Source organism: Plutella xylostella, chromosome 22 (genome assembly GCF_932276165.1).
Source record: "Plutella xylostella chromosome 22, ilPluXylo3.1, whole genome shotgun sequence".
NCBI lineage: Eukaryota > Metazoa > Arthropoda > Insecta > Lepidoptera > Plutellidae > Plutella > Plutella xylostella.
The window spans coordinates 9066880-9195950 of NC_064002.1; the positions used below are offsets into that span (position 1 = coordinate 9066880).

Sequence of the window (129071 nt, forward strand, 5' to 3'; positions counted from 1 at the left end):
ATATGAAGTATGAAAGTATAAAGTTAAAAAGTATTACGTTTGTAAAGATTATATAAATATTACAAGACATTATTCGTTGAAAATTGTTATTAACTTGCGGTGAGTTGCACGAAGGAGGTTTAAACTAATGGCGACCCTTAGGTACCTACATTATTAATCCTTTGTGCAACTCATTATACTTAAATGTAAATATAGTACTAGAATAACTGGTACAGTCGATGTCCCAGGTTAATATTTTATGGAGTCGACTGTAAGTACCATAATTGTAAAAAGATACAAAGCTTTAACGTGGAAGGAATTATCAGAAAGATAATAATTATAGTCACAGTTTATATATAAAATACTTACTAGATTATTAAAATATAATGAAACTATGTATTGCAAATTGCTCTTCTGTATTGATTTACCAAAACTATTAATTTTATAACATAACTTTTCTTTTTTACGAGTATGCTATCACTCTGTACCGCGAAAAATTCTAAGTTGAAATGCTTCTGGCAATTAGAGTGTAATAGATCAAAGAAACACTTCCTAATTACATATCTATAACTATTATTTTATAATGAAACGTTTATATTATTATGCAATAATATTCTGCAGCCAATGTATACAAGTAAATGGAACAAAACCGGCACCTTTCATTCGTGCATACATATGCAGTTAGTAGGTTTAAATTATACGTAAGTATCAATTTCTACAAAGTTGGGAAGTACATGATTTTATTTAGATAAAAATATTTTTACTAAAATAAATGTTAAAATTGTAAAGTTAACAAGTAAAATTGCACCATTTATAGAGGTTGTACGGAATAAACATCTAAGCTATCAGACTTATTAGATCTAACATTCTAAAAGTAACTATGACACGAAAAGGAATTGATTTGGTTCACAATAGTACTTTTGTTATATGTTACTATTTTGAGCATTTCTAAATTAACAATATTAGATTCTATTGCGTTTATTGGCTCCATTATTAAGACATAGCTATTATGAAATTAATATTTTGCACATTTTTCCACAAAATGTGAAAAGATTCGTCATCGGAATGACAAGGAGATTAAAATAATTGAAAACGAAAGCATATTTCATTTAGAAATTTAAAACCCTTATAAACTGCCTAAAATTATGATGATCGAATTCATAAAATAATACTTTTGTCTAGGAATCAAAATTATCACATTTATAAGAATTCCATTGTCATCGAAAGTATAATAAATGCTTTCTCATTAATCGATTTTGTACTCATCATTTTGACGTTGTTACGACGTATAACTCAATAAGCTAAAGTGGTAGCTCAGTGAATGAGTCATAATTTCATTGTTTGCTCTGCAGCAATTCTATACTCTTTAAGAAAATCACCATTTTAAAATTAATGATATGCGTACCAAAATTAACACTAATGCTAAAAAGCATAATATTTGAATAATATGTCAGCTTATAAAATAATCACAGAAGTTTAAAAGAATGTTTGATTTGACAAATTTCGATTATAGTCGCACCATCCTGCGCCGCAAGGCTTAGCAAAGTTTATAGAATGATCTTTGTAGTTCGTCGGCTCGCGCAAGGGGAAAAATTAAGTATAGAATAGGTTTAATATATCAAATATTACATATCAAATCGCATCTTGCTTGTACTTTATAATATGGTAAGGAATATACATATGTTATTAGTATTTCATTATTACTGTTCACATAAACACTAAGCTAAAACGAAGTATGCCTACTCCTATCTATACATCAGATGAAATTGGCTGCGCAGAAATGATACTTCTGAGATGACAAATACTTTGTATAGGGCAACTTTCTGGTCTGAAACCTATACAGCAATTTTGTCAAATTCACGCCTGTCTATTTCTCTACCGCATGGCATTTAATGGCCACATACAACGATATTTTTTCTATAAGCATGTTGGATATTGTAAACCAGCTGCCGAACCTCAATTTCTTCATGATTCAGTTTATGTTTAACTGCCATTTAAAGTGTATCATTTGAATCAATTTGATATAAATATGTACTAAAACATTCGGGGAGTTTTTATTTTTTGTACATTTTTGTGCATAATGGGGCGCTGTCGCCGCTGCATGGCACCGTTATTGAAGTAGAAAAACTCACTTTATCTTGATTTGCGATAAACACGGCCATGTGATTGGTGGAACGTGCATTCAACGAGTTTACCTACGTCGACCAGGAAACCATGCAACCCGGTCTCGCTTTCATGGCTGCACAAAGTGCACAATGCACAGCACATGCTGAGTTGGTGCCGTTTTGACACTCTGGACAGCATTTTGTTGTTCTGTTTCAGTGTGTCAAATAAAAGTTTCTTTCTTTCTTCACAATACCGATAGTCAAATCCCCTAATCAAATCTAATGTTTGGTTACAAAGACTAAGACTTAGCAGTTAGTGTCTCCGTTCTCGTGATGGCCCGAGTCGAAGCTGCTGAGGTGTCCGAGGCCCTTGGGCGGGATGGGCGGCGGCGTCTCCGCCTCGTCCACTCGCAGCGGTGACGACATCATCGAGATTATCTCGTCGTAGCGAAGCGAGTCCACGGTTAGGTCCATGTCTGTTGGCAAAGGAATTGAAGTATGAAGGTCCGTTTGTATCAAAAGTTATTTGGCGTGTAAGTCACGTATGAAGTGGACGGTATATAAATAACGAAACATACTGCTATATCAACAACTGTTATTGTGTTGCACAACAACTAAACACAAAATAAAACATGTATATGTTGACCCAAATGCCGTCCGTCTGCACATCAGAGGATTCGGGGCGCATTTTGCCGCAATATACTATTAGTGACGCGCGGTGACGCGCTGTATTGACACAATCAACCAACGCCAACGCCCCACCCCGCTCCCTCCTTCCAAGGGGACCTAAAATTGACTTCTGGGCATTGGCACCAATCAAGAACAATGATATACAGGTTGTATAGAAGGGGGTATAGTTATGCAACACCCTGTATAGTGTACCGTGGTGTCGATGGTCGTCGGCGTTGCTGTAGGCGTGCGCGTCGACGCTCACGCCGGAGTCCCTGGCCTCGCTCTCCCGCAGCCGCTCCGAGTGAGGCGAGGCCGACTGCTTGTGGCTGCGCCGCGGGACGGCCGGCGGGGCTTCGGACCAGGAGCGCTTGTCGCCTGGGGATGTTGTTAGTAGTCAGTAGGTAAACCGCACTTATAATAATGTTATAAAGTTGGTGAAAGTATGTTTTTTACTCTTTCAGCGGCAAATGGCTAAAGAGAAGTTAATAAAATTTGGTGGGTAGAAAACTGACATCCTGGATTTAACACATAAAGAAATTTTGAACATTTTGGAAAAAAAATAAGGCGAAGCGAAGCTCGTAGGAAGATAGTCTCCTCATTATAGCACCGAATATATTTTAACCACAACCATCAGCAGTATTCTCTCTTTTTAAATGAACAAGTGGCAATAGTAACACTTTCTCTGCTCCATAATTTACACCAGTCATTTACCTGAAACTCTAGGTGGTAATGGCGGTGCATCCCCGGGCTCGCTCCACGAGGCGCGGCTGTGGCGGCGCGTCTCCACCTCGCTGTCTATGGAGTCCCTGTAACAGATGTGACATTTTAATATGGTGAATACAGGATAATGACAGGAAGTAGCTTCTTATTTAGTAGGAATGGAAGACTAGTTGACTGTCCACGATGTTTTATAGTTGTAGATGTCCCACGGTAACAAACCATAGTCTCTTTTGTTGCACCAGGCAATTTCGTTTGTCACCGAAGTCATAAGAAGAAGTTACCAACACGGCGACGTGGGGAAGTTATAAGAATAAAAGACGTGTCAATCGCAACGGATGGATTCGCTGGAGATCACCTCATGAGTGATATCAAACTGAGGTCAAGAGCAGCTCTAGACCCAAAAAATTGGGTCCTATAATGGGCGATACAGGACTGATGATAACAAACCGGTTGTTAAGCTTCGGCTTGGTGGGGCTGCGCGGCTGGCTCATGCAGCTCACGTCGTCGCACGAGCTGTCTCTGTGCAGCTGTTCAGCACATGACACTTGTACATAGTATACAGTATGTGTGGTTAACTAACCGGTTGTTAAGCTTCGGCTTGGTGGGGCTGCGCGGCTGGCTGGGCCGCGACGGCAGCGGCGGCGCGGACTGGCTCATGCAGCTCACGTCGTCGCACGAGCTGTCTCTGGTGCAGCTGTTTAGCGGTAAGCTGTGCGACATGAGGCTGCTTTGTGCGTCGATGGAGTCGTCTATTGAGTACTGGGGAGGGAAATTTAGGTTTTGGTTAATCATTCGTTGATAAACAAAGGCGACTGATTTTTTCGGGAATAGTCGACTGATTTTTTCGGGAATAGTGTGTGTGTATTATTTCCCAGATAACTGTTATCCAATAAAAGTTATCTGGGAAATAATTCCGAAGCTGTGTATCTGAATGTTTGTATTTTAGACAGTGACTGCAGAAATATGTGGATGACGTGAATAACATAACCCGTGACTGCATTCCCTAATTACAAATAACTAGATAAGACAAATACATGATTGTTATAGGCACTCATACTCACTATAGGCTTGTTGTAAAGATGTCCTTCATCATAGTAGCTGTCACTTTGCTGAATGCTCTGGGAACGTTTCTCATTCCCTGGTACGGGTGGTAGTGGTGTGCTGGAAATTACAAATATTTCAGTATTACTAAGCGCACCTGGGATAACCTTCAGATAGGTCAAAAATTTCATGGATATGGAAAGCATCAGCAGTCCTTTGCAAACAGAAGGGACATATAATATTAGACATTATTGTAAATGGTAAATTCTTCTTAGTGTGTTGGTGACAAACAGTTTACTACTCAGATTACTTACCAGTCGTCAACTACCCAGCTTGCGTAGCGTAGGCATTCGTATATAAGAAACAGTTGCTTCGTCAGACGTATGGCATCTTATTTCTTCTTTAAGTTTCTCCTATTTTAATAAAGTAAGTAGTTCAGAAAAGTTCTAAATCTGACCTCCCGAAATATTAAACAGTATATTCATTAACACAACTTACTTGACGATGCTCTCAGACAGCTGCCGCCGGGTGCGGCCGAGCGGCGGCGCCGTGTTCAGACCGGGGCCCAGGTTCTGACGCAGCTGGTTGAACCTCTCCACCAGGCGCCTGTGAGAATGTTTTAATTATTATAGTGATGGTATAGCAAAAATAAGGAAGTGGTTATACAAGCATAACTCTATTGTTTCGTAATCTGCGCATTTTTCATTTATGACTGAATGGTAAGAGAGAATTCGGAGCGCATCATTGCTATAGACGATAAGCGGCCGGGAGGCATAGCACGAACCAATGGTTCGTCGCGGTATTCTGACACATTCCACTCGCATCTCTAAGGGGACCTTAAAAGTATCTTCAGCTCATTGATCCATTAAAATGCAGCTATGACGTCACTCGCACCCGCTGCACGAGACTATAACGCGGGGCGCGCTACACGCCGCGTGCGTCGTTGACGACTGAATGGCGTAGTGGTTAGTGACCCTGACTACTGAGCCGAAGGTCCCGGGTTCGATTCCCGGCTGCGGCAGATATTTGTTTAAACACAGGTATTTGTTCTCGGGTCTTGGGTGTTGATATTTATATTTAATATCTATCCATCTATGTATTTGTGTAGATATATCAGCTGTCCGATACCCATAACACAGGCTCTGCCTAGCTTGGGGTCGGATGGCCGTGTGTGAGATGTCCCCACATATTATTATTATTATTATAACGCGGGGAGCGCTACACGCCGCGTGCATCGTGTACGGTCAGATGCAGAGAAACCTGACCGCCATCTCATAGTAACAATGCTTCTGAGGGGGGTCAGGTTTATCTGCCCCTTACTGTACCTGTGCAGCGGCTTGACCTCGTCCGGCGCGAGGCGGCCGTGCAGCTGTGACGTCACTGCACCCGCTGCACGAGACTACAACGCGGGGCGCGCTACACGCCGCGTGCATCGTTGACGACTGAATGGCGTAGTGGTTAGTGACCCTGACTACTGAGCCGAAGGTCCCGGGTTCGATTCCCGGCTGGGGCAGATATTTGTTTAAACACAGGTATTTGTTCTCGGGTCTTGGGTGTTGATATTTATATTTAACTAGCTGTTCCCGCGAGCTTCGCTTCGCCTTAAAAAGTTTTCCCGTGGGAATTCCGGGATAAAAGTAGCCTATGTTCTTTCCCAGGGTCTATACCATATGTATACCAAATTAGACGACCGAATGGCGTAGTGGTTAGTGACCTGACTACTGAGCCGATGGTCCCGGGTTCGATTCCCGGCTGGGGCAGATATTTGTTTAAACACAGATATTTGTTCTCGGGTCTTGGATGTGCCCGTATAATGGCAATAGGCCCGCCCCCTATTACATTGGGACTAACATAACACTCTGGCGAAAAGTGGGTGCAGCAATGCACCTCTGCCTACCCCGCAAGGGAGTACATTAGTACAAGGCGTGAGTGCGTGTGTGTTTTTTTTTTTTTTTTTTTATACCAAATTTCATTCAAATCCGTTCAGTAGTTTTGGCGTGAAAGAGTAACAGACAGACAGACAGACAGAAAGACAGACAGACACAGTTACTTTCGCATTTATAATATTAGTTAGGATAGTTAGGATTAGGATTAGGATATCTATCTATCTATGTATTTGTGTAGATATATCAGCTGTCCGATACCCATAACACAGGCTCTGCCTAGCTTGGGGTCGGATGGCCGTGTGTGAAAATGTCCCCACATATTATTATTATTATTATCGTGTACCTGTGCAGCGGCTTGACCTCGTCCGGCGCGAGGCGGCCGTGCAGCTGCAGGCCCGCGTCCACGACCGCCAGCTGTGACGTCACGAGGCGCCGCAGACGCGCCGCCGCCGCCGCCTCGCACGGGCTCGCTGAGTGCGTGAACTCGGGGGTGAGGAATGCCTGTGGGTGGAGAGGAAATGGTTAGATTATTTAAAAGCTGTGGTTGTCAATCGGACCTCAGACAAATAGGGAGATGATTGCACGATATCTACTATGAGTGACTAAGCGCCTAGATGAACACCGCTAATAATAAATTAATTCGAAGCCGATAATAATAATGACAAAATTGCGTGTCAATGCTTCAATATACCACAGAAAGCGGCATAGCGTCGCGTGTTTTCGCATTATTCCAACCGCATCTCAAAGGGGACCTACAAAGTGCCTCAGAGACGTCACATAAATAGATACTTAATTATATACCTGTTGGTACTTGGTGACGCCGCCCTGCACGTTGGCGTCGATGGTGCCCTGCAGCGGCATGGAGAAGGGGTTGATGTTGTTACACCACTATTGCATCACCCTGTATATCCTATAGGCTGTATTTAATGACCTGTTGGTACTTGGTGACGCCGCCCTGCACGTTGGCGTCGATGGTGCCCTGCAGCCGCATGGAGAAGGGGTTGATGTTGCGCGCGGGCGCGGCCGTGTACTGCGATATGAGGTGGCGCAGCTCGCGCTCCGTCGATTCTATTGTTTCGCATGCGAACTGGAATGGGCGGGTTTATTAATTTATTATTTTATTGCACAATATACAGAAGTAATTATGTTGTAATATTGGCAACCCGTAATATATATATATATATATATGTTGTATGTTAGACAAGTATGAGAGGGAGGGTGTTGGGAGACGGATCACGAAGCTGTAGTGGAGATGGGCAGGGCATCTGACAAGGCGAGAGGCCAAGGGAGGGACGGCGATCAGTCGGAAGACCGCCAACCCGTTAGTGTAATAGCACACTACACTCGTCCAGTTTGGTCCAGTTACTTTCCTAATGTCATCGGACCGTGGAACTTGGCATAGCTTGAAGGAGGCCTGCAGTGGGTTGACATAGGCTGATGATGATGATGATGATGGTGAACTATTGTTCTGATTTATTTTTTGTGTCTGTATTATTTTGCGTGAAAGAGGAACGAACATTCACAAGCGTACATATTCAAACATCCTTATTTTTAAACATCATTATTTACATAGAATATAGTTTCTTACCTCGACCGGAGTGAGTTCCTCCACACTGCGCGAGATCACTTCAGACCACCTCAGGATGCCCGGTAACGTGTTCTCAGTCACCAGCGTGGTCCGCTCGATCCACAGACTCTGTAATACAAATATTATATTTTATAGGTATTCTCATTTAAAATTAAAAAACTTTTTTGGTAACACATAATTCAGATATGTTCTGGCTCTTTGTTGTGCTTGAAATTATATCAATAGGCAATAGGTTCACCCACTGAGTATGCACATATCAATGGTGAACGAACCTTTGTTAAACCTAGCTATGTCCCGGCGAAAGAGTACCTACAGTAGTCATAGAGGAGGGCAGAACAACGTGACCCTAGGGCTTATTTGAATAACTAGGGGAAGGGGTCTCTGACTAACACTGTTGACAACAAGGCGTGAGTGATTATAATTATGTTACCTTAAACTCGTTATCCTTGTCAATAGGCGGCTTGTGCAGCGGCCGGTCACACAGGAACGTATCAACATCGTTGCATGCGTAGAACCGCTTCACTTGGTCCGGCGCGACAGGGGGCCAGTGTTGACACCAGATAGCGCTATGGTTACTAACTCTAACCGACTGTTATACCCCTCGGTTTACCCAGATACGATCACCGGTCGGGACAGATACTTGTTTAAACCCAGATTTGTACTTTTGGATCCTGGCTGTGCCCGAAGGATATTTATCAATACTGGCAATATGTTAGTGCAGCAAATGACCTCAGCTAACACAGAAAGGGAATACTCTAGTACAAGTACCTTAAACTCGTTATCCTTGTCAATAGGCGGCTTGTGCAGTGGTCGGTCACACAGGAACGTATCCACATCGTTGCATGCGTAGAACCGCTTCACTTGTTCGGGCGCGGCGGCGGGCCAGTTGCGGCGGGCTGGCACTGGCTTTACGTTGCATATTTGTATATCTGGAATTGGATAATGAGTGAGGTTGAAGTCATTTGATTTTTCAATAAAATAATTAATCATGTCATTCATTTGGATTTAACAATAAAATAATTAATATGTGATGTTGTGATATTACTGAACCTATTGGCTATAAACAGCAGGCTTATGTGCGCTAATACTGAAAAGCTTCGATACTTTTGAAATCTCTTATAACATGAGCATCTCAGTGGGTGGTGTCCCTCGTTCACTAACTTTACAGTAATTTCTCAAAATGTATGTTTATATATTATAATTATTTATGTTGTCTGTCTGTAAAATGTATGTACCTATAGGTTAGTTAACATAAAAGTTAATTGCAACAAAGGCTCCTAGACAAACCCACTTTGGGTTTATTGGTGCCTGAATGTTGATGTTTTATGTGTAGTAAATAAAATACAATACAATACAACAGCATATTTGTTTCTATAGAGATTCAGTTCCTTTTAACCCCACGTCAAATATTATTTCAACCAACACAATAACTCACACTGCGTATCTGCCTGCACAACCGTCTCATCAGGGGGCGTATTCCGCATCAGTATGTGCGCGGAGGGGTACTGAGTCTGCAGACGCTGGGTGAACGCGCCTATACGCTCGTAGTCGTAGCCTCGGTAGACAAACTGCTTGTTCTGTGAACAGAAGATAAGATATAGATACATTTATTTGAGACACTGAAATAAACATGACACAAAACAGTAAGTACATACACAATATATATACAATACACATAATACGAGTACGTTCAGATGACAAGCGCTTAACGCGCGTTTACAACAACATACGTTTTATTCCACGCGCTTAATTAAAACGTGTATTAGCGTGTGTACAGCATGAATAAAATCGCGGGCGCGCGGGCTCGCATATGTCAGGCAGATGGCGTCCCACGGAGAATGCTACAACATACCCTCACAAACAGCGGGCACGCCTTGCCATAGAACCCGACGCGGAAGTACTCGGGCTCGGGCCTCAGCTCCGGCGTCAGCGCCGAGTCCAGGAACGTGGCGTGAGTTCTCAGGCAGTGGGCGAGACGCACGTAGTCGCAGAGACGGACCTCGTAGAGAGTGGCGAGTTCTCGAAGTAGTGGTAGGCCTTTCTCCCAGCACTGGGGAAAGAGATAAAATGTGTTACTTCGTTTTGTTATACGGGCTTTCAGGCTGTCGCTTACGAAGCTCAATAGAAAAATAATAGCGGATTCAAATACCCTGTTTCACCCCATCGTGACATAGCAAGCTAGTCACCCGCTTGACGTTGTACATTTGTACTCACGTGATAAATCGCGAGCCGTATCGCCGTTTTTGAATGAGTTCAATGCACTTTGGGTACATAATACATCTAGAGTATGGATGTAATGAAGAATGAAATAAATTCAAGTACATAATTTTGTACATGAGTGGACGACAGTTGGCCGACTGTTGGTCTCACCTTGCCCCGGTCGAAGTACTGCAGCACCTGGTTGTAGATGGCCTCCTTGCGCCTCCACTCCGGCGTGTCCGGGTGCTCGGGGTCCACGCCCACCGCGTCACTGTCCCAGCTCAGCGTCTCGGCGTATAGCTGGAAATATTTTGATATTAGTTACATAATCTAAAGGAAAACTACGGCCATGTTGCATTTATGAACAAATCTTTCTTCGGGTCGATGAGAAACACCACAAGAGTCACCGTAGTAAAGATTGGCCCGTCTCAGTCGCTGACTATTTAAAGTCCAGGCAATACGTCACTCGGGGAGGCTCATTTCGTGAACCCCCCTCCGAATAAGACAATAAGAGAGGATTCGGAGCATCTATTTCTGGAAGAAGCAGTAAACAATTGAACATTAACAACTCACCAACAGCGTGCAGCCAGCTTCAACAAAGTTGTCGGACGCGATGTGGAGATCGTGAAGCTTGTACACGTAGCGCAGGTACATCTCCTTGCGATCTATCTCGTTCTTGTAGAAACTCTGGAATTTTACAATTATATTTTTTGCAAAGAGTAATAAGAATACCCTCAATTTAACTTCTCCATAGTCAGGTAATGCGTAAATTATTTAAATAAATCTATCGAAAGACTATCTAGCTAGACAGTCTTCTATTATTGTCTGTCATTTTTTCGTGTTTTTTAATTTATCCTTTTAAAAGGACCTACGGCGTTACGAGGATATGTACCTAGGTACTTACCTACAAAAAGTAATGATATCCCATCAAAAACATAAATGTAAAATAAGAGCCAAGTTCAATATTATGATAAATGCCTTGGTTGTTGACTTCAACGACAAAAGAAGTGAGATCTAAATTTTGCCAAGTTCAATGGTCAGTCCTGAAATTTATTTATAAGTAACAGTATAACATATCATATATTATCTACTTATAACATAAAACAATGTATTGTAGCCTAAGGTCTGTCTTGGCTAGTTTTCATACATGAATTATAGCCTTCACAAGTTGAACCTACGAGAATTTGTCGGTTCTTATTTAATTCCGAAAAAATTGTATTGTTGGTCGAACATAATAATTCGTTGGTAGGTTTAAAAAAAACTAGGCATGAAGGCATTTATCATAATATTGAACTTGGCTCTTATTTTACATTTATGTTTTTGATGGGATTTAACTTCTCCATAGTCAGGTAATGCGTAGTTTCAATAAGGTAGCAAGGTAGCACTTATGATTGTACAATATGTCTACGTCTCAATAAAATATCATATCCAATGCAATTACAATGTTTTGTATGCTTAATACCTAATTATATTTTATTCATTCAGGATTGCCTACTAGATTTGTGCTCTATGCGTAAATTATTTAAATAAATCTATCGAAAGACTATACACTATCTAGACAGTCTTCCATTATTGTCTGTCAATTGCGACGCTCGTTTAGGCAACATAACATAAAAATTAACGCTTCACGACTTGTAAACTTGTAATATTCCATGGGGGTTAACTAGGGCGACATTTCTGCACCCACATTCTATTTCGGCAATGTTATCTACAATATGAGTCTTTACTATGGTAATAAAGACGTGTCGTTACAGTTGTAAAAACTTCCATTAATCTTACCAACAAGTTAACCGTAGCAGCCATCCTCTTATCCCTGTGCTCTGCTCCCTGCATCACGGCTCGGTAGTCCAGCAATCTCTCCAGTAGTCGAGTGACGCAGCCAACAAACGCGGCACCGGCTTCGCGCCAGCCTTCCGTTGATACTCGCTCCATTAGCCTGTTAGATGGGAGTAGGTAAATGGGTTTTCTTAGTTAAATACATTTTTAGTGATACATAAAAGTTACACAAGTCAGTTATAAATTTAGCAAAAGTCGAAATGTTCTAATATTATTTAAAACATCTTTATGGCTAGATGCTGCCGCACATCTCTTCTACGTCTACTAAATAATACACATGAAAAACTACATGAATGAAAAGGTTTTATTGTTTAAAAATATTCTAAAACTATGTAAAAAGTTATAATCAACACGGATAAATATAAAATCAACTTCTTCTTCAGAAAAAAACTAATAAATACATTATCTACAAAGTAAAATAAACGTCAAACATAAAAGAAATATTTTGCAGAAGATAACAGCGGTTATACTCACACAGAACTCAAGTGCTCCCTGAATGAATGGCGTGAACAGTAAACATGATTCAATGTATGGGGAATGATTTACATAATGTATTGTGTGTAGCAAATATTCTATGCCTCTGTTTATATTTTCACGAAATAGTGTAAATGGTTTTACTTGTTGTACTATTTGTTCTAGGATTGTAAAAGCATTGACGGTGTTTTAACTTTTATAGATAACCTCGGTTATTTCGTAACGATTAGTAGAGAATAGGGAATACGCGTATGATTGACTTCATAATCAGTTATAGGCCGGAAGTCACTTAGGCTGTAAGGAAGAAGACACTGTGTTAGTGTCTTCTTCCTTTCACCCTCCCTGACTTGGAAGGGAAGGGATGTGAAGCGAAGCGGGGGTTGGAGAAGGAGAGGGAAAACCAAGGGAAGGGAGAAGAAAGGGTTTCGAATCGAGCACAGCCCAAACCACTAGGTTTATCACGTCCATATAATGTGGAAACGCACGGAAGGTTTGAAAGGTAATAAATTATTGCCAACTTACACAGTATCAAACAGCCTCCGATAATGGTCGTCGGCCTTATTGTCAGCTACCAGAGAGTCCAATTTGTCCACTAAAGCGGCTTCGGTTCTTCTAGCGGAGCCACTGGCCGCCCGTTCGGCCGCCATTAGCGATACTAGCGCTCCGAGGGCGGCGCGGCGGAGTGAACTAACTAGGGTTATCTCGAGTAATGCCCCCACTGCGCCGGGGATCAGGTGGAGTTGGGCTGGGCCTGTGGGTGAAGAGGTGTGTTATTGTTGGAGGTTGCATAGATAGTCCGATACGGCTGTAACATTTACGGCGTTAGTACTGTACATTTTGAGAACAATAATTAGTGCCATTCATTCAGGTTTTATCTGTCTGAGTGAGCTATCTTTCAATATACCTTCACTCAAATGTTGCCTAGAATAGGTTGCACATCTGCTGACTCGTCAGTTCACGTACGCTAACCAACTTTCTGAATCCTCTGTAATCGACTTATATCTCTTTCCTTTACCTACAGCTACTAAACGTTGCGTGGACGGAAACACACACTGTATTCATTTCAAGAACAGCTACAAACCAAATTAGGTCATCTTTCGTTAATGTGTGTATACCTAGGCGGCTCCAAACAGCCAGCAGCTGCAGGGCGGCGGCGGCGCGCATGCGAGGGCGGTCCGGCCCGCCGCCCGCCCAGCGCTCCGGTTGTAGGGCAGAACACGTCACTAGAGACACGCCCAGCTCGATGTAGCCGGACCATAGCTGTAGGGAGACCATAGAAAGGTTGGTCAAATAAAGAAGTAATGAATAAGTAAATTTCAGTCAAGAGCTGAAGGTAGGTACCATGCATCGCGGCCTACTACAGTCGCGCGGCTTACATAATACGATGTCTATAAAAATGCAGTGGCACTATAAATAACGGTGTGTACGGTTTGTATGGTATAGAACTTCAAAAAGGCTGTTAGTTTTTGGATGAGGAAGATTGCTTACTGATGATGATGATAACTATATCGTTACGAATGGCGAATAATGAAATGTTCCTCTTCGGAGGCTTCATTACTGATCATCGGGACAGGGTTTGAAAAGTAAGGTGAACATTGTAAAATTGGAGATATTACGAACCGGAAATTTCTGAGCTAAATCAAAATACCTGAGTATCAAACTGCGGAGGTTCATCTCCTAGGAATCTCTCCAGTAAAGGCTTGGCGAGGTCTTGCATGGCGGTCAGGAGCACCTTGCAGCTCGCCACGCGAAGCACCATCCAATCGGAAGGAAATACCTGGAAATTATGTAATTGATTTTAATTGTAAATTTAATGCGTTACAAGGGTCTGTTCCATACATTCTGCACTAAATTTAATTTTATTGTGGCATAAGGGTCTGTGTAGCCTTTCCGCATCTACAGCAAACCAAATGTCTGGCAAGTAACGCATTCAATTACAGAAACGAAAGGCTCCTTGGGAATCCTTTTCAATTTATGCAGTTATTCTGCCATGATATCTTCAAATAACAGTAAAATTCACTGGGTTTTCAGCCAGACAAGAGTTCTCTGCCATGATAAATTCCAGTTCCAGTAAAAAAAACTGTTTATAATCACTAGCCAGGTAAGAGTTATCTCTCAGTACTCACATCCTGCTCAATGAGATGCCTGAACACTAGGAAGGCCCTCATGAGGAAGTCCTTCAGCGGCTTCCTTTCAGGCGGCGGCGCCAGGTGCCCCCACAGCCGCTGGTAGTGCGCCGGCTTCAGCAGCTCCATCAGGCCAATCACTATTCAGACGGTCTAATAATACAGGTTTCTTAGATTGTCGGGAACTATAAGAGTTTACGTATGCGATGACAGAAGAAAAAATAAACATAGTTTTCAAAAATTGCAAAACCTGTACTAGACGTTATCACTCAGTTATACTCTACCGGAAACTTTCATGCAACTTTTGACAAACAATATATGCAGATGATGCTGTCATCGAAAACGTAAACTTTTATAGTTTTCGTAAATTGCAAAACTTGTACTAGACGTGCAGGTAAGAGTTAACTCTCAGTAACACTCACGTCCTGCTCAATGAGATGCCGGAACACTAGGAAGGCCCTCATGAGGAAGTCTTTCAGCGGCTTCCTTTCAGGCGGCGGCGCCAGGTGCCCCCACAGCCGCTGGTAGTGCGCCGGCTTCAGCAGCTCCATCAGGGCAATCACTAGTCAGATGGTCTATTACAGGCTTGTTAGACTGTCGGAAACTATAAAAGGTTACGTTTTCTCGCATACATAGTGGCGCCTCTACCGGAAACTTTCGTGCAACTTTTGACAGATAATATATGCAGATGATTCTGTCATCAAAAACGTAAACTTTAAGGGCCTTACCACAAAAACTTAGACAGTATTTAACAGATGTTTAGCGCTGTCAAACGCCTACGAAATCTGTCAAATTTCGTTTTAAGCACTAGTTAAATAGTGTTTAAAGTTTTTTGTGGTAGCATAGTTATAGTTTAAAAAAAATGCAAAACCTGTACTAGACATGCAGGTAAGAGTTATCACTCAGTAACACTCACGTCCTGCTCAATGAGATGCCGGAACACTAGGAAGGCCCTCATGAGGAAGTCTTTCAGCGGCTTCCTTTCAGGCGGCGGCGCCAGGTGCCCCCACAGCCGCTGGTAGTGCGCCGGCTTCAGCAGCTCCATCAGGCCCAGCAGACCAGCCACCATTGGACCCTGGAATAGGGAGGTAGAATTAGTGACGTCATATTCATCAATACGTGGTTGGTTTTTGTATTTCACCTTCAATGTCGAAGTCGGACTTAAATACAGGCTTAGAAGACCTGTCATCATCGACCCTTGGAATAGATTAACATCCAGAATGGAATTTCATCAGTAACCTTGCCGGGCTTGTTCCACTAGCGCCTCTGATGAAATTCCAGCCTATTATTCATTTGAATTCATTCTTGTCATACACTAGGGGGTAACAAAGTTGAACCTACAGGTCGCATTCTTATCAGTGACGTTGCTGTTTCGAACCTTATTTCTGAACAACCCTACCTAATCTTGGCCCCAACCCCAACTCTAAAATGACAACCGTGACTGATATTACTCTATTCCACTTGGTTGTTGTATAATTTACCTTGCACGGCTCCCTCCCGCCTATCAGCTGCAACACAGTGTCCACTAACACCGGCAGCGTGGTCGTGCACAGCGCGTCCACATCCGCGTCCCCCTCGCCCCGCCCCCCTTCTCCCCTTCCCCCCTCTTCTTCCTTCGTCCACAGTAGCGTGACTAGTTCGCCGAGCATGTCCGCACATTGGGCTAACTCGTCGCGTCGGGCTAAGTGTGAGCGGAGGTGGTGGCATGCGGTGCGCAGGATTGTGTTGCGCGCTTCTGTAATGGTGAGAAGGAACAAATTAAATCTAGATTTAGTGTCAAATGTCGATTTAAGAAACGTCAGTCCATATAAAATTTGACACTAAATCTAGAATTAATATGTTTCTGCAAGTGGCCCTTACTTTAATAATTTAAACAGCCAGTAGAGTTACGTAATGTTTGGTACTGGTTCAAGAGCACCGGAAATCATCTTACATGTAACATAAAAATGTTAAAAAAATTGCCAATGGTGCAAAAAATACATATACAACAAAACTAAATCGAAACTTTTCTGCTCGTAATAGCCCAGATGTCTAATACTATAATCTAATATTTTCATTAAAAGGAACTTTGGAAACTGTTAACTGTCTACTTGCATCTAACTACCAGTAAGTTATTCAAATAACCAACAACCACACAGTACCGGGGTGTTCTCCAAGCGGCCCTCTCAACAATTCACTAGCAGTAGCCAACCGCGCCCTGGCTAGGGCGGGCGGGGCCGACGCACACGCGTCCAATAGCGAGGCGGACACGCGAGCCGCCTCGGCCGGCCCTAGAGCCACGCAGACTTCCTTAGCTACGTGCACCCAGGATGTCATCAGCGCCACCTAGTGAAGAAAGGTGTAAAGTTATGTTTAGCGCCATCTAGTGGTGATAGTTGTAACAATGAGGCACCAGCGCGAGCGCCGTTACTGTACAGATTACAATGACATCATTAGCGGCATCTAGTGAAGAAAGGTGTAAAGTTATGTTTAGCGCCATCTAGTAGTGATACTACTAACAATGAGGGACAAGAGCGAGCGCCACAAGTGTACAGATGAAATTGATATCATTAGCGACATCTAGTGAGGGAACACAAAATACATGATGGTATTAGCGACATCTAGTTATAGTCTAGGATATTAAGAAAACTGATAAATTACGGCATCAGTGCAATCTTGTGGTGAAAAAATCCACTACGAAAAAACCATAATAAAGGCAAAGAATAAAGTTCTCATTGGGTCTTTGTCTGATATTTATATTTTGAGCAAATCGGTGACTAAACTCGGTTTGTCTCGGTTCGTTGGTTAAGCTGGACTAGGCTTTGTCTTAATGAGAAGAACTATAAATCTCACCTGAGCTGGCGCCAAATGCTCTCTATACGGATGCTGAGCCAACGCCACCAAGGCATTCAAGGCCGCCCTCACATCCCTCTTAAAGCTCTCTTCGTATTGGCCACCCGTAGCCCTCGCGAAGAGCAATCTCGAGCGAACAGCCAATCGGAACACGACGCCGAGTGAACGAAGACACTTGCGGATTGGCTCTTGGCCTTCCGCGCCGGCCGCCCATTCGGCGCAGTGCTGCACCGATGAGAGAAGACCTCTGGAATAAGAATAAGGACACATGTAATACGAAAAAGGTGATAAATCACATGTATAGTAGGTACTGTAAAGAAGGTAAGGTATTTGAAGATTTCGACAGTCGAAAGACATATTAGAGGATAGAAACCTTGATGGAAATCGCCATAATTTTGACAACTGACGCTTGCCAGGCCAAGGCATTTATGAACGAATTTTATTTATAAACGCTTTATTTTACACAAACAAACAATATACAAAACAGATTACAAATTTAAAACATATAGGACGTATACAAAGGCGAATCATAGAGGATTTCGAGCGCGCCTTTGCAGTATTAGACGAATAGCGGCCGAGCGGCATAGCGCGCACCAATGACGTCGCGCTGTTTCGACGCAATCCTCCCACGCTTCAATCCGCTCATTGGTCAACTTACTTGTAAACCAGTGCAGCAGAGAAGTGTTCCTCAATATAGACGTCAAGCACGGGGCGGAAGTGCTGGAAGCGGCTCTCGTCCAGAAGGCTGCAGATGGAGACCAAGACCAGGAACACCGTGCCCGAGTGGGGAGTGCTGAAATAATAATTACACTGTTATGTGATATGGATAACTGGAAAATTACCTAGAGGCCTGAAAATTACCTAGATACGCTCACAGTGGATCAACGGCAATATGGTTGAAAATGTTTCAAGCATAGTATTTTTAGCGTGTCGGTGACAAACACTAGATGTGGTCTAGGGTTAGTCAACGTGCTGAAAGGATTAGCCAGTCAGAACAGTGTCAATAGCTGAATGCCAAGGGTGCGTCATACAGACGTATATAAAGTACAGTGAATGCGTCACTCGAGGAGTGTATTTTCGTGCACCCTAGCATAAATCAGCGTAACTAAAGTGTAGTAAAATGACGCGTTAAAACAACAATGTTTCGGATGCATTAAAATCCTCTCATACTACCTACAATAAATCTCTTTATATCGGCTCCGCTCAAATACACCACATACCTATTCCCATCTTCAGTGGAGAACAGTGCAAAGAGCGCGTCCAGTACATCCCTGAGGAACTTGATCAATTCCTCGCAACTCAATCCGTCTCCCAACCGAAGAACTCGGAGTAGGGTCTCTTGAACTTTCTCCGGTCTCGCGCGCCATTGCAGCAACGCTAGGAGATCCTCTGTAGGAAGATATAGTAAGATTAAGGGCCTGTTTCACAATGTCGCTAATAGCTACCTGTGGGATAAAAGACATGCTGTCACTCTCTTTAATTATGTTTTAGACAGTGAAAGCATGTTTTTAATCTCACAGGTAGCCATTATCCAGACATTGTGGAGCAGGCCCTAAACCTTAGACACACTTTAGAAAATGAAACTTGAAGTAGAAGCTACTTCGTATAATGCAAAACAATTAAGGTAAGTGTAGCACATAAATCATTGGGATAGATTAGCATGATACGAAGCAATAAAAATATCCTTAGGTAGGTACTCGCATTTCATATGAAACAAGAGCATGATTAGAATATATTCTAGTTGGTTACATATTAATTTCAATTAGAAGCTGAAGAATAGCTATCAAGTATAGGTAGGACCTTGTTGATACTGATGATAATAAATATTACAGTAAAAAGCATTTTAGATGCGCAATATTTTTTTTTTAATTTATATTATATTCTGGTGATAATGATCGTTTGTCCATCAGGTTATATGTGAATCGGGTAAACTGCTTCTGAATTTAATTCCTCACCGTTCTGAGTAAGCTTGGTAGAACACAGCAGCGTGCTGATAGTGCAGTTCTCCTTAGAACTCCGCTGGAAGGACGGCGCGGCGCCGTTGACCGTCAGTAATAAACTCAATTTTTACTGTCACTTTAATGTGTCTTTTGTTCTGATGTAATTGACCATAAGACAGAAAGTTTTGATGTTTTTTTTTTTAGGCGTACCTATAAAGTTGCACTAATTCCTTACCATTCTGAGTAAGTTTAGTAGAACACAGCAGAGTGCTAATAGTGCAGTTCTCCTTGGAGCTGCGCTGGAAGGACGGCGCGGCGCCGGCGGCGGGCGGCGGCCGCGCCGTGTCGCCCGCGCACGACGGCAGAGATAAGTAGCTGGCTGACGTCAATCTGGGAAGATGTGGTTATGTATTGTATCGTGAAATAAAATGACAAAATGGCGGCCATCTATGTTGAATTTAGAGGAGAAAGGATCCGGGGCGCGTTCTTTATTAAATTTGTTTATTCTGTTCGGAAAAACTACTACTGTAACAATGCAGATATGCATTGCCCTATAACCGCATAGACAAATAGCGAGCACCAATGACGAGACGCAGTTTCAATGCACTCCATCCACGCCTCACCTCGAAAACTTAAAAATGGTCTTTTTACTTTTATACATATTTCAATGGAAAGGAAAGTTGGCCGGAAAAAGCTTGCATATTTATAAATATAAATAAACTTACTTGGAAGGATCATCACACTTGTAGACGTATAGTTCGTGCGCGCCGTCCCGGAGCGTTGCTCCGCTCACTTCCATCAGTCGTGCGAATGAAAACCCGAATAGTTTCCGCTCCGTCTTGTCACGGGCTGAAAACATTACAGGTTTGATTATTATTACTACGAATTTTGAGGTTCTTCTTCCAGTTGTTTATTTTCAATGACTGACGGATTTATTGTATCTCGTATTGTATTATGCTGATTGTCAGCTTGTTTACACCCCTTCCTACTCCCACTAGTCCTACTTATATAACAGCAGCCATTTTCATATCATATCTTTATCTGGCCCGTTAGCCCCTTCTCTCACTACACGACTCTCAAGCGACGCAACCCATGGCCACCTATAAAATCGGGTCTACGACGCGTCGTTGACTCGTCAAATATATGCGACCAAGGGTTGCGTCGTATTCACGTCGCTTGATAGTCGCGTAGTGGGAGAAGGTGCTAATACCAAAGCACAGCGACTCACTGGAGCAGTGTCGGAACTCGATGCGCACGTGCGCAGTGGTGAAGGTCTCCAGCGGCACGGCGAGGCGCAGCTGCTCGCCCCACGCCGGGCTGTTGTTGTGGTACAGGACCACCGACTCGTAGGAGGTTGAGCCGGTGCCGCTCGCGCCCCACACGCACTCCTGGGGAGAACGGAAGGGCTATATAGGGTAGGTAGATGTCAAATGATAAACAGTGCTACGGTTTCTTTATAACCTAGCGAAATAATGATGTTGTAATGATAATATAAGCCGGGCCACACTAATATAACGTAATACTTCTTAAATACAGTTTTCGACTAGGTGTTGTAATGTGATTTGTTTTTGTTTTTAAGAGTTTGTATTATCCTAATACGAATAGGTACCTACACATTATGTGGTATCAGTAAGTTTTGTAAATGTAAAACGATTGCGTGTTCCTTAAGTAAATAACTTCTAATCTCACTGCACACATCAGACACTCAACACACCTCAATAACTTGTCCCGAATAATTTGATTACGTTCATGATTCACGACAACTCACCTCAATAACCTGCCCAGTATTATCATGCACCGTCACCGTAGCCAGAACATTCTTGGCTGTGCTTTTACCGCCTCGCTCAAACTCTGCTTTCTCAAGAGTAAGGTACAAGTCATTTCTGACGTCACCGGGCATGATGACGTCAGGGAACCCTCGTTTAGGGGTGATGGTGGCGCCAGATGTGACGGCTTCTGTGATGCTGCCAGTACTGGTTAGTAGACGGAGGGCTACTACGATACCTGGAGGCAAGTTGGTGGTCAGTTAGTGAAGATATACTCACGGGCTATGAAAAGGTTCCACTGAGAAAAGCACCAAATTACTTCTAAACGGAAAAGGCTAGCTTAATGACGCCTTCCGATATATTGAAGTACATGTAACAGAACATCACGATATTACCAACTAAAATCGGTAATATTTTGTCGTAATTTTAAATTAAATCTTTGAAAAAATTGGGGTTGTTTGTTGTCGGAATTTTGTGAGTGGAACTTTTTCATTGCCCGGCAGTGTATAATGGTGGCTGGAAATAAGGTTTTGTGTGTTAAGGTTTTTTTTAAACCGTGTATTGCAAATACACGATATTATCGTTTAATGTTATGAAAGGCTAATGAGGTTCAAACTGTACTATGCACTTATGGTAATTCAAAATACATAAATCATTCTAACTGACCAAAGTGCAAATCGTGGCTTATCTTTTTCTTATTCAGCTTTACCTTTTGTCCGATTGCAAATAATATGCATGTGTATTACTTGCTCATAAAATGCAAATGTTCGATAGCAACAGGAGTCAGGTTTAAAACGGTACCTATAGATACCATCAGCCATCAACTTGAATGTAGTATGGACAGAATATTTTAGAGTTAATTTTACCAATGTTATAGTTATGACATAATTAAATCGTTTCAAGATAGTTTCCATACCATAATTAGGCTGTCCCGGTAAAACATTGCATTTATTCGTTTGTTTTCGTATTAGCATGTCGTGTAGTTGGTGGAAGTCTTTCTCTTCACACTGGTAAACCTGAAAACAAACAGCATTGACAATTCACTTACATTTATAATTACAGGTCATAACCATATGGTAACAAAGTAAGGTTCTATACTGTAACATCACTGTTCGGATCAAGGAATACCTAAGGCAAAATTCATATTTTAGCGGTAAGGCAGAAAAGTTTATCAGTCACTAGTGGCCGCTACTGAAAAATATTTTTTTTACTGATCGTCTACATCTACAATGTACATCTTTGATTTTAAAGAACCGCACAGCCACACAGTATTTAATTATCGATGTACGTTTGCTGTACAAGTTGCCGTTATGCATATTCCATATTAGGTTCTCTGCAGGTTGCCAATTTACAGGAAGTCACGTTCGTTTGTGACATATCATGTATCCGGACTTTTGCGTATCGACATTACCCCGAAGTGGAACATGACCACAAACTAATAATGTTTTACATATGTGCTATTAAAGTTAATTTAAATAAAACAAAAATATAATATGAAACTTCCTAAAATTCATCTCAGTGTAATCAGAAAAAATTGTAACTGTTATCACTGGCATTTATCACCTCAATTCACTGGGGATGCATAAAAGGATTCCTAGAGAAGCAAAAGCAGAAGTCCTGAAGAAGTCCTGCAGCGAGAGCACGGCGGCACCAAACCTTCACCCGCACCATCAAACTAGACATATACAGCACCCTGTAGTCCACATACCTATATAGTATGTAGAATTCCATGCCTATTAAAAGACTCAGCGGCACGCTGGCATTGCGACGCCGTCGTGTGAAATTGCCAGTTTGGCAACGCTATAAAAAACCAACTGTAGGTCATCTTCTTCGTCTCACCTTAAACGTATACTCCTTCTCCGAGGGATGCATCAGGGGGTTCCTGAAGAAGTCCTGCAGCGACAGCACGGCGGCACCCAGCGGCCGGCGCGCCAGCGGGCCCCGGCGCTCGCTGGTGCCGCCGCCGCCGCCGCCCGCCCACCGCCCCACGCGAACCACCCACGCGACCAGCCAGAGCTCGCGGGAGAGGTCCGTCGAGGATAGGTCCTGGAGGAGGAATGGAGATTCACTGGTGTTGTAGTCGAAATGAGATGGTATTTATATAGGCTGATGCAGACCACAGATGACCACGAAGTGAATGTATGGAGCGCATAAATGCCGGATTTTGATCCGTAGTCAACTTTAACCATTATTTAAGTCACGTGATGTCAAGCATGACAGCTACGTATACTGATTTTGTTGTTTGTTAACTAATGGCGGCCATTTTACACCGATGGTTGAGTTAACTACGGATAAAAAAACTGGCTCTAAGTCACCTATGACTGGCAACTTTCATTCAGCACCAGTGGCAAATTGGCGATAACATAGTGTCTTAATTAAACTTTAGTATTATGCGAGTATTGAAGGGGTCGAACTAGGATAAAATCTAACTTTGATTACTGAAACCAAGGTTCCATCCGATTGTTAAGTATTGCTACCTACAGCACTGCACTACTCATAAGCTCATAACATAATTATTCACATATGAATGTATATGTAGTTTGATATAATATTACTGTGAAGATGTTAAACAAAACAATAATGATTTATGTGGGAAAGTATTAAAAGAGCACTGGATGTGTTATTAAATTGAATGAGCTTAAAAACCAAATTGTTAATGGTAGCCCCGGGCGTATCACGCATTATTACTAGTCCCTCCTATATCATATTCTTATTACGATTAGTAAAATGATGAATCATAGTCATAGACCACTAAGTAAGCTTGCAAGTATGTATTACATTTAAATTTACTCACGTGATCTATTTACAAAAAAAAATAGTCTCATTAACTCATAATGTACATAGAGGCTATAAATAGACTGTGTTAAAAATCCACAATAAGTCAAATTTTAATTTGATTTATAATGCAATTAACTGTAATTCCAATATATTGTCGGATAATATAATAATTATAATATGTCGTTTTTAACTGCTAGTTTTGTGTAATCGCTAAATAATCATAGACCATACAATAATTTCCTTAAAAGCCAGTCGTTAACGTGTAATAGCTGTCTCATTAGGAAAAAACTTGTATAGTACCTAATAACGATCGGTTATCGGTTTGGGTGCGTACAAAAACGGTATACCTACATACTTACCTATTATGTGCCTAGATTTTTTTTAATATCCTTTGAGTGAACTGTTGTGAGTCTGGGGCAACTCTCAGAGTAACAATGCTACCTGATAGGGTCAGGTTTCTTTAACCCAGACTGTACTAAATAATGTTTTACTTGTAAATACACTGCTATTCTATGTCGCGATACTGATTGTTAGACAAAAAATAGTTACCGATGCGCTTATTACAATGTTCCCCTCTTAACATTAAAGTAAGACTTATTGGAACCACTAAACATGATATTTTTTTCTGTGAAGAGAATTTTCATATAGGTACTTTAGGTACATTGGTAGAAGAATATAACATTTCTTGTCTCCAAGTACAAAATTAATTATCTTAAATCTCAGCAGCTTTCCTCAGCTGTCAGTATTAATTACACACCTAACAGGCTATTATAGCATTGTCTCCCACTCGTCACTTGTTAAATGTCGACAATAATTATGATAGGCATCGTCATACCGCGTAAATTGCACCTACCGCAATACAAACTGTTATTCCATCTTTGTTAGATGTAGAATGTAATAATAATAAAGAAATAGGAAATAGGTTCCTTACTAACTTTTTCGTTAACAGTTTTCGTTAACGCATTCAAGGTTTCATATTATTTTGATTTAAGAAAGGCTGTTGGCCCCTTTCTAGATCATGAAGAATGGGAAATCACATCGCTGCCGAATTAATGCAGTGTGTGAATGTGCTCCGACCAGCGACAATGCAGGTTCGGCTGCATTCCTTCACCATACGAATAACTTTAAAAAGTGGAGACTGGATTTTGGGAGCGAGACTCAGGTCAGACAGACACCATTTCAGTTTAACTCGTGGTTCATTTGTTGTTGGATCGAAATAAGTTACGAACTATGTATGTAGGTAGTTAGCCCTTTTTGTTATCCAATATCGCGTTTATAACCAACAAACAGCCCGCAAACATAATTCAACCATAATACCTATCATAAAGTTCACAGAACTGTCAAATTATTCACATAAACCTGACGTCACCAAAACCCCACACATCAAAAAACACCACTCACCGCAAACAGCGTGCTATTCGTCCGGTCCACGTAATTCGAGAACCCATCCTTGGCTATTCTCACTCTGAACCTCTCCGACAGTGGCTGCGACTTCCTCGCGTCATGCAGCCACAGCAGCAGCTCGGCCTCGTCGCCTCCAGCCGTGTGGCCGAAGTCCCGCATGCTGCACATGAGGTGGTGCGACTGGGCGGAGCTGGCGCCAGTGCTGGGCGTGGTGGTGAGGGTCCCCGAGTTGAAGCTGCTGCCACTGCCGCCGGCGCGCCGCAGGGTGCCGCGCCACTGTGGGAGGAAGATATTGGTTGAGATTATGGGTAATGGTGTGACATCTGTTAGGCTAATAGGAACAAGAGTTCTAATGACATGTGTGTGCCTACTTTTTATGATCGCGGTAATTAAGGGCTCCTAACAACAAAACTCTCCCTCTAACTCTCAAACGCCAACTCATCGACATGTGTATTCTGCCTGTCCTAACCTACGGCGCACAGACTTGGTCTCTGACCGAACATCAGAAGTCCAAACTCAAGGTTTGCCAAAGAGCGATGGAGCGTACTATTCTTGGTGTACGAAGAATTGACCGAATCCGGAATACCACGCTACGCTCCTCGACTCGTATCACTGATGTGGGCGCACAGACTGCGAAGCTGAAGTGGGCCTGGGCAGGCCACGTCTGTCGCATGCACCCGGACCGGTGGGCCAGAATTGTCACCGAGTGGGTGCCCAGTGATGGACGTCGGCGTCGCGGAAGACCCAGACGGAGATGGCGGGACGACCTCGACAGGTTTTTGCCTCAATGGCCGAAAGAAGCACGGGATCGGGAACGGTGGTCATTTTATAAGGAGGCCTTTGCCCAGCAGTGGGACACGATACAGGCTACATAAAAAAAAAAAAAAAAAACAACAAAACTTTATAGTTTAAATGAATACCTACATAGACCAGTTTGAATCAGACACCCTTTATAGGTATTTGGGTCAAATAAACAAGTGGAATATGAGGAAAACATAAGAGTTTTTTTCATCAATTTAACATAACATAGGTCATACAATACACACAAGTCACAAAATATGGGTAATTACATCATACATTAAACTTTTGCGCGTGCGTCAACCTGTTGCGCACTATTACCTATTACGGTACATACTAACTACCAACCATATAAATGTATGCTTCGAAATACAGGTTGTACCGTTCAACTCTGTGACTAGATAGAGTATTGCACCCTATGTTCTGTCTAGAGAGATTAGCTGCATGCTGCGGGCGCCGTGGTACGTTCTCACGTTTCTGGTTTGCCTCATCTAACAGTCGGGGGAAAACGCCGCAAAACGTGCTTCTGTTTCTCATGGTTGATGTCCATTTGAGTTATGTCAAATCCATCGCAGTGTAAGCAGTGTAATCCACGCAATATGCTCGAGTAAAGGTAGATAATAAACTATCTTGTTTATGATATAATAGTTATATCGGACATAATCCTAGATATGAATCAGAAAAGATTGAAATCTCTTTTCAGTTTCGATTTTTGCATGACTTATTTGCAGATGTTTTGAACATAATATCATAGATATATCTCCTTGTACCTAAAGTTATAGGTAAGCATTCAATTAATTGAACATGAAACTGGAATACAGAAGCATAACTTTCTGCAATAAAAATAAAGCTAGTTTTAACTGGATATGAAACCGCTAGGGTTTCCACGAACAGAGGTGAAAGACAGGTGGTTAGACTTCGCATCTAGAATTACACCGATATAAAACGCTGCCATAAAAGTCTGTAGCTTTGCTGTACTAGCGAAAAAGATTTCTGCCATCCATTCATTACAGCATAATGATAAAACACTGGTTACTGTTGCCAAGGCGTTGCCTCGTAAACCTATAACCGTTTTTATCCATACCTACATATTTAACTAACAATCAAATAAGGGTCATCATAATTGGTTCGGCCGTTTACAAACAAACTTTACTGTCCGGATTTGTCTAGTGCAGATTTATTTTTTAAAGTCATATACCTAGTTATAGTTATATTTTTTTATCACAACCTGAACAGCAATATCGACCCAAAGCCGAATTCTAAAACCAAATATAATCTACCGTAAGAAAGCAGGCGTCTTAAAATATTAATATATGCGAAATATCTGCATAGTAATGTCTCTCTCCACTTTGTCTATGCGGTTAAGGTCAAGGGGCAATATTTAAGCAAATTGGCTTTGTTTCGGCCCCTGGCGTTGCCTAGTTGCTTCACGGAAATGTTTGATTGAAGTGTACTTGCGCCTCAATTACACCACGCAGGTAGTCCACCAGGAGCTTACGACTTCTTTACCTTGTCCCCGGCAGAAGTAGACTGGCCATAAATAACTACGTAATCCTTTCCCAACTCAACTTTCCCCATCAATCAATTTGAACATTGCGTGTCGGTGATTAATGCCTTAATATCCAACTCTTGTCCTTTTTTGATGCCCTTCATGAGCACAAAGAAACGGACTGGCTCTTCTCAGGAATTTCTGCGATCGTGACTTTCGCATAGGTTCATACTCGTTGCTATACGAACGTAATGCCATAGGTCAAGTGTAGAATTTAAGTACCAACCTACAATGCACTTGGGGAATGTGTAAAGCCCTGTTTTGTTACACAATCTCAGCTGTGAAGTAAAGGATGAAATTTTGATCCGTTTTACCTCTGAGCTGCCTTAAGTATAATATTGCAGGATACATACTTTACATACCTCGTCAATATCAAAAGTCTACAATCGTTCACAGCCCGTTAAGATACAATTAAGAAAGCGTGGGAGACCAATTTCACATGCATATGCAACACAAAATAAAACCCCCGTCCTTCTAAACCCTTACGGCACCCATAATTCACCTTTATTTGATCATGAATAGTCCCCATATTGGTGAACTTCTAAATTCTGTCGGTCAGACTTAAACACCCGCCGTAGTACCACCATAGTTGTTACTTTGTACCATAACATCAGAATACAAGTTATGTCAGATGCTAAGGATTGTGTAAGGTAAGTAAGTACATAGATTGAACACTCACGGCAGCGGCTCTCTCGGCGCTCTCCACGTGGGTCCGGTACAGGTCCACGAGGCTCATCTCCTCGGGGTCCACCGCCTCCGCGCCCCGCCGCGGCACCAGCTCCAGACCCAGCTTCCTGCAGACAAGGGAAACCGCCGTTAGAACATACATAATGAATGAATAAAATGTACGGCACATCAGTATAGCACCACAACCAGCCAGAAGTTATGCTGTAACGTGAAAAGGTTGAATCGAATGAAGAGGCACTAGGGTTTTTGACCTTGCTCAAAGAATTCGCCAGATAGATAAATAAGCGTCAGCTGATTAACACCCAGGGTGCATAGGACTTAAATAGTGTACCTACAATTCATATAATGTCACTCGGTGGAACTACTCTAGTGCATCACACTCCGTCATATTAAGTTTATCATAAACGCAAAGCATTCAACAAGTTAAGAGGAATGAACTTTGGCATATTAGTGCCGCAATAAATTCTCAGAGCCCTAAATTGCAAATTCATTCCACCAAGAGAAAGTCTTACCTTCACCATGCTGCGGTTTGGCCACCAACGTGAATCACTATAAAATCTGAGAATACGAAAAAACGCTTAACAGGAAATTATATACGTTTTGTTTGTCAAATGTAACTTTTTTACCTATCTTAGTTTCAGTAATCTAAGTATGTGTGGAGAAGACCTGATATCAAATCTTTACAGCAATGTAAATAAGCTAAGTTAAGCTAAGTAACTTATACAAACTAGACAATATTTCATTATTACCCAACCGAGCTTTTTTTAAACCAGTAGCACAATGTTTGGCACCCGATAGGTCTATTGCCTCAAGAGATCATATCGTTGCTCGTAAAACTTAAATCTCGTTTGATTGAGACATATCATTGAAAATCTACAACTTGTTACAAGCCCCGACTAGAATATCAAGATCTTATTTTAACTATAAACCTTAAAAGGAAGCTACTTTAGAATAGCAAGTCGACCTGACGGTGCCAAATTTAAATTCATATAAGGGAGTCAGCGAATGGCAATTCTTTTAAGAAAAAAACCGCAACGCTCGAATGGCAACAGCGTGTGAATACCATGAATCACTTGACAAATATTTAAAGTTTGCCGGATCCGTTTGTAGAAGTTTCATTTCCAAGAGCTTTTTTATAGTTTACTCATATTAATCAGACAAGAAGCCTTAAATTATTGATTATTTTAAAGCTAAAATAAACACGACTACGAGTACAAAGAACACAAAAATGGTTTCTAAAACCCGATTTAGTAATCATTCCGGAGTGGCGTAGAAAATTGCAAACGATTGGCGAAGCTTTAACAATGGTTATAAGACAAACTATTTTAAAAGCTAAATTAGATGAACGGATGATAATCGGACACGTAACATCGTTGGAGCTCGAGCTTTCAATCAATCGAAAGGATCGCATGCCAACCTCCTCATCATGATTTGGAATTAATCTTTAACCCCAACATAATAAAGAATAAAATGCTAATGAAGTACAAGAAAAACTTGGTACAGAGAACGAAATCAAAATGTGCAAATATTAAAATTTGGACTGTATCACAAGCGGATACAGGTGAAAATGTTGTGTAATTAATTAGTTATATGTGAAACACGCCGATGAGAAAACTGAAATTCCTTTTGTAGATTTCACACTATTGAAAGACAAAGTCGGGAAGAACAATAGGTACATACGATCATACAAGCCTATATACACGGAATATGTATAAATATGTATAAGTGCATGGGAGGAAAATGCACAGCAATTCATTTTTTGTACATTTAATTACATCTTATGACGCAATAGCTTATGAAATCTTTGCAACGCAAGCACTGCAGAGTGAAGCCAACCATGCGAATCACGATTTACTGTAAAGACAGTCACCTGAAATGGATAGCTCAAATATTTGAAATACAATAACGACCAATATCGTGAGACAAGCAAACGTGACGGTCCACTAATTCGGCTAGTTTATTATGCAAACAGAGAGACACAGAGCTCTGCAACGAAGAAAGGTCGCCAAACCTGTTACCGACCTGCAACCGAAGCCGTTCCGCCTGCTGATCAATAATGGCCTTTATTGTCATACCTTAAGATGAGCCTTCAGGAAGAACAGTGAATAGCTAATTTGGTTCAGACAAAGACTAAAGTTTTTCAGTGGCATGTTGTCACCTTAATAGAAATATCCACAAGCTATGATGCTGATGAATCTTTTATTTCCTTGCCAGGTATTTGGCTCAGTATTTTGCCTTGTCCAAATTAACAATGGACTCAATAGTCAGATTTAGCAGAGTCATTTAGCTAAGTAGTCATCATGAGTGCTGTGATGATTGAGCTTTGTACTGCTGTGTCATTGGCTTCGTTGCATAACATGGCACTAATAGATGTCCAATATTGACTTTAACCAAACTTTACCAAACGCAAATGCGCTATTAATTAATATCTTCGTTAAAAACTCTAAAACCGTCTAAGATTTCAATTGAAATTTCAAATTCCTTAGGTCTTAATTGTATGTCGCTGAAACCGGTACATCCAGTTTGTGAATATCCTAGGCACAGCGACCTCAGGTCTAAATAACTAATTTATTTAGTCATACCATAAAAGCTTGTTTTTTCAAAATTAAATAAAACCTGATGCCAGCTTTTTTGCTATACCATGATAAATGCCCATTTTTGAATGTATTTGTATAGGTTTAAGAAACTACATATTAATATGAAAAAACTTTAAATTTTGTTTAGGTAGGCAGTAGATATTAGGTTTAGTTTTCATATCAAATTCCAAATGTAATGCCTGGCTTCATTATTGTATTTTTTATACTACAAAATTAAAACTAGTTAATTCTACTAATCACCATAATATCTACTAATTAGACCACACTGACTATCATAACAGTGACTTAATTAATTTATGCGATTCATATTCGATGAATTTGAAAGTCCCTATCCTATAACCATAACATCATAATTTATATTATTAAAGAAATGCTCAATTAAAAATGCCCATTTCAAACAAATTTGAGCGCCGACACCAAGTTACGCGAACTCAGATGATTAATTATAATTTTAATCTATAGCTTCAGGCTATTGTCTCTTTATGGAGCCAGAACTTGTTGTATATAAATCTTACTTAAAAATTGCTATTCAACATTTTAAAGTTTTGACTCCCGAGAGAAAAAGCCAAGCGAGACGGATCAGGCCAAGACCCGCGCGACAGAACTCGTTCTTCTTAAACTTCAAAGCACCATTGGGTTCTCGCTACTGACTACTGTGCATTGGCTCGGACTCCGAGAAAGAGAGGGACAATGTCAGTGAAGCAGTGCGCGGCGGCGGGGCAGAAAGAGACGGCTAGCGGGCACGCACTCCGCGCACAGTTCGGTAGTGAGGTGCGCGAGAGCAAGAGACCGGCTGCACTTTCCAGTTCGTGTGCCCGATCCGAGCGGGGCTGGTGTACGCCGCCCGCCATCATACAGCTACTCGTTTTACTCAAATCTGTTTCACTTTATTGTAACTGTTTTTGCTTTGCCTCAAATTGCTAATACGATGACTTAAACCCGATGTGAAAACGTGTAATCAGAATTATAAGCTGATATTTGTGATGTTGTGGTAAAAACTAAACCTGTGAACATTAAGTTTGGAAAACCGGAGCCGTTCGAAAAGAACTGTTAGATTTAAAAAGGTGAGTAGATTTACTAAAAATTAAGATTAACAAGAGATTCGAAGCGTGCATAACACGTATCGACGACGACGTGAGGAATGCCGTTTGACAGGCATACATATGGGTATGCGCAGGGAACAAAAGCCTTGTGCATAGTCATCCCCGTTCTTTTTTATTCTGCCCGCTTTCTTGAGACCCTCCACTAGAAATGAAAACAGTAAGTAATGAATGAGACAGAAAGTTTGGTTCGATGCTATTAATTATGTAGATACAGCTGAGAAGACATTATTATTGAGTAGTTAGAGAAAGAGGTAGTGGCCCTCAGGTAGCCGAGTCGCCGGCTGTCCCCATTTACCTGAGCGGCGGGCAAATGGGGCAGGACGACTCCCCTTCGCGGGGAACATTTGAATAGAATGGACAAAGGACTTTAGCGGTGCCAAGCAATCTGTACACAAATAACACCACATGTTTGCGCCAGACAACATTTTATATCACTATGAGACCGTTTACTTGTAGAGACACAAACAAAACAACACATACAGCTCAGCTGGCAAATAAAGCGCTAAACGGACAATTAGCTAACTGAATTGAGAAATAAAAGGACAATTTATTTCCTGACGTGATTGCCCAAGCCGTGTCGTCCCAAAGATGTTCGATAAGACAATTTATTTTTAAGTGTTGTTAATTTGTGAGAATGGCCCGCGAGTCAAGTGGACTGTTTTGGATAGCACGTGGTATGAGCGTCATGGTCCACGGAGCATCACTGAAGAAGCTTCATTCAAGGACACGTTCATAACACCACACAAAACGACCATTATACGAGCAACATAAGCACTTGACCTAACCAATTTTAGTCAAACCCGGATACATGCAAACAATTAAACAACTTATGACCAGAAAATAATTGTCTTCCGGACATTCTTATGTCTGCTCATGATTAGATTTTGCAGCTTGTATGTAGGTCCTACCTATGTAATTAAATCTCTCTTATCATTGTCTTGTTAAAATAAGTAGGTTATATTTGTCTGTACAAATGCTGTATTTGATTAAAACATCTCAATGTCACTACGTATTATAATTATAATCATTATTTTCGTATATTATTTCAATACATGAGAGATAGTAGCTCAGTATGAAATAGCCCTTTTCTAAGATGGACGAGAGACTATCAATTGATTTATTAGACGGGTCAATTGGAGCCATGGCTTACTGCGAACTAGATACTACGTAGGTACTATTTGGGCACACTCTGGTGTTTACTAAAGGATTAGAAAAGTACTGGGAACAAAATATAAGTCAGATAGATTGGAAATATGTTGCATTACGTGACCAAAATGACCGTGTTAGCTCTAGCCAGACGCCGCGGACTACGGTCGAGTTGAACAAGCACTGCACGTCCAGCCTGTACCGTGCATGTTTCTCGGTAAAGTTGGACAAAATAGCTCGTCTTTAACAGGTCACAGTCATTGAATTCTGGTCACGGAGCGCGCGCGCCACCTGCATCGCGATGTTCCCGGGCGCCATCGGACGATAACCTCTAAACGAACCTACAAACTTATCATGTCATGAGTATGTCTCTTTTAACAAACATATACGGTTCATTATTGATTGCACCACATAACCAGATACGTCGGCAGGTTCGAAGTTCATCGCTGTACCCACGATAAAGGGAATCATCTTTGCGTACCGTTTATACACGCGATGGCAATTAAACAAAGCATCACTTGAGGGATCTTATATCCGAAGGATTTTCAAAGTAATCTTGTGCTGATGACCTTATTTTCTGGTACCTAAAATATATTTTTAGGAACTTATAATTATATCAAAAGAGTCTTCGGCAACCCGTATATATATTTATGAAATTCAATCCGTTACTCCACTGTCGCAACCACAAAGTACTCCGAAGCTTGTTTCCGTATGACTTAATAACCACACTATCAGTGACAAAAAACAGACGGTAGAGTCACATACATGTGTTACGATATCCGACCGGTCCTAAAATATTATCTTATCAAGTAAGTACTCGTGAATAAATATGTAGTAAAAAATCTCCCAAGTCTTCCATCTATCTATCGAACGGAACATTCTAAAATTCCGATGTAAAAAGCTGGTGAAATACTCGAGTCGGGTTAACGCTGTGGTGGGGCTAAGTATTGTAGATAACAATGTAAACAACGGTAGCGGGGCGCGGGGGGGCGGACCAGTTCCACCAGTCAATGGGAGTTAATTGTGTTAGACATGAGCGAGATGATGAGACGTCACCGCCACCGAGGGCGAGCTGGCTGCAGCCGTCAAACTGCCACGGGGCGGGAGAGCCCGCGTTACTCGTAAATTACTTCCAACGCGACACCGCACACTGCTCGCTGGCGGCCGAGTTACGACACGAGGCAACACACTGATCGGCCGAAGCAATCCGACACGCTCTTACTATTACAGATATTAGGCTTTATAGACACCAATAGAGGCAGGTAACGAAGCGTTTTTGTTCGCAGCGCATTGAACGCCATTGTCTTGCCGGCCGGAGCTTTTGACATTCTTTTCCCACGAGGTTTTCCGTATTGCATACAAAGTGAAGTCCAGGTAGTGTAATGGAGATGAGTCGCCGGCGCTGCAGTCTCCCGTAATTAGTGTCCATTGAGCCGAGTGGCCAGGCCACGCGTGCTCGTCTCTAAATAGGCGGCAGCTGATAACTTGACCACTAAAAACCGGTCAATTATGGAAGTGCACCGCGGGTTGCTCAGCAATTAAGTGGCCTTACCACCTATTCCATCTGTGCTTGTGATTATAGAGAATCTTTTAAAGATAATATTTATAATGGATCTCTCTTTATCCTTAGGTACAGGCCACCAGTTATGTGGTAAACCGACGATGATAAAGAGAACAAAACATATATCGCTTTTGAATGTCCACTATTGAGATTGTTGAGGCGGCTTACATAAAGCTAACAAGTTGGTAACAGGCAAGGATGTAGTGCGGCTAGGGAATACAAGCCCGGGATCCCGCTCCCCGGGATCCCGGGATCCCGGTCATTTTCCAGTCCCGAAATTTTTGGGATTAAAATTTGCCAATCCCGGGATTTTCGGGATTGACAAAAAAGGGTAAATTAGTATGTAAGGGTATTCTCGTAGCTTTGTTGTCATTAGTTAAATGTCAAATGATTGTTTTCTACCCGTGTGACGTCACAGATGTGATAATTTATAAACAAATATGGCTGACACCGTTTTCACCTGTTTATGAAAAATAGAACTTTTAAGTTAAAGTTTTGCAATTGGCAAAGGTAGGTCTACGCTAGACGAACCGAGCACGAGCGGAGCACGAGCCGAACACAATTCGTATAGTGTGGACCGACCTACAAGCCTCGAACGAGCGCACTGCGAACATTTCGTTCGTTGCTCGGCTGCGTTCCGCCTGTTGTCGGTTTTTTGACGTACACAAAGGGTTTTGCTTCGCGCTCGCAGTGTTCGAGGACAGTGATCGTTGTAGGTTCGTTGTACATAAGTCCACACCTGACACCGTGAACGACGAAACCTTGAATGGCTCCGCTCTTGCTCGGTTCGTCTAGCGTAGACCCACCTTAGGTCCAAAAAAATAATAGATTATTTTGTTTGGTCTAATAGAGAAATTATTAATAATATTAGACCTACTTTAAAAAAGAGTCAAGCAGCCTATTGTTTATCTTTTTTAAGAAGTATATAATTTTTTCAACTAAGTATGGTCTGACAAAGTTAAATTATAAATACTGTGTCTCCAATAAACCTAAAAACGTTGATTCATTACACGTGTTTTTGTTTGTGACCTTAATCCCGGGACTATCCCGGGATCCCGGGATTGTCTTCATCCAGTCCCGAAATCCCGGGATCCCAAATAAAGGCCGGGATTGTATTCCCTAAGTGCGGCACAATGCAGGTTCAGGGCCGGCATGGAGCGCGCGTTGTTTGCCTGTCATAAACCGAGGAATGCAGGCAGCCATCCCATACCCCACCACGCGCTCACCATTATCAGTCAAACGTTGCATTGTTGTAACTTCAACAAAAATCATAAAACGTATTTAAGACCTCATTACATAAAATGCAGTATTTTAAATGAGTTTTAATTAAGTAATTAACCTTATTAAATTATAGCTTGATTTGAGCCACAAACATAGCGTTGCGAGCACAAATCACAGCACAAACATAAAGCGGCCTAACCGAAACTAATCGATTCTCGATCGCGACGTGCAAAGCAGGCGGCGATTGTCGCAGAGAAACTGGTTTCCGCGTAAATTCGCGTTGCCATGCGATGCATCAGAACAGGAACGGAGACGCGACGCGAGGCGGGGGTTCGCCGAGACGCAGGAGGCGCATGAGCAGCGGTCAGCGACCCGGCCTGCGCCGCGCACCGCCGCCGCCGCCGCCGCCACCAACCAACACATCCACCCGCAAAATCGTAATCTCAGCAAGGAACGTCAGTCACCAGCACACCATCTAACCTACCCGACTATTTATAGCACACGTCGAGGGAGCAACCTGCGCGATGCCACAAATTGGACGAAGCAATTGTAAAGCAATTCATAAAACCACATTTCATCAGCAAGTCGCTGAGGCTAGTAGCTCAATAAAATATAGTTGCTAGTCAAACGCTAGACTATTCGGAATGAATTTCAACCATCCATTAACATGTTGCCCTGTGCGGGCGACCTAAATAACGACGTGTCGGACATGCTATAGTGCGTAGGATCGAGATCAAGAAGTCACCAAGGCTGAATTCATTTGACTGGATGAATTGTCTCTAAGGCATCTTTTACTTCGGTAGAATCATATTTCATGTGAGACTCAATGAGGATCACATAGCATCAATTAGGAGGTAATTGATCCTAATATGGGAGGTAACTATATCAATTGAGACACTGCAGAATTAGACACCTCTCGCAAAAAGTTAACGATGAACATTCAATAACATAACACGTGACCGTCCATCTCAATATTAGATCCGTGCGAGATCATTAAGAGCCGACTAGAAACTATTAGTTTTTAAAAGTGACGGAGGCAGTGCTTTAATGTGAGGGCGTGGGCGTGAGGTAGCCGCGCCGGTAAATTATACTGAGAGGTCATTGATTGAGGAGAGGAGCTGCGCGCGTTCTCGACCACAGTTGACCAACTAACGGTAACCATCTCCGATCTTTCACCAACCATTAGCGAATGATCGTTGCGAGACAAAGGAAATGCCCCGATAGAAAATAGATGATTTGTTTATAAATAAAACAAAACAACCGAAATGAACGCGCATCGCATCAACACACAGCTGTTACACACATTGCTTCTATCTCCGCACGTAATAAAATTACCGTATACGATGTAATTTATTTTAGGCCGCGTATGGCACTTGTCTCGTTGGTATTTGTAGAAGCAGTATCTTATTTATGTGTCCCTGCCCTAGCCCTCGCTATGATATATGGGTCCACTGTTGTATTGTATCTAATTAGTTTTTGTTTTCTCTTGTTACAGTGATCTAAAAAGACATCAAGATGACGGTGTTCGGTCTGGTGTCGTCGGTGGCGGGCTTCGTGAAGGTCCGCTACCTCATCGACAAGGCGGTGATCGACAACATGGTGTTCCGCATGCACTACCGCATCACCTCCGCCATCCTGTTCCTCTGCTGCATCCTCGTCACCGCCAACAACCTCATCGGTAAGTCAAACACTCACCTAATTAAACAAATCGTTGACCTCACCGCTGCTTTTCCACAAAACATTTGCGCTCAAAGTAAACAAAGCTCCATGTTTCCCCATTAACCGGCGTGACGCGTGAACAACAAACAATAGGCCGCGTGAAATATGTGAAATATTTACATTTTCTATTGCTTTTTGCACCTGACAGCATATTTGGAGTGGAACTTTTGAGAGAAAAGGCATTACATTCAACAAACGTAAACTCAACAAATAGTGAAAGTTAGTCTAATTATTTTCTCCTACTGATCTGAGGCTGACCTGATGAACGTTAATTAAGCACGATTGAGACGTCACGGAGAAACAAAGACATAACAGTTCTACTTCCTTTCGGGGATCACCGGTTTACGGTATTGATGAGTCATTTTCAGGCCGTTGTTCAGGTGCTAACAATCGACGCGAGGAAACCCCTCGACAACAGTACTATCAACGAATTGTTGAGCAAATAAATACAGAGGCGGCAAAATTAGTATAGTTTCGCCAATCACATTTTGTCTCAATGAGACTATAATAGGAAAGAACCCTGAATATTTTGCGGAACGTAGTTAATTCATTATCATGATGACTTTAATGACCATTAGGAAATATGCATACTTACGACCGAAGTAATTTTAATTTGAAATGTAGGGCACCTAACAATCTCGACTATTCTCGACAAAGCACATATTAGCATTAATGTTAAGTTGGTTGCGGATTTACACGGTGTAACTAAACTGCAAATTATGTATACTTTACGTCAGTTGTCAGCAATTCTTAAATGTACTTATATATATTTGAATGACTATAATGCAGACCTCATTGGTTTGTAATTATGCAGGGCATAAAGGTTTTGTAATATTTAATCTCAGATTCTAACCCCCTTATTCATAGAGAAGTTACAATACGTTTTAACTAATAAACTGTTTTGTCCCTCTCCGACAATGAACAATTTGTTCTTTGAGAGAAAGGGACAAAACAGTTTATTAGTTAAAACGTATTGTAACTTCTCTATGAATAAGGGGGTAAGACTGCATGACGTAATCATATAGAGCATGCAATTCAATACTAATCAGTACTGCAGCTCAAGACTGAAACAATTAGAACGATAAGCTCAACTAGATGTATCTCATTGTAAATTGTAATGTTTATCACGTGCTCTCAATTGGATCGAATGAAATGTATAAGACCCTTGGACAACTTACACCTAACTAACCTATAAACTACTGATAGTATTAAAGTATGACGTGCATGTAGAATGTAGAAGTGATTACTTGACCGAATTTGTAACACAAATACACAATGTACGAAACGAACAATAGGCTCTAATTACTATTTACATTTTATTTTGCACACTGAAAACGTTTTACTTAGGTAGACTTAACGAAGTTTAGTTTAGTTTTGGCTTTTTCAATTAACCACATAATTTTTATTTATACCTACACTTTAGATGATATTAACTGCTTGCAATTTGCAATAGGCAAATTTTGATTGTAATTTTGATTGAGATTAGTAAACAGACCTACCTACCATAGCTCGAAGCTTATCTCAGACTAGTTCAGGTCAGTACGCATGGCGTTGACATCATCTGTTGCTATGAGCCAGGCTGAGTTGAGGCTACGTCGACAGTTTTGTCAGGTGCTAGCAACGTGGCGGTTCGTGATCATCTGCAACTACTCGTATAAACAAATCGCACATGCGGCTAATCACAACGTTGAAATGCAAACATTCGCTATTGTAAAGGTGCTGTTGCTAAGGAGGCGTGTGAGAACCGCGCCGGTGAGAATTGCAACAAACTTTGAGGCACAAAAACAGTTGACTGTCAAAGTCATCGTTATCTTTACTCTCAATCTACGCTTGGTTGCGCAAAACTACACGACTTTTAAACTTGGGTTATCTAGTTTATGATTATGATACATGACTGTGATACCATTAATTTATTAATAAATAAAACTGCTGTGTAAGTTACATTTCCATGGGTACACTACATAATTCCGAATTACTTTTTTACGAATATGAAAATAACGATTTTTAAAATTTCGAATTTCATAGTTCCGAATAATTCACAATCCCGAATTTTAAGTTTCCGAATAACGAAAATCACGAATAGTTTATAAACGAAATTTCAAACAACACATTTATTAAAATGACGAAAGTCAATTTTCCGAATATTATTATTTCGATGTTTCAAAAGTACGTTTTTTTATTATATCGAATTGTTAAAATTACGAATCCCGAAGTTTTAATATTCCGAAAATACAAATTCCCGAATGTTTCTTAGTTAACAAGAAATGGTTATATGAATAATGCGTATAAAAACAATATTTTTTAAGCTATATTATGTGAAACGGTCCGCTTTGTTTTTCGATATCTATGTGCACCTAACACGCTCCTTCTCGCTTTGCTCGTCGTCGCACCTATCTTTAGGTTTAGTTCCTAAGGTTTTTGAGTTTAAACACCATAAAAATCCTAGCAATTGTTTAGCTCTAAATTTGAAACGCTCCGCTCCGCTTCGCTGCGCTCCGCTTTGTTTTTCGATATCTATGTGCACCTAACACGCTCCTCCTCGCTTTGCTCGTCGTCGCACCTATCTTTAGGTTTAGGTCCTAAGGTTTTTAAGTTTAAACACCATAAAAATCCTAGCAATTGTTTTGCTCTATATTTGAAACGCTCCGCTCCGCTTCGCTGCGCTCCGCTTTGTTTTTCGATATCTATGTGCACCTAACACGCTCCTCCTCGCTTTGCTCGTCGTCGCACCTATCTTTTGGTTTTGGTTCTAAAGTTTTAAAGACGTTTATGTTTTTTTGTCAAAATCACGAATTATCATATTTCCGATCGGGATTTGACTTTTTCGTGATTATAATAAATCGGTATTTTATTTTTCGTATTTTAAAGTAATCGTATTTTTTAACATTCGTATATTTAACAATCGTAATATCAATATTCGTGATTATAATATTCGAAATTATTATTTTCGTGATTATTATAATTCGGTATTTAAAAAAATCGGTATTGCAATATTTCGTAAATTACATATTCGGGGTTATCAAATTCGGAAAAAAGTTTTTCGGAATATTTGGGTGTTCCCCATTTCCATAAATGCACACATCATGCTTAACTTACATGGAATTTTGCTGCAGGTTTCAAGTTAATATTGCGACAACTATTGCTTAATAATTATGTTTCTGAATATTGCCCAGGGTTTTGTTTACATAGAGAATGAACCCAAATTGTAAAAACAATAATATGATATCTCTTGAACCATAATTATAATCATTTAACGTGATTGAAAGATAAACATGGAAAGATGAAATGAAATCATTTATCTATTTCATATTTTTTCTCAAGTATTTATCCAAGTATACACTAAACATTAAGGCAAGGAGAACAGCGTTACTAAAACTATTGTTAGAAACAACCGGCTTGCACAACAAATATAACTTTTTAGTGATTACGAGGTACATTTGCGAAGGCATGTCCATAAAGCTTGCCAGTAATGCTGCTAGATGCTGCGGCTCGCCCTGACCTACTATCACGAGCCCGCAGCTCCAACATGAGCTCAATATCAGCCAATCGATAGCGAGCCCTTATCACACGTGCACAATGTGATCATAAACCACATAGCTTACCTCCACAAACTATAATGGGACTTGGCTAACACTGTTAAGATTGCTGTTCCTTTGGATTTTGTTTAGTTTTTTGTTTATAGGTCCTAAGCATAAACCACGATATCGACAAGAAAACTTTGTTTAAACTATAAATATTATTTTGCATGGTTAGATTGTATGGTATTGTATTCTATTATTGCTTGTATAAATCTGCATAGCGACATGTACTGAAATGTTCGTAGGGACATGACTACAATTTATTAATGTAGCCATAATAAATACTAATAAATCTGACTGACCATTATTAGTATTCTATAAAGTACCAACAGGCTGATTGGTAACCATTTATGTACCATAATATATGGACGGTCATCATTCGTAGATTGCCATTGCGTTCAATCAAAACTAACTATAATAAATTTTCTAACAACGTGTCTTACTTTTTAAATATTAGGTTAACAAATATGTACTTCATTTTCTAATACGTGTGACAGTGAGAGTACATGACCTAGTGACCAAAAACATAGCTAAAAATAACCATAATTTACTAAGTTAGGCATTTACTAATTTGCTGCGTAATTTTCTATTTTCTATGTCGTAAACATGCCAGCATTTGTTGTAACTTTTCGTAAATAGTGCTTGCCTCGTTTGCGGGAAGACATATGACACCCTATTCATCAATGGGTATTGTTCGAATGTTTCCTTGTGCAAATGATTCACTTTCCATTCTAGAATATGTATGTGGGTCTTCCGTCACTTGTTATCATGCCTTTTGTGAGTACCAACCAACACAACATGTGCGTTAAAAAAACATCAGTCAGCCGACGATAAGAGGACGACCATCAGCATCATGACGCATCCCATTATGGGCCAAGCCTTGCTCTTTGTTATGGCCCTAAATCCAGATTCTCAAATCCCATTGACATGCAGATTACATTACCTCCCAAATCGGCATCATCATTAAATCATCCCAAAGTCCACTTGGAATTAGACACCAACAGTGTTCCAGCTATCTATAAATTAAGTTTCAAAATGGAATAAATCGTTAGCCAACTAAAGTGTCCGTCCAAGCTTGCCGCCGACCCAATAAAATACCTCTGGAGCCCTCACAACTCATCGGGCAAGGTGAACCGAGTCACGGCCGATACAAATGAGGCAGGTATAGACTCGCAAACAGTGTCTATTATATCCTTTATGGGACACATTATAAAGACTGGTTTCGGACGGAAGGCGCGGTCGCGTTTGTCGCGATGTAGGGGCAGATGCAGTGCCATTAAAGTTGATATTGGCGTCATCCGCCGCCGCTGTCGGTGCAATGTCGAGGGCACGAGGCGATGAAAACATTATTGTTGGGTAACGAAGAAAGTTTGATTGTAGCGTTTGTGTGTTTGCAGGGGACCCCATATCGTGCATCAACGACGGCGCCGTGCCGACTCACGTGCTCAACACGTACTGCTGGATCACGTACACGTTCACGCTGCCCAACCGGCCCAGCAGCGGCATGGTGCACCCCGGCCTGGGCAACGACTATGAAGAGGAGAAGAGGATCCACGCCTACTACCAGTGGGTGCCCTTCATGCTGTTCTTCCAGGTAAACTCATCTCACATACCTACACAAATATTTGGCAAACACTTTAAACATTCCCATTATTGACAATATCGAAGTCTCGTTCTACGATAATTCAAGCACGTACTCCTGATTTACTCCTATTCGGTTGCAATAATTTCGCATGGGCAGAGTCCGGTTTGTGCATAATATTTATTACTTGGTATATAGTCACTAGTCGTTAAAGTTATAAATTACAGGCATGTCTGAAAAATGCATTAGTAGTGCATGTAATTTAAAATAGGAAGTTGTCTGCTGTGTTGATGGGAGCGCTACTAATCCGTTGCAGTAAACATATAGCTAGTTACGAGAAGGAAGCAAGTAATTGGTGCATTGTCGCTGTAAAATATAAATGCTGAACAGTTTTACTCCGGATCTCAAAAAAGGTATCCTTTTGAAAGCTTACTGATGTCGCATCGTAGTTCCGTATGCGTCGTACCTACAGATCAATTTATTAATTCTTGTACCAATTTTGTTACTAGGGCCTCTGTTTCTACATCCCGCACTGGATCTGGAAGAACTGGGAGGAGGGCAAGGTGCGAATGATCTCTGACGGCATCCGAGGAACCGTCGCCAACATCGCAGACGACCGAAGCAAACGACAGGTATAGTTTTAACTTGCAGTGGATTAAAGTAAAAGTCTATATTGCAATGACAAACCATTGTAGCATTTAAGTGAATGATCGAATCTCAGATACATGGACCGGAACTGTTTAGTCAGCGGGCTTACCTAATCCTAATCCTCAGATTAAATCCGATGGTAAGATGTAAGTAAATGCTAAATATCTACTACACAAACTATTCAACATGTGACAAATTGTGAGAACTAACAGCTAGTTTAGCGATAACTCGAGCGGAAAACTGGACAACAGAGTTTGAGTAAACAGTAGTTATTGACCATCCACTAACCGAATGTAAAACAAGTGATAACGTAATGTATTGTTATTTTTCCAGAGCCGATTGGTGCAATATCTGCTGGACACCCTGCACATGCACAACACCTACTCGTTTGGTTACTTCTTCTGCGAAGTTCTCAACTTTGCTAATGTCGTAAGTACTGCTTTAAAAAAAATCTTATACACCAATATCTTTAGAGATTAAATTTTAACTATTAATGTTTCTTTTCGTCAGGTTGGCAACATTTTCTTCCTGGACACGTTCCTCGGAGGAGCCTTCTTGACTTACGGCACGGAAGTCGTCAAGTTCTCTAACATGAACCAGGAACAACGAACAGACCCTATGGTAAGTTGCACATTCACGATAAGTCATACGTTGCGAATGTCTTTGTCAAGACTTATGCCTTATACTCATACCTATTTGTTTGTACCCTGACTCAGGTAATAAGATGAATCAGCTGCGTGAGCATTTATTTTCTTTATAAATAAATACAATTAGTAAAATGACGCCCAATATCTGCTATTTCCAGATCGAGATCTTCCCGAGGATCACGAAGTGTACATTCCACAAATTTGGTGCCTCCGGAACGATCCAGAAGCACGATGCCCTCTGCGTTCTTGCCCTCAATATTCTTAACGAGAAAATCTTCATCTTCCTGTGGTTCTGGTAAGTACAGTACTTCATCCATGCCAGATTAAATTATTTTGAGGAATTTTAGATTATTTACCTATAGTTTTCAGGAATACAGACATAAAATAAGACTATTCATATTGTAGTGTATTTCTGTTTTGAGAAACCTGTGAACTACATAATGTATACTTAGGTAATAATAGGTGTGTTAGTTTAATACGTAAGAAAATGAGTAAAGATTCGCGATTATAATGTGTGAATATAAAAACACTACGGAACAAGGCCCAAAATAGCTATTAGCGAATACTTATAATTTTTTATCACTTTCGAGTTTCGAGACATTATTACGCTATAAGTACCATTAATCATGACAAATGATGCATGGTTTTTGTTACGATTTCCGACATCAACTTATATGGAATCGATAATAATCTTGATTACACTGTAGATTCGCCTCATCGATCAGCCACACCAACAAATCTTACCGCATGATCCTTTCGGAATCATCATCATCAATTCATCACCCAACAATCAGCTGGATATAGATCTCTCGGCACATAAACTAAAGGCCCTTTCTATCTATTTCCAGGTTCATAATCCTGTCGGTGGTGTCGGGGCTGGCGCTGGTGTACTCGGCCGCGGTGGTGCTGATGCCGAGCACCCGCGAGACCATCCTGAAGCGCCGCTTCCGCTTCGGAACACCCAACGGAGTCGAGGCACTGGTCAGGAAGACCCAGGTACAGTGGAATAAACGCTTATTGTGATTGTGACATGTTATGTTGAAGACGCCGGGATCAGGGGCGATAAAAGAGAAGAAGAAAGTCAAAAGGATGTAGTGATTGTTCGAGAGTCCTACGTATTTGTGGGTTGGTCTTTGGTATACTGCAAATTCATCTCCTAATTAATAAGACCTTAAACCCTCTATAGAATAACTATACTTGGAGAGTCGACTGCACTGACGGTTATAAGACTCACGAATTGCTGTTGCCTGAACCATTACATGCTAAAGACTAACGGTAAAATTATTGTTAACAGGTGGGCGACTTCCTACTGCTCCACTTCCTCGGTCAGAACATGTCGCTGCGAGTGTTCGGCGAGGTGCTGGACGAGTTGTCCCGGAGACTGCACCTCGGCTCCAACGCCCCCTCGGCCCCCTCCACCCTCGAGATGGCTCCCATATACCCGGACATTGACAAGTTCTCCAAGGAGACTGAGACGTAAGATCCACAATACGGTGTGTAAGAGCAGTACACGAATATAAAAGCTGACACAGAATATGATTTCATACAAAAAAAATAAAAATGAATTGTGACTTTTGTGTATTGCTCTTACTGATAAACGAATACTCGTTTGCAACCCACTCGTATTTTCATACAACTCTCCATACTTTTACAATATGGAAGCAGAAATACATTCCGTTTTTATTCTCTTTGTAGTAAGACTAGGCAATTTTGTAAAGATACAAGAAAAAAAACATGAAATTTCCCGCCACGTGTTGCCTTTCGTCGTCGAAGCTTGAGCTTTAAATTTAGGTCTCAATTTAGTGTAAAAATATATTTTTGATGCATGTTGGACGTTTGTGAATAAATAGTTAAGGAATGCGAAATTTGTGAAGATCTTTAATATGTAAAATGAATTTAATAGATTTATAAAAGACATTGGTGAAGACTGCTGTAGCAATTATAATTCGGGAATTTATAATGTGACTAACATAATGTGCTAATACCAGTTGAATGTTTTGATACAAATTAGCTGTAATTAGGTAGAAATGGAATAATACTGCCCTCGCGCAAACTAATAATGATAATGGTCTCCTGTGTTTACTAATCACTTTTTGTGAGAGATTTATGATTGATGCGAATATAAAGACAATACACTATGCTGGATAACGCATTTCCATAAGTAGTATTTAAGACATCGGTGCAAGATGAAGGTACTAAAAGTTAGTAAATATTGTATACTCAAATTATTGTGCCATTGTATGTTTCGGATCATCGTTGTATTTGCGTAAACTCTTATGGACACCAGTCTTGCATTTCCTGTCTTCCAGCGAAAAAAACTACATTCCTAAACAGGACCAATCTTCATTTTGTCTAGTTATGTATAATTACGTTAATACATAGTACCTAGCTTAAGATATTATCAAGTCATTTTAGCCATATACATTATGACGTTTTAGAAAATAGATCTTATTTAGCTTCAACATCCTATCGTTTTCTTTTCTCATCATTTCATGAATTTTTATCATTATAATAGTTAGCATAATAAATATACAGAAATTTACTCATATTATGTGAAGATTACGCGCACTTACTTGAATAATTAATAGACGATAAGATTTTATGTAATCATCATTTTATATTTTCTGAAATAGTATACAAAACTGAATAGATTTATGAATCAGCAAATTAATTTTGTTTTATGACAAACTCTTTATCATTATGGTATTGCAGCTTTTCTTTTGAAATAAACAAATTTAAATACAACAAACGTGTTTTATTTACAACAAACTCCATTACCTTAGCTTTTAAGCCAAAGATGAAGAGAATTTATGCCCTTTGAAAATGATTCTTTCACACATAACATCGACACTCACACTCACTCATCGGCCGTATCGTAATTATGTGTATTACGTAAGGCAACCACCCAATAAGATAAAGATTATGGTTTCTGCTGTTAAGTTGTTACAGATTGCTCATCAATATCAATACTGCAATCGTAAAGGAAGGAAAATCTTGTAATAATACAAGTATAATACCTACTTAATACAGAAACTTAGTGCCAATTTCGCAATAGTGGGTGGCATGACCAGGGATTGTTGGTTGACTTTTGACACATCTGTCAAGGATTTAATATAGAGATGACGTATAATGGACAACATTTCATTTTCTTTACCCTATATTTTTATTACATATTCGGAAAGGTTATAAAAAATTAGAGGACCCGTATTTTTTTATTTTGTATATACATTAATTTTTGCATGTTATTTTTAACTTTAAAGTTAATTATTTTAAAACCGGAAGTGACATCACATATAAGGCTCAATTTTTATTTTTGTCTATTGCCTTAGCCTCGAAAAAAAACATAAATGACACTGACAAGTGACATTTAAACTTTGTTTACATGCCAACCAACAAATGGGTCATTTGTTGGTTGACATTGATATTTCTGATGATACAAAGTAGGTACTTATCATGTAAAAAAATAAGCAGAAGCATTTTTTCATCTGTGTAGGCGGTGGCATGCTCTGGGACATATTATTGTATTGACGGTCGAATGGCGTAGTGGTTAGTGGCCCTGACTGCTATGCCGAAGGTCCCGGGTTCGATTCCCGGCTGGGGCAGATATTTGTTTAAAGACAGATATTTGTACTCGGGTCTTGGGTGTTGATATTTATATTTAGTATCTATCTATCTATGTATTTGTGTAGATATATCAGCTGTCCGACACCCATAACACAGGTTCTGCCTAGCTTGGGGTCGGATGGCCGTGTGTGAGATGTCCCCACATATTTATTTATTTATTTATTTACATATTAAATAGAGGTCATCTCTTAATAAGTACTAACCATTTTATATGATAAATTAAAAAAATATTGAGAGAGTGTCAGAACAGAATTTATGAAAATGACCCAAATAAACAACAACGACTCGATAAAACGTCAACGTCAATCAAAAATGAAAGTGAAAGTTACTTTGTTTTTAAATCTTTGACTTTGATCATCAAAATGCATCGCACCTGATGCATGACGTCATCAGCACTTTTTTACTATTTTATGATTTTCTCGAAAATGATACATCCAAAAAATACAAAAACATTTTTTTTGTGGCCTTGAGAGCTAAATCTCGAAATGGTTTTCGATTTATAGCAGCTTTAGTTTTTTGAAATGTTGTCCATTGATCAAGCTTTCCCTGGTTACGATCTAACCGACTATGGAGAAATTGGAGCTTAACATTAGAGATTGACGTTAATTCTCTCTATGATGGACTGATGATTAATTCCCGAAAAAAGCATACACAACCTATATGTATTGTATTCCTATACAGCATAATTATAATGGAAGCATTATCATCAGTGAACTTCATAAATGCAGGCTTTCTCGATGTAATATCCGAATAACATCATAGAGACGTCCGCTTCACTTGTGTCGACCTGCATTAGCGTATTTACCATGACTTCAGGAGCGTTTAATCATGAATTTGTCTTGCACCGCCAAAACATAGCGGCAAACCCTAGGTTATAACAATGAAATCATATGTTCCATAATCTCACACACGGCCACCCGACCGGCCACATAGCCTGTAATGTGCAATATGCAAAGTGACCCACAGAGCCTGTAACGTGCAATATGCTGTGTGACTCACCGGTTCCCCCAGTCCAGCTTGGCCACGAGGCGCAGGCGCAGCGCCCGGGTCTGGTCCTGGGTCAGCGTGCCCGCCACCAGCGCACGCCGCCCTGCCAGCAGCTCGCGCATCACCTTGGCCACCGCGCTGAAGCGGTAGGTTTCGCGCTCCTGGAAGCAGAATGGGCCGTTAGAAATGTGTTTTTATATGAAAGTTAATCTCGATTTCTCTTGGTCATGACATGACACGTGAACGGCTGGACCGATTAAGCTAGATATTTACCCGGCTGCGAAGGAGCAGGGTAATGTTTTTCGATTGTATGTTTGTATGTATGTCTGTTTCTTTGTTCCCTCCTGTAGCCTAAACGGTTTGATAGATTTTGATGTATGAGGTATCGTTAGAAGCGTATTAATTGCGCGATGGTTATAGGCTATGTGATGTTACATTAAAATGTATTAAGCGCCCTCTAGAGGACATAAAGTGATAATCGAAAAAATAATATTTTTCCAACTATGCCGTGATGGGTATCAAATGAAATGGCTTGATTAGCACATTACAAAAATATGAATATTGTAGGTATTTAAATTACAACACCAAAATTATTGAATTAAAAAATGTTCATAAACTAAAACCCGACCACTGACATAAAATTTCATAAAATAAAAACAACTAAAAGTTACAAATAAAAAATATATAATTATAAACAAACAAAAAACCCGACTGCACGCTAAAAAGATGAAAACAAGCCCCAATGTTAATGGAAAGTATCGGAGGCGGGGACTAACTTGACCGCCACAAAAGGTCTACCTATCTAAGTAACATTCAGCTAAATGGTGAACTCTCTGCTAGTCCCCGCCTGCGATACTTTCCATTAACATTGGGCTTGTTTTCATCTTTTTAGCGTGCAGTCGGGTTTTCTGTTTGTTTATAATTATATATTTTTTTGTCAGTTTTCTGTACAAGGAAGTCGACTGTCCCAGGCTATCCTTCTGTGCTCGGTAAAGCAGTATTATGTCCTTGCTTCTGGGAGACAAGTGTATGTGTAACAATCACTAATCGCTACAACACTCTGCCCTCGGCCTTCCTCATCCAGCCACTACGGCGAAATGCCTGTTCGGGGTCTCCACTCAAGAACTCCAAAAGCAGACTTGTCATGCTAGTGTTATTAGGTCGGCAGTCTGGTTCAACCATATACCTGATATGTTTTGACGGGACTGCAAATGTAGGTATGTGGCAAATCCTTAAATTGTACGGGTTGCCAAGATGCATATTGTTTGTACAAAAAAAACTTGCTATCTAGGAATAATTCGCATAATTTTCATACACCTACATATGACTCATATAGTCACGAGATACAATGGTAGATTGAACTATGACCCTAACCACCGCACCGCCGCCGCCGCCGTAGTAAGCATCGTCATATTTAATTGCTAAAGTAGCTTGTACATAAAATGGAGTCATTTACATATAGGTACATCATCAGAATGAGGCAAAAATACTTAATTTAAGTTTATAGTAAGCGCCTACATGAACAAAATTTTGCTTAGTATAGCAGAAAGTATGAGACAATATTATGAGACATTTATATATACCTATACCTCGTAGGCTGTTTACACGATATACCTAGTTATGTATAACATCACATATCCTTTAAATAGCTACATGTTATCCATTCTCAAACATAATTTTCATGACCCTAACCACCGCACCGCCGCCGCCGCCGTAGTAAGCATCGTCATATTTAATTGCTAAAGTAGCTTGTACATAAAATGGAGTCATTTACATATAGGTACATCATCAGAATGAGGCAAAAATACTTAATTTAAGTTTATAGTAAGCGCCTACATGAACAAAATTTTGCTTAGTATAGCAGAAAGTATGAGACAATATTATGAGACATTTATATATACCTATACCTCGTAGGCTGTTTACACGATATACCTAGTTATGTATAACATCACATATCCTTTAAATAGCTACATGTTATCCATTCTCAAACATAATTTTCATGTTACAAACTTAACTCTAGTCATATTCTTCAATAAATCCTTCTTTCTCAACAGCAGGAAACGTGAAATTGCGTCAGAACACACATTTCCTGTCATCTAGGTGTTTGCTGATCGCCATACACGTCATGTCGTTTAGAAACGCTGCACGGGCATTTCTAAACTATGACGAATAGTACAGGTGATCTAGATAGGTAATGTAGGCATGGCCGATGTTTTCAATGCCTATTACTACTATTTTCAATGCCTATTTCGCGCCTACCTACCGAATTTGTAACTCCCACAACCAAAACTTTCTGTCAGCAGACATTTACAACAAAAAGAATGTAGCATTCAAGAGGCTTATTAATAATATGGCTCATAGTTTGGCGAGATAACTTTAATTTTAGTAGTTACTAGGTTTGATTTTGACTGGTATAGCATTTTGTTTTTAGCTCTAGATTAAGTATCACATCTTTTTAATATAAATAAATGTTTTAAAAAAAAAAAAAAAAAAAAAAAAACATGCACTCACGCCTTGTACTAATGTACTCCCTTGCCGGGTAGGCAGAGGTGCATTGCTGCACCCACTTTTCGCCAGAGTGTTATGTTAGTTAGTTAGTGATAAATGTTTTAGTGATAAACTTTTAAGGTGATAGGCTTAAAATAGTTGTTATGTTAAATTTAAGTTACTTATAGTCTATTACTGTTGTTTATCCATAGAAAATAAATAAATAAATAAATATTATAGATTTTAATTAAATAATTTATGGATTATGTTATGGCTGTAACGTAGGAGTTTTTTTCTCTGTGGCTAGGTATAACCTGGTGGTTGGATAATTTAGAGGTGAAAGGTATCGCGGAATGTAATGCTTTAGGGGACTTTTATATAAAGTCCTTGTTTACGAGCTTCCACTCTCTGATAGAGAACAATTTGTTCTTTGACAGAGAGTGACAAAACAGTTCAATAGCTAAAGCGTCCAGTAAGTTTTTTTATGAATAAGGGAGCTAGTCATTTATTTAAGATTATCGAAAAAGAAATGCTGATATTTTCAAGTGTTCTTATTCCAAACTCTATTTAAAATAAAGAATATAACCACTGAGTTTGCAGAAACTGAACGTGACTCACAAATCCATGAACATATTTACATAGAAGACATATTTAGGATATTCAAATGTAAAAATTATTTAAATTCAACTATGACAAAGCCTTTCAGGTTTAAAATGTATGACTGTACAGCAAATACACAAATATACATCCATAGTTAATAAGGCTAAAGTAAGTCATCATAATTTACACTTGACTGTTTAATTTTGTTATCATGTTGTATTTGTATAAGTAAAACCCACATCCTATCCTATGCCCTTCTACTCTTCAGGTAAAGTTTGTGTAAAGTTGTAAGATTTATTTGAACAGTTTACTCTAGATTGTTACCTCCATTCTTGTCCACAAATAACTGCTTAACTAAAGGAGCTTTTCTAGGATAGCTTTCTTTTGTACTTGATTAATGATGGTTCAAACATTATAAAGTTCTTGAACATTTAGAATACCTATACTTGTGAGTTCTCTCTCTCTCTCTCTTTTGCTGTTTTAGGGGCCGTCCATTAATCACGTGAGGCTCAAAGGGGGGGAGGGGTACTGAAAACCTCACGAAACATCACGATGGGGGAGGGGGGGTTCTCGTTAGACATCACGTGTATTAATTTTTTGTCAAAAATTAGGTATTTCTGAACCGATATTTTGGACGGCGCAAAAATTTTAACTTGTAGTATGACCTATATTTTTTCCAGTCAAAAATTGCCTTTACATAGATTTCCAAAAAAATACACGTGATCCAGGGGGGGGAGGGGGGGTTGGTCCCAAACCTCACCAAATATCACCAGGGGGGAGGGGGGGGTCAAAAAATGAGAAAAACGACCTCACGTGATTAATGGAGGGCCCCTTATTGTATTTTGACTCATGAACTCTACCTGTAGTGTTAGTTACTAACAAAGCCACTTACTAACAAGAATAAAAAAAATGTACCCACCACATAGAGTTTCTTCCATAGCCGAGCCCATTCTCTAAGCACATTAGCTATCTCCTTCACTAGTGGATCATCTTTTGGCTCTACAATAGCATTCACTCCGGTGCCCTTTACAGAGCATGGTCGTATAGACACAACCCCAGTAGGGAATATACCCCATGAGGACCGGTTCTTTATACAAAACCCACGGTACCAGCCTGCAAATATAATAAATTTACAAGTAATTAGTTTCTAGTACATTTATCAGACTGAATGCTATAATAAGAGTAAGATATTTAATTTACCTCCATTTTCTTCAAATATCTGGACAGAATCACCAATTTCTAGTGGGAGTCCACATTGAACATCACCCTTCCAGTTGTAAACAGCTGAAATAAGAGAGTAACATTCTTGCAAATACAATGATTATACATAGATTAGGCTCCGTTACGATTCCAATTTCTACACCGTAGAGGGTTGGAGGACAATTGGGTAGAGTTGCAGAAATTATTATAGTGAACATCAGCTGCCTTTGTTTGAAGTTATCGGTATGAACTTATCGTATTATTTATTATGATGTTGGGCTTTTATGGTTTATGTGTGTACCTAAAGTTTAGAAGCACTTAAAATTCAAGACATATATTTCATTTCCGCTGTTGGAAGTCCTCCGAACAGGATATTGTGGATGATTGGAAGGAATACTTATGATTATAATACTTACCGACTGCTAATTTACAAGTTTTCAATGGGACCCACATCTTGCCCTCTTTGGAAAAAGTCATTAGTGCGACTAAATGTTGTTCCTCAAACCATTTTGGGTAATATTTAATTAATTATTCGCAATAAACACACAGTTTCAGGAAAATAAACTCCGATCCCGAAATAAAATATTGACAAACTAATAGACAATGTTGCCATCGAAAAAATATCCTCACAGACAAGGCTGGTTTAAGAATGACGCGTGTTACCGCACGCAAACGCCTGGTTGGCTTAAGAAAAGGCGATTGTACGTTACGCTTATATGTGCTGAGATCAAGCTCAAGAGACCCTTGCAGTCACTAACCACTCTCCAATATGATCTTTGTGAACATGGAATGAACTGTACTTCAATCCAAATAAAGAAAACTGCCGATAGCGATAGCCCATCCCTAGAATACAGAGCGTTGCTCTGTGATTTTGACAGTGACAGATAACAACACAGATCAAGATCAGTCAGTCAGTCACCAAAATATACCCACTCGACTCGACTTGATAATCAACTATTTGACTAAATATAAATTGGAATATTCAATATAAGTTGTAGTTTTTAAACAATCACTACTATATTTGTATTGGAAGAAACAACTTCAGAGTTTATTTATTCGCTACTGGCACAATTGCCCACAAAATGAAAGTTGTGGTTAAGAAGTTGCAAGGGGGAGAATGCAGTCTAGATGTAAGCTATTTTTATGAATTCACTTTCAAATTCATCACAGGCTGTTATGCTTACTATTTCATTCATCAAATTTTACAAAATTACGACCATTTATGTTTTTTCAGGTACAACCTACGACAGTAATACTTGAAATGAAAAAGGAGATAGCTATTAAATTGGGCATACCTATCCAAGAACAAAAACTGTTACTTTTAGGAAGAACATTAGCTGACGAACAGTCAGTACAATCATATCCATCGATAAAAGATGGCACAAAACTTAACTTGGTTGTGAAGAAACCAGATGGACTATTGGAAGTTTCTCAAAAACATTTTAAGAAAGCTGGTATGTCTGATGCTGAGGCCACAAGTGCAGCTCAAAGGCTAATAAAAGTAGTTGAAGAAAAGTTCAATAAACTATCATGGGATGACATCGACAGACTTGCTCAAGACTGCATTGTGACTGAAGGTGGCGCCATGGATAGTGAAATAGTTCAAGAAGTTTATAGACTAATATGAACCTGAAGCCGAGTGTAACATACAAGTGAAACACAGACTTTCTGCAACAATAATCTTGTTAACTCTTTAGTCCAATCATTATAATGTATCACCTTTAATAACGATTTATGAATTAATTCAGCAATTTTTTGACATACATAAATAGTACTACTTATATTTAACATAAACTCGTTGAAGCAAGCAAGCAGCCTGAGCTGCAACAATATGTCCATTCAGATGTGTGATAATTGCTGCATACATATCTCCTCACTCCTTACCAAATTCACAATCAATGGTGGATCATATCTAAGACTCTTAGACCATTTTAAATATGACTATTGTGGATTCATTCCACTTCATAAATCTTATTCCTTTTTGTGAATGAACTTCCCTTTATCAGATACTTCAGCTGTATAAATAAAAATGAATTGGCTTATGTTTTGGTCATTCTGTATAGGAATAATCACTAGGTGTTGTATATTTTCATTAATTTAGTGATGGGTATAAATAAAAGTTGGTAAGATTACTTTTCAATATTTATTTAATATCTACCTTTAATTACAGCTTTAATGGCAAGTAACATCAAGACTGAAAACATTCTAGTACAGTCTAACAGTGCCTTCGTCTGAATCATCAAGAGTATTTCCTCATAGTATTATATATCTATCTATAGCTTGACCCCAGCAGTACTGTGCTGTGGATAGAGACTGGCAATATGAAAGAATTATTCCTTTCTTTCCTTCATCTGTATTTTTAGATTATGACTGACATACATGTGCATGAGTCTCCCTTTTTTGGTCAAACTATAGGTACTAATGGTTGCCGAAATTAAAACATACACTCTCATCAATATCATAGTACAAAGTATTTGCTCAGTATCATTAAGAAGGTTAGAAGATCACAACATTTACGTTTCGTTTTACAATAATTAAAGACTAACGAAATGCCTTCAGTATATTTCATACACTAAAGATCACATTGTAAAATGATCCTTCTCACAATGGCACAACTTAGTTGGTATTTTATTTTATAATAAAATTAAGTATTACTTTGATTCCAATGACCATAAGCCATCCCATCCATATATTCTCACTTCCGAGGCACTTCCTTTAAACCAACCTTAGATTCAAACAGTCACAACCATCAAATGAGCCTAAGATCATTCAATATTATTACTCGTCAAGCATATTCGGAACTGATTTACCTAAAATAAATATCTGAAAATTCTTGTCAAAATGTAAAATAATAAATGCATTTCGATATCTTACAAAGATAGCTCGAAAGGGCGATCTATGTATAAAAAAGAAAGTTACGGAGAGAAATTCATTTCATAGAAAAACCTATGATGTCAAGAACAAACTAAAATACGAATTTAATACTTAAAAATAAGCACCATAGAAAGAATGCGACATTTGTCTGAGGATTCAGTAATACGTAGCGGTTCTATGTTAAAATCAGTCAGTCGGAGTCGCTGTCGTCGTCCGGCGAAGACTCCGACTCGGAACTATCTGGATGGTTCTTTGTGATTTCAATGCAGTTGTCTACATCGGTCAGTCTTCTCAGAGATCGCCCTGCGAACAAACATACGGTTAACTTCTCACTCCATGTCACGCTCTGCTAGCTTAGCATGGGGGTCAAGACGTGCATGTCAAGACGTGACAAAAGTCTTCCTTCGCGCTCGCTCTCGAGGCCGCGCGATGTGAGTGAATGCGTTACAATACTTATGTCACGTCTTGCGACCTGTGCTAGCTGTCCTGGATTACATAGCGGCAGCGTGTTGCAAACATAGAAATAATAAAACAATGTTGCAAATGTGGTATAGTAAGCCGATAGGTGGCGACTGAGCTCTTCATTCTCAACCCTTGGTCCATCAGAAAATTATGGATTGCTATCTTTATTCCAAATAGATGGTGGAAGGAAGTCTTTAGGTACTATTTTTTAAAACAAAATATGTATGTAAGAACAATGTTAAGGACTGAGACAGCGCAAGGCCATAAGGCTGTATTGTTTGTTAGTACTTATTTGTAAAATATGCTTTCGAATTACCTGTAAGAGTGGTGAGCAATCTATTTTCATTTCCAGGGGGCATGTTGATTGGTCCAAGCGTCTTGGCTAGCTCTCGCGCGCGGTCTGCACCTGAAACTGTTCACATCATATTGCAAAGTTAATATGTGTAGATGTCATTAAATTACCATTGGTATAACATGAAGCAACAGAGGTAAAGACATTTAGAAGCTACAACTCAGGGGAGCAATTAAGTGATTTATGTGACTATTAGCAAAAAACAAATCTTCTTTCATACATTTTATGTACACAGTAAGTATTTTCAGATATATGTATTTTCATATTTGTAAGGCATATATTTTATGGTGTAAATTGTCTTACCTCTAGAACCTTCTTGGCAAGGGTCTTCTGTCATATCAACTCGTTCAGTTTTGTAGACGCCACTGACTAGGTCCCACGTGAAAAGGCACTGAAAAAATATCATTGACATCATTACCATCAGTGAAGTTCAACACACAATGCCATACAACAGAAAGTGGCGTAAACCACGCAGTGACGTACAAGACACTCACGTAAACACGCAGTGACGTGCAACACACAGTGTCGCATAATACACAATGAAGTAGGCTGCAAATAAACCTGACCCTTTTGCAGTAGCAATGTCGCCGTCGCCCGTTCCGTACACAACGCTATATTTTTAATGCATTTGATTACATGGCCGTCGCGCCGCCCCGTAGTCGCTCCTCCACCGTCGCAAGTTTTGTACCCGCACACTAAGAGGGGTCAGGTTTCTGTGCAGGCCACAACAGTGAAATGTGCTTTATCACCAGTATATTAGATTAATTACCTATATTTATATCTCTCTGTTTATATGTAAATTAATATTGCTGTCTAAGCCAAATAAAGTTTTTCTTTCTTCTTTCTTTCTGACGTACCTCGGCGGCGTACTGGCGGCGGTGCAGCAGGCAGCCGGCGCTCACCTCCGAGCACGCCTCGCACTCCGCCGGCGAGCCCTCCGCGTCCGACGCCCACAGCCACATGGCGCATAGCTGCAAAATGTAAAGTTATTAATATTTGGAGACATACCACGCACAGCTATCTAATCAATATCTAGGGGCAGAGTGTAAAGGCGCCGACACACTAGTGGACGCGGCTAACCGCGACTGATAGTTTGCACGGTCTTTTGGGACAGTTCATGCCAGATCGTTTTCGGACGTCTGAAAGCTGAACGACAAAGACGTTCGAGAGCGATCTGGCACGAACTGTCCCAAAAAATACAAATACATGGAAAGATAATAAAGAACAAAACAGATAAATAAAGCACAAGTGCTCATCACGCGAATGTTTCGCTGGGCGGGATAAGGAATTTAGAGATTTGAATTCCGGGAAACAGGTGGAGTACCGCCTAAGCTACGATGCGTTTAAAAATTCAAAAAGATCATACGAATTGTAAATTATGAAGAAAAATACGATTTCTCTACTTACACCAGACAAACACCCGCTGGACTGGCAAACATCGATGACATGGCATCCCCAGTCGAAACAGTAGATGAACTTCTTGCCATTGATCTTGCAGAGTCGGCCGCACACCTCATTGCACAGCAACTCCGTGTCCAGTGAGCGTTGTTGCGCGCGTATTGTGAGCGGCGGATTGTCGGAGTTGAGTCGGATGCGGTCCCACGCGGCCGAGCCCACGGCTTGTAGAGGCGAGTAGCCCGCGCCGTGGGCGGTCAGGTGAAGGGCCACGTGGTAGCCTGATATACAGTCGTCTGGAGGGAGAGATTAGGTTTTAGAAGGTATGGAAGGTATTAAATTATGAAGTGTATAGTATAGTGTTCTATATATATATAGAAAATTCAGTAGAATAAACTTATATACCTTCAGAGTCAGTGAGTATTGAGGTGATCTCATCATCGCTTTCAACAAAATATCTTGTGAAGAATTTACTGCACTTGGAGTTCCCCGAGTGCACCAGGTAAGGGTCTTGCGGGCTGACGGGACAGTCGGACAGCGTCTTGGACGTGTTGTCGTGAACCGCTATCGTCTTAAGAGAGCCGTCGTCCAGCATTTCCATGACTCGGTACTCGGATTCGCTGTTCTGGTCTGACTCTAGGGCGGACAGTCCCTTGTCGCCGGGCGGGTCCGGGCAGGGCGCGGGCGAGTGCGGCCGCGGGCTGATCTGGTTGTGCGCGCGCAGCACCTCCACCGGCGGAGACTTGGCTCGCTTCTGTGGCCCCTTCCCGCTATTCCCAATAAAATACTTCCTGTTACTCCTCAACACTCTGAACGGCACTATATTCTCGTTGTTATCTTCCGAGAACTCGTACTTTTTGTCGGCTAATCTCCGTTTGCGGAACATGCTCAGTTTTTCGCATTTCGTTTCCGCCTCCTCGACGAACTCATAAGCTTTTTCCGCGATGGTTCTGTGCGTCTCGTTGAAGCGCGACATGCTCTCGGCGGGGCGGCGGCGCGGGGAGCGCAGCGGCGGGCTGATCAGCGTGCGGATGGAGGGCGACGGGCCCTCCCACTCCTCCATCAGATTGTGCGAGATGGAAGACGCCTGGATCACCAGCTCCTGGCCCATCATCTCCGGGATCTGCACTGGTTTAGACAGCTGATATGGCTCCTCAAAGTCTGAGAAGTCTGCCAGGATGTTCTGCACCACATTACTCTCATACTTGGGCGATTGGAAGGCTGCGGAAACGTCTGAAGCCGGTGTGCCTGGATTTGTATCTAATGAGTGGACACTTTCCTCTTTTTCTACCGTCAATTTGTTTTCATATTGCATTTCATGTCTATCTTGGTCAGGTTTAACTAAATCGATTTCTAATATGTGAATAAAGTCGGTATAAATAATAATTTGATTTGAGTAAGCCAACTGAACTACTGGCTCATACATGCTTGAGTCAGAGGTACAAAAGAACTTTGTGTGCATGGCAAAGTTGTGCTCCAAACACCTCTTCCCCCAATTAAGATCATCTGAAAGAAAGCATGTGGTCATTTAGTATATAAAAAAATGAATATTATCTATTGATAATACTCTACCATAGAAAGAGTCATTTACCTTCATCTTTAGTAAGAGCAGCACATTTCTTACAACCTAAGCGAGGTACTCCTATGACACTGAGGTATGACCTTTCTGAGCATGAGTCTCTGAAAAAAACATGAGTATGTCTATGTAATGAGATATAAACACTTATTGATTTTCATACCTACTCTATTCTGGTAGGGGTAAAGTTCCTATACATATAGCTTGAGAAGAACTAAATGTAATCTTGTTCTCACCTACTAATATGTAGGACCAATAATGTAACAAAATAATGTAGCTTTTATGTATGTGTGATGTATGGGACGGCCCTGCCACATTTTATAATTTTCTATGCCAATAATATGAACATTCATGGATTACAAGTAATTAAGAATGTTCTTATAATATTATTTTGAGAACTATTTATATATTTTGTTTCTTTTTAGATATAAGAATCAGAATAATATGAGAGTGCACAAAAACGTTCATGTTCAGCATGGTAAGTCATTAATAATATAATTTTTTTATTATCCTTGTTGAATGAGGAAGGCCAAGAGTTATGCACATCTTAGGAGAGGACTCTATCCAGCAGTTCCTAATGATGATGATCCGGATAGACCTTGAGGCAGCAACAACAGCAAACAAAATCAATGCCCTTAAGATTAATAATTACTATTAGATACTTACGCTATGCCATAGACAACTAATACTCCCGTGTTGTGTTTCCACTGAGCCATGGAGATGGTGACCTTGCTGTCCACACAGTCGTCTCCGAACAGAGGCACGCTGTGCACCGGCTGCACCATGCGCCCTGGCACCCATGACAGGAAATGCAGCCTATAATATGCCAATAATCGTCATAGTTACTTAGAACACATGCACAGTCTAATTATCATTATACACTGAAAGATATGAGCCTCCTCTAAAACAATTTTATTCCTCCAGGACATAACATAAACATGTATCATACAATACACCAATTTTTACATAATTGTTAGGTACTTCAAAATAATTATTATGAGTAGATACTCACGTGAATTTAGAGCTTTCCCTGAAGTTATTGTGAGTGGTGTAGCTGTAGGTAAAACTGAGCAGAAACTGTCCACACTGAGAGAAACCCATGAAGATGTGTTCTCTTAGGTAGTTTATCGGCACTATGTCCATCAGACAAAACCGCAGACGAGCAGGTATTCGTTCAAACATTTTAGGACTCTTTTCATGTTTCTTCCTTGCTGTTCTGCCATATATCTATGAAGATAGTAAATTACATTATTGAAATGAAGGCATGTATGAAATAATAATAGGGAGCTCAGCTTATTAAGTGGAAGATAGTTTAATAGCATCGATAGCAAATAATAGTAAGGTCAAATACAATCCAAAAATAGGCAAAAAAACTGCAAAGCAAGCCAACATTTATAACATAAATGAAAATATTAAACTTACTTCTCGATTGAAAAGTTTATGCACAATGTTGGTGCCATGGCCAGAGTCTGCCTTAGGACTATTTGCATAGGATTTATCTAACTTGCTTTTTGTAAAAGAACTAGAATAATCAGAATCTTCAGATGCAGAATCCATGTTTGTTTGATTTTGATTTGATATTTTATTTTGACAAATACTCAGTTCTGCCAACTGCATACCAAGAAACTGTTTATTTATAGGGGTTATTTAGTATCACGCCGGTTTTTACACGTCGGTTAGTAATCGAAAACGCACGGGCATCGGGCAGGCGGGTGGCGTGTGTGTACAGATATAATTAAAAAAAGAAAATTTATTCTGTGTTCTGTACAAATGTCAAAGTCAAATAAATTCAAAATTTCACTCGTTTCTCGTTTTCATGTCGTTTTGTTTTATTTTCCGTAATTAATAGCCCTTTAGAGTCCGTTTTATTTAATTTAGCATAAGTTTAGGGAAAAAGCATGGCCTAAGGAGGCCTTTGCCCAGCAGTGGGACACGACACAGGCTGAATAATAAGTTTAGGGAAAAAGCAGTTGTCATACGTCACACCCAGTGAATATCGTCAATATTAATTAATTAGCTTAAGGTTATATCGGTGTTTCAGAAAACTTGGCATATTTGCTGAAGTGATACCGGTTACTCAAATAGTTATAAAATGGAACCTATGACCCTGGGAAGTCCAACACATTCTCCATCAGGCAGCCCCAATGTGGGGTATTTGCCACCTTTTCTTCTGGGAGAAATCAATCCACCGGCTACTCCCAGAACTAACAGTCTATCACCAACTAAAGGTCGAAGCCTAGCGTTTGGTACGTTATAAAATAAAGGTGTAAAAGAGAAATTGTTGAGAATAAAATATATTTAAATTACACCTAAAAATCAGGATGACTCACCAACCAACTATTTTTAAATGAAATTTCAGGCTCACCAACAAGTCCTCAAACCTCAACTCCAGACCAGAAGAACTACCGCCAGAACTTTTCAATGCATCAACAAGCCATTTACAACCAACAAAATATGTTTTCAAACATTCCTGCATCTCCCAATGTATCATCATATTCAAACAAGCCAAATGGCCCGCCCATAGAAGACTTGTTTGATACAATCAAGAGTAATGAGCAGACAATGAATAAATCTGCATTCCAAGATCACAGCTTTATGGGTTATGGAAACAATAATTCTTTACTTCAGAACTCATATGTGAACAACCAGTCTCTGCAATCACCGTGGCAGGAAAGTTGCCATGAACAAGATGAACATTGGATCACAGTTTTTGGTTTTCCTCCCAATGCTGCCAATACTGTTTTAGCTAGATTTAGCAACTGCGGTGCCATATTAGGTAAATTTTAAAATACTTTATTTCTAATTGTTAATCATATTTTAAGTACAGTACATGTTACAGTAAATAAATTAATCATGACAACAAACCATCCATTGCAGATAAGCAATATCCAACTCAAGGCAACTGGGCCCACATAAGATATGCGACACGGGCGGAGAAGGAGCGAGCCATGGCGCTGAACGGGCGGCAGGTGCTGCCAGGGGTCATGGTGGGGGTGGTGGAGTGCCAGGAGCCTCCGCGCATCACTGTTGCTAGTCCCGGAATTATTACATCACCAGAAAGGTAACATAATGTTTTGTCTCTAATTCTATGCCATAATAGATAATAATGTGGTTTGTTTGATGATACATATTTAAAGTTTCAACTGATGAGGGAGGAGGGTTAAGCTAAGGGTGTTATGCCTCCTTAGCTGTCTATGCTATGCTGCCTTCCAGAAGATGATGTCCAGCAATGGACTGGCAACCACAGGTGGCTGTAAAGTTTACTATAACAATTGTCTTATCTAGATTACATAAACTATCAGCTATACTTCAATTAAAAGATCCCAATGAAGCTGCGGAGACGCTAGTGGATTTGGTTTCCACAGCAATAAAAAATAATCAAATTACTAAATATATCCCCTCCAGAAAACGCTGCATCCAACCATGGATAACACCTGGTATGTTACGCTGCATTCACAATCGTGATAATTTACACTGCAATGTTAAAAAGCATCCTGACAACCAAATACTTAAAATAACCTATACACGTTACAGAAATTTCTGCAATAAGCTAGTGAAGAAACTCCGTAATAACTTCGAAAGGGATAAACTAAGTAATGCTAGTAATAACCCCAAAGTACTTTGGAACACAATTAGATCAATCTGTAATCTCAATAAGGATAAATCTAACGACTCTAAGAAACTAAAATCCATTTCGTCATCCACAATGAAATCTGCCAACATCGTTAATGAACATTTCTCTAATATTGGTAAAGACCTTGCTGAAAAGTTAATTGCTTCCTCGCCACCAGTAGCACAAGACAGCCCTATTCGCAATCCCCCCATCGACTCCTTTGTTCTTCAAACAGTTGATTGCCTAGAAGTAGAAACTATTATTAATAAACTTTCTAATGAGTCAGCACCAGGATGGGATAACATAACTACCAAGTTCATTAAATTAGCCAAAAACCTACTCACTCCAATTATCTGCCACATATGCAACCTCTGCTTTGAAAAGGGACAGTTCCCAACGGTATTTAAAAGAGCTATAGTTACTCCAATCCATAAGGGTGGAAGCAGAGACGAAGTCAATAACTATAGGCCTATATCAGTACTTTCTGTGTTTTCGAAAATATTAGAAAAACTTTTAAATAACAGACTCAAATCATTTCTTACTAAAAATAAATTATTGTCAAAAAATCAGTTCGGTTTTCAAAATGGAATTTCTACAGAAGATGCAATTTTAGCATTGACGGAAGACATTAGCAAAAACTTAGATAAAGGCTATAAATGTGTAGGTGTCTTCCTAGATCTCGCTAAGGCCTTTGACACCGTCTCTGTTCCCATTCTTATGGACAAGCTGTATGCCTATGGTATTAGAGGATTGCCTCACATGCTTCTCATGGATTACTTATCAAATCGTCAGCAACAGCTTAAACTTGGCGAATGCGTCAGCGACTCTACAATTATCTCGTACGGCGTCCCGCAGGGCAGTGTCCTCGGCCCAACATTATTTTTAGTATACGTTAACGATCTCTGCAATTTAGAAATCCAAAATTGTAACATTTATACTTACGCCGACGACACAGCCCTTATTTTCCAAGAAGAATCCTGGGACAGCCTAAAGAATATTGCTGAGTCCGGAGTAACTAAAGTTTCTAAATGGCTAAGAAATAATTTGCTTACGTTGAACGTTAAAAAAACAAAGTTTGTACCTTTTTCGATCCGCAAAAATACCCTACCTGATGCTGAGTTTAGTATTAAAGTACATTCTTGTGCAAACCCTAACGTAAATAATTGCCCCTGTAGTAAAATCGTAAGGGAAACTAATATTAAATACTTGGGAGTCACACTAGATCAGCATCTTACATGGAAACCACATATCAACAACACATCTGATAGGGTAAGAAAGCTGATCTGGGTGTTTAGTAAGTTAAGACATGTCGCAAATGCTAAACTTCTAATAACTACTTATAAAGCACTCGCTCAATCAGTTTTATGTTACTGTATAACTGTGTGGGGTGGAGCAGCTAAGACCCATTTTATAACGATCGAGAGAGCCCAGAGAGCCCTTATAAAAGTTATGCAATTTAAGCCGATACGGTTCCCAACTTATGAATTGCATAACACATATAAATTACTGACTGCGCGGCAAATCTATATTTTAAATATTATATTAAAAAAACATAAAAGCTTACCATTTGACAAACAACATATGCTCAAAAGAAGAAATGACATTGTCTGTAGGTCTTCCATATTTAACACTAAATTTTCCAAAAAACAGTTTATGATCCAGTGTTCATCAATCTATAATAAAGTTAATAAAATAATTCAAATTTATCCTTTGACTATTAACGAAATTAAAAGAAAGTTACCTAATCTATTGTTAAAATTTAGCTATAAGGAAACAGAGAATCTTGTTAATTAAAATGTTAGCCCATTGTCACATACACACCACACACACATACACACACACACACACACACACACACACACACACACACACACACACACACACACACGCACACACACACACACACACACACTTTACATTACTAACCAACTCAGATAGTTATAATAATATATATACCTACTATTCTAAAACTTAAATTAATAGCGTACAGTGTTTTAATATACTGCTACTTTCAAAATAATTATTGTCGTGGTGAAAGAGCGGGGTACCTAGTAATACAGGTTACCACCTAGTACAAGGGCCCTTGCCATTTTTGTTAATGATTTGTTTGTAACAATAAATACATTTTTGATTTTTTTTTTTTTTTGATTTTGATAAACATCTGATGAAGGCTTACATTGGCCCAATCAAGTTGCCAATCACTGGACGTTACTAAGAGCATTCTCACAAATGGTTATGATTATAATATTGTTTATAATTAATTCTAGGCCTACGACTGGAGCGAGGTCGCTCTGCCCCACGCCGCTGCCGGCGGCGCCGCTCCCCCAGAGGTCCAACGGCATCATCTCCAAGGCTCTAGACTACGTCCTCGGCTGGTGACATAAGTTCCTCGTTAGTCATTGATTACTACAATATGAAAGTGCTAGAAAATACCTGGATCACAAGTGTGAATTGATGATTAATATAGTGCATGAATTGATTTATTGATGTAAATCTACTCAATTGAATTTTTATAAGACTTTGTCCATACAAACATTTACTTCAAGAGCAAAATATACAAATTATGATTGCATTGTTTTCTTGGTTTATTTATGAACATTTAAGTACCAACCTATACGAAAGTGCAGGTTAAATGATAGGCACATGTTAAGTTAAATCGATAGTTACTTTATTTCTACACATAAAAATACAAAAAACAAGTGTTGATACCTACTAATAATAACATAGAATCCCCATGTTTACAATTTCTCGTCACTGTTCACCTTCTCAACCTGGAAATAAGTATGATGGAATAAGATTATTTCATGGTAGTGCCTTAAAGCTTAACATTTAAAAACATCATTTCAGGGGATACAGATACACTTTTTGTTTTCGTACTTGAATGGATAGGAAAGGTCCTACCGTGGCAACTGCCTGTATTTATTTTCGACCTATGTAAGATCATAGCTAACCACATAATACTCTTAATGGACAGTTGTGAATGTGGTAAAAATATATAAAGTATAGGTAGTCTCAATATCTTAGAGATTTACAGTTACATAAAGGCATTATGTAAAAAAATCTGAGGTGAACTATTTACAGACTCTGTGAGGATATACAAACATAGTTAATAAAGTAAAGATATTTGTAACTGACAGCTGAATCTAGAAAAATATCTAACGTAAAAAATTTAAAGCCTCTCAGGAACAGTGAAAGAAGGTTAATAGGTGCTTATAAATAGTATAGTTTTAGAGTTAAAATTATTTTTATTAATACACTAAAAATAAAAGGACAAACAGAATCATGGATAAATTGCCCCATAAAAGAGGAGTGGCATTTAAACTTGGTCTCCCGATTTTATTTATTGCTCTTCTTTATATTATGCTGTTTTTCAATAGATTTTCAGTAAAATATAATTGGGAAATAATTTAACATTATACAAATCAAAGTGCAATTAATTACTTGTGAATGTGCTCAATGGTTGCATTTGCAAGATCTGTCATCTTTGGATATTTAACATTGTGTTTGTCCAGCTCATTCTGAGACCATAATATCATGCGGAGCAGGCTGCATAGCTTGGGGTTTGTGTATTCTTGGTTCTCCATTTTAAGTATAGCAGCATTTAATTCACTTGCAATCTGTAACAAGCATGAAAAATATTTGTAACTGACATGCATAAACTTGGCAACTCAATGTGGTTAGGATTATGGGATGACATAGTATAAGATGATTATTACATAAATTCTACAGAATTATTTAGTTTAGGAAGCAATCTAAGAGGTTCCTCAATAAAGCATGTGAATGCTCTGTGGTATGTTAAAGTCCCACTGGAAAGACAAAGCTGAGTTAGTCCTTCATTCATCAGGGCCTGCTACTGCTGAATGAATAAAATGATAAACTTCAAATGAGCCCAAAGACATTATTATTCATAATATTACTAATACAAACTTACTTTTTGACTATGGGAAGGCAGCAGAAGATCAGCAAATGGTGAAGCATGTGGGTCAGGGAATGCAAGGAGAGCGAGTGAGCGCTCTAGCTCTGTCAGTGCGGTGCGGTCGGCAGCACCAGCCTCAGCCAGGGTGGCACTTGCAAAAGCCAGGGCTTCCTCAGCGCGGCCAGCTCTTATCAACTCTAGCAGTTGCAGTTGCTGAAAAATTTAAATTGTCATGAGTAAATAAGTAATTCTAGGTGAGCTTATTTAAAAATCATAATTATGAATTTAAAAGAAAGTAAATTGTGGGTGTGACCGAGTTTCAAGGACAAAGGAAAAAAGCTTTTGTTCACAGAACTTGTTGATTAATTGTATCTGTATAACACAGTTGAAATTATGATGCATCATTACGCCAAATTCATAACATGAGGAACCTTATTCAGTCTGTTATACCTGTAAATGGAAGTACAAGTAGCGGTCATTGTCAAGGAGTTCTGGGTGCAGAGCGTTGACCATAGAGATGGCCTCGGGGATGCGGCCTCCTTGCACGGCCTCGCGGATCATGATGCGCTCGTCGAGGGAACTGCACAGCGCGGGCTCTTGGAGACCAGCCTCTTGCTGGAACTTCAATGCTGCTTCTTTGAATCCTTCTGCAATACAATATTTAGAGCGTGTCAAACGGTGTAAAGTGCAAAGGTTCAATTTCATGTGAAAATAACTAGAGGAGAACGAGGACAAAGCAACTACTTACCTGTGACCAAATAGTTCATTATCAACATGTTCATGTCTGTGCGCGAAATCTGTAGATCGTCACTTTTATTGCGGTCGTATGATTTCTTGTCCTGTTTCTCATGTAAATTATTGGTAGCTATTTCGAAACTCATTTTGTGTTTCTGATTTGGCAATTTTAACTGCGATTATTGAGATGGTAAAGAAAAACTTTTGTGTTGTATTTTATTTTGTGTCAGCCTCAGCTCAGCTGTTTGTTAGTTAATGTTGTCAAACGTCAGTGCTGCCAACCCCACAAAAAAATAAAAGCCTCTATCTTGCTCTATGCTCCCCTTTTTAAGCTCTGTGTAGCAATAAAGTGTATGCATATGGCCGAAAGTTATCGGAATCAAACAAAGTTGTGTGTTTCGGCCAGACTTGTTTGATTTATCAGTAGTATCTACATATTTAATAGGTATTCGAACGCTATACACTTTGCCAACCAGGGAACCTAAAGTACTTCTCTATCCCAACCACATCCCATCATTCCCGTGGTAGATAGGTGACCTACGAATGAGTGTCGCCAATGAGTCTGCGTTTTTATATGGTCGCCAACAATAAAATGATGCATGATGAATGAGCTATTTTTGAACCACGCTATCTCTGCACAAATTTAAATAGCTCACTAACTCTATGGTACATTGCAGTGTCGCAGTGAAATAACACAGGCACGCAGGTGAAATGGCCAGCCATGGCCATGGCAGCATCAGCATACAAAACACCTCCATGTCCATGACACATTATGTGCCCAATTTTTGCCATACCGAACGGAACGGAGTGTACTGTTGACGGTGATACGGCTCGTAATCTATAATATCAAATAATGATGTCGTAAAGTAATTTGTCGAAACCATAACTTAAGGGCGCCTTCAAATTTGTCGCTAATTGTCGCGCGACTGCAGCGCTGCTGTCAAAATCCATATAAATTTTGTAATTTAAAAGATGCGTGGTCGCAGCGCCGCAGCAGCGCGTTAATAATTTATATGGAATTTAGACAGCAGCGCTGCAGTCGCGCGACTAATTTGAAGGCGCCCTTACGGTGCTTTAACGTAATCCTAGCAAAGGTAATTAACACTCCAACATGAGACAGGGAAGAGATTACTTTTCTATTTACCTAATTTGTCGTAATAGGATGACTAGGAACTAAAGTAATAATAAAACTATTAAGTTTAGCTAATTTATTTTCAGTTCTTAACGCCAATAACTTACTAGTAATGAGCTGATAATACAATTTAAAAAAACCTATTCTAGTTTTTATTGAATAATGCTTGGTAACAATCATAGATCTCCTTGAATTCAATAAAAAGTTAAAACTAAATATTATAAAAACACATAGTTTCAATAATGCATGTCTTCTTCGTTACAGTCGAGTAACTGTGAGTAGTTGTTGGACACTGAGGAACAGTGTAGTCAAAGTACATTATTGAGAAAATCTAGTTTTTTTTATTATTAAATAAAGCTAAAATATTACTCTAACAAGCCTTCGATTTATCAGGGAAAATAGTTATAAATATTGAACATGCTTTCGATTAGTAAAAATACAGTGCTTATTGAGAAAGATGAAGCAGATTCTTTTTATTTGAAAGGAGAGTTATAATATGAATCTCTTTAGATACCCAAAAGTACTGCAATTAATGTGATGATCAGAAAAAGATCAGCGGCTTTGGAAAGCAAGCACAGTTTTACAAATCGAAAACTAACAAATATACGTTTCTACAAGTAAAGAAAACTTACGATAAGTTGAATATTTTGTCGTATGGTTATGTTCCAGTCGTTACATTACAAGACTAACAACCAACACGTCAAATTAAATAATAATTTAACCTATAAAGTATAATTCGACACTAGGTAAGTAATAAAAATAACTATACCAATTATGGCTACATATTTGCAGAAAAAAATAACTGAGAACAATACAATTTTGCAACAGGCACTCTGCGTGAATTTATTATTTGTGTACTACTAGTAAGTAACTACTATAGAGTTCTCAAAAGATTGAGAAAGATTACAAAATACTAGTTTAACACAAGGTAGAATCCAAGTAATTGTTATGGTGTTATTGTTTTCATCAAGTCAACCCGATAAGTTGACAAACAGAACTGCTAAAGAACCTTGGCCAATCCATCGTCTACTTCTTCCTCAGTCTATGAACACAATTATCCAGCAAACCTTATCTAAAGCATTACAAGCTAATTTATGTTATGTGGCATGAACAAACTTGTGGAACTTAGCAAATCGATATTGAGAAGCCTGTAGTAAAAAATATATCATGTTCTCTTATAAAAATTATTGCTTGTGTGTATTGTATGTAACAGGTTAAAAAAAGATGTTTTGAAAATAATGTATTGTATGAAGGGTTTAAATTCATCCTCTTATTTATAGTATTATACATTCTCAATATCGACTGTCCTAAATTCCACGTAGCAATCACAATATCTTAATTTTGTCAGGAAACCATATTAGCAATATTTTCCTGCATTGGATCACATATACCAAAATATGTTTGTCTTGATATATTTGCAGCAATAACTGCACTCGCCGACTGCGCCATTATTAGGACAGATCTGAAACAGAAAATATTTGGTTAGAATAACGGATCCTAGTTTGATTAGATATGATGCATATTGCAAAGTTATGTTTGTAATTTGATTTAAATAATTATTAGTTTATTTACAAAGATAGTTTAGATGTTTCCTTTACCAATGTAAGAAGGCATGACTATCACCTAATAGACAACCTGTATTATTTTAAGAAGAAGCATCTGAACTGAAGTGTTTCTGCATTCCATAGGACTAAAAGTGACTCTTGCTAGGTTTGTCAGTTTATAATTTTTGCTTTCTTTTCAATGCCTAGCCGAGAGTACAGATTATTCGAATCGCCCAGCGCGTGTCGTGCGACGTAACTCAATTTGCCGCGGTCGTAACTGTATAATATCTGTAAACTAGTGGTACTCACAGCTGGGCACGAGGTCCTGGTGCATGTGGTCCGCGTCCATGCTGTGCGGCATGCAGGTCGGCGGCGGTCTGCGCTGGACCTGGCAACAAAAATGCACATCTTCATTTGTTGCTCCTCCTCGAATGATTGTAATAATGTTGTAACTTTGTACTAAAATGTATATTCATTCACATACAAGGTACTTATGAATATACAGTGTGGAGTTTTATCAGTGAACTTCAGTATGACAAGTATGTTGACCTGCCGATGCCGACGCGACCTATAGGCGTGACATGATTTTATTTATAGAGAAATTTCAATCAGAAATTTACGCTTACTGCTTATTTTTACTGTAGGTGTGCAGATTTTTACTCGACCTACATGTATTTTGCAAGCAAGTGTAATCTTATTATGAAAGTATCATTATTTTCAACACATATCATTCATTAGGTCATCAAAAGTATGTTTAATTAATACAGTCTTTCCAAAAATGCAAAGCTTTGTTTTTTTGTGATGCTCCTAGCGGCTGGCCTGTGTTCAACATTTGACAATTATTCAGTGATGAATGTGATGATGATGAAGGTATATCAGCCAAGGATGCTCAATAGATATTATAGATCAAAGATGGCAACAACCTCAGTGAATTTGAATCACCAATAACTGCATATTTCAGCACATACCTGATCCAAGTTGAAGCGCACGAAAGCCTCGTACTGCTCGGCCAGCTTGGTGCTGAGAGCCGCCTCGTACTCGGCGCGCAGGGCCGCCTCCTGCTCGCTCAGCATCCGCTCGCAGATCATGCGCACCTGAACACACATAGATAGATAGGATTGAGCAATTGCATGAAAATTCCTCTTTGAGGTGATGAATCATAGTTTTTCCTGTGATCGCAGAATTTATTTGATCACACTTTTTTATGATAGTCAATAATCTAGAGCCTATGTGTACCCTAAGTGCATTGTGCTCAGTACAAATGAACAGTGAAAAGTGGGTGGCTCGCTTGCAAGACACCTCTGACTAAGTACTTTGGGGATGACAGTCGTGAGCATAAATGTATGTATGAATGTTTCAATGATCCTGTTTTGAAAAAGCCCTTTGTCTAGCAACAAGTCCTCTTCAAGCCATCTCCATCTTAGCATTGGTGAAAAACACTAGAGCTGGTAAGGTTTGTCGATGAGGTATGATAGCAACTAAAAGAAACTGCCTATGAATAAATATTTCTGATCAATAATCTTCTTTTGTCACTTAATGAAGGGATGTGGTTATAGCTCAATTTAAACCACAAGGATACTATGGAAAAATACAGATAGAAGAAACACTGTGTAAGGTAATAAATTAAAATTGTGTTGATTTGATTACTCATGTGCCAATGTGTGTGTTTTAGGTAGCCTACTCTTTGTAACTGTTTACTTGTACTTTATAATACTTAGGTATTTGTCATAAATGAACTTCCATACTTAGGAACTCATATTTCGTGGTTGTTTAACTTATTGTACTTAATGTAAAATAGAAATATAATGTACTTGAATAAAACGTTTGATGTCACTAACTGTTAAAGGTGTAATTACCTGGTATTGTATGCTTAATTTTAAGATAAAAGTGTAATTGCATAAGTTACTTTACTTTAATATTTGTTATTTATCATTTATCCAATAAAGAATTTTTGAAAACAAAACAAACTCATGTGCCAAATGCCCTGATAGTATAAAACTATGTACTTTGTTCTGTAAACAGTGGTGATGATGAACATGTAAACTCAAATAATGCAACAGTCACATGACTTTTCTTATTAAATTATTTAAGTATTTATAACTAATTACCTGTTTGAAAGTGAATAGTGCACGGTTGTGGACTCTCTGTGAGTTGTGTGAAGAGCGGTGTGGAGGAGAGCAGTCTCCTTCACTGCCGCTGGATGATGAGCACGGCGCACCAGTAGTCAGTCGTAGTTGGCGGCGCCTGTGTAGTCTTTTGATTTCATCACATATCTCTTGTGCCATGCGTTCTGTACAGAAATATAAATTTAATTGGTCTGCAAAATACACAAAAACAACTAACCTTTCAGATGTGATAGTAAGACAATACCATAGGTCTTCAGCTCGATAAGTAACAGTAGATTGTCTAGAAGTACAAACTAGTAGCTAAGTGTATTTATATTCCTTTCTGAATTAAATCATTTTAACATGTTAAACATTTTAAATTCATTTAATAACTATAACAAAAAAAAAAACAAAAACATACATTTTATTAAATCATTTGTTCCACCAGACATAAGCATCTATCAATCAAAATGTCATAGGATTTGTGCTATAACTTACAAAGTAAAGCAAGAAACATGCAAAGTGAAAAATCTGAAAGGTTTAGTTTTAGGATACTGATCTCCTTTATCAATTACATAGTAACTACAATAAAGTCCAGAAATTTATTTGCATGTGCAGCCAAATATCCCTGTTGTTCTCCAGTTTCATAACAACAAAAATAATTACTGACATTGTTATTCAGAGGTTTTAGGCATTTTAAAACATTATCTCTTTATGTACCTGTTCAATAATACAAAATTTTATGATGCTCAAAGGACAAAGAAAGGTATGATCCTTTTTTTATGAATAAACAAAGAACAAAATGTTAAGACCTTTGTATTCGCCCAAGAATTACCTACTTAAATGTTACAAAATTTAATCATAGTTATTGTCCATCAAGGTAGGTACTGTGGGCTTGTGTTACTGAATACATAAAAGGGTGACTAGGTAGTGGATCTTATAATACAAACTACAGTTCAATAACAAAACCAGTAGCCAGTGCACAAAGTAGGTGTCATCTTTTTGACTATAAAAAGATACTGGTCATCAATAAGTGGTAGGTATCGGTATCGTCTATCTCGTTTCCACAAGACGAGATATAAATATTCAATGATGAGGCAATGAATAAAAAAACGTAGATGCCAATTTCTAGAACCAAATTTAGAAAATAATATCAGGATTTATTCTTTAGACTATTCATATTAAATATGTAAAGGCCTAGGTAAATAAAAATAAACAAACCTGGGGTTAATTTCGCAGGTGCTGAAACATTTTCTCCAAATGAAGATGAGCTCCTACTTTCAGACACTTTAATTCCAGGGCTAGTACTTGAACTTGCTGCAAATGGTGCACATCTTCGCCTTTTAGCAGGCAATTGAGCCATGGACTCCCAATCCAAATTTCTTTTCAGAGTAGCGCACGCCATTTTCTTTTCTACGCCCAACGAATATTCTCTTTGATATTTAGTACAAGTATAGGTAGCTTCGTACACTGAGTTTAACTGAGTAAAAATAGTAAATAATCGCTTCAACACAAATAGAAAAACACTATGATTAAATTTAAATTACGAAAGAACTATAATAACGTAGGATTTCAAATATTGTCAAAGATTATTTGACGACATTTTGCTTGACTTCCAAGTTCCAATTCCAAAAATTCCGTTTGTTTTTTCTCTCAACTTTTGTTGTTGTAAGGAGTCAATGTTACCAACATAACAAAGAAAAAAAAACATAGAGAAACTATGCCATAGACAAAAAGTTCGTTTTCTATGCACGTTCGTTTATTTTATTACACAATCGATTCATCGATAAATAATTCGTTTTCGGTAAAGTAGAAACTTGTTACTCGAATAAGTCATACGTAATCGTAGTATCCAGCAGTTATCGTTGACGTATGGTTGACGTATCTACGACAAAGTATTATAGATAGCAGTTATCATTCACATATTATATCGACTGTAAATAAAAAAATGACGACCGAATGGCGTAATGGTTAGTGACCCTGACTACTGAGCCGATGGTCCCGGGTTCGATTCCCGGCTGGGGCAGATATTTGTTTAAACACAGATATTTGTTCTCGGGTCTTGGATGTGCCCGTAAAATGGCAATAGGCCCGCCCCCTATTACATTGGGACTAACATAGCACTCTGGCGAAAAGTGGGTGCAGCAATGCAAGGGAGTACATTAGTACAAGGCGTGAGTGCGTGTGTTTTTTTAAATAAAAAAAATATCAAAGTTACTTACAAGCGTTTTTTTAATCGCGTAAAACAAAAAAGCATTTCATAAAAAAAATACAGACAGCTATACGGATCTGCTCTGTGAACTCCATAATTGACAATCAAAGTAGTTATTCTGTGGTGTCAGGTGTTGTGATTTTTGGTGTGAGTCACGCAATTAGTTTTTATTTGTTGATTTAATCGTTTGAAAACCTAATTTTCATTCTTATTTTAACGTGATTCATACGGCACGGCAGTATTTAGATCCACAGTATACATTCTCCATCAGCTGCATAAATGGGTAACGAAATGTCTTCGTCCGCAATGGAAAGTATCCTTTTGAAAATATAAAGTTGTATTTTATGATAGCCCTTACTATTTTGTTTCTGCAAAGACAGTCTCAAATTACAATGTAACAGATATGGTGGTTTTCCTCGTTATCATGGTAACAAATTGTGCACAATTAATCCATGTTAGCATACATCACAGGGACATAAATATGACTTTAAAGTGCTTTAATCAAGGCCTTAATCATTTGAAGCTTGCAGTACTTTCTCTACATTACCCATGAAAGTTAATATTTATTTACAGAAATTTTAAGAGGGAAGGGAGGAACAGACCATATATAAAAACTTTTTTATACATAGATTACAAAGTTACACCATATATTCCTGAATTGCAGTGTCTATGCCCTGACTTTATTGTTTCCATTGTTTACAAATTTATTCTGTGTATGGTTTAAAATAAATTTTACATTTAATAATTTTCCTCAACAATGAATCCAGAGCACTTGTTTAATTTAAAATTTGCTGTAAAAGAACTAGAAAGGAATTCAAAGAAATGTGAAAAGGAAGAAAAACTGGAGAAAGAAAAGGCAAAGAAAGCAATTCAGAAGGGTAATATGGAGGGCGCTCGTATCCATGCAGAGAATGCTATACGGCAGAAAAACCAAGCTCTGAACTACCTACGGATGTCAGCCCGAGTTGATGCTGTCACCAGCCGGGTACAAACAGCTTTAACCACCAGAAAGGTACGAAAACCATGCATTTATTACAATTTCTTTTTTACATGTACATGAGGCTAATAATGAAATAATACAAATATGGATTCTTGTATGATGCTTATAGTTCCATTTCAAGATAGCATTATTAATACCTACTCTTGCAATATTCATAGTTATTTAATCTGTATTTTTCAGGTCACAAATTCTATGGCAGGAGTCACAAAGGCGATGGATGCAGCCATGAAATCCATGAATCTGGAGAAGATATCAACTCTTATGGACAAATTCGAGAGTCAGTTTGAAGACCTTGATGTGCAGTCTTCCTACATGGAGAATGCAATGTCACAAACCACCACAACTACAGTCCCTCAAGGGGATGTGGATAACTTGTTGCAACAAGTTGCTGATGAAGCTGGGTATGATATTCTTGGTCCCTTTGAGAGCCTAGTGAAAATAAAAATCCTGTTTTATTTTTTGTCCAGTAATGATTTACAATCCAAACATCATGATCAGTAGGTAAATAATAGTCAAACAAACAGGTACAAATAAAATAAAGTAGTAACAGACTCCAGCCTTCCTCATAGGCCAAATACCATCATAATTTTTTGAATTTAATTAGACTATAATTGTATGTTAAATCCAGCAATTTTTTGCATAAATATTAAAACAATGGCACTGAAGCATTTTTTCCTTTTCACTTGTCATTCATCTACATTCGTCTGTTTCTCGGACACTTTTCCATCCATTGTCACTTTATAACCCCACACTTGCCATTTCCACTTTCAGGTTGGAGTTGAACATGGAGCTGCCGTCCGGCGTGCCCAGCACGTCCGTGGGCGCCTCCACCGTGGTGTCGCAGGAGCAGGACGAGCTCACGCAGCGGCTGGCCCGGCTACGGCAAGCAGAATAGACTAACGCATAGCAGTAAGATCACTTTTGTATGTACTTCAATGTTGATTTATGAATGTGATATGTTGTTTTCAGTATTGGGAACTCCACTTTCAGTAGCTTTATACTGTAAGCAAGATTAATCTTTGTTATAATTTTATTTTTTCATTGTAACTTTTGTACTATATTAAATGTAAAGATAATATATTAGGCTAATGTAAATACATCTTTCGTTTCATTCAGCAACACGTTAGGTGATAAATTAAAGGTTCTGTTAAATTTAACATAGTTTTATTAGTCATTGAACAATTTAAAAAACAAGCAAATAGTGTTAGAACGGAATATAACAGAGAACATAGAAATAAATCTAATTTTAATAATACTAGGACATCAGCTCTAGACTTAAGCTTAGAAACTAGACTATACGAAAAACATACCACAGTAGCTTTGCCAGCGAGGCAAAGTTTTGAACTCGGCCTCAGTATTGAGATTAGTGCGCTGGTACTAAAATTATTGACTAAGACTATGGCACCTTGCCTTATTAGATAAATTGTGTATACTGTAAAGGAACAAACGTTGTGATCTTTGGTGTAAGTGTGTTGTTAAGCATCACCGAGGTCGGTGGTGTTGAAGGATATCTGGTAGAACCACCACTCCTCGAGGAAGGAAGGCACGAAGGCCTTGCTCTTCGTGAACTTGACGGGCGGCTTCAGCTTCAGCAACTCTTCCTCGTACATTTTCAGCGACTCCGGGCAGTTGGCGCCGTTCGCCTGTAAACAAATGACATAAAAAAAATATTATACAGTTGGATAAAACTGTTGGGCTTTAGATAATAAAAAAAAAGTGTTTGTTCTAATAGATAGTAATTGTGTGGTTGAACTTCAAAGATGGGACATTGTATCTGTCTGAAATGTCTCCATAAAGATAAGGTTTCTTCATTTTCTTAGCTAACAATATTAACATACGTGAGTCATGAATTTCCCGCTGGGCTTCAGTATCTTGAAGGCGGACTCGAGGATGGTGATCATGAACTCCCACAGCTCGCCGCACGCCGACTCCGAGATGGGGATGTCCGTGAGATCGCCGAAGATGTAGTCCAGCTTGCGGCCCTCCTTCATGAACTTGTTGAGCGTCAGCATGCAGTCCTCAACGATTATCTGCGGATGTTTTGCAGATGGCGTTAAAATCTGCAAGCTCTGCCGCTGCCTTTGCTACACGGGTTCGCTATCGAGACTATCAACGTAGATCAACGTCACTTAGTATATCGCGATTCGCCATAAATACGGCGTTTGATTGGTGGAACGCATTAAACGAGTTTATTGACGTCGATACCGAACCCGTGTAGCAGCCGCTGGCTGAGCTAATCGGGAGTATAAATCACGACTGAATTGAATTCATCTTCTGTTAATTCAATTAGAAGAGGTTAGTGTGCTATGTTATTTTCTGTGCAAAAGTTATTGAAATTATTTCATCCATAAGCGTAAATGTAAGAGGTAGATAAACTAATGTTATAATTAAAACCAATCCCACACCAATGCCATCCATATTAGGGGAACATTAGTAGGTGCTTACAGTTCCATAATATTTCTAACTATACTCTGTTCATATGAACCACAAAAGAAAACATCACAATAAACGTCGATCATAAACTAAAACAATCCCAAACAAACAGAAGAAAATCAAATTTACTTCGTAATTTTTCCCCTTTCTCTTTTCGAGGACATCCCCGCATATGGTGCTCAGGTATTTGTTGGACACTTTCATGACGAGCTCGTCAATCTCCAGCATCCACACATACTTGGGCTTCTCCTTCAGCAGCTCGTATAACAGAGCGCCGTCGCCGCCACCTTGAACATGTTAAAACCCGGGTGCTTAAGTCGATTACCCACTGGGGACTAATGTCGCCCGTGGACGGGTCACGATTCACTCGACATTTGTGCCTAGTGGGTAGTCGGCTTTATGGTCTATTACCATCTTATTTTGGAGGATAGGAAAAGGGCTGTAAAATATTTAGTATGCTTGGTGAATTTATACAAAGTGATTACAATAGATACGATGCAAAAATGTAGTCGGTCATGCTACCAAACCACCACCATTATAGTTAATAGACTTATCAATTTAACGGTTTGGGTGATGAGTGAATATCTACTATTTACATAGTAAGGATATTAATAGATGAATAACCTACCCATAAAATTTTAAGGAGTAATTGATTGAATTCTATCGTAACCCGTTTAGGTTTAGGAACTAGTGTCTAAGCTTGCATGCACTTACTATTTGAATTCCATAAGACAGTATACAGAAAGAACGCTTTTGTCGAACGCTGATATAACGCGGTGAAATATCCATAGAAAAAGCTTTGGGGGGCACTCTGATGTGTTTATGGTCATCCTCTATGTAGTCTATGGTCACCTCTTGTCACATGACTAATAAAATGGCGGCAAACAAGCAAATACATATTTCTATTATTTATTATTATCTAAGCTAACCCGCAAATACTTCAATGGCGACGAGGACGGATAAAATTTACGCACCACGGGTGAAAGGTGAATAAGTTTATTTGGCGGGGGGCGAAATTATTAATAAAGTATGTGGGCAAGTCTCAAATGGCAGCAGTGGGCGAGAGATGCGAGTCGAGAGGCTCGCGGTTCGCTGCAACTTCGAGGACGGCAGGGGCAGGCGCGTCGGGACCGAGCGACAGGCACGAGACCGGCGCGCGATCAGCTACCGGCGAAGATACCCGAAGAGCAATCGGCCAACATACTTTCCCTAGACTTCGGATGTGGATCAGCAGGCGGCGGCGAGTGCGACAGGCGCGCCATCGCCAGGCCGCTGAATCACTAAGAAGGAAAGTTCCGCAGTCATCAACAGCAGGCGGTATGCAGCAGAGGCCGAGGCCCTCGCTGTGCGTGGAGGGAGCAGGCGGTGTGCCCTGTGCCGCGAGGCGGTGCGCGACTCAGCTGCAGCCGCGGTGGATGCGCCCGGCGGATAACTGGCCGCGATAAGGCGACTGAACGTCCACGACTGTTCGCGACTTTAGGGTTGGGACTTTGGGGAGATGTGTCATAACGATGAGACATGATAAGTGGCTAGTTATTTTATTAGGTGCATGTTTTTCTATACAGTATTTTCTATGATATTTTTGTATACAAGTTTTTTTAGGTTATATTTTCTTTTTACAATTAAAGGTGGAGGAATGATGTGTTTATGGTCATCCTCTATGTAGTCTATGGTCACCTCTTGTCACATGACTAATAAAATGGCGGCAAACAAGCAAATACATATTTCTATTATTTATTATTATCTAAGCTAACCCGCAAATACTTCACACTCACTGGTAACGAGTGTTATTTCTGAATACAGCGTAATATTCTGTATATCCCTTTGTGAGTCAGGCGTAAGTTACTTGTATCTATAGGTGTATTATTTTAACCAATAATAAATATGTCTTTTACCCAGAATTATAATCTCCTTGCCCTCATAATTCTCAACTCCTCTTCCCATAAGAGTTTCAGTGTAAATGAGATCGGCTTCAGCAATATCTGAAAAATAAATAAATTCATAGGTAAGTAATAGAAAGTAGCGTTGATGTATGTACTAGTATCACCCAGAAATATGGTAATTTATAGCTGCAGATGTCATCCTATTGAATTACGAGGGAGTTGAAACTGACTATTTGTGACCACCATCAACGTTTTATGTATTACACTTAACTAGATTTGCCGCAATGGTCAAAATTCAGCTAGGAAACCTACATAAATGATGGATAGGCGTAGGCTGGGTAATTTCAGCTGCAAAACACGCAATATGCGGCACGCGATAATAAACGCTACTCTTGTATTTCGTATCCGTGTCAAATAATTTACGCTAAAAGGCCTAAAAGAGAAACGATCGGGTTTGTCTAATTTTCTGCTATCGCTTTAAATATGACAGAAACTATACAGATTTACAATAGAGTTTTAATAATTTAGGCTATTACAGGTGCTAGCTATGTAATCTCATTTTATTTTCAAAAGCGAATATTATTGTAATTTTTATTGTATTGTAATATCAAAAAATTGCAGAATTCGGCAATGGTACAACCATACTTCTGGAAGTTTTTCATATTTTTATGCTTACCTAATGTTAACTAGAACAAAACAATCAAATCGATGTTAGGGCAGCTTACCTTAAGCTGCCCAGTAGGCCCACTAATATGTTAGCTAGTTTTGTGCTTACTCTACAGCAGTTTACCTACCAAGAATGCAGGCTAAGACTATTGAAAATAGGTGCACTAAGTAAGACTTACTCTGCAAGTCGTCGAGCACGAGCATGTTGCCGAGCGACTTGGAGTGCACCACCTGCACGCGCTGGAACGGCGACTGCTCGTCGAATAGCACCTCGTCGATGTCGTACTCCAGCAGACGGTTGTCTGAGGACATTACAATGATAATAATGAGATCGCTTTTAGCGATAAGGCCGCCTATTGCGCTATATTGTAAATTGTTATTTGTGTAAACTGTTTTTAAGTCAATAAAGTAGTATACTATTCTATTCTATAATGTTGAAAAAAGAAGATCAATGTTTAACAAAGAAATGTGGTTGTAGTGCAATTTTAGGGCTACACCCTTTCGGTATATTTAGACATGTACTAATATATAAAAAAAAACATAATGTACACTATTAATTACCTCTACTCCTTGACATATTAAACATACATACCTAGTACCAACGTAAACATTAGGTACAAATACAAATATCGTCCAAATAAAGAATATTCTATCTATCATGCCAATTGGAAACCAATAAGATACTAATATTATAAAAAAACTAAACTAAAACATCTGTTAAGAAACATAAAAAATAGGACAATTTCAATGGACGACATTTCATTTTCGTTACCCTATATTTTTATTAGCTTTTCGGAAAGGTTATAAAAAATTAGAGGACCCGTATTTTTTTATTTTGTATATACATTAATTTTTGCATGTTATTTTTAACTTTAAAGTTAATTATTTTAAAACCGGAAGTGACATCACATATTAGGCTCAATTTTTATTTTTGTCTATTGCCTGAGTCTCGAAAAAAAACATAAATGACACTGACAAGTGACATTAAACTTTGTTTACATGCCAACCAACAAATGGGTCATTTTCAAATGACATTGATATTTCTGATGATACAAAGTAGGTAGGTACTTATCATGTAAAAAAATAAGCAGAAGCATTTTTTCAGATGTGTAGGCGGTGGCATGCTCTGGGACATATTAAATAGAGGTCATCTCTTAAAAAGTACTAACCATTTTATATGATAAATTAAAAAAATAGTCAGAAAGTGTCAGTACAGAATTTATGAAAATGACCCAAATAAACAACAACGACACGATAAAACGTCAACGTCAATCAAAAATGAAAGTGACAGTTACTTTGTTTTTAAATCTATAGGCTTTGTTCATCAAAATGCATCGCACCTGATGCATGACGTCATCAGCACTTTTTTACTATTTTATGATTTTCTCGAAAATGATACATCCAAAAAAGACAAAAACATTTTTTTTGTGGCCTTGAGAGCTAAATCTCGAAATGGTTTTCGATTTATATCAGCTTTAGTTTTTTGAAATGTTGTCCATTGCATAATAAAGTAGTGCTATAATTTATCACAATGTTTTTCATTCTAATTTTCAAAGCAGGAAGAGTTAAATTCACTTGGATATAAATGCAGAAACTACAGTAACTACTTCTACATACTACAAAGCAATCTAAGACTATAATGTATCCAATTCCAAAGAGCCACCCAAGATACAAACAAAAAAAAACACAAACATACCTGACGATGGATAGTACCTGCCAAACAGGCATCTCTTCAGCGGTATGTATGACTGTGACTTGGTCACTGATAAATACTTTTTCAACTGGTTCTCCAAAACCTGGGCTGACTATCAACAAAAAATAAAAAGAAAACCAACCAAATATAATAATGCAGGTAAATTTTGACATGCCTCATAATTGGAATAATGGGGTATGGTATGGAGCAAGTACTATGGGCGGGTAAGGTAAGGTTGAGCGTTAACTTCCAATCATGATAGTGGATAAAAATGTTTTAAAGTAATAAATATCATTGGGTGTATAAAACATGGGTACAGGTGGTATGGTGACACATGCTGTGGTCGCATAAGGGTCGCAGAATAAAATATTAAATAATTTACTAGCTGTTTTTAATGCTTAAAACTTTATAATGATCAAAATTTAATTAGGAACAAAATTATAAATAAAATTAAATGGCTAAATTACTATTTAAATGTAATAGAAGGAATTATTCTGACTAAATAAGCCTTCTACCACAGTAAAGCAAAAATGAATTTACTCCTGGCTTCATTAAATTTTGGTTGATAAGATTTCAGACTCTCTTGTCAGCCCAATATTTAATGTAACAGCTACTTATGGTGCTTAGATAGATTAAATTGTTAGTAAAGTGGGAATTAAGTATTGACTATAGTAGGTAGGTACTTGAGAGTATGGGGCCATCATACTATCTAACCTGAACTTGTGAGGTATGCATCATATCTGTGGCCCCTTTTTATTGCTGGTAGAAATTTTACTCTTTTACAGTCCAATGACATTCGTACTGAACTCTGAAGTAGTTCAGTGCACTAGAAAATAAATGATTACGCTCAACCTTAACTAATCTTAATACCTACATCTTAAATAATTTTTTTTAGTACTTGGTTGATAAAATCTCTACATTGCATATAATGATATTTTATCAAGTTTATCTTCGTTATAGTAGATTTAAGATAGTAATTTTATTAAATCGGTACATATTAGTAAATCATATGAAGGTGTTCTTACCTTGTAGTCCATCAATGGGGCTTCATTTTCTTCTTTGTAATATTCAATGTTAACAGTCACAAGGCCCTGATCAAATAGCCTTGTGGAAACACTTGTCCCTTTCTTTCCGACTAATAGTTTCAAAGAACCTCCATCTATTTTAACATCAGCGGACAAGACCAAATTCGGAATATAGTCCTTCAAGACTGTCTCGAGCTGATCAAACACAGCCCGCTGGCCACATTCATCCCCTAACCGGGCAGGATCGACAGAGAAGTCGAGAAGTATAGTTTGCACCGACATGTTGATTAGTTATACTTTGGTAAAACTCAACCAGGTTATCCTGAAAATCCAGAAAATAAATTTACCGCACCGCAAAATCAAATTTGATTGAATTTGATTGATGGACGAAATAAGTTTTTTTTTTGGTTTGACGTTTATCAAAATGTTGCTAGTAAATATTTTAATCTCTATCACAGACAACTTTATCTGATAACGTCGGACCATGAATAGGGTAAACCGGACAAGTCACAGGCCTTTTGCTATGCTCAACTCAACCAGTCGTAGTTGCAGGGGAGAGTAAGACACCGCCTTCACCGACATCCCACCATGATGGCACCGACGAGTTTAGAAGGTGATGAAGACAGCCGAAGAAGTTGTATTGTGTGAATGTGTGGAGTGTGCATAAAACAAACCATAAACAATAACAAATTAAAAAGTAACATTGGTTGGGCTGGTAAAGTTGGCAGCCCTGGGAGCTGTCTCTTTCCCAAAAAATTCTTATCGTGAGATTTTTGTGACATGGCTGGAAATAATACTGAGGACGTAGAAGTGGGTAGAATGTTTTGTTTATCGTGATTTTGAATCCACCTTCATATTTAAAATGTTTCCTACCAATACCTTCATTTCTTAACACCGCTGTGCTGATGTGGCTCTACCAACTTTCACCTTAGCATTTGTTTCACGATCGCCGGATCTTATTGTTCCTTCCTTCCTAATAATCTAAATTAAAACAATAATTAGTTCCCTGCCGGCTCAGGAGTTCTAATTGTTAAAACTTTAATAAGTTTGTTGTTATACATTCAGTTTTTAGGTTAGGTTTAGTAAATTATGACTTGTGTATTCAAGGGCTCTGCCACTACTGACGTGAAGTCCACCGCCAATGCCGAGATCCCGCCGGAGTTCCTGATCAAGCACCCGCTGCAGAATACCTGGAGCCTCTGGTTCTACGACAATGACAGAAACAAGACCTGGGAAGAAAACCTTATTGAGCTGACTACATTCGATACCGTTGAAGATTTCTGGAGGTAAACATAATGAATCGCATTGCGTGAGTTACTTGCATCATAAAAGAAACTAGTGATTGTTTGTGCAGTTAATTATAATGAGCTGTTACACAATGTTGGCGCAGTGACTCATTGCAGTTATCTATTTGATATTGCAGGTTGTACCACCACATCAAGCTACCGTCTGAGCTCCGTCAAGGTCACGACTATGCCGTGTTCAAGCAAGGAATCCGGCCCATGTGGGAAGATGATGCTAACAAAATGGGGGGCCGATGGCTGATCAATCTTGAGAAGAAACAACGAAACTCTGATCTTGACCGATTCTGGCTGGATGTGGTAAGTTATACTTCAAGATTTGTCTACCTAAACTCCAGTTAAATTAAAGATTATTATAATTGAACAGACTGTTTTAGAAGCCCTTTATGTTGCTAAGATCACAAATCCATACAGGCATCTTAGATGGTATCAGATAGTTCTAGAGGGCATTAAAATACTCCATCCATAGATTCATAAGGGTCACAAACACTGTTGTTTTTTAAAAATATTTCATCAGGAAAAAACAATGTTACTGCAGTCTTAATTTATATCCATGATTGAAATAATTATATGGCTCTTTCTCCCATATCTGTCTATGTGATTACTGAAAACATCATACTTTTTAGGTTCTCCTATTGATTGGCGAAAACTTCGACCATGCTGAGGAAATCTGTGGGGCTGTAGTAAACATAAGGCAAAAGTTTGACAAAATTGGTGAGTAAAGTTATTCATGATTGATTATAGCCAAAACCAGGTATCTGAAATACATGTAGCCATCCTGTGTGAGATGTCCCCACACATTATTATTATCCTGTCACCATGTAAAGAAATACTACTATGAAACAATGTTGGATTTGAGTAAGTAGCCATCATCAACTTCCAAAGAGCACCAGAGCCACAGCTATCCTACCTCAGCCAGCCATGTCCAACCTTTGGCAGTTCCTGTCTGTTGCAGATAGTAGGACTTGGTTTTGTGAAAATAAGAGTTTCTTTCAGTCTATACTTTCAATCATTTATATATTTAATCAAATATATTCTTATGTCTTCCTGATTAACTTTTAAGGATGGGCTTAATTTTAAATACAGTATGACCAAAGTTCATAATCCCCTCATTTACTTATAATGTAGGTATATATTTTATAACATTAGGTCTCAAAAGCTGGTTCATACAATGTGTTGCATGAAATTAATTTGCAGGTATCTGGACCGCTGATGCGTCCAAACAGCACGGAACTCTGGAGATCGGCAGGAAGCTGAAGGACCAGCTCGGCATCCACGGGAAGATTGGCTTCCAGGTGCACAGGGACACCATGGTCAAGCACAGCTCCCAGACCAAGAATCTGTACTCCGTCTAAGTTTCACGAAATTATATTATGTATACCCATTCTGTGTGACGAGGGTGTCTCCCGGCAACCTTTTCTTTAATATATTTGGTTAAGTGATTTTTTTAAATAGTTTAAACCTCTTTATGATGGTTGGGCAACTTTTAGCGTGTTAAGAAGCTGCCAAATAATCTTGAGGTGAGTCCAAGCATCTTCGCCACACAAACTATAGTTATTTAAAGTTTTTATTTAACAGAAGTAGTATTCTTTAGGTTGATGTTTGTCTTGAAATAAGAGTTTATTTCTTCAACATGTTGCTTTTGTAATGAACTTGTCTTTGTGGACATTTTCTTGTAAAACAAAGTCTGATTTTATACTAAAGCTGTGCTTGAGTATGGTGGTTGTTGTTATGGTCACATAGTTGTAAGTTTGTATTTACTTATACCCGAGGCTTTTGCCAGCGACGTTGAAGGAAAAACTACATTTCACAGTAATAATATCATTATGGTGTACTATTACTATTAACGCTACAATGCACTATGTATATTTTACATTATCTCGTGCTTAACATTCAACTAATAAAACTGTCGCTACATTATGTCGGATCGCTAGCATAATCTTCACTGGTAGCCCAGCATTATGTGAAATCTGTTCTGTGTCCATACAGTTAAAGGATATTTTGGTATGATAAAAAAGTACTAAATAAATTGTCTTTTAATTATACTTACTAGGTCTATAAGGTTCTTTGATTTAACGAAACCACGGTATGGTAGGTTACGATAAAAACTTTATTAATAAGACTAGATGATGGGGAAGACGAAATATTCCCTTATAATATTGTGCAGGTTCGAGAATTAGTGTGATTTCTTATTTCGGTTTCTACGGTCTCCTCTACTTTGTGAACGGTTTCCTCAGCCGATGTTATTCCCTTTTGTACTGTTTCTGAAAACACAAAAACATGTGTGTTATATAGATTATAAACTAACTATAGTTTATTTCATTTGTGAAGTCGTTATCTGATAGTTTCTTTTACCTGTGAGTGAGCTCCCAAAAGGGCGATATCGCGCGAGACAATAGATTTTGATAGTGTCTGATTTCACGGGATTCAACCGGTTAAATACTGACAGACAAATTGAAAACCTCCTTCGTTTCGAAGTCGGTTAAAAAAGAAGATGAACGATTAGATGAAGCGTTCACAGTATGGGGAGTTCGAGTTTTTACACCGTTCGAGAAGCGGCAAGTAAATGTGAATTTGTATGGTGCGTGAGAGGTGCCACCTAGCGGTAATTAGCTGCACTAGCTCCGCGCCATACAATTTTGTATTACCCCCATTCCCAATATGTCGTCTGCTGAGACGATTTTTATTGTGTTTGTAGTAGCGGCGGAAAATTGTATGAAGCTTTTCACACTCTTGTCGGACACCGATTTAATATGCCATATGACATATATTATAAAATGCTCATCTGATAAAAAATCGTCCCGACAGACTACATAACCTCGCCGAATGGTTCAATATGTCCACTTCCCGGGCCCAAGTGGCCATAATGATAGCCGACCTACGATAGTAGATGGCACCTGAAGAAGAAGAAGAACAGACTACATAGTGGGAAAAGGGGGTTTCACTACTCGATCGGTACTGAAAAACCTACACTAAGCCCCGTGGTAATAATGTTATTGAATCAGTCAATTCACTTACCTTGCACACTCTCTTCGATAACTTTCCCTTTACTCATACACGAATTTTCTTTATCTTTGAGGGACTGGAAAATGCGGGCAAACCTTCCCTTTTCTTTAACCACCACGTCTGATTCCTCCATGGCTTCCATCGTGCCATCGCTCCTCACTATGGGTAATACTGCCTGAGTCTTCGTCTTCCCAGCTTGAGGGCTCGACTTGTCGGACCCACACGGTATGGTTTCATTCTCAGATTGACCAGTTTCACTCTTCTGCCCATCATCGCTGTCCATGCCCATGTGTGATAAGTCTGGAACGTGTAACAAATCTTGTATGATTGGGGATTTTGGAGGTGGTGAATTAGCGATCTCTATTGCTTTATCTGGGAGGCCGAGAGATTTTATTTCTTCTAGTTTATGACTGGGGTCTAAAGCGGCAGCTTTCTTCATGATATCCTCGGCTGCCGATTCCATTTTATCTTTAGCGTCATCGATCTTTTCCTTCGCATCCTCAATCATTTCTTTTGCATCTTCCATTTTGTCTGATGCAGCTTGTTTCATGTCTTGAACTCCCATTTCAACTTTTGCCATAGTATCGTTAGCTACTTTATTCATCTCGTCAATGATATCCATGTCCTGCTTTTCATCCGGTAATGTTGAATCTTCGTCTTTCAGATCGGGGACCATGTCAGGCGTATTGCTGTCCATTTCAAGCTCATTAATGTTCACTATGTGAGAGCCACTGACATTGGCTTCTAGGGAATCAATCGAAGTGTTCTCTTCCGGAGCTGATGGGTTCCCGTTCATCCCATCTGTGTTGTTGGTGCCGGCTTCAATGTTAGAGTTGGCGATGTCCTCCACTGTGTGTGGAATATCCGTGGTGGTCAGTGCGGCGGGTATCTTCTGTAATGGCGGTAGCTCCGTGACTGTCCCTTGTCTCTCCTGTTCGCTGACGACGTTGAAGTCGTTGTTCGTGAAATCCGCGTTGGATCCCTTCGTGGCCGAGAGCAGAGTGTGGCAGCCGCCGCAAGCAACGTTGTCAACTATAAATCCATTCATAGAAGTGACCCGCTTCGGCAAGTATTGATTGGGCAGAGTGTCGTTAGCATTGTTAGCGTCGTCGACGTCGTCCAAACAGAGCTTATTGTGTCGCGCCTCGCCGCAAGTGTATAGCAGTCCGTTGTCTGAAAATTTAAAACAAAAGAGTTCAAGTTATGTAACTAATTCGATTGTAAAGTGGGTACACGGCACAGGCGTGCGAGAGGCTGGTGAACCGGGCGGGTACTAGCACGCCACGGGCGGCGCGGTCGACGCTCGCTCTCCTCCAGCGACAATTTGTTACTACAGCTTGACGGGTTAAAGTACCTACATTTGAATACGTAATTGGTATGGGTCGTTTGACTCGTTCGTGAATTGATATTTGAATTTTATTGTTCTACCCAAATAACGTGCGCGCTAGACGAGGGTTCTACAGGGTGTGAAAGTAATGTCCTATTTGTGGCACGTAACGCTGGGTAATCGATTCAGTAGTAATGACTAAATAATAGGTGTTTTTGTTGTGGTGTAGTTGTACCAACGTAAATGTGTGTATGTATGGTAAGTGGCGGCTCATGAGGGCAACCCACGTGCCCAAGGTCTCTAAAATTATAGCTTACCCCTACACTCTCCAGGGCTTCACACGCTCGCTTTGATAGCACCTAAGTCTATGTACCTAGCCCCTGAAGCAATACCTAACTACTACCTACCACTAACGAACATTGTAACTACTGCCTGTAGTTACATACGAAATTATTCAGCCTTGACTTTGAAAACGGTAAACATTATCGGATATCTAAAACTCCACGAGTACCTAAATGCTTACACGGTAAGTTTTTAGGCACCTCGTCAGCCAAATGGTATAACTACCTACTGTGTGGGTATAACTAACTACTGTGTACCTACTTATCTAGTTACTTTGATATACAAAAGTAAAAGATACCTAAAATAATGTAGGTAAATCTCACCAGTAACAAAAGCCGTGTGCATCGCTCCACAAGCCACCAGCTTCAGTTGAAACCCATCGAACATCTTGTCCATGTCGATCTCGGTGGGCTCGACCACGTTTTCCACCTCCTTGGGCAATCCCAGTTGTCCCTTCTCGTTCGACCCAAAAGCCAATATCTTGCTCTCATCCATAGACAGTAGAAAGGTGTGGTTCGCGCCGCAACACGCGTCTTTGATAGGGATGTCTAATGGGAGAACTTCCGGCACGTAAATGTTGCTCGCAGTGTTTTGGGTGCCCAGTTTCTGGCCCTCATTCTCGCCAGTCACGAACACCGCGCCTTTGCCTATTAAGGAAAATAGACTTTTGTAGGTACTTAATATACTTACAGTCTGCTCAGAGTTCTACATTGTTAAAAAGGGAGACTAATTTGGGTAGGTAGGTACAGACAGTAGCAAAAATTTTATTCATAGATCTTTTAAGTATTCAATTAGGTTATTCTGACCAACTTTATTATTACAATATTAGTTAGTACGAGTATTACAAAGGCACTAAAAATAAACCTTACACCCTACTAAACTGATCGAACAGAACTTTACGGAACAAACTTCCACAAAGAAACAAACACTCGAATCTCCTATAACTATACCACCTGGACCAGTAGGTATACATGTCGGGTACTGGTAGGTATACCTATCTACTGTATACGACGGATAAAAAAACAACATCTTCAATACAGATTTAAATGGTGTCCTTTTACTGCACCAACTCCAGCACTTACTGGTGATGAAGACGGTGTGGTAGTACCCGCACTCGACGTAGGCGATGGTCTCCATGAAGGCGAGCTCGGTGAGCTGCAGGCAGCTGCGCGTGTCTTCACCCAGCCCCAGCTGCCCCTCGCTGTTGGAGCCGCACACGAACACGCGACCGCTTTCTGCAGGGGTTAGGGTTTGCTGTAGTATCTACTAGTTAAAAGATTATTATTCAATAGATAGGTTTTTATTATCACAAGTATTTATAAAGACGAAGGCGAGTTATTAGCTGTTAAATCTTCTGAAGTGTCATTGGCCTGGTCATAGAGGCTGAAAAACCCATCACAGTTGGAGTAGACGAGGTTGCCAGTCGAGATCACTAATCGGTGAAGGTGCCCACATGACCTACGTATTTATATCCTTCGTTTAATGAAGAAAACCATGTAAAATATGTTGTATAGGTAGTATAGGTACCATTAAAATTTATTTGGTCCCAAATAGACTGTAATCCAAAGGATTGTTTATTGAATGATGGTAATCTTCGCTTCCTAATTTTCTCCCTCAAAAGTTACAAAACCTCAAGCCAATAATCAACCTTCTACCTGTCAATATAGCGGTGTGGTTGCTCCCGGCGGACACCTGCTTGACCCTGGCGTCCTCACACGGCAGCTCCACGCACTGCGGCATTGAGTGGGACTCGGTGCTGCCGGTGCCCAGCTGGCCCTCCGAGTTGCATCCCACCGTGTAGATAGCGTGGGAATCTGCGGGGGTTAGCAGGGTGAGAAGGTATGGTAGGTATGGGCAGAAGAGGTGATGGTGAGGGGGTTAGTGGGTAGAAAGGGTTTTGATAACACGGATCCATCACATTCTAATTAAATATTTAAGAACTACCTTTTAATCTACGTAATTTATAGGGTGTCTCTTTAGTCACCATCATGCCGGTATGCAAGACGGTGGCTTCATACCGGCTGACGGTATAAGGTGAGTGAGGTGACACAAATCGTCATTCCAGTAACATTTGTTCTTGAATTTGCAAAATTAACGGTGGGACAATGTCTCTGTAGGTCTGCTTAGTAGCAACATCGCACCGTTATTTATTTCCCCTCATACTCGCCTCATTTGAAAGTTACTCCTACTACATTTAAAAATAAAACCTTCATACCAGTAACAAACACGGTATGCGCTCGTCCACAAGCCACGAACAGTGCCCGCTGCGGCTTGAGCCACTTGACGCAGCTGGGCCGCGCCACCTCGTCGCGGTGGCCGAGCCCCAGCTGCCCCCACGAGTTGCCGCCGAACACGAACACGCGCCCGCTCTCCGGTTGACATCATGAGGCGCCAATTAAACAGAAAAGGTATAAGGCGAAGGCGCGGCGCAGGCTTCTTGCCGCTTCTAAACGTTTTAATACAAAATGTAGGTAAGTACTATGTAGGAGGCACAGGCACGTCGTTTCATCGCCGCTTGCCTTATGCCTTTCTGTGCAATTCGCGTCTTATATAGATATTAATAAAACCCACATACCAGTAACAAACACAGTATGCGCCCGGCCGCAAGCCACGAACAGCGCGCGCTGCGGCTTGAGCCACTTGACGCAGCTGCCAGCGCCGCGCCTTCGCCTTATGCCTTTCCTGTGCAATTCGCGCCTTATATAGGTATTAATAAAACCCTCATACCAGTAACAAATACAGTATGCGCCCGCCCGCAAGCGACGAACAGCGCGCGCTGCGGCTTGAGCCACTTGACGCAGCTGGGCCGCGCCACCTCGTCGCGGTGGCCGAGCCCCAGCTGCCCCCACGAGTTGCCGCCGAACACGAACACGCGCCCGTTCTCTGGAGAAGCAGACATATTGTAAGAATGACTCCTGAGTCAACCTCTTTCGTCAGTAGTACAGTCTATATGTACACTTTTAAACCCTCTGTATATTTAGGCAAGTCGTCGCATTACACCTTAACAAAGCATTGGTTATGGTTATATTATATATTGAACAGCTGAAAAGTCAATGGGTTATCTAAACTGAAACGATCAATAATATTGGTTGTTTACATAATTGCTACAGCGCTACGGAATTGCTACGACGAGTGCTACAAATATGTGCTACGAGGTCACGAGCTTTCGTAGCAGAATTTTCCTATTGTAGACTTTGTACAGGAATCTTTTTTTTATCTAATGTTAAATCTAAGGTGGCGATCAAATGTTGCAGCAACACCACGACAGAAAAGCACCAGGGTCGATTACTGGACAGGGCAGATATTTGTTAATCCATAAAAAATACGCCGCTACGCTACTGCTACGAAGTCGCTGCATTCCATTTCTTGGTATCGCTGCCTACTGCCTACTAAACCGTCTTAATCACCTGAGGTAAACAACTTTGTTCACTATGTCTAAACTGACTAGGACACCCCCACAGATTAACATCTCGATGTCCGCTTCTAATCCTGATTTGCCGACTAGCGAAAACCTGCGCTGTGATAAGAGACGTCGGCTATCGGGGGACGAACGTGATAGTTCAACATCAATGCAGTGTGAGCTGCAAAAATTATTTGCCTCACTCGAATTAAAACTGCTGCACAGAATTGAAACTATAGAAAAGGATGTCAGAGAGATAAAATGCATGTCGACAAGTTCCCAAGAAACTAACCAAGCCATTGAAAAGTCCATTTCATTCGTAACTAATCAACTGACTGCACTGGAGGACAAAATTGATAAGTTGGAAGACAATAGGAAAGTAATCTCGAAGGAAATTTCTTTGCTTGACAGCAAATGTGAGAACATGGAGAGGATCATGAGAAAGTCATGCATTGAAATCCGCAATGTACCTACCTAAGATAAAAAATGAGAAGCTCAACGACCTGTTTAATATGATTCATACACTGAGCGCCAAACTGGGAATCGCGACCTGCGAGATGTGTACCGGATCAACAACAAAGCTAATAAAGATGTCTCCTCTGTGATATTTGAAGTATCAAACACCTTATTGAAGTCGTGCTTTCTGGAAAGTGCAAAGAAATGGAACAGATCTGGAAGTGATCAACTGAACAGTACTCACTTGGGGCTGACAGGTAACGTGACCCCAATCTACATATCTGAGTGCTTGACAGCTAGAGCTAAACGGATCCATTACCTCGCCCGGGACTTTGCTAAAACTCATAGTTACGACTTCTGCTGGACCAGCAATGGTCTTGTCTACCTGCGCAAAAAGTCTGGCGACCCCTACATTCTAATTGCACATGAAGGGAAACTCGAAGAACTAAAATGACTACTTCTGCACAGTTTGAGTTTGTATCTACCACTAATTATACTTAAGGCTACTATGATGTATTCACTACCGTACTCACATAACTTAGTTAAGATGTTGTCTATATACCTACTTGCATGCATAAAACTTGTTTTGTTATATAAAATTACTTTCAACTTATGCTCTACTCACACCACAAACACTCATCCTACACTTCACACAAAACCTCAACTCCACACTGACATTAACCAGTCACTCACACCGAATATCATCCCCGAACACACACACACACATCCTTCCCTTTATACCAAATCGCATCTCACACTTCAACAAAGTGCACATCCGCAAATATACAGGCACCACTCGTCATACGAGCATTACAATATTAAACATAATATGATTGTAATATGCTTTGAGTACTGTAGCATAATTATCTGTTTATTCTATTGGACTTCCTATTACGGTACTTAATGGATAAAACAGCATTACAAATTGAAATTGATGAAACCGTATTAATACCTAATACTTTCACCGTTGGAGCAGAAACTTGTCTCGAAAAACTTGGGAATATTAAAAACAAGTACACCATTCTTGCACAAAACATTCGTAGCATAAACAAAAACTTCTTGAACTTTACATTTTTCCTATCAAGACTCAAATTCCTCCCTGATGTTATAGTACTTACTGAATGCTGGTTAAATGACAACACTTCTGACCTAAGTATAACACATTACAACTTCTATAAATCTTATCTTTACCAAAATCAAAATGACGGGATTGTAATTTTTGCAAAAAATGACATAAACCTAAATATTGTCGAACCCTCCTTTAAAGGTGCTAATTGTCTTACAATACAGATTAACCAGGAACTAACGATTATAGCTATTTATAGATCTCCATCGATATGCTGCACTGATGCATTTGTATCATCGCTCGAATCCTTAATTAAAAGCGTGTCCACTGAAACCGTAGTCATAGCTGGTGATATGAACCTGAATATATGTGAGGATAGTACGGATGCAAGGGCGGAACACTATCTAAACATGGCTGGGCATTATGGATTTGTACCAAGTCACACCATCCCTACTCATGGGAAGACTTGCTTAGATCACTTTTTAGTCAAAACACGACGGGAATGCACTGCTGTTGTCTGTGGTTCTAGCATAACCGATCATGATTCTATCATACTTGGCATTGACAAGGGACCTGTAAAACATGGTGGCTTGACCAAAACAATGACTAAATTCAATTATGACAATCTCGCGACTGATATTTCCACTATAGACTGGGAGGACTTGTATAGTCACACAGATGCCGCTCTTGCTGAAAATGTATTAACCAAAAAATTAAACATACTAATTGAAAAACATACTTCACACACCGAGATCAGAAACTCCAAGTTCATCAGACAACCGTGGATAACAAATGGCTTACTTAAATGCATCAAAAAAAGAAATGAGCTTCACTCCAAAGCAAGAAAAAAATCAAGTAACGATGAAATTAAAACTAAATATAAAATGTATAGGAACTTTTGCAACAACTTACTTCAAAACCTTAAGAATGCATATGACGAGAAATTGCTTCAACAGTGTAAGGGAGATAGTAAGAAAACATGGAAGGCAATAAAATCGATCTGCCATCTAAAACGTTCTAATATGCCCAATACAAACCTACTCAACATATGTGACAATCAACAAGATTCGCTTAACAAAGTTAATTCTTATTTTTCAACTATTGGCCAAGATTTAGCAGACAAAATATTAAAAATTAATAACATTACAGAACATGAGCTCGCCAATAATATTAACATCAAATCTTCTTCAACCAAATCGTTTTTCTTAGGTCCCACTGATCATGTCGAAGTTGAAAAGATCATAAGTAACCTGAAACTTAACTCTGCTCCTGGATGGGATAATGTATCTAATAGGTTGCTTAAGACTTGTTCATGCTATTTGTCTAGACCAATAGCTTTCATAATAAACCTCAGTATCTCTACTGGTGTGGTGCCTGCTAATCTAAAGATGGCCAACGTATGTCCAATATATAAGTCTGGAGACAAGAATGATGTGACCAATTATAGGCCGATTTCTCTACTTACGTCCTTGTCTAAGATCCTCGAGAAAGTCGTTAACAACCAGTTGCTGAGGTTTCTAGAAAAAGAATCACTCCTACATGATCACCAATTTGGGTTCCGTCGAGGAAGGTCAACGGAAGACGCTGTAGCCAACCTAGTAGATCATGTCGCTAAGAAATTGGACGCAGGTGAAAGGTGCGTTGGCGTCTTCCTTGACCTCGCCAAGGCATTCGACACTGTGTCTCGACCAATTCTACTAAAAAAAATGGCATCCTATGGAATCCAAGGTTTAGCACTGGACTGGTTCAGATCATACCTCTCGGATAGGAAGCAAAGAATCGGCATAAACAACACCTTCAGCGAACTTAAAACGATAGATTTTGGAGTACCACAGGGCAGTGTGCTAGGTCCAACTCTCTTCCTCCTCTACATCAACGACCTCAACCAAATCAGTCTCCCAAATGCTACAACATTTTCATTTGCTGACGACACGGCTGTTATATTTCATGGGCACTCATGGGAAGATGTCGTTGCCTTAGCTGAATTGGGTATGCGACGGATTGCAACTTGGCTCCAGTGTAACCTGCTGACACTCAATGCTACCAAGACCAAATACCTAGCTTTTCACATAACAGAGCGGACAGCCCCTACTAAAACTATAAATATTAAAATCCACCAATGTAGCCACGACAGAGCCGGTTCGCCTTGCAATTGCCCTCAACTAGAAAGAGTCTCCTACTTAAAATACCTGGGTGTGGTGCTGGATGATAGACTCGTCTGGGACAAACAAATTGAGGCAGTGCGAGGACGGATACGAAAACTTACCTTCTGCTTCAAGCAACTTAAAATGATAGCTAACAAAGACCTTATCCGGCTTACGTATACTGCTTTAGTCCAATCCATCTTAACGTATTGCATAGTAGTGTGGGGCGGTGCTGGAGTTAGTTACATGATAGCTGCTGAACGTGCTCAACGTTTCGTTCTGAAGGTGGCATATAGGAAGCCTTTTAGATATCCGACCGAGCATTTGTACCATGACTGTGAAGTGCTCAATGTCAGGCAGTTATACATTTTGTCGACTGTCCTAAGGTACCATAGAAACTGAACGAATTCTTGTTCCTCTAAAGTGAATCTTTCAATTCATTATCCCCACGCACAGTAATAAACACACCCTCAAACTCAAACGTACATTACATATACTTTACATGCACTAATATATTCAAACTCTTCTCACATACTCACACTCACGCACTCTCTGTAACTCGCACACACATATACACTCTCTCTCTCCCACACACACACACACACACACACACACACACACACACACACACACACACACACATACACACACACACACACACATACATACATACATACATACATATACACATACACACATACACACACACACACACACACACACACACACAAAACCCATACTCAAACATCAAATAATAACTATAAATTAAGATGATAAGATACAAAAACTATGTACAACTCTAAGTTACCTACAGTATTGCTTTTTTATTTCTTTGATAAGTCTCACTTATATCTTATTTAACTGTTACTATGTATTAAGAACGAAAGAGACTGGCGCCCCCAACACAGGGTATCCTAGTGGGGGAGCTAGGGATCTTAGTTTTACTAACTTGTAGGTACTCTTTTTCGAATCTAATAAAGAAATTTATTATTATTATTATTAATATATTCTAGGTCTTAAATATGCAAAAAAAACTCAATCTCAAAACTGGACAAAATAAAATAACGCAATGCATATCTACCTAACCCGAATATTTGTACATTAGTATTTATGTATTATGATATTATTAAAGCTGTGTCCTGAGTAGTAAAATTGTTCTCTGCCGACTGGGTTCGGTTTAGGATGCTCATTTTTGCGCTCAGTCTAATATACACAATTTGTACATTTCCTGTAAAACCAGCCTTCGTAATTCAATATAGCACTGAACTCACGGCATATGACGGCGCTGTGGTCGTCCCCACAGGAGATGGCCACCACGGGGTCGCTCTTGATAAAGAAGTGGCTCGGCTCGTCCTCCGCGAAGTGCGACCGCCCGAACGTGAACACCGCGCCCGTGTCTGTGGGAGAGAGGTGTTATAAGTTGAAGATGTTGTCTGCTTGCAAACTAAGAAGCTGTAATGTTGTTATCTATAGCACAGGTGATGAGCCTAGTTTAGGTAACAGTGTAAATTCTTTATTTACTTGTGCAACTGATGAATACTATACGTAAGTATTTTTATTATTTTTCTGTTAATAGAGGATTTAATGTGCGTTTGAGCCTGTAGGCCTGTGAGAAGTGCTGCCAACTCAAGTCGCTGCTCCCCTGTTGGTGTCGTTAGAAACTAATAAAACGCATACAAATTCCAGTGACTTTCCTAACGAATTCGTATTGACTTAAGTAGACAACACTGAGCGCACTGCCGGTTGCCACTGGTGGACAGTGGCAAGCAATAACGACCAGTATCGACGATCAATTATACCTAATCACATAATATCAAATCAAAGGACGTCTTAATGGCGTAATTTGCATATCGCTTCGACTAAACTTCAGGCGCATTAGCAATGGGACAGTTGAGAGATGTAAGATATGAAACTAGAATAGTTTAGTTTCTGTGCGTTTATTGGATGTTGCATTTTTATACTGAGTGCTGAAAGATTTTCTTATAAGTATGTGAAAAGTATCATAATTTGAGCTTACAAGTTTTCATTTATATAGTCTGATTACTCATATTTTACCCTTTTATTACATTGTTAATTATTTTTGTGGCTAGACGATACAATCAAGCTAAGTAATTAGTTATTCTAAATGGAAATTGAGATCTTTTGGGACCGCCTTTTATAAAACTGCCTGAAAAAAGTCTGACGTCAAAAGAAAACATAATGATTATGGGGGTATAATTTAGGACCTAGCTTTATACATACTTACTTGGTTACTTCTTTACTAGGATTACGTCACCTGTATAAAGATTTCTGGGTAAAAAGCCAATTTTTCACTAACATTTTTAGGACGCACGAAACTTCCGTTCTTGAGTAACCTTGGAGGCTTGAAATAAAGGCTTCTGTAAGCCTTTATCTGATAAATTCAGATCCCTATCGCCCAAAATACCGACTAAGTTGTGTCTTACTCATTGTTTAATTATGGACCTCTTCTCTACACGAAACTCCTGTGTACGAAACATACGAATACACTTTTGTATTTATTTATTTAATTCTGTATTGGTAAAGAAAACTACTGCATTTTTTTAGACTTCTATCTTTTGACTCTGACTGACTCATTTTTTAAAATTTATCTCGAACGGATTTAAAAGACAACGCAAAACAACAACACCTATCTATTTAATACACATGACGTAGGTTGGCCAACGATATAGTTTAATTACATATTACTAGGTACCTAATAAATGCTAATAATTATGGCACCTCATTTCCATAACACATAACCCGATATCGTGAGCTAAGGGGGTGCGTCAACCTGAGCTAGGCCACATTAAAGGTCTGTAATTTTCATTTTTATAACTTAGTATGAAAGTCTAGACGAGCTGTAGAAATAGAAATATGGAACTATGAGTTTTTAATGAAAGCTCATGTATGAATTCTATAATACATAGGTAGGTAACCTGTTTTTATAGAAAGTAAACATGAAACAGAAACCCTAAAAAGTCGGAAATAATATAATTTTCTTTGGATTATCATTTATCGGATAGCCGTAGTAATCTGGGGCGGCTGCCGTCTGATGAATGGTCTTGGACGACCGGAAGTCCTGAAAACCACTTTGTACCCAGACCCCTTAGCATGAATTTTCATTGTGAACGTGAAGTAGAATTCATCGAGTTATTTTGTATGAAAATATGAACAGTGCCCCTGGCGGTCGGTAGCAGAACTAAAATTTCCCTACAAAATTCATCGAGTAATTTCACGTTACGTTCACGATGAAAATTCATGCTAAGGGGTCTGGTCACAAGGACAAGGTGCCTTGCCACTTCTCAAATGCACAAAATGTGGGTAACTTGTGTGTAGCTCTACAAGCGATGCTGGTACCTCACATCATGTCACGCAGCCCCTCACAACTGCACGCGGAAGGTTGTCATAACGAGGTGCAGATTGAATAGAATTATGGACCTAATTCTGTCAACGTACCTATTTTAAATGTATTCAGCGATTTACATCTTATTCGTTTGTCGTCGACATAATAAGAAGCAGAAATCAGCAGAATTTATCGGTTTAATCGTACAAGAGCTCCACGACTTCAACAAGTTTAAGAAACCCTACTCTATAGGGTCGGTTTTGCTAAGATCTTTATCTAATCGCGCAAGTGTAAGAACACGGCCTACATAGTAAAACTAGCACTGCATGTCTACATGAATGAATTTACCCTTTGTCCTCGTTCCAGCTTGCGTGAGTCCTGACATTATGTGGCACTAACTCGCTTATTGTTCTATGTAAATTCCGCGGCTGCAAAACAAGCTTGGCCAGATTTATTCGATCGCTGCATCGCTATGCTGTTGGTAGCTCTTGTGATAGTGAGTGGTGGTTATAATCCTAATCCTAACTAATATTATAAATGCGAAAGTAACTGTGTCTGTCTGTCTGTCTGTCTGTTACTCTTTCACGCCAAAACTACTGAACGGATTTAAATGAAATTTAGTATACACATGGTCTAGATCCTGAGAAAGAACATAGGCTACTTTTTATCCCGGAATTCCCACGGGAAAACTTTTTAAAGGGAAGCGAAGCTCGCGGGAACAGCTAGTACTTAATAATATAGAAGTAGACGGATAGTAATTTTATAAATTTGGTTTTGTTTGATTACCTATTCGTTAAATTATACTAAGGTGTCTAACACTTCCATTTTTTTGGTATTTCAAAATGGTTTTATTGAGATTGACTCTCAATACATAATAGACTGGACGTAGATTGGTTGAGGAGCACCAGTTCTTCAGTTGAGGCGAAAAGGAGTCAAACGTGGGACGCGATGTGATGGTGAAACGCTGTGAGATTATTCAACAATAAAACGATGTTTACTAGCAATAAGCAATAATACATACATAACCTATATATATTTAAGTACATGAATATATACCTACACTAACAATCTCAATGGTACGTTAGACTTTACGATTGTGTTAATTTCGTCCAAGGTACAGGAGGGGCAATGTTAATAAAAAGTACTTATCTTTGTTATCAGGCTCCTGTTCAAAGGCTATTCCCCCTATACCTACTTACTCTAAATAATTATGTATGATTAAACAAAACCTAAAACTAAGTAAAGTACCTAGATTACCTACAAGCTTACACTGAATAGTTATCCAGCTAATTAAGTGATCAATAAATATCCATTCATTTCAAACTGCAGGTTAAAAATAGAACAAATAAGTGACTTCTATAAAAACGTGTCACACAAACGGAATGCAAACTTTCATGAAACTTTAAAAGCTCAAACTCTTGAAATACTGGCCGGAAAGAAAGTTACGTGCGCTATAATTACAAACGAGTTAAAAACAAAACAAAACTCACCTGGTATGTCATCTATCATGTTGTCTCGCGTTCGAAATCCAAATAGTTGTGTTGGAGTCACTCGCACACATCGACCGCCCGCCCCGGCTAGACTGACCGCTGCCCACCTCACGTGGCACCCCCATACCAAACTACCACTATTTACCACCAGCCCACCCGGACCTCCCCTGCCCTTCACATGCCCTATGTATTCAAGATCACAGAAGGGCGAAAGAAACCATGGACACAGGTCAAAGCGTTCTGGTCACAGGATCGAACTATATACAACCGTATGACCGCATGCCATCAGTACAAATAAACCTGCTTCACCCTCGCGAATCATAGGAAAATTCAACTTGGCATTTGTCACAAAGTTACAAGTTTTTAAATAAAATTTAAATAAGTAGGCAGGTAGTTTTGCTTTCGTTTCACTACCTATCTGCCTACCATCATCATCGCAGCCAGACGCATCGTTCGACTGCTGGACACTGAAAAAGTATGAATAGGCAGGTATTTTTTAGTATCGTATAGGACTTGTGAGATATGAAACGCACTATTCATATCTCACAAGTCCTCATACGATACTTGCGTATTCCATCAGTTTCATTTCAACTAAATAAAAATGTTACAGAAGTCTTTTGTGAACGCAAGTAAGGTCAGCAAAAGCGTTGTGCCCTTGCTTCGAAGAAAGTGCAATCATTTAAATGAAACCATTCATCATTTCTTAACGTAATGGTCGGCCTATACCTTGACCCATTAATCGATTTTATGATTATATGCGTCTTTCGTCGTTCGTCTAACTGCTGGCCTGGATCTTGTTATGAAACACAATTGGATATTAAATTACCAATTAAAATAAAAAAAAAACCTCGCCTATGTGAATTGACATGGGAAATGAGAAATAAATTAATGTACGTCTACATCAGGAAAAGTCAATCAAGTACCTTTCCAAAAATAAAGTCCGCAATTTCTATGCCAAGCCCGACCTACCAGTCCACAACACACACACAGTAGAACACGATTCAGCCACGTCCAACTTATAACAATCCTGTAACAACAACCCAACTTAGGTTTCACAGGAAAAACATGGGAATTCAAATTTGACTACAGCACAGTTCAGTGATCTCCATGGAGGTGGAATTATTTATTAAGCGCCCTCTTGGCAGCGGGCTGAACGGTGAAATCACATAAATAAACTTTATTGTAGCTACCTTAGACTAGAGCTTTCTTCAGAGGTTAATGACACCGTATAAATTGAGTAGAAAACATGTTTTTTTATGTAGTAGGTTGAAGAAATTCAGATAAAATATGCACATAGCAAAAAAACCTTTACTTTAAATATTACTTAATATCTAGGCTGGCTGAGGTGAAATTAAGCGGATAATTATAAATCAAACGAACTTACCTGTGAAGTTCGATGATAATTATGTGAGAGTGTTGGTCCAAGACGTCCTGTTATTCAAGTAAATATAATAACAGGACGTCTTGGACCAACACACGCAACATAATAATATATATGTACAAAGGTTCCACTTGAGAGTGACACGTACAGAAACTTAATTCACCCCCTCTCTGAATAGAATAGAATATGACTTAATGTTGTGCCATGTCTTCCAGAGACTTTATTGGTAATTAATAGTACCTACTTATTGCTTGCGGTTTGCTTTCTCTTATTTACAGGTGTAGATTTATAGTTCCAATTGAAGTGCCAGTCGCCCTTTTCAGCACACGTCACAGCGAGATACGAGTACCAACTTACAGTTATTTCTTGTTATTATCAGAGCTTTTGGCACTATAGGAACTTCTTTCCAACCTTTCTTACCGGCACGGCACCTTGGATAGGCTTTAGTGCTAGAGGATGATTACCCTCCATAAGTTATAAATATTATAAGACCTTAGGTATAAATAAATTGGTCTTGAACCCTTAGTTCAGAAGTGCTTGAACTATGGCACATGTAAAATCGGCCCGATAACACGAAGTCTCCATCCATGCATAATGGAAGAGCGAATTGCGTGAAACATTCAAATGCCAACGAACCATAGCTTAGTGAATGTTCTCTGATACTGAACTAGACCGGTGCTAAGCAGTCGTTAATCAAAGGTTGTATAGTTTATTGACCATAAACTTTTAGGACTGTTGGTGGTCGTACTTACCTAAAAATAGTAAGTTTTATAAGTAACTTAAGGTATGTAAAGTATATCAGTATACTATGAAGGTATACAAAGTGATTCGAAAAGGAAAGTCATGAAAGAAAATTGTGCAAGCGTGATTTACTGAGTGATCATGACCTTTTTGTTGAAAGAAGCAATGAGTAAAATTAAATCGACCGACTCTGATATCACCTGAAACATGACCAGGGTCTTATCACTTCATTCAACGCGTTTTGTATGAAGAAATATTCAATTAAATTTGTTTATTTCTGTTTCACCAGATGGCGCTAATTGAATTTTTTACAGTGGTATCACCGAGCTTATATTTTTTTATTATAGCAACACTGTAAATTATGTGTCAAGACAATGTTCCATTCCACGCACAAACATTTTGAATGAACTTTTAGTAAAATAGAAACCATGACAAATTTTGTATAAACGAAATATAACCAGTAATTTTGGATATGATTTTTTTTCACAATTATTCATATTTGTAAGCTAATTGTTCAATTTGTAATTTTCAATTATTAAATATATAAGCAAATAATATAAGCTCGCAATATGAAGTAACTGTATAGGAACGTATTTAACCTATCTGTCGTTAATTTAAAATGGTCGATTCATTCTCATGGGCTTTTCAGCTAATACAAAATGTCACTCTTATTTTTCAAGCTCTAATTTTTGGTTTGTGAGCACATCTATAGTTGGCGCTGTAATGAGAATTATAATAATGATAATTGAGTCCAAATAATATCTGGCAACATTATTTTACTATTATTTATTTTTAATACTGGTAATTATTAAAACTCCGGCAATGGTACGTTTCTTTACAGTCAAAATATTACGTCAAATTCAACTGCTATAATAGTTATTAAATATTTTAGTATCTAGTCATTCACGAAAATTTAATAAAATAAAACATTACATATATATTTATATTACTAATACATCAATATGTTTAAAAAATATAGAATTTGCATACTACAAAATATTTTAGTGTGTATATGTCATTCACGCAATGTGTGCATAATACGGAACGTTATTTGCTATTACGGCCGCCATAATACAAATAACTTTTTCGGATTTTTGTGTTTTTATCGACAACTCTAGCTTTTTCGTGGACTCTGATTTGCCTCCTCACCTTCTGACCTTTGCGAGTACTATAATTGACCTTGATTTGCCTTTTGATTTGGATTTTGTACTATGGCGTCGAAACATAAGTGTTTTATTCCTGGTTGTGACCAGAATGAAAAACGTAAGTACCTATATTCACTAATTAATGTTCCGACTTTGGACGAGTGTTGTGTCTACCGTCGTAAAATTAAGTTTGATGTAATCTAGCTGAAGGATTGGTGCTTAGTGGCGGCTTATCAAGCTATGTACAACTCGGTTGCCAAAAGAATGGACCTGATACCGTATTCATAGCAACTCGGCGATACCGTAATGGATCGCGTTCGTAGTTCATCGACGCTCAAGCGAAACCAAGAGTAGAAACCAGTATCCCGCGCGGCATTAAACTATAAACTCCATATCATTGGTACAGGCCAGGATTTGAACCCACAGCCTCTCGATTGAGAGGACGAGGCCTTATCCATTACGCCACCACGGCTCTCCGTCATGCTGGTTAAATATAAATGTTTTTATTGCAGGTGAAACCACCAGTACCTTACATAGGTTCCCCAATCCTGATAAGGATGCTGGGAGATTCCGAAAATGGACCAATGCTATTGGTGGAAACTTAGTTATGCTTGATGACAATTATATTTTTAAAAATGCCAGAGTTTGTCACCAACATTTTGAATCCAAATATCATACCTGGAGTTCAAGACTCACTATTGACGCAGTCCCAACTTTATTACTCAAAGGTAAACCAATTATTTTTGATAAGCGAATGAAAAATATTAAATCTTATTCAAAATCACGTAAATAACAGCCTCCTTTGTATATCTTATGTACTTGATTATGTACTTACATTCTTCATCATAGGTATAAATTGCAAAATATTTTATAAGCACAGACCTTGAAAGCATTCCATAAAACTATCTGCAAAAATGTATGTTATAAAATAAATGACAACTAGAAATTCAAGGTTATTGCTCATAAATGATTGCATGGGTATATATTAGTTATAATAAAGTCTAATTCTGTTATTTTTCAGTTTCGACACGTAAAAGACCATTGTCAGACATTAACAATTTTGCTACAGACAATACTGCACCGTCCACATCTGAAGGTAAGTTTAAGTAAAGTACCTAGTTACTGCAAGTATACTATTCTATTCTATTCTATTCTGAGAGGGGGCGAAGTTCCTGTACCTTTGTACATGTCCCCTTAATTTCAGCCAGGCTAGCTCCCGAATAAACTGGAGCAGCAAGCCTGGGTGTTGTAATAGCTGATATAGGCGCTCTGTTGGTCCAAGATTAGACAATCTTGTTTCTGTAGTGGGTGGACAAGCTAACTAGTAGTAGACTGCAATCTACTTCTGATCCCTGCAATAAAATATATATTATATACAGGGTGTTGCAAAATTGGTATACTAAGCCGAAACCTACATGTGCAGCATCTAAGCCCGAAACTGAAATCAGAATTTGGAAATTCGCGAAAAAATATATATTTTCCATAGTAAATAGTCACGTGACCAACAAAGTTAAAAATAATAACCTGTGTTTCATTGTTTTGTTTTGCAGCTTTATTGATTTCAACAGAACCAGCAGTAACTGCGAGTACTTCAACAGCTGTACCTAAAAAGCGATACTCTGCAAGAAATGAAAAAGGTGATTTTTTTTCCACAAACTAGTGGTGATAATTGTAGTTTGGAATGTACTAAACAACAGACAGTACTAAAATCCAACAATATATTTTTACATTTTCAGTACCCATAGCAACAAGGAACTACTTGGAAAAGAAGATCCAGACATTACGATGCAAGAAGGATAGTTACGTGACCAGACTGAAAAAAGCTATGAAGCTTTCAGAAAACGAAACATTTAAGAATTTTTTAAATAAATTCACGTCGCTCGCAGCCATATTTACGATTATGCAGTTTCGAGAAATAAGCAAACCAAAAATGGGGAGGAGATTTTCAAGAAATGAGAAGATCATGGCACTCAGTCTGTATAAGCAGGGCCCAAAAGCATACAGATGGCTAAGAAAAATATTACTATTAATATTAATATTAATATTAATATACTGCCATCTCCTGTCACTTTAAGCAGACTGATTTCAGTTGTGGGATTAAGGCCAGGGATAAATAAAAAAATATTCCTACTATTGAAAAAGAGAGTAGAACGCATGTCAGAAAACGACAAATTATGCATGGTGTTGTTCGATGAAATTTCAATAACCCCACATTTCGAACTTAATAGAAAGAGGGATGAAATAACAGGATTTGTAAACAATGGCACAGAACGCAAGAGAAAAATTGCAGACCATGCACTTGTATTTATGTTGCGTGGAGTTTTTAAAAATTATAAGCAGCCTCTTGCCTATAGTTTCTGTGCAGGAGCAACACAAAAATATGATTTGAAGAATCAATTAAAAAATATAATCACAGAATTGCAGGAGTGTGGCCTGAAAGTTTTAGCAACAGTTTGTGATCAGGGAGCTACAAATAGTAGCATGATTAATGCGTTGATTGAAGATACACGAATAATGTATTTGCGGCAAGGCGAAGTATTAAAAAATGATATATTTGAAATAAATGGACAACAAATAATCCCCCTATTTGACACACCTCATTTAATAAAGGGGATCCGTAACAATTTAATGACAAAAAATCTTAAATGTCAAATCGATAATAAAATCAAAATAGCTAAATGGGATCATATAATTAAATTACATCAAGAAAATCCGGCGTACAAAGGCATCAAACTTATAAAAAATCTGACAGAAGCCCATGTTGATCCAAAAAAAGTTCGAAAAATGAAAGTGAAGATCCCAAGTAGCAAAAATATGTGCAATAAAGGTAACGGCCACGTTCCTGTTTTGCTGATATGTGCTGTAAAAGTCCCGTAATTAGTCGAATAATGGTCACGGCAGCGCTGTCTCGACGCGAAAAGGGCACAAATTATACAGCAATTCAGTGCTATGAAAGTCGAGTGATTGTAACCAAGAAGCTTATATAGTAGGTTAAAAGTCGAGTAAAAGTAAACTGTACCCAATTTAGGGTTGTCATAGCAATTTTGTTGCAGCTTCTACACTAAGGGTGCAGTAACAGCGATGTGGTGCTCATTAATCGACTAATAAGTAGAATAATAGCTGTCGAGTTGCTACAACTCTTCATTTTTGTGGGATAAATGCAACAAAATTACTTTTTCCCCACTATTTAGCTGAATTTTAGTCACACTGTTGCAGAAAAATATATGGAAGAAAATCTGTGGATTATTGTGACTGATCTATCGTAATGACTGATTACAAAAGCATAAAGGTAAGTAAGTCTCCATTAATAACTAAATGAGTTATTACTAGTGCAATTTCTATTGTTGCATTTTACACATTCGTATACAAAAAATCTTAGGCGCATTTAACTTTATCGATAAAGTAATAGGAATTCTTTAACATATGTTTAAGGGCTACGTTAAATCTTTCTTAAAAATAGTAAATATGGTCAAAATTAATTAAATAAATTATAAAAATAAAATAATAGCCATGTTTGTTCGTATATCGCTATTACAGCACTATTAATCGATTTTTGATGCAATAATAGTTACTATGTTGCACTTATAGCAAAACAAGCAGCCATCATTAAATAAATTTAGGGTTCCTCAATGCAAAATCCTCAGCTTGACTAACCCGAGTTGGGGTGAATGTCATTTGATGTATTTTATTAAATGTAATTAATTAACGATTGGTTCATATTTGCTTCATTTCATACTTAATGATAAATTAGCAACTATATAATTATAAAAAAAAAACTTCATTTTCTTCACACGATGAAAAATTTATTACATTGATTTTCAGAATAGAATATAGCAAACATTTAAAAGTGATTGATTGATTGCAAAGCAAGCAAGTATACAACTTGAATAAAACAGAAAAGATACTAATCACGCTTTTTTTCCAGAATGGTTTTCAAGATTGTGCAGACAATTGAGAAGGGAGGATATGTTTTATGGACCGAGACACCAGGCCCACGATTTCTTCAGTTGTTTTCTGTGGAACAACGGAACCACTTGACGTTTCGGCCATCGCACTTGACGAATTTTGAGACAAATACTTTGTTTGAACCTTAGTTTGAATTTTTCCGTATCTTTGTTTTAATTTTCTTTTTTAATTTCCATGACTTGTAATCCATTTTATCACGTAATAAAAAAATGAATGTGCAATGGAATTATTTATTTGCTTGTCACATTAAAATACTATAAACTGTATAAACGTAACCAAAATGCTGTTACTGAATTATTTATCGAATTAATGTGCCATAAGAGCATTTCAAATAGTATGTGAGCTATTACAGTTATTTGAAAGCTTTTATTCGAAATGTCGATTAATGAAGCTATAAGAGTTACAATGATGCAGTATAGTAAAATAAAATCTTTTATTCAGCAAATTAGATCCAAATAATACAATGATGAGTAATAGTTCTATAATAGCAACCTGAACAATCAATAAGCGAATTAATAACTCTTAAAGCTCTCTTTCAGCACTAATGTGTGCGTTAAATAAAATAAAGCAGCTTTTATAGAAATGTCGAATAAACGGGCTATATAGGTCGAATATAGGTCGAGTAGATGTGTATTCGACATTGTTACAGCGCAAATTAGATAAAAATGCTTATTAATAGCTGTACCACTTTTATGGCACAATCTAGTAAAATGTCAGCCATTAATCAATACTTATTCGATTTTAAGTGCTATAAATGGGGCCTTATTCGACCATTTTGCTTGTTGGGATGGCTACTCAAGTTTTTAGCAAAACTGTTGGCACTAATATGGGATATCTGGCAGGTGAGAATTTTCACCAATTTTAAATATCTGCTTCTTTCATCTGTTCTCCTACAACATTAATTATCGTTTGATATTATGTAATCCTGACCTGCATTTTCGTTTTTATTATTTATTTTATTTATTCTCAAATGTTTTTTTATAACATTGTAACTTATAAAAGAGTGTTAACATGTTATTCAAGATAATTAAATCAGTGCAGCATGATCAAAGCTTCATAATAGGCTCCTTCATACGGGGCTTTTCAAGAATGATAATAATATTAGGTGGCACTTCAAATTAATCTCGCGCAACCGCAGCTTTGAAATACATATTCATTAAAAACTACTACAATTCACGGCTTCCCCATTCATTATATAGAATTTAAAAAAGTTATATAAGTACATATATAATTATACTAAACCTTATTCCTTTATTTTTCAGATAAAGGAATACTTCCAATAGAATGTAAAGATACTGCAGACATATTATTATTTTTTGATGAATTATTCGATTCCCTAAATGGGAGCTATGACAATTCTAAGAAAAGATGTGGAAAAATATGGGAACTATATTTCTTGCCAGCAAAGTTTATTTTTGTCATCAACTTGTATCAGCAAATTAATAGATCAACCGCAACAATATATTTTTGTCCTCAAATAAATAAAAAGTGTCCTCTGGTATGAATCAGCAAATAATATCAATACAAAAATCTAAAATAATAGATGGATTGCCAAAAAATTTGAGTTCATTACATAAATAAAAACTTTGTATGCAGAATATTACTTTTGCTCCTCAAATAATAACTGCGCCCGCAGAATAGTAGATTTGCCAGCAAATATATTTTATTTATTTATTTATTATAAAAACAATAATGCTTAACAGCTATGGCCAACACGCGATTATTGCTAGGTAGTACAACAATTATGTATTTACAAAATAGAATCTATATTGACTCTAGGTCGCATGTTGCGATTTCTTTTTAATTCATATTTTATCAGCATTGCAGTAGTTACATTATGATTGGTCCAGTTATTAAAACATTATAATTCGTTAGCAATTTAATACATGAGTTTACAAATTAGCGGAGACGGTGCTATGGAGAGAGCTATGCTTGGAGTTTCTCTGATGGATCGTATCAGAAATGAGATTATCCGTCAGAGGACCAAGGTTACCGACATACTTAGCTGTCAAAATATGCAAGCTGAAGAGGCAGTGGGCTGGTCATATCTGCCGAAGAACCGATAACCGTTGGGGTAGACGAGTTCTCGAGTCGAGACCACGAACAGGCAAACGGAGCGTGGGACGCCCTCCTGCCCGCTGGACTGACGATCTTAGGCGGATAGCCGATAGTGGTTGGATGAGGAAGGCAGAGGACCGAATGTTGTGGCACTCCTTGGGAGCGGATCTATCTCCACCAGTGGATGATTATTGGCTGATGATGATGATGATGAAAAGAGGAAGTTTAAGTTTTAATTATTTTTTAAGCTTTTGATTAGAAGAAGATTAAGGTTTAAGTTATAATTAGAAGAAGGTTGTTTATGTTGTTTTTAATTAAGAATATTGATGATTTAAACTTAATTTTTTGTTTCATTTAAATATTAAACATAACATCGAGTTATGTGGACATACCTATTAAAATATATACATAAATGTTAACTTGCCACTTGATCATAAATCCCGGCAATTTTAAGTGATTAATTGTTGAATTGATTTAAAATTGTTTGGGGGCAAAAATTTGCTGGCAAATCTACTATTTTGCCTTCAAACCTATTATTTAGCAAATTCAAAACGGATTTAATTGGCGATCGTTTAAATGACACCCGAAAAATATTATTAAAAGCTGTAACACCTAAATCGGAACACAGTAAGGTATGGGCAAGGGCAAAAAAGGTTTTAAAAACAATGAAGTTTGTTACAAATCAAGGAAGGGAAGGTAGTGTGCCTTCTATTACAAACTGGCTACGTACACTGAACAATGTAGAACTATTGAAAAATCAATTAATTGACGAACACAAAAATTAAGTCTATTTGGATGCGACACTTTAACCAAGACCCTCTAGAAATTTTTTTTGGTTGCATCCGTTCTCATGGCTGCAGAAATATTTCACCAACAGCACTAGGCTTTGAGTCGGCATTTACAAGCCTATTGATTAATAACTTAAATAGCAACCATTCTGTTGGGTCGAACTGCCAGGAGGACAAATGCAGAATATTTCAATCAATGAAATCTCTTTTAAATAAAGAAGATGTAAAAGAAAATAATATCACTGAAGTGGATATGTGTGATATAGAGTGCAAAATAGAAGATTTTCGAGAAAAAGCCTCAAACACAGTAATATTTAGTCAGCTTAGCTACGTAGCCGGTTATATACTCAAAAGAGCAAAAAAAATATATAAAAATTGTAATATTTGTAAAAAGGATGTTTGTGGCAACGAACCGAATGAATACATAAAAATTCGGGAATTTTCCACCACTCGGTCATCACTTACCTACCCTTCCATGAGTGTGATAAAGTTGTTTTCGACGATACAAGACATCTCAACGTATATTTTAGAAAATAAAAGTGATGTCAAAGAAATTACTAATTACTTAATAACATTATATTATATAAATACAGATTTTGCCTTCTTGACCTGCCCAGTACATAAAAAACAATTGATAGAATTCATTTTTGAGCTGTGTTCCAGATTTTTTTATTAATAATTGGTGTCGCGATGTTAATAAAATATTAAATGGGACGAGTACGGAAGTTAATAGCCCAGACCATATTAAGAAAGCCTGTGTGGAGTATTATAAAAAAAGAAATAAATGTCGAAAACCTTATCCTGATGTATTAATTTATCCCCGTTATTTTATTCACGTAGGTATTTAATAGATACAAATAGCTAGAAATAAATCAAAATACCTATGTATTACCATTAGTGCTATATATACATATATGAAATTTAGTTCCTGGGCACATCTACAGCTGGCGCTGATATCATCGTGTGACTGATAGCTCTATTCTCAGAATAATTAATGTACTCTGTGTTCATTCTCGTTTTCTTGTTATAAGTGACCTGAATGTGCTCTACTACTGCTCCAGATATTACCAACGACCCTTGCTATTCTTCGGACTCCGATCTCTGCTTGCTGTTTGACCGTGCATCTGTTATTGGAACCTGTTTTCTCTGCTATATTCGACGACCCTAGCTATCACCCGGACTCCGATTTATTCTCCTTTCTGTGTTCGACTTCGCTGCTGATTTGGAACCAGTTTGTTGCTGCTTGGGAGATGGCTTCAGCCTATAAATGCTGTGTACCATGTTGTAACGTGACCCGTAAGTATTATTTTTATTTTAACTGTAAGCCATTGTAGCATCTTGGAGAAATATAATTGCGATGAAATGTATCGTAGGTACAAATCCAACTTAAGGGATAAATAATATAATATAGGTAGTGAGTCATCTTAGTTGTGTTAGGTTTTAGGCTATTTCACACTTTGTTTTTCATTTAAGCATCTGTATTCGTTCACAAAATAAAGTTTTAACCGGTAACACCAATGTCGCACGGCGAAGAGTTTGCTATATAAAGGCTGAAAGCTTGGCTGGCAGCTCACTTTGTTTGGAGCACGCAACGAGAACAGACGTCTGAGTTCTGGTCAAATTATTTGAATAATAACGATTTACCTATACCTGTGCGTTTTAATGGTTTCACGATTGCAGTGTCCTGGGATTCCTTATACTTCAGAAGTGGGATGTACACACGTTTATTTTATTATGTTTTTACACTTTTTGTAAAATACAGTTCTATTTTTTTTTAGTTTTGACAATTCAATATACCGAAATTAAACACGTGGTTGAGCAAAGCTGAGAAAGGTCCATTCTTTAAAGTTAATAGACAGTTTATTTGACATTTGACAGTTTTTATGACATATTATATGGTTTATGATAAAAGGGATTGTAAAAGGTGGACAAAAATTTCATTTTTTTTGAGCTACGACGCACCGTTTTCGAGATACCCGCACTTTTGTTAAATATTTGACATTTGACAGTTTTTATGACAGATTATATGGTAACGATTGCTATTTGGGGGGTTACAAAAGGGGGGCAAAAATTTCATTATTTTTGAGCTACGACGCACCGTTTTCGAGATACCCACATTTTTGCTAATTTGCGTGATTAACCTATTTTTTTACTCAATATCGTTTGTTTTTCTTTGTTTCGAGTGCCGAATACGATGCCTGAAGGCGACGAAGCTTCGCGGAGGCGCCTAACAACGCCCGACCGAAGAGAAGCGGGTCCCAGCCGGGAGTCCCAAAGACGCAGTCGCAGCCGCACCCGTCGGGGAAGCCGAGACTACCGAAGTCGCAGCCGGCTGCGTACCCCTGAGCTGAGGCGACTGCAAGAGCTGGAGTTGCAGCGTGAACGAGTACGCACACTCGAGGATGAGCTGCGTCGAGAGCGCAGTTACCGCCGAGAAAGCGTGACGCAAAGAGAGTCACGCAGCCGTCAACGATGTGAGGAAGTGCGTCATCGTGAGCGTGATGCAGGGCATGTCAACAGCGTCCGCGAGAGAAGCAACCTCCGCGAGCGTGAACCGGAGATCCAACGCTCCCGAGAAGATCAGCGCGACGAGCATCGCACACCAAGACTGAAGGGCTGCGCCAGGTCAGATAGTCCAACGTTTACCTCCAAGGACCTTATGTCCATTATTAATTCATTCAGGCAATCCCAGCCATTGACAATGCCGACTTCATCACATTCAAATAATATCAATCACCAAAATATACTTCCTGATTTTGACCCTTCGTCAAAGGGTCAAAGAATCGATATTTGGATTAAAAAAGTAAATGAGTGTGCCACTGTCTATGGTTGGGATGAGAAAACGACCATACATTTCTCAATGCAGAAGCTCCAAGGATTGGCCAAGTTGTGGTATGAAAGCCTCAATTCTATACTATTCAGCTGGGCCGAATGGCAACAAAAATTACTTAACGCTTTCCCGTTTGAGCAGAATTATGGCCAATCCTTGGAGGACATGCTTAAGAGAAGAAGTAAATTCAATGAACCCCTAGAGATTTATTACTACGAAAAGTTGGCCTTGTTAAATCGGTGTGATATTGAAGGCAAGCGCGCTGTAGAATGTATTATCCACGGGTTAAATGATAAAACTATGCGATCTAGTGCTAACGCTCTATGTTGTACTCAACCTGATCAACTTCTTCACTTTCTGATGACAAACAAGGAGACCTCTGCGCCACAAAATTTTGATCGTTCAAATTTTAAATCCAAAAATGTCGAATCATTCACTAATAACCAAATAAATCAAAGACAATATAGGAGCGCACCTTATTCAAATCGAGAACTCTTCTGCTTTAATTGTAAAGAAAAAGGGCACCCATATTTAAAGTGTCCAAAACCCTTGAACATGTGCACCAAGTGCCGCCGGATCGGCCATAACGTAGATACTTGTACATACAAGCAGGAGAGTGACGGTAAAGGTAATGCTCCTAAAACCATGCGTATAATGACATCCGAATCTAATTCCAAATTTGTTAAGGAGAGCCTGATTAATAAAGTACCGACAAAAGCCTTCGTGGATTTTGGAAGTGAGGTTTCACTTATCCAGAATACTACCGCAAAGTCTCTAGGGCTTGTCTGTGATCAACCGCCAACTCCATTAAAGGGTTTTGGCAATACCGTTGTCAGCTCTTTTGGCGGTGTAAAAGTGACTGTGGGCGTTGATGGCGTAAATGCGGATATAATATGTCACGTGGTGGAAGATAAATTTCTGGACTGTCCCTTACTAATTGGACAAACGTTCACCGAGCAACCCCATATACTTGTCATAAAGAACGCCGACAATCTTAAATTCTATTGCGTTAACAATGACTTACCATTTGCACGGTGTGAAGATTTAGATACCCCTGACGTGAGCATTTCGAGTATATCAACAACCAAGATATACGGACCCGCTATGGTTAAAGCATCTGCCAGCACCACCACTGACGGACACATACTGTTAAGTGGCAGGGTAGTGGGAAAACCCAATCATGAGTTCGCCCTTACTGGTGGAGTATACCAGGTTAAGCTAGGGCAGTTGTATGTTCATCTCACTCCCTTAACAGAGTCCTGTGTCATTGGCGAAGGCGATGTATTGAGTAGAGGAACGAGAATTCAAGTTGTTAAACGAATTTGCTCGGATCCTACAGATTTGACGGGGCATGAAGGGTCTACCATAGACTCTAGTAAGGTACATGTAGGTGACGGGGTTGATGGTAACCAAAAGCAACGGCTTCTTGAGTTGTTGACAAAATACAAGCATTGTTTTGCAGAGTCCCTGAAAGATTTGGGCTGTACAAGTCTAACCGAAATGAATATAGAGTTAAATAGCAAGCGCCCCGTTGTCTACCGCCCATATAGGCTATCGCACCAGGAGCGAGATCAAGTTAGGACAATGGTGGCCGACATGCTTGACGCAGGGATTGTCCGAGAGTCAGTCTCAGAGTACGCCAGTCCTATAATTTTGGTACGTAAGAAGGACGGAAAACAGAGACTTTGTGTAGACTACCGGCTTTTAAATTCTGTAACCGTCAAAGAACGTTACCCTATGCCAGTGATCGAGGATGAGCTTGCACGCCTCTCAGGACAAGCCTACTTTATAACTCTTGATCTGGCATCGGGATATTACCAAGTCCCTATTGCTGAAGAGTCAAAGCCTCTTACATCGTTCGTCACTCCGGACGGTCAATATGAGTTCAACCGTATGCCGTTCGGATTGGCAAATGCACCAGCCGTGTTCCAGCGGTTAATGAACAAAGTGCTCGGATCCTCCAGGTTCACCGAGGCGACTGCGTACATAGATGATGTCCTCATATACGGGAAAAGCGTTGAGGAGTGCCTGGAAAGATTGGAGAATGTCTTGAAATTAATAGAGAGGGCAAATCTCACTCTAAATCTAGCCAAGTGCGATTTTCTCCAAAGCCAAATAAATTATCTAGGCTATGAAATTAGTGTCGCTGGTGTTCGCCCTGGAGACAAAAAGATTGAGTCCGTTGTGAATTTCCCTCGCCCAACTAACCCACATTCAGTGCGTCAATTTTTAGGATTAGTCGGATATTTTAGAAAATTTATTAGAAATTTTGCTGCGTTGTCTTTTCCACTAAACAAACTTTTAAAGAAAGATGTTGATTGGTCATGGACGGATGAGCAAGAAACATCGTTCACGACACTGAAGGACCAGCTAGTTGGTCGGCCAATATTGGCAATATATGATCCCGAAGCCGAGACTGAGTTGCACACCGACGCCAGCAAAGTTGGCGTTGGTGGTATACTGATGCAACGACGTAATGGTGACGATACATTTCGACCCGTCGCCTATTACAGCCGACAAACATCGCCTGAAGAAAAGAATTTTCACGCGTATGAACTTGAGACTCTTGCCGTGGTGAGTTCTCTGAAGAAATTCAGAGTGTATCTCCTCGGCAAGAGTTTCAAAGTTGTAACGGACTGTAGCGCGCTGCGCTCAACGTTTTCCAAACGTGACCTGATACCACGGATTGCACGATGGTGGTTGCTCCTTCAGGAATATCAGTGCACGATAGAATATCGGGCCGGTGCCAAAATGTCCCATGTGGACGCTCTGTCACGAAATCCTGCTGTTGACGATTCCACCACTGATGCGGTTAGCGACACGTATCCCAGCGTAATGACCATTAGTGGCGATGACTGGCTACAAACATTACAATTGGGAGATTCGGAACTTAGCCGAATCCGTGACATTCTAAGCCATGATATGGATGCAGAAGGTCTCAAGTATATAAGGGACAATTATCTTATTAAAGATGATAAATTATACAGATACTTGGATGGTGACAAAAATAATTTACGCTGGGTTGTACCAAAGGGTGCAAGGTGGCAGATTTGTCGCATGAACCATGACGAAATTGGACATTTTAGCGTGGAGAAAACCCTAGAACGCATAAAAAAGACATACTGGTTTGCAAAAATGTCCAAGTTCGTCAAAAAGTACGTTCAAGCTTGTCTTGAGTGCGCTTACTCTAAGAAGTGTAGTACTAACGAAGGTCTTTTGCACTCAATTAACAAAGTGGAAGTACCATTCAATACTTTACATATCGACCACCTTGGACCCTTCGTACGCTCAAAGAGAGGAAACTGTTATTTGTTGGTCATAGTAGACTCGTTTACAAAGTTCACCTTCATTAAGCCAGTCCGAAATACGAAAAGCCAAACCACAATAAGAGTACTGGAAGACATATTTTATACTTTCCGGAATCCTGATAGAATTATCAGTGACCGCGGTACAAGTTTCACTTCGTACACCTTCAAGCACTTTTGCTCGGAGAAGGGTATACGACATGTCCTAAACGCAGTCGCCTGTCCACGGGCTAACGGACAGGTCGAGAGATATAACCGTACAATTTTAAGCTCTTTAACGGCGCAAAACCTAAATTTTGATGAAAAAGACTGGGATGATAAAGTAGGCAGGGTGCAATGGGGTATTAATAATACTTGCCACAAAGCTACGGGGAGGACGCCGGCTGAAGTCATGTTTGGGCCACAAATGAATTCAGAAATAAGACCGATACTTAATGAAGTTGTTCGTGAGGCTCAGGAAGACGAAAATTTAACAACTATTCGTGAAAACGTTAAGGATAAAATTGACGATGACCAACACAAACAAAAACAAAGGTATGACAAAAACCGGCACCCTGCTCGCGTTTACAGCGAAGGAGAGCTCGTGAAGATTACTAGAACTTCGTTCAGTAACGATGGAAAGAGCAAAAAGCTCATTCCATCATACATAGGGCCGTATAGGGTAGTGTCAGCGTTAGGTAACGACCGGTATAGGGTTGCTGCTATACCTGGCTTAAACAGCACCAAAAACAAGCGCAAGACTACAGTAGCCTCCGATCGAATGATGCCCTGGGTACATGTGGCTGCTTTGAATGTCAATGAGAGTGGCGAGGAAAGTGATCAGGATGATAACTTAAGTGATAAGTAAATGATTTTATATGTAGTAACCTAGTAAAAATAACCACGATAAGATAGGAGAAATAAGATTGATTGTAAATATAGTATGTAACAGATGATTTACTTATTATTTATACTAATGTACTGATGTTTGTATTAGACTAATCTATATATATTTAACTCAGATTACCTACTTACAATAACTTAAACGATAATTTGTGATTTTGATTTTTGGCTAAATATTGATTATTGTAGGCAAGTGAGAAGGAGGGTTCACTGCCTGCAGTCGTTGATATGTGTGAAATCTTGTGAGAAGGAGGGTTCACAAGATTGTTTTGTTGTTACCCGTGAGAAGGAGGGTTCATGGGTGTCAGCAGGACGATTTTTGGTAGTTCGGTTGATTCATGATGAGTATTGTGTAGTAATCCTGTGAGAAGGAGGGTTCACAGGATATGTTTTGACTGTTACCTGTGAGAAGAAAGGTTCATGGGTATCAGCAAAACAGGCTCACTGACTGTGGTGAATCAATTGATTTATTATATTATGATAATTTTAATCTTGTGAGAAGGAGGGTTCACAAGATTGTTTCGTTGTTGCCTGTGAGAAGGAGGGTTCGCAGGCATCAGCGGAGCAAATGATTGAATTTTGATATACCTATATTGTATCTAATGTATTAATGATGATAATCTTGTAACAATGAAGTTTTTTTATAATGTAGAGGAGTTAAAGAGGTTTAATAGAGGTTTTTCTATATTTTGTTAGTAATTTAAAGAAACAATTTATTTTTATTTGTTTTACTCTCTTCTATTATTTTATTGAGATTGGAAGTTACCATAAGTTTGTGTTTTTTTTTTACATCCAATTTTGTTAGTCTTGTTGCGTGCATCCAACTAATTGAGTGACCGAATGTTAGGTTGACAAGGCCTGTCAGCATGCTTGGGGACAAGCATGTCGTCAGGATGGTCGAATGTTAGGTTTTAGGCTATTTCACACTTTGTTTTTCATTTAAGCATCTGTATTCGTTCACAAAATAAAGTTTTAACCGGTAACACCAATGTCGCACGGCGAAGAGTTTGCTATATAAAGGCTGAAAGCTTGGCTGGCAGCTCACTTTGTTTGGAGCACGCAACGAGAACAGACGTCTGAGTTCTGGTCAAATTATTTGAATAATAACGATTTACCTATACCTGTGCGTTTTAATGGTTTCACGATTGCAGTGTCCTGGGATTCCTTATAGTTGGTATAAATTGTACGAGTAATTTGGACAAAGCCTAGTTATCATTTACTTTACAATTACATACGCTCCTACTTTTTATATAACCATACAAATTTTATACTTTCAGGAAACGACCACATTACATTACACTATTTTCCCAAATTTGAAAAAGATCCAGACCGTTTTCGTTCTTGGATCTATGCTATTGGTGGAGAAATATTAGCATTGGACAATGACACAATATTAAAGAAAGGAAGAGTATGTCATAAACATTTTGAGTCAAAGTATTACACATGGACAAAAACCTTAACTGCTAATGCTGTCCCAACTTTGCATTTATTTATTTATTTGATACTTTATTGCACAAATATGAAATTTACCAGGTAACTATGTTTTTTTAGACTTACATAGTGTATCTGATATTCACAATTCCCACTTGGGGGGCCCCCAAGGTAAAAGAAATAAGTAGCGACAATAGAAATAAGGGTTGGGGGGTGTGTGGGGAGAAAGGGGGAGGGTAGGGGAACCTCCCCCTCCAACCCCCACATCTAGGAGACAAGTAGTTTTTGAGATATTGACTATAATGTCATGTGCCATACATTCTCGGTGAACTGACACATAAATATGTCATACAGGTATTTGCCTCCTAAACCTGAAATTTGGAATAGAGACTCCTGGGGTATTACCCTTATTGTATTGGTACCAAGTATCAATATCCAATTTGATCGTCGATAAAGTTTATCCGGGGGCCCTAATCCAGACCAAGTAATATAAATTTTTGCAGCATTATATCGCTCATTCATCATTGTATTTTGGACTAGGTATATATTTTAAGCAGATGATCGAAGTTTGGCAAGCCTCAGCCAACATGTGAATTTACCATGATGACTTAAACCTCGAATTGAAAAATTTTGTGTATGATTATTTGATTCTGTTCAGATTAGTTTTGAGATTACATATATTTTTGGATTTATTTAATACTTTTTCAACAGGAATGAATCTTGCTAAAAAACAAATGAGAACATTAACCAATGAAATGATTTCTCATCAAAATATCCACCGAGAACAAAATGAAAATGAGCCTACAACATCTACTGGTAAGTGAAATGATGAATTAGGTGTTTCCCTGTTATATACATAAATGTTGGTAAAACTAGAGTAGGCACTTAATCAAAAGAAATAACATCAGTCATTGCAGGATAATGCAGAACAATCAGTCAATCATCCTTTAACCCTTAAACTTAAGTTTTAGTTTTTACATTTTCACATATAATGACCAGCTCATACTTGGAAGCGGTCCATATTCAGCGAGGCCCAAGAGAAAGGGAAGTCGTGGCCAGAGCTCAACTTGCTGGCCCACGACAGAGAAGGATGGAAGCGCCTGGTGTCAGCCCCAGACTCCTCGGAGGAGTAGCGGGATTGAAGAAGAAGAAGAAGAAAATATAATGTAATATGTGTTTTAATAAATATTTTTTTTTTGTTTTTCAGTAACATTGTATGAAAATGCCACTGATGTACCTGTTCCCAAAACTTTGGCATCTACACATAAAAGAACATCTCGAAAGATGAAGAAACGTATGTATTTTCTCTCTTCTTTCCTAGACATGTATATTTTAGATGTTCTATTCTTTCCGGGGGTGTAAGTACTCTGCACCTGGCTCACACAAATGGTTTTTTTTAAATATCCCCTTAAGGTTCATGTCCTACCATGCATCACAATATTTTATTATCTTATTTTCAGAGCAACCAGGAGATGAGAGTGCTACCCAGCTGAAAAAACTTATAAAAAAATTTACACAAAAAAAAGATGGTTATGCAGCACGACTCAAGAAAGCTCTAAGATTGAGTGAAAATAACACTTTCCAGAAATGTTTAAAACAGTTTACAACACTTGCGGCAATTTTTACTGTCATGCAGTTTAGAGAAATTAGTAAGGAAAAAATGGGAAGGAGGTTTACATTAGAGGAAAAAACTATGGCCTTGAGTCTATACAAACAAGGACCGCGTGCTTATAGGTGGCTCAGTAGAATTTTTATTCTGCCATCACCGCTCACACTGACCAGGCTTATATCAAAAGCAGGAATAAAGCCGGGGATTAACAAAAATATATTTTCCCAGTTAAAAAAAAGAGTTGTGTCAATGACAGACGATGAAAAATTATGCATGCTCTTGTTTGATGAAATATCAATCACTCCAAACTTTGAGTATAACAGGAGAAAGGATTTAATAAATGGGTTTGTAAGTAATGGGTGTGAAATAAAAAGAAAAATTGCCGATCACGCATTAGTATTCATGCTTAGAGGGGTAATAAAAAACTACAAACAACCACTTGTTTACACATTTTGTAGTGGTACCACTCCAAAGATTGAATTAAAAACTTTGATCAAAAATGTTATTTCAGAGTTGCAAAAGTGTGGGCTAAAAGTATTAGCAACTGTGTGTGATCAAGGCACGACAAATGTAAGTGCGATAAATTACTTAATAAATGAAACCAGGGAAGAGTGCTTAAGGCAAAATACAGAACCCCATAATGAGACATTTTATGTAAATGGACAAGAAGTTGTACCTCTGTTTGACCCCCCCCCATTTGATCAAAGGTATAAGAAACAATTTGATAACGAAAAACCTAAAGTGCATAATTGAAAATACAATTAAAACAGCAAAATGGGATCACATAATAAACTTATATGAAGAGAATCCAGCATACAAGGGAATCAGATTAATTAAAAACTTAACTGAGGCACACGTCAACCCTAAGAAGATCAGCAAAATGAAAGTGAAATATGCGACGCAAGTTTTTAGTAGAACTGTTGCCACAAATATGGGTTATTTAGCAGGTGAGTTGTTTGTTGCTCTCTTTATGTTAACAATTTGGGCTGAGTCACTCTTCTACTTGTGTGACACTCTTCTACAAGACTCTTCTCTATCATGTTGGTGATATTGCAGAAAGGGGGTGACACAGCCCATCATTCTACTACTTCGATCTAATTAATTTAGATTTTTGATGATAATGGTAAATATATTTGTTTATTTGTATTAAAAATTAACTTTCGTACTTTCAGAAAAAGAAATTATTCCTAAAGAATGCGAAGAAACTGCTGATGTTTTACTATTTTTTGATAATTTATTTGACTCAATTAATGTATCATTTGAAAACTACACTAAACGACGTGGGAAGACTCTCCTGGGACCAGTGACTCCTAAATCAGAACACAGTAAAGTTTGGTCACAAGCAAAAAAAGTACTTCGTACTATGAAATTTGTTACCAAAGAAGGAAAGGAAGGTAGTGTGCCGTCAATATGTAACTGGATCCGCACCTTGGATAATATGGAATATTTAAAAAGTAAATTATTTAATGAATATAATTTTAAATCAATTTGGATGCGCCATTTTAATCAGGATCCATTAGAAAATTTTTTTGGAGGAATACGAAGCCACGGATACCGTAACACCTCGCCAAGCCCCACTGGCTTTGAATCTGCTTTTGCCTCTCTGTTAGTTTCAAACATAAATAACTATTCTAAACTAGCTCTAAATAAATGTCTTTTCTTTCTTTCTTTCTTTCTTATTCACGAGGGGCAAATTGCGAAAAAGATTTTTGTAAAAATTTTGAATCTATGAAAAATTTGTTTATAGAAAAAGAGCAAGGCGAGGTGTTACCGCAAAATACACATCATGTAGAATTTGAAGATTTGAATTGTAAATTCGTTGGCTTTGACGTAAAAAAAAAGGATCCTAAAATAAATTCCCAATTAAATTACGTCACTGGTTACATATTACGGCAAGCTAAAACAAAAATATTTAAAAATTGCCAAGAATGCAAAAAATATTTATATGATACTGAAAAGAACAATGAATATTTGTCGAAAAAAGAGTATTTTTCCTCTATACACTGCCTTACTTATCCTTCTGAGCAACTTCTAAAATTATTTTCAGATATGCAGGACATACCCCCTTATTCATAGAAAAGTTACAATACGTTTTAACTAATAAACTGTTTTGTCCCTCTCTGTCAAGAAACAAATTGTTCTTTGTCGGAGAGGGACAAAACAGTTTATTAGTTAAAACGTTTTGTAACTTCTCTATGAATAAGGGGGTTAGTATATAATATATTAGCTAGTAAAAGCAATATTAAAGAGATCAAAAATTATTGTAAAACTATAATTTATTCTATTTGTGAATTAAATCTGATAAATAATTGTAAAGATCACAAAAATTTAAAAGATTTTGTGATTGATTTAACTTGTAGGTTTTTTATTTGTAACTGGTGCCGAGACGTAAATAAATTATTGAACGGCACCAGAATAGAGTCAGTCAATGATGACTACATAAAAGCATTAGCTTTAGATTACTATAATAAACATAAAAAGCGTTGATAAAAAAATTGCTGTTTTATTTTAAAATGTTTGTACACCAAGCTGTGCTCAACTACAATTTCTAAGTATGAATCATGATTATGTTACATTACATTTTTTTAAAATCGAGATTAAGGTCTGGTTCCACCATATTCTGTTAATTATTAACATCCCTGTTACAACATGTTTTATCAGCGGTGTTAGTAATTAATAGAGAATGGTGGAACCAGACCTTAGTCCAAAATATAATGTATAGGTAGGGGAGGGCGTGCCTATAGCAGGTGGTATAGCTATACATATATTCTGTACTAGTTTATTTCTGTTTCACTAGATGGCGCTTCTCAATGTCAGTGACTGATTACTCTATTCTCAGTATAAATAATGTACTCTGTGAACATGACTAATGCAAATTATTACGATTTATGCAATTTATGTAATTTCTTCGAAAAATCTACTGTCATGATATTCAAATATTCCAAGAATCTACTAGATTCAATCTAGTAAACTATTGTTGGCTAAAATGGTATATAGGCTCTATAGTGAACTTAACTGGTGACTATACTGACTAGTGACATCATTGTGGTATATGATATGCAGTGGATACGTATCAGTCGCGTGATTTCTTCACATATAATTGTGCAGCAATTGATGAGTGTGTTGTATTGTGATTGTAAAATAACTATATTTCAGAATACGTTCAAACTTTCGTTTAAATAATACTCAATAGGAAGTAAAAGTTACTGATGGATGCGAAAACCTCCTTAGTAAAAGTTTGACTTGAACTTTCAGCATCGCATTCAAAGCTGACATTTTCCCTCCACGGCCTGCATTGCCTAGATATTTCTGTCGTAAGTCTATTTTCTGCTACACATTAACATAGTGTTTTAATTTCACATTAGCACAGTCTTTAGGTACATAACTCTTTCCTTAAACAAGCTAATTACACGGCAAATTTTTTCAGTTCAGAATTAATATAAAATACTTGGCACCGCCTATTTCAAATGTACTTTAGACTGTTTCATTATGTAGTAGTTTGTATGCAAGTACCTAAATAAAAATATAAATTTCCTATGATCTTATGACATTTTAAATTATTAAATAGTTTCTATGAGGTTCCCATGGTCCAACAATTGATAAGTCAATGTAAATGGACATAAGTCAAAACTTGTCAGTTATTTGGTCAATCTCTTCATAGCCATAGGGCAAATTGGGCAATGGCAGGGTCATGATTGGGTCTAATTGCTATAAACGGGTCAAATATATCTATTATTGACGTCAAAGACAAGACTGCTACTTAAATACCACCAGGACTACAGATTGGTTGATGTAAAGTTTTTCATATTCAACTAGTATTGTTTTTGCACTCTGCTGCTTTCGTAAGCACATTAAGTACTAGTGCCTAAGTAGTGAGCTCTAGATCAATCTGCCGGCAATTACCCCGAGTTAGACGTAAACACAAACAAACAGGTAAACGGGGTAATCGCCCCACTGACCTACATTTTTAATTCACTGTGCTAAAACTAAAGCTCCTATAAAATACTGCTGGAACTATTAGGATTTGTAATAAAAAAAAACTAAAGCTTTCTGAAATCTAGATTTGAGTTTGTGATAGGAAGGTTTCAGTTTTATGTGGTAGTTATTACCTGAAGCCCTGAAAAATATATTATGCTTTCCTTGTACACCACAAAGTTTATCGCTTAAATTATCTTTGTGAAAATTAGGCCAACGTTTAGATTCTGCTCGTCAAAATTTTAAATAAACCATTAGTTAAGTTCGGTTCTGTATGATGCTTTCAGTCTGACAGGAGAAACTTGACCATAACGGCCAGCATTGCATCGCACTCACTCACATCACGCAGCCTCAAGAGCGAGCGCGACGGAGAACTTTTGACACGTCTTAGGCCCGAGTCTCCTATTTATGCCGTAGGTCGCGTCCAGCGTCACGCCGTAGGCTGCGTCACGATGCTCACTATAGAAATGTACTGATGCGGTCTCCCTCACACGCCGACGTTGGCGCGTAGACGTAGTGAGCATCGTGACGCGGCCTACGGCGTGACGCTGGACGCGATCTTCGGCGCGTAATAGGAGACCCGGGCCTTAATTGCGCCCCCAATTAGAGATATAAGTAATAATAGATGGCAGCTATCCTTTCTGCCTTATCAAGCTTTCTGCCTATAATAGCCTTACCTTAACTTAACCTCACCAGCTGAAATACTGCATATTTAAATAATTGTAGTTTCTAGTAACCTCTCTGTATTAATATTAAATTTATGTGTAACCAGTGAATAAAGCCATAATTGAGAAATTAATAAATACGTGAGGTAAAAAATAAGCATAATAAACATCTTAGTGTCTACAAGTAATGTACTTCTATAACTACCTATTATTAGGTATTTAATCTGTGCCTATAATATGTTTAGTCTAAAGTTTCACATAGATATTATAAACAAGCAGCAATATTGCTATTAATACCAGGTACCGTAATAATGATTGTACTTAATCATAAAAGCACATTCCTGTACGCTGCCACTCTTTTTAATATTTCTGCCTGATTCAGGGATATTTCTAAAACCACCCAAGTAAGTATTATCCTCCGAGTTCCACTTTTTTTATTGTAGGTATTATTGTAGGCATTAGGTACTATTCAATACATTATCACATAGTATGAAATTGTTCACAAACCCGCACAAGGCCTGCGTGGTGGACTTAGGCCTAAAAAGCTTTAAAAAATTAAAAATTAAAAATCTTTATTCATTAAAACATTTTACAAAGAAAACTTAGCGCCGGGGTCCTGTGCTAAGTCGAGACCTGTCTGTATTACAGAGCTTCCTTCATTGGAAGGAGACCCGTGCCCCAGCGGTGAGCGTTATGGGTCGTGATGATCATGGATGATGAGTACGTATCTAATGTGAAATAAATAGTAAATATGTGTGTTATAAATAGTATATTATGCCTATTACCCTGTTAAGAGCTTAAACATTACCTATAAGTATATTAAGATGATTGGTAAGTTGATGTATTTCTTTAAATGGGTTGTAGAGGAAGACATTTGCAGTCGATTGAACCCATATAATACATTACTTATCCAAAAGTCAACCATTTCTGAGATCATTTATTTGATATATTTTTTTGTTTTCTTTAAATGTATACTTACCTATATGATTATGTGTAAGTATAAATAACCGATGAAGATAACGTATGGGTCATTCGTAACAATACTGTTGGCATTACATACCCAGTACTCCCAAAACACCCGTCCTACCCGGAATTACCCTCCAAAACGACAAAGTTCGATAGAAACTCTACACAAAAGTGCCTCGAATCAGGGCTAGCGTGTTCCCGCCACGCTAATCATAGCGGGCCGTGTTTGTTAGCGGTTGCCATGACAACCGTATCGCTGACCATCTTTCAGCATCGTTGATTGAAATGTTTCATTGCTACATCATAGAGCGACCGGCAAGTGACCGGTCGTTGATCTAACTTAAAAGTTATAAGTATTATTTATAGTTTAACCCCCTTATTCATAGAGAATTTACAGAACGTTTTAACTAATAAACTGTTTCGTCCCTCTCCGACAAAGAACAATTTGTTCTTTGACAGAGAGGGACAAAACAGTTTATTAGTTAAAACGTATTGTAACTTTTCTATGAATAAGGGGGTAAGTGTATGTAGACAATATTTTGATATTCTCCCCTTCCGTAAGAGTACAAGGTATGATGGTACCGAATGTTACATCTATGTATAATATTCCCTGTAGCGTGTAGGCTAAAAACACTAGTCTAGGAGCTAGACTAAGGTTTGTCAGCGGGGTGAAAGGATTAGCTAGTTATGTTGTCAGTCGCTGACTTCGCTGAGTGCGCCGGACGTAATCTTACAAAACTTACAGACGATGAAGATCAAGCACTAGGGGATGCTGCTTTCAGGAACCTCCACAAAATTATAAATGATACAATTTACTTAATTGATTCATACAATGTGTGTACGCATTTCTAACCCCCTTATTCATAAAAAAGTTACCGGACGCTTTAGCTATTTGTTGTTGTTGTTGTTCTTAGACAGATGGGGACAAAACAGACCCCTTAGCATGAATTTTCATCGTGAACGTGTAGTAGGATTCATCGAGTAATTTTGTATGAAAATATGAACAGCGCCCCTGGCGGTTGGTAGCAGAACTAAAATTTCCCTACAAAATTCATCGAGTAATTTCATGTCACGTTGACGATGAAAATTCATGCTAAGGGGTCTGTTCATCAATAGCTAAAGCGTCCAGGTACTTTTTTTTATGAATAAGGGGGTGAGTCTATATAGTTATAAATTAGTTACTTTTACTGTTTCTAAGTACCTATAAAATAGCATTACTTTTGTAATCCCCGATGAATGAAGTAAAATATAATTAGTTCCACTACTCAATAGCAGATGGCGCTAAAATTAACTTTCTAAAGTTAAGCTGTGTTTTGTAGTCAAATATTAGGTATTTGAATTTCATCTAGTATTTTCAACGAAGAACCGACAGTTTTCCAAATAGTACGGAGTAATTTCCCTTTTATTTTAAATATTTTTTCAAATCTCTTCAATATTTTGTAGGTTTGTAGGTACCTACCACTTTTTCAATAATTAACGACAAAATCAGATAGCACTTTTTATATTCTTTATCCAAGTTCTTAAACATTCGAATATTATACTCTTATTAGATACATTATATACTCAAGGTACCTAATTATTTTATAAATTGGAATTATAAAACAATTATTTTATTGTTAGATAGGCAGAAACAGATAATGTAAAACTGAAAATGATATTTATTTACAGAAGTTTTGAAGTTGGTAATAATGAAAGTTAGAACTACGTAATTACATACAAAACATATATAGGTAGGTACGAATGATAAATAATCTACCG

The 129071-nt window shown here is 38.8% G+C and overlaps 12 protein-coding genes and 1 long non-coding RNA gene across 13 annotated transcripts; 7 read left to right on the forward strand and 6 right to left on the reverse strand.

Moving 5' to 3' along the window:
- Positions 1–1853: 1853 nt before the first annotated feature.
- On the reverse strand, positions 1854–53683 carry LOC105389834 (dedicator of cytokinesis protein 3). Its single transcript, XM_048628858.1, has 37 exons — positions 53497–53683; positions 53081–53164; positions 52800–52993; positions 48806–48954; positions 28373–28487; positions 25344–25622; positions 23004–23210; positions 22081–22180; positions 21167–21402; positions 20627–20786; positions 20124–20247; positions 19634–19788; positions 18679–18847; positions 18117–18251; positions 17459–17705; positions 16768–16951; positions 16108–16361; positions 15543–15701; positions 14149–14277; positions 13616–13760; positions 13023–13251; positions 12501–12518; positions 11970–12126; positions 10764–10877; positions 10362–10490; positions 9844–10041; positions 9427–9568; positions 8760–8920; positions 7992–8099; positions 7335–7490; positions 6747–6904; positions 5016–5123; positions 4538–4637; positions 4057–4235; positions 3468–3562; positions 2967–3131; positions 1854–2560 (listed from the first exon to the last, which is right to left on the reverse strand). The coding sequence occupies exons 1-37, from the start codon at positions 53555–53557 to the stop codon at positions 2391–2393; spliced, it is 5673 nt and encodes a 1890-aa protein (XP_048484815.1). The 5' UTR covers positions 53558–53683; the 3' UTR covers positions 1854–2390.
- Positions 31767–46644, forward strand: LOC105389817 (innexin inx3). The gene is made up of 9 exons (XM_011561004.3): positions 31767–32041; positions 37504–37686; positions 42703–42899; positions 43397–43519; positions 43869–43964; positions 44046–44156; positions 44341–44477; positions 45031–45178; positions 45477–46644. The coding sequence occupies exons 2-9, from the start codon at positions 37524–37526 to the stop codon at positions 45660–45662; spliced, it is 1161 nt and encodes a 386-aa protein (XP_011559306.1). The 5' UTR covers positions 31767–32041; positions 37504–37523; the 3' UTR covers positions 45663–46644.
- Positions 53684–53979: 296 nt separating the features above from the next.
- LOC105390268 (ubiquitin-like protein 4A) lies at positions 53980–55212 on the forward strand. The gene is made up of 2 exons (XM_011561540.3): positions 53980–54210; positions 54315–55212. Exons 1-2 carry the CDS (start codon positions 54163–54165, stop codon positions 54705–54707), a joined length of 441 nt encoding a protein of 146 aa, XP_011559842.1. The 5' UTR covers positions 53980–54162; the 3' UTR covers positions 54708–55212.
- Positions 55210–61331, reverse strand: LOC105389836. The gene is made up of 10 exons (XM_038105723.2): positions 61162–61331; positions 60752–60966; positions 60406–60555; positions 59755–59843; positions 58569–59669; positions 58176–58459; positions 57626–57739; positions 57072–57159; positions 56733–56828; positions 55210–56257 (listed from the first exon to the last, which is right to left on the reverse strand). The coding sequence occupies exons 1-10, from the start codon at positions 61294–61296 to the stop codon at positions 56145–56147; spliced, it is 2385 nt and encodes a 794-aa protein (XP_037961651.2). The 5' UTR covers positions 61297–61331; the 3' UTR covers positions 55210–56144.
- Positions 61332–61698: 367 nt separating this feature from the next.
- Positions 61699–65924, forward strand: LOC105389821 (nucleoporin Nup35). Its single transcript, XM_011561006.3, has 4 exons — positions 61699–61985; positions 62099–62515; positions 62617–62800; positions 65620–65924. Exons 1-4 carry the CDS (start codon positions 61832–61834, stop codon positions 65729–65731), a joined length of 867 nt encoding a protein of 288 aa, XP_011559308.3. The 5' UTR covers positions 61699–61831; the 3' UTR covers positions 65732–65924.
- Positions 65925–65998: 74 nt separating this feature from the next.
- Positions 65999–68272, reverse strand: LOC105390265 (glucose-induced degradation protein 8 homolog). Its single transcript, XM_011561536.3, has 5 exons — positions 68017–68272; positions 67719–67915; positions 67284–67481; positions 66794–66969; positions 65999–66123 (listed from the first exon to the last, which is right to left on the reverse strand). The coding sequence occupies exons 1-5, from the start codon at positions 68147–68149 to the stop codon at positions 66111–66113; spliced, it is 717 nt and encodes a 238-aa protein (XP_011559838.2). The 5' UTR covers positions 68150–68272; the 3' UTR covers positions 65999–66110.
- Positions 68273–69196: 924 nt separating this feature from the next.
- LOC105390262 (akirin) lies at positions 69197–74467 on the reverse strand. The gene is made up of 5 exons (XM_038105724.2): positions 74006–74467; positions 72788–72969; positions 71648–71773; positions 70989–71067; positions 69197–70597 (listed from the first exon to the last, which is right to left on the reverse strand). Exons 1-5 carry the CDS (start codon positions 74187–74189, stop codon positions 70587–70589), a joined length of 582 nt encoding a protein of 193 aa, XP_037961652.1. The 5' UTR covers positions 74190–74467; the 3' UTR covers positions 69197–70586.
- Positions 74468–75112: 645 nt separating this feature from the next.
- Positions 75113–77093, forward strand: LOC105389823 (charged multivesicular body protein 1b). The gene is made up of 4 exons (XM_038105409.2): positions 75113–75309; positions 75764–76008; positions 76177–76397; positions 76768–77093. Exons 1-4 carry the CDS (start codon positions 75276–75278, stop codon positions 76889–76891), a joined length of 624 nt encoding a protein of 207 aa, XP_037961337.1. The 5' UTR covers positions 75113–75275; the 3' UTR covers positions 76892–77093.
- A 50-nt stretch (positions 77094–77143) lies between these two features.
- On the reverse strand, positions 77144–84102 carry LOC105390261 (spermine synthase). Its single transcript, XM_038105408.2, has 7 exons — positions 83697–84102; positions 82675–82783; positions 81158–81280; positions 80325–80411; positions 78559–78716; positions 77835–78026; positions 77144–77639 (listed from the first exon to the last, which is right to left on the reverse strand). The coding sequence occupies exons 1-7, from the start codon at positions 83976–83978 to the stop codon at positions 77472–77474; spliced, it is 1119 nt and encodes a 372-aa protein (XP_037961336.1). The 5' UTR covers positions 83979–84102; the 3' UTR covers positions 77144–77471.
- Positions 84103–84347: 245 nt separating this feature from the next.
- On the forward strand, positions 84348–87026 carry LOC105389825 (eukaryotic translation initiation factor 4E). The gene is made up of 5 exons (XM_048629023.1): positions 84348–84506; positions 84804–84982; positions 85120–85297; positions 85624–85711; positions 86195–87026. Exons 1-5 carry the CDS (start codon positions 84477–84479, stop codon positions 86350–86352), a joined length of 633 nt encoding a protein of 210 aa, XP_048484980.1. The 5' UTR covers positions 84348–84476; the 3' UTR covers positions 86353–87026.
- Positions 87027–87086: 60 nt separating this feature from the next.
- LOC105389838 (X-linked retinitis pigmentosa GTPase regulator) lies at positions 87087–101702 on the reverse strand. The gene is made up of 8 exons (XM_048629021.1): positions 101572–101702; positions 98010–98135; positions 92400–92555; positions 91328–91486; positions 90755–90907; positions 89996–90319; positions 88016–89176; positions 87087–87261 (listed from the first exon to the last, which is right to left on the reverse strand). The coding sequence occupies exons 1-8, from the start codon at positions 101588–101590 to the stop codon at positions 87149–87151; spliced, it is 2211 nt and encodes a 736-aa protein (XP_048484978.1). The 5' UTR covers positions 101591–101702; the 3' UTR covers positions 87087–87148.
- A 2633-nt stretch (positions 101703–104335) lies between these two features.
- Positions 104336–106912, forward strand: LOC125490299. The gene is made up of 5 exons (XM_048629123.1): positions 104336–104956; positions 105351–105566; positions 105860–105934; positions 106389–106475; positions 106575–106912. The coding sequence occupies exons 1-5, from the start codon at positions 104905–104907 to the stop codon at positions 106910–106912; spliced, it is 768 nt and encodes a 255-aa protein (XP_048485080.1). The 5' UTR covers positions 104336–104904.
- Positions 106913–107658: 746 nt separating this feature from the next.
- On the forward strand, positions 107659–109025 carry LOC125490345. The gene is made up of 2 exons (XR_007267612.1): positions 107659–108127; positions 108764–109025. It is a non-coding gene; the product is annotated as an uncharacterized LOC125490345 (long non-coding RNA).
- The last annotated feature ends 20046 nt before the right edge of the window (positions 109026–129071 follow it).

Coding starts and splice junctions, on each gene's coding strand:
- LOC105390261 (XM_038105408.2), bottom strand. CDS start 83,978: ATGTCGGTGCAAACTATACTTCTCGACTTCTCTGTCGATCCTGCCCGG. Junction 81,281..82,674: donor CAGGTACTATCCATCGTCAG/GTATGTTTGTGT, acceptor TAATGTCCTCAG/ACAACCGTCTGCTGGAGTAC. Junction 78,027..78,558: donor GAAAGGGGAAAAATTACGAA/GTAAATTTGATT, acceptor AAACATCCGCAG/ATAATCGTTGAGGACTGCAT.
- LOC105389836 (XM_038105723.2), bottom strand. CDS start 61,296: ATGGATTCTGCATCTGAAGATTCTGATTATTCTAGTTCTTTTACAAAA. Junction 60,556..60,751: donor AGGGAAAGCTCTAAATTCAC/GTGAGTATCTAC, acceptor GGCATATTATAG/GCTGCATTTCCTGTCATGGG. Junction 57,740..58,175: donor CCAGCGGGTGTTTGTCTGGT/GTAAGTAGAGAA, acceptor TACATTTTGCAG/CTATGCGCCATGTGGCTGTG.
- LOC105389821 (XM_011561006.3), top strand. CDS start 61,832: ATGGAACCTATGACCCTGGGAAGTCCAACACATTCTCCATCAGGCAGC. Junction 62,516..62,616: donor CAACTGCGGTGCCATATTAG/GTAAATTTTAAA, acceptor CATCCATTGCAG/ATAAGCAATATCCAACTCAA. Junction 62,801..65,619: donor ATTATTACATCACCAGAAAG/GTAACATAATGT, acceptor AATTAATTCTAG/GCCTACGACTGGAGCGAGGT.
- LOC105390262 (XM_038105724.2), bottom strand. CDS start 74,189: ATGGCGTGCGCTACTCTGAAAAGAAATTTGGATTGGGAGTCCATGGCT. Junction 71,774..72,787: donor CACTATTCACTTTCAAACAG/GTAATTAGTTAT, acceptor ATGTGTGTTCAG/GTGCGCATGATCTGCGAGCG. Junction 71,068..71,647: donor TGCGCTTCAACTTGGATCAG/GTATGTGCTGAA, acceptor TTTTGTTGCCAG/GTCCAGCGCAGACCGCCGCC.
- LOC105389838 (XM_048629021.1), bottom strand. Junction 92,556..98,009: donor CCACAGCGCCGTCATATGCC/GTGAGTTCAGTG, acceptor CTGCTTCTCCAG/AGAACGGGCGCGTGTTCGTG. Junction 87,262..88,015: donor TATCGAAGAGAGTGTGCAAG/GTAAGTGAATTG, acceptor TTGTGTTTTCAG/AAACAGTACAAAAGGGAATA.
- LOC105389834 (XM_048628858.1), bottom strand. CDS start 53,557: ATGACTTTTTCCAAAGAGGGCAAGATGTGGGTCCCATTGAAAACTTGT. Junction 21,403..22,080: donor ACCGGGACAGCCTAATTATG/GTATGGAAACTA, acceptor ACTTGCCTCCAG/GTATCGTAGTAGCCCTCCGT. Junction 7,491..7,991: donor AGGAACTCACTCCGGTCGAG/GTAAGAAACTAT, acceptor CGCCCATTCCAG/TTCGCATGCGAAACAATAGA.
- LOC105389823 (XM_038105409.2), top strand. CDS start 75,276: ATGGGTAACGAAATGTCTTCGTCCGCAATGGAAA. Junction 75,310..75,763: donor GTCTTCGTCCGCAATGGAAA/GTATCCTTTTGA, acceptor CAATGAATCCAG/AGCACTTGTTTAATTTAAAA. Junction 76,398..76,767: donor CAAGTTGCTGATGAAGCTGG/GTATGATATTCT, acceptor TTCCACTTTCAG/GTTGGAGTTGAACATGGAGC.
- LOC105389825 (XM_048629023.1), top strand. CDS start 84,477: ATGGCTGGAAATAATACTGAGGACGTAGAA. Junction 84,983..85,119: donor ACCGTTGAAGATTTCTGGAG/GTAAACATAATG, acceptor TTGATATTGCAG/GTTGTACCACCACATCAAGC. Junction 85,712..86,194: donor GCAAAAGTTTGACAAAATTG/GTGAGTAAAGTT, acceptor ATTAATTTGCAG/GTATCTGGACCGCTGATGCG.
- LOC105390265 (XM_011561536.3), bottom strand. CDS start 68,149: ATGAGTTTCGAAATAGCTACCAATAATTTACATGAGAAACAGGACAAG. Junction 67,916..68,016: donor AATGAACTATTTGGTCACAG/GTAAGTAGTTGC, acceptor ATTGTATTGCAG/AAGGATTCAAAGAAGCAGCA. Junction 66,970..67,283: donor TGCCTTCCCATAGTCAAAAA/GTAAGTTTGTAT, acceptor TGCTTGTTACAG/ATTGCAAGTGAATTAAATGC.
- LOC105390268 (XM_011561540.3), top strand. CDS start 54,163: ATGAAAGTTGTGGTTAAGAAGTTGCAAGGGGGAGAATGCAGTCTAGAT. Junction 54,211..54,314: donor GGGGAGAATGCAGTCTAGAT/GTAAGCTATTTT, acceptor ATGTTTTTTCAG/GTACAACCTACGACAGTAAT.
- LOC105389817 (XM_011561004.3), top strand. CDS start 37,524: ATGACGGTGTTCGGTCTGGTGTCGTCGGTGGCGGGCTTCGTGAAGGTC. Junction 44,478..45,030: donor TTCATCTTCCTGTGGTTCTG/GTAAGTACAGTA, acceptor ATCTATTTCCAG/GTTCATAATCCTGTCGGTGG. Junction 45,179..45,476: donor CACTGGTCAGGAAGACCCAG/GTACAGTGGAAT, acceptor TATTGTTAACAG/GTGGGCGACTTCCTACTGCT.
- LOC125490299 (XM_048629123.1), top strand. CDS start 104,905: ATGGCGTCGAAACATAAGTGTTTTATTCCTGGTTGTGACCAGAATGAA. Junction 104,957..105,350: donor TTGTGACCAGAATGAAAAAC/GTAAGTACCTAT, acceptor TTTTTATTGCAG/GTGAAACCACCAGTACCTTA. Junction 105,567..105,859: donor CCCAACTTTATTACTCAAAG/GTAAACCAATTA, acceptor GTTATTTTTCAG/TTTCGACACGTAAAAGACCA.